The following is a 141789-nucleotide window of genomic DNA, read 5'->3' as shown; positions in this document are numbered from 1 at the left end:
TGCAGTGCTGTGTGCGACAAAGAGGCTACTGCAGGCCTTCAAAGTGTTGTACCTTATGCTGAAAACAAGAGAAAATGGCCAAAATCTAGGCCAAATCAAAAGGCTTGGCCTTACAAAGGAGCCAGTTGGGGAAAGCCTATTACCAAAGGCCTTTCGATCCAGCAAAGGCTAGGCCCCCAAAACACTTTCAAACCATCTGGGAGAGCACCTGTTAACCAATGGGTGAGTGGACAGTACGTCACTTTCAATCGAAGGATGATGGAAAATGGAAGCTCTAGCAATGTTAACGTGAACATTGTAGCTGAACCCAAGGGTTCAAAAGTGGTAGCTGGGAAGGAAACAGTGAATGCTGCCACTGAAGTCAACAAATACTCTTACAGGAATAACTATAAGGGAAAAAATCCTATGACCCGCACTCAGTGGCGAAGGTTTCAGAGGAAACAAAAGTTGACAGCAAAAGAGGCCGAGGCTGGGGGCAAGGCTGTTGCAACCCAGAAGGCTGAAAAGGTTGAAATGGCCAAAAGGCCAATAAAGGAGAGGCTCTCCATAATATTGGAAGAGCCAATAGCTGAAAATGCCCAAGGAGGGGCAGAAGATGAGGATGACATGGAGGATGATGATCTCCTGGATGAGGGGTCTGATTTTGATGTCATGGTCAATGTGGTGTCTATTCTGCCACTGGAATATGATATACCTACTGAGGTCAATGAGCTGGAAGAGGACTTCGAAGCCCTTAATTTGGCTGATCACAAGCCAATGTGTTACTATGTTATGCAAAATGGTTGTGTCGAAGAGCAAAAAGCTGTCTTCGAAAAGCCAGATCTGGGAATGCAGAACCATTTGAAGGCTTTGTTCATTAGAGCAAAAGTCAATAATGTGGGAATCAATAAAGTCTTAGTGGATGGAGGAGCTGTGGTGAATATCATGCCTCACTTCATGTTGAAGAAATTAGGTCTCTATGACACAGACCTTCATTCCCACAATGTGGTGTTGGCAAACTACGAAGGAAAAACTGGTCATTCCCTGGGGGCAGTGCAATTGGAAGTTTGTGTTGGTAGTACAGTTCGAAAGACCTTGTTTATGGTCATAGCTGCCAAACCTAATTACAATCTGTTATTAGGTAGAGAATGGATACATGGTGTTGGAGCTGTTCCCTCAACCATGCACCAAAGATTAATCATCTGGAGAGAAGATGGTTTAGTCGAGAATGTAGAAGCGGATCAAAGTGCATATGTTTCAGAGACAGGTACTGTGACTCTACAGAACTTCGACAAAAACCTGGCTTTGATTGCTCCTTGTGGTGAGCAAGATGCTGCCTTCGATCCAAATGAAGTGGTATCCAAAAATGTATACCACTCAGTTAAGTTGCATCCAACCCATGGCTTTTGTTGGGAAAGGGAAGACATAGAGAAACCCTTGTGTGAGGATGCATACCCACCAGTGTCTGGATGGGTTAACCATGATGAGTTTGATGATTGAGTCCCCAGCATGGGATCGAATTACGGCTTATGCAGCCGAGAATAGAATCAAAATGGCTCTTGAGGCCATCAATGTTCAAGAAAATATGGCTATCGAAGCCAATGATGATGTAAGGGACAAACTGGCCTTGGAGGCTAGTGAAGTAAATGATGGGAAAAAGCAAAAGTTAGATTGCATCTATGATGATGAGCCTTTGGGTTTTGAGAAAGATCCACATAGTTCGATTCAGAGAATGCAAGCTCAAGATCCTTTGCAGGAGGTTGATATTGGAGATGGCTCTGTCAAAAGGCCAACTTACATTAGTGCCAAAATAGACCCAACCCTAAGAGAAAAAATGGTCGAGTTGCTTAAGAAATACAGGGACTGCTTTGCATGGGACTATAACGAAATGCCTGGGTTAAGCAGAAATCTTGTGGAGCATAGGCTACCCCTTCGACCAGATAAGAAACCTGTAAAGCAGCTTCCAAGGAGGTTTGCACCGGAAATCATGACAAAGATCAAAGCAGAAATTGAAAGGTTGCTCAAATGCAAGTTCATTCGAACAACCAGGTATGTGGAATGGTTAGCTAACATTGTTCCTGTTATCAAGAAAAATGGATCACTTAGGGTTTGCATAGACTTTAGAGATTTGAATAATGCTACACCTAAGGATGAATATTCCATGCCTGTAGCCGAAATGCTAGTTGACTCAGCAGCAGGACATGAATATTTGAGTATGTTAGACGGCTATTCAGGCTATAATCAAATCTTTATTGATGAAGATGATGTGCCAAAAACCGCATTTCGTTGCCCTGGTGCTCTAGGCACCTATGAGTGGGTAGTGATGCCTTTTGGATTGAAAAATGCTGGAGCAACGTATCAAAGAGCCATGAACTTAATTTTTCATGATTTTATCGAAATATTTATGCAGGTTTATATTGATGATATTGTTGTGAAATCCTCCTCCCAGGATGAACATATCGAACATCTTAAAAAATCGTTCGAAAGAATGAGAAAATGTGGACTGAAAATGAATCCACTGAAATGTGCTTTTTGTGTACATGCAGGAGATTTCCTTGGCTTTGTTGTGCATAAGAAGGGCATAGAAATTAACCAAAATAAGACAAAGGCTATCATGGAGACAAAACCTCCAGGAACGAAGAAACAGCTTCAATCTTTGCTAGGAAAGGTCAATTTCTTGAGAAGGTTTATATCAAACCTAAGTGGCAAAGCTCAACCTTTTTCTCCACTGCTAAGGCTCAAGAAAGGTGATGTATTTGAATGGGGAACGGAACAACAAAAGGCATTTGATGATATCAAGGCATACTTGTCGAAGCCTCCAACTTTAATGCCTCCTATTCGAAACAAAGAAATGAAGTTGTATATCGCAGCATCAGATTCGACTATTGGAAGCATGCTCGCACAAGAGGATGAAAATGGCGTAGAAAAGGCTATTTACTATCTAAGTAGAATCTTGAATGATGCTGAGACTAGATATAGTCCAATTGAAAAGCTTTGTCTATGTTTGTATTTCTCTTGTACCAAACTTAAGCAATATATCAAACCAGTTCATGTTTATGTTTATTCTCATTTTGACATCATTAAGCATATGTTATTAAAACCAATTTTGCATAGTCGAATTGGGAAGTGGTCTTTAGCTTTAACTGAATATTCATTGACTTACCAACCCCTGAGGGCTGTAAAAGGTCAAGTAGTGGCTGACTTTCTGGTTGACCACTCGGTGGCTGAGACCCCAATAACATATGTAGAACATGAACCTTGGATGCTGTACTTTGATGGCTCGAAGCACAAACATGGTACAGGAATTGGAATCTTAATCATTTCTCCTTTAAAGATTCCAACAAAATTTAAGTATAAGATTAACGGAACATGCTCTAATAATGAAGCCGAGTACGAGGCTTTAATTGCAGGTCTAAGGATTATTTTAGACTTGGGGGCAAAACATGTTAAAATCAGAGGAGATTCTGAATTAGTAATAAAACAATTGACAAAGGAGTACAAATGCATTCAAGAACATTTGATGAAATACTTTGTCATTGCCTTCTCGTTACTAAAACGATTTGATTCGTGTGACATTCAACACGTGCCCCGGATCGAAAACCAAGAAGCAAATGACTTAGCCCAAATTGCTTCTGGTTATAAGGTAACAAGGGAAAAATTAGATGAGATAGTTGAAATCAAAGAAAAACTAATCTCATGTGAGGTAATACCCCATCAGCTGGGGGCAAGTGAACTAAACGTCGAAAGGGAGTCCGAAATGACTGATGTACACTTTGATGAAGTAATGACTGAAGTTTTTGTGATTGGCAATTTGGCTGACACGGATTGGAGACAACCCATTGTTAAATACATAGAAAATCCAACAGGTATAGCCGATAGGAAGATTAAGTATAGAGCCTTGAATTACACAATCATGGGAAATGAGCTATTTAAGAAGACTCCTGAAGGGGTTTTGTTGAAATGCCTAAATGAAAACGAAGCGTATGTAGCAGTTTCAAATGTCCATAGTGGAGCCTGTGGTGCCCATCAGGCGGGCCACAAGATGAAATGGCTTTTGTTTCGACAGGGTTTGTATTGGCCTTCCATGCTTAAGGACTGCATAGAATATGCGAAAGGCTGTCAAGAGTGTCAAAAACACGCAGGGATACGACACGTCCCTGCCAGTGAGTTGCATTCGATTATCAAACCTTGGCCTTTTAGAGGCTGGGCTTTAGATTTAATTGGTGAGATAAGGCCCGCGTCATCCAAGAACCAACGGTATATACTAGTTGGGATTGATTATTTTACCAAATGGGTAGAGGCTGTTGCCCTAACAAACGTGGATCAGGAAACAGTGATCAATTTTATCCAAGACCATATTATTTATAGGTTTGGGCTTCCTGAGACGATCACTACGGACCAAGGAACGGTGTTTGTTGGTCGAAAGATGCAAGATTTTGCTGAACAATTAGGTTTTAAGTTAATGACTTCGACGCCTTATTATGCTCAAGCAAATGGCCAAGTTGAAGCAGCCAACAAGGTTATAATTAGTTTAATTAAGAAGCACGTTGCTCAAAAGCCAAAGAATTGGCATAAGACCTTGGACCAAGTCCTATGGGCATGTAGGAATTCTCCTAAAGAGTCAACAGGTTCGACACCTTTTCGACTAACATATGGCCACGATGCTGTGTTACCGGTCGAAATAATGATGCAGTCAATTCGAGTGCAAAGGCAATGGGAACTACCTCCTAATCACTATGAAAACATAATGTTAGATGAATTAACAGATGTGGATGAGGAGAGGTTGCAAGCGTTAGATGCTTTGATCCGACAAAAGGAACGAATTGCTAGAGCATATAACAAAAGGGTTAAAACCAAACTCTTTGACGCAGGAGACTTAGTTTGGAAAGTCATCCTCCCCATGGACAAACGAGATCGAGTCTTTGGAAAGTGGTCACCTAATTGGGAAGGACCATTTAAGATTTCCCAAGTTTTGTCAAATGGAGCTTATGAGATTGAAGAGTTAACCCCTGAGAAACGTTCAGTCAACATGAATGGCAAATATTTAAAGAAATACAAGCCAATGTTGCAAGAAATCACCATAAAAAATGAATAACGCAAGAATAAAATTTGCGAAATGGTAAAAGGAAATGCCAATAATCAAGTTTTATTTCATATAAAATCAACAATACAACCAATCATTCAAGAATGTTCAAGAAAATACAAGAAATGGTTGAATGCTGAAAGATAACCATTTAAGGTTTACTCTGAAACTGAGTTCCCTCATCCTTTAAATCAGAACTGGAAAGTTCTGAGATCTGAGAGTCCTCATCCTCAGAAGAAGGAGTCGGAGTTCCTGGGTATTCTTCGTCAGGCTCTAGGGTACTGAGAAACTTGAGGTAGTCTTCATCTTCGTCATCTGAATTAGAGCTTGAGGAATCAGAAGAGAGAATAATGGTTTCTACTACCTTAGCTGATGCCGGCCGAGGGCGAAGGGTTCTAGCGCGTGGAGGTTTGGAGGCTGGAATCTTGATTCGTCCCCTTCTAAGAGGACGTAGCATGTTTGAGCTTGAGGTAGAAGAAGGAGGATTTTTCTTGTTATCCATTCTTTGTGGAGAGGTGTTGATGCGTTAGTTTGTATAAAGTGATGAACAAAAAGAATTGCAAGGCGTGAGTATTTATAGAAGAATTAAGACGCGTTAATGACCAGGCAGTTACAACTAACCACGGCCAGTTTACATAGGAAATGCCATCGCATTAATGCACAAAGCCATCTAGTTAACTGTGTTGACTACTTTGGGAACATGTTCGCTTCATTCCTTACAAAGTGCCATTAATAAGGCTTGGGAAAATGGCCCAAAAGAAGGAAAGCGAACAATAACAAAAGAATAAAATACTCAACCAATATATGAACATGCAACATTAAAAACGGGCATACATTCAAAAGCCATGTACGAGATTGTTCGACAGTTGCTAGTGTTAAAAGATTTACAATTACGACCTTCAAAGAGAATAACAAAAACTTAAGACTAAAAGGAAAAGTTATAAGGTCAAGATTGTTGCTGGGATGTCGAAGGAGGCTTTCGATTGGCCGCTTGAAATTGGTAATACTGAGTTCGAATGGATGCCAGTTTACGTTGCAGCATTTCTTTATCACTAGCAAGGTGCTCAACTCGCTTTCGGACCGCTAGACCGTTACTGTAGTGTTGGATACCTTCACGTGCTAGCTCATCAAGTTTAACCTTTTGTGCTTCGATAGCTACTGCAGCTAGCTTTTCCATCTTAGCCTCTTCCTGTCGAATTTTTTCCTTTAGCGCTTCGATTTCAGACTGCCATTGAGCAATATTGTTCTCACAAGCCACAAGTTGCGCAAGAGCTTCATCAGAGGCAGCCTTGATAGTTGTGACCTCTGCATTGCAACTATTAGCTTGCTCGAAATGTTGTTGCTGGGTGGCAAGCAGAGATGTTAAAAGGCTGCTAGTCCGGGTTAGGAGTTGAGATTGGCTAACGAATTGTTCTAGAAAGGTTTCAGCTTGAGTCACTAGAAGGAACATTGCTTCGTCAGCCCTTGGGTTCTGCAGCTTGCGGAAGAGAGCTTTGATGTTGTAATATATAGAAGAGTCACGCTCAAGCAGGCCCAACATATCCCCATTAAGAATTTCTCGCCTAAACCTGACTTCATGCTCAAACTGTTCTTGCTCAAGTACATTTTCCTCACCCCCCGCGTCTTCGACAGCGGAGCTAGATGCCCCATGACTTGATAAAAGCTTGTTGAGTGCGTCTACTGGAGTTAAATCTTTCAACTCTTTGGCGAGTTCAGCTGGCAAGATAACAGTAGGAAGTGGTTTCGACACAGAGGTTCCCTCTTCACCAAATGAATCACCAATGTAGGAGTTCCCATCATCAGAGTCGAAAGTGCCAGCACCAGGTGAACTGGACTCGTGGTTTGACCCACTTGGTTGTGGTGGATTGGTAGTGGAGTGTTCTCCATCAACCGTTGGCCTTTGTTCAGTATTAGTAATGGGGTCAGCTGGAAGGTTGGTTGGAGGATCATTATCAGCCAATACTTGGGCAGAGTTTGTTAAAGGATTCTGCTGTGGTAGGCTTTGATCGAGTTGGTTTTCTTCATGGTCAGGCTTAAGGATATCATCTTCGAAAGCGCGGTGAGACGAGCTAGGAGCTTTGGGCGGTGATGAAGTTTCAGTAGGAATGGCCGTTTCGAGAGGCTGAGGAGATGAGATTTTTTCTGCAACATCTTCAGGATGCGCATCGCTTGGTCCTTCGACCACCCCCTCAGCCACTTTGCTAAGAGCAGGCTCATCCTGAGGAATAACTTGAGCAGAATTTTGTGGCTGAAACAAACAAAACCATGAAAGAATGAGTAACACAGTCAAAGGCTGGAGAAATAACAAGAAGTAAGAATGGCTTACTTGGGTTTGAGGGGTAGCAGAAGCTTCAGGTTGTGAAGTTGTTTCTTTTGCAGTAGCAGAAGCCTCGACAACAGTAGCTGCAGCAGGAGATTTTTTCTGCTTCTTTTTCTTCTTTTTCTTCCTCTCCGATTGTTCCAAAGGAGGGTCCTCAGGTGATGCCAAAGTATCAGGTTGTGCCTCAATCTCAGAGGACTTGCGCTCAGGAGTACTTTCTTGGGTGGGTTGGTGTTCCTTCTTCTTCTTCTTCTTTTTCTTTTTCTCATCAGTAATGGGTTCAGCACTGGGAAAAAGATCTTGAGTAGTAACAACGGTAGTCTGTTCGGGGATGGTCGAGAGAACAGGAATATCCTGCAAGCCACGACTCCGTAAGTTCGCAGGTAAAAAAAAAAAAAAGAGAAAAGTCTTTTGCTAGATAAGTACCTTATCTGGAGCACTCGAACAAGTGGCTGGAACAGGCTTTTGTTTTTTCGAAACAGAAGGAGTTTCAGTTGAATGAGACCTCTTGCGTGAAGCAATCTAGAAAGGGCATATCGAAGTTAACATAGAAATCTTACAGAAGTGTGAGAAGCCACAAAAAGGTAAAAGCCTACCTGTAGTTCAACCTTAGGTGATGGAGGAAGAGGCTTGCTAGAATCGCTGGAACCTGCCTTCGACTTACTCCCTGCATCGAAGAGGTGCGCATAAGAGAAAAGCACGCAAGGTAAAAATGATGCAAGTAAAAGTAAAACTAAAAGAATACCTCTGGCGTTCAATTTCGACTTAATCTTGTTCAAAATGGATGAGTCGAACCCATTAGAGATAGCGGTGAGCAAGGCAGTCTTGTCGACCAGGCGCCCTTCATAATGTCGAGACCACCAGGTAGAAAATTCCCTAGTGCAGGCATGTGAGGGAGCGAAGTCGAATGGGGTAAGTTCATAAGAAGGCTGATTGAAGTGATTCAAGAAAGAATGGAACTGCGGTTCCGTCATGCCATGCTTGCCTAAACAAACCTCCCTCTCTTCCAAATATATGCTCTTAGGGAGTATTTGAGTTAAGCCAAATTGGCGAGACACCAGGTTTGGAAAGTAACCAACTAACCCAAAATCTCCAGAGGTCAAGCCAATTCGACAAGACAAGACTGTAGGCATCAAGTAAGCAGTCCAAATGTTGTTGGTTACCGTCTCGAATTCCGGTGGAGAAGGAAATCTGTGAGTAAACCAAGGAGGACCAAGTGGCCTATCCACAAAGGGAGCAAAGCTAGGCTTGAACTTCTTCAGGCTGAGGAAAGTATTAAAATACTGTTGGAAAGCCACATCATAACCAAGGCCTCTTTCCCTAGGCACCATCCTCGCCAACCTTGTGCCTTCGACTCGACGTGTTCTTGATTCCTCATAATATGGCTCGGGCAAGAAAAGGTCAAGCTCAGCATGAAAAGTGGCAGTTAGCCATAATTGCAGTAACCAGAAGGGACCAGCACCTAAAAAGGTGGATCCATCGCTTGTTCTTTTAAGATGCTCACAAGCATCCCTCATGGATTCATAAAGACACCCAAGAATAAGCCGAGCGAAGTTGAATTGCTGACATTCATGTAATTGAATAGCCATAGGGATGAATTTCTTGGCTACTTGGAGAGATTGAGTGCAGAAGACATACTGCGATAGCCATAAGGTTAAGAAAGCGATGTGTTCTTCATCACTTACTTCATCACTAGTCTTTCGATTCTCCACGATGTATTTAGAGTAAGACTTGTTTCGAAAGTCGAATTTGATGGTGTCGGAAGCTTTGCAAGGATCATAAGTGTCGCCAAGAGGCGATAAGCCAGTAATGGCAGCAACATCCAGCAGTGTAGGAGTCATCATGCCACATTCGAAGTGGAAAGTGTTGGTGGAAGATTCAAAGAAGTGTAAAGCAGCAATAATCATCTCTTGCTGGTATTTAAGGCCGGTCCGAGAAAGTTGAATAAGGTCATAAATGCCACAAGCTTGCCAAATGTCAGCTTTGTCACGTTGTACCCTGTCCAACCAGCCAAGGTATTGATCATTCAAAGAAGGAGCTGATCGAAACACTCTGTTAGGCGCCTTGATATAGCTAAAATTATAGGGTTCACTAATGAAAACCCTAGGAACACAAGGCTTATAAACAGGAAAAATAGACAAAACCTTGGAATTCCGACTTTTATCACTTGGTTTGGGTCCCCCAAACGCATGCACGAGGTTATCAACAGAATAAGGAAAGATTAATTGATTTTCCCAAAACTTTTGTAAGTCTAAACGCAATGATGGTTCTGGAACCACATCCGTGTCGTAAGAGGAAAGAGTGGCGGCGGTCCACTTACCGGCGTAGGGAAGGGATTTTCCGACACTTGAACCTGACGCCATTGATGAAGGTATAAAGATGGCGTAAAAGAATGGTGATTAGGGTTAAATTTGGGAATCACAGGCTGTTTGAAACAGTTGAGGAAAATCCGAGTGAAAAGAAAGTTGATGACTGGGTGATAAGCGGAAAAGTGAAAACAAGAAGACTTTTGGAAACAAGAATTCAAGAAAGAATCGCGGAAGATAAAGAAGAAGATGAACAGTTGACAGAGAAAAATTGGAGAAAACGCAATAAAGGGAGGATATGGCTATTTATAGAGGTGGAAAGAAAAGCAGGTTTGGAGCCAATCCAAAGTTTTGAATGGCAGTCTAAACGATAGGAGAGATAAATGGAAAAGAAAGATATCCATTAATACTTTCAAAAACGCCACTTCCTCTTGCGATAGACATAGTCGAAAATGGCATTTTTGGGGGGCAATTTGTTGGATATAAATTTGGTATTTATCAATTAAATATAATTGGTGGGGCCAATATTTATTTGGAAGTGATATTGTTAAAATAAAACTTTCAAAGTTGGCGTCGAAAGCCAACTGGGTCGAAGCCAAAAGGCGCTTCGAAAGATATGGACAACGCGCCCAATTTTGGTTTTGTCAGAAGGCTATCGAAAGCACGAAATCAAACTGATAGAGAGTTGGGCCAAGCCCAAAGACGAAGCAACGAGCGGCCCGAAAGGCATTGGCGCGCGCTGAAGGAATGGAAGATGAAAATGGAGAACGTGGTCGACGTGGCAAATGGAGGAGCGTCCAGATGATCGAGAAACAGTTACCACTTTGTAGTAGTATTTATAGTAGTTTTTCATTCAGAACAAGGGTCACAAAATTTTATACAAACACTCTCTCTAAAATTCTAAGTACTCAGCGATCGAACGAACGGAATTCAGAAGAGCAATGTATGTTTTGTGAACCATCTTTATTTGTAATTGTTTTTCATTCAATGCAATTTGTTTCCAGTAATCTTCTCCAAGTTTAAATTCAGATACTTGCTTGAGAAACCGCTACTTCGAGGCGATTCGAATTAGTTTCTCTTGTATGCTTTAAAACATTTTAATTCCTAAGTGTTCATTTCCTTATTAAAACGATCATTCAAACAGTTTTCTTACAACGAATAAACACAAAATTGTCCTGAGATTTACTAGTTGATCTCGCGAGTTTAAACACTTAAACTAGCGGTTGTTTACCAAATTCCAACGTAAACAGTATCCTTGCAAAATATTGTATGGCATGGTTTAATAAGTCCTACCCGTAGAGCGGGTATTATGAACATGTATTTCCTTCTTCTTTTTTTTTTTTTGTCTTAGACACCACTTTTATAAATGGCCCCTCCCTAGCAGCAAAACGGTTCTTTAAATAATTAATAGCTGCTGCATTCTCTTCCTCATTAATATACACCCTATGCTCAATGTCACTAGTCTCATTATCCTTCCATTTTTTTCAAAATATCCAAGTCATGAGCAACTTGGGGGGTTTAAAAGAGGAACAAAACAAGTGATGTTGGAGGAAGAGAATGTAGTCCAACTCAGTCAGTGTCAAGATGTGAGATCTTAAATGTAGTCCAATTTTGTCAGTGCGTCACTCCATGAACCAACAATATGCAAATTTGTGGTATGTTGGTCCACTTTTTGTTTCTTAGCGTGGTCATTAGCATGAACATCCTCAACCTGCATTGGTTGCATATGAGCTGCTCTAGTAGAGATGTGAGGAAACATCTCTTTCTCAAGGTTTATATAACATCTCCTACAAGCACATTATTTGTTACCTCTTTAACACTTGCAATATACTCAATAAGGGGATCTTCTTCTGTCACAACTTGATTACTTTCTATTGCAACTGTTACCGATACAGAAGGAATATCAAAAGGCTGCACTTTTCGCTTATGTCCTTGCAATTCTTAAGAGAATATGCCCAATAATCTGACAAGAGTTACAAAACTAAGGAAGATTCTCATCTTCAACATCAACATAAAAATCAAAGTTATTTCTTTCAACAAGGATTCTTTCACGTAAGTTTGAGTTTAGATCAACATCTATTAAAATTCTTGCAAAAAATGTACCAAAAAAAATAAAAAAAACCCTTGCAAAATGGCCAAAAGCTCATTTCTTAGTTTCCTCATCGAGAGCCAAAGGACTACCCAAATCCCCAGCAATTTCAAACAGTATTTAGGGCCGCCAATATTCACGGGCAAGTCCATGACATTTTAATACATTAAATATTAATAAACAACTTATTTATTTTTCAAAAAAAAAAAAAAAATTTATGTCCTAAACGCTGGTTGATCCCACAAGGTGATGGTCGATGAATACGTTTACCATGACATGGAGCTTGAATTTCTTCTATATTAAGGTCAACATTAATCGTTGAAAAGTTATGACATTGATGATTAATGTTTGATGGAACGACAAATAAATACAAGGTATTCATTCATATAATTAGCAGCTGACTCTGGTGTACTCATCTCCACACCAAACAAATTACTCACAAGTTCATCAACCCTTACTTGGAAGAATATAATGAAGTTTTTTTTATGCGTAAAAAAATAAGTTTTTTATTTTATAAGAAACATTTACTAATAAGTTGTTACATCTTTTCAAAAAAAAAAAAAGTTGTTACACATATTAAAAAAAGAGTCTTGTGCCAAAAAAAAAAGGTCTTTTGAAAGGGAAATCTTAAACATTCATAATTATGTTTGTTTGATTAAAAAAAATCATAAATTACTTTAAAATCTTAAAAATTGGTATTACAAATCTATCAGATTTGAAAAATCCTATCTTTTAAATTGAAAAATCCTACAAAATCTTTTAAAATCATCAAGATTTTTTTTTGTTAAACTAGTCATTTAAATCTAAATCCACTTTTAAGTTTTTATTTTTATTTTTATTTTTAAACTAGTCATTTAAACTCTAAAATCTAAATCCTTACAAAACCTCAATTTTTTTTTATATAAAATCTTTTGTTTTTGACACAATTTATATAAAATCTTTTAAAATCGTCTATATTTTACAAAAGTATTAAACCTATTATTTTTTTTAAAAAAAAGATAGTGTTATTGTTATAAATAGAGGTTTTGTGAATGACATGTAGAATAAAATAAGAGGTGAAAAGGAGGAGAAAACTTGTGAAAGGTACGCAACTATATTTTTTTATAAAATCTGTGTTACTTTGTGTTGTGTTCTTTGTCTATGCATTTGTTAGAATGTGTATCCTTTTTCTCTCTTTGTTTACCATCATATTTTATTTCTCTTCAAGTAAACATTTTCCTGGTCGCTAATACTATTGTTTTAAATTACGGTCGCGGATACGGTAGCGGTTGTGGTTGTTGCGATTGGGGTCATTATGGTTGTTATAATTGTGGCTGTTGCGACTGAAATTATTTTCAAATTTCACAAACTATATAAGATGTCCCCCATCTCTATCATCATTACCTGCTTCGAGTAGTTTTCTTCCTCATCCCCATCCCGCGGATTTCCACATATTCTGCGGTGATCCGTCAACCTTAAAAAAATATCAAATAAAAAAAATTAAAATATTATTGTGAATCTTATGACAATAAAAAACTTCATATATAAACAAATTTACACACATAACATGTAACAATATAATTGAAAATAATTTATAAAGTACTTACATTTATATTTTTTTTTTACTAAAGAAAATCATACCATTTTATTATATAATAAACTGTCAATAAAAGAGGTATTAAATAAAAAATATAGCGACTAGGTCAAGAAATAGCCGCCCTAACAAGCGTCATATTTAAAATCTCTATATCATAATTTGTATTTTCGGTGTTTATACATAGGGTCTGTTTGATAAAAATAAGTTATAAGCTAGCTTATAGCTGATAGCTGAAAAACTAGCTTATTGAAATTAAAGTGTTTGGTAAAATTAGCTTTTAAAGTGGTTATTAAATATAAAATTACATAATTGATAGTGAGTAGTTTTTTTTAAGAGTGGATAGTTATTAAATTAAAGGGTAAAAATGGAATAAAGTGTAAAAAGCTATAAGCTATAAGCTCAAACGCTACTTGAAATAGCATCTGAAAAAAAGCTATAAGCTAGTATAAAAAGCTTGTTGCCAAACACCTCAAATTTTTTGAAACAAGCTTATAAGCTCATATAATAAGCTATAAACTAGCTTATTTGTGTTACCAAACACACCCATAGTGTATCAATTAGTGGTTGTTGTTTTTGCTTTATTTCATATATATTTGATATTTGATTTGATTATAATCTTCCACTGGTTCAGCTTCTTGTTATAAAATCAAAATAAAATTTATTTATTAAAGGCGTGATTGTTTGCAACACATGATTATAACAGAGTCTCAAAGGTTGTTGTTGTTGCTTTCACATCAGAAATGGAAGAAGCGGAGGACAAATTGTCAAATCTACCAAAATTCATTCTTCATAACATACTATCAAGGCTAATATCGGAAGAAGCTGCTAGGACAAGTGTTTTGTCAAAGACTTGGTTAGATACATGGTATACTTTTCCCTGCTTATGTTTTTGCGATCTTGATTTCATAAATGAGATACAACCAACGGAAGATATACCTAGGAAGAGTAAGGACTTCATTGAATATGTAAAGAGCAGATTATTATGGTTTTGGGACCGAAGGTTGGCCATCAAAGAATTTTACTTTGCAATAAGAGATCTTCGCTGCATGCCAAATGATCTTGATCTTTGCTTGAAGTTGGTCGGTGAAAGTGTTGAAATTTTAAGAATTTGTTTGTCTAAATATGGTTCCATCAGCCAGGATGAGAATGGTCAGGGTCGGGGCGAATGTTATGTCTTACCGAAGGGTGTAATTGAAGTCAAATCACTTACCAAGTTGATGTTAGAAGGGGGTATTAGAGTCGATCAAGCATTCATGAATCATTCGATTAATAAGTTTTTGTCGTTGAGAGAATTACATTTGTTGCATGTCCTTTTGGAAGATAAACAAGCAATTGAGCGTCTCATTTCTTGTTGTCCTTTGATTGAAGTTATAATTTTGATGCTTTTAAGTGGCAGTATGAAGTGTTTGAGCATGCATGGTCTACAAAAGCTAAACACAGTTTATGTTGATGGAATAAAAGAGGTTTATATCGATGAAGCTGCTTCGAGTCTTAAGAGTTTATATTATTGCTATGATCATCGTTTGAACACACCATTTAAGATTGATTTTATTCACCTCAAATATTTAAAAGAGTTGCTCTTGTGTTTTAATGGTACTACTATTATCACAGAAAAATGGTTTCTTGAACTATTACCAAAATTTCCATTTCTTGAGACGTTGGAGATATGGCATTGTATACTGTCAGATACGATTAATATTTCAAGTGTTCAACTTAAATATTTAATGGTATCGGATTGCTCTAACTTGAAGGAGGCCAAAATTGATGCTCCAAATCTATTGTCATGTGGATTTGAGGGTTTTCATCGCTCAAAACCTATTATATCTTTTTTAAACATGTCTACTCAACTACAAGTCCGTCTTAGGATCTCGATTGATGATTTTGATGTTTTTTATGTGAGGGAAGTTCTCCAAAATATCAAACCTCAAAATGTTTTTATATCACTATCTCTCTCCATCTTTCATAATTATGGTGTGGTGAGTATGAATATGAATATTAACTACTTGTTTGGTTCATTCATTCATTCAATCTATATATTTAAATTGTGAGTATTAATTAATTTGCCCTTAATTTATATGTAGGATGGACCAAAACTAGAGTTGTTGGATATTCCATCCCCTCCACCAAGTATCAAGCATATGGACCTATACATTCTTTCAGAAGTAAATGAAACTTTTTATTCAGTTATTGTTAATTTCTTACTTTTGTGTTGTGTCCCTGAAACTATATCTTGGGTCTTGGATACTTGCATTAATCCTCAAGCATTCGTTGAGGTATGTCATTGTTTCTCATGTTCCTTTAATTTCAAGTTGCGCAAGTGTGTGTGTTACCTTCAATCTTTTATCAATGTACAAGTTATATGTAGCTTCTCATTTCTAACTCTTTTTTTCTTTTTATTAATTGTTTAAAACTACAGTTTTTTTATGAAACGCTAAGGAGAAGAAAAGATGATACTAAGTGTTGGTGGCGTGACGCTAGATCTACAACAAATTATGGGACCATGTTAGAATCGTTGCCAAATTTTCCGGCTCAAAGTAATATTACCTCTAGACTACATTACCTCGAGTAAATTATAGCCTTGAAGGGTTTCTTTATCGATTTTCATTGCAGAAGGGTTTCTTTAGTATTTTATTATTTTAGATAAATTTAATTTTATTATATTTTAGTTAGATTTGTTATTTTTATTTAGCTAGGTTTGTTATTTTCTTTTACAATCTTTTAGCTATATTTGTTCTTTTTATTTTTTCCTGCTGATTAAACTAAACTATTGCAGCCTTGAAGGCAATATTTTCATTCAATAAAATCATAGAAAATTTTCTCAAGTTTGGTGGATTCCAAATTATCTTTCCGGTGGATTCCAGAGTCCTATATGATAGGTTTATCGCTTGGGAACTTGTGTTTTTGTGATAGGATTAACGCTTGTTATTCCTTCCCGCTTCCGACTACGTCAATTCCACACGAATTTGGATGACCAATTTGCAAAAGTGTCGTCAAATAATACGCGCGAACCAATTCGTGGTTCCTTTCTTTTCTTGTAAGCATGAAACGAAAATCAACTGACCAAAATGTATCCTTCTTTCTCGTGCTAATAATTCTTCAAAAGAAATGTCACAAAGTTCATCATCTCTTATCTCTCCCATTTTACATGATTTTTGCTTCTCCATGGAAACTCCAATTTCAAGCATCTTTATGACAAAGGAACGTGTAATTGCTAATTAGTATATCAGTAGCAAAATGTTGGTTAATATACACAAAATGTACAATGAACAGAATGAAGTAGCATGCAAAAAAATTTAGTATAAGAATAAAAAACCTGTAAAAAAATTACAATTGGGTTCCATAAGGCATAAGCCACAAACAAAATGTTACATTGATGATATGCAGAGCTTGTGATGTACCTTGTTGTATGCTGGTGACAGTTTAAGCTGTTGTTGAAGCCAATTATAAACAAAAGCATCCTCTTCTAATCGATTTTGCTCTAATTCAAGCTTGTATATCTGAAATGTGGGAAAAAAACTATATATCACTCAATGTAAGGTATGACACACATATTGCTATACCAAATATTCAAAGTTCAAACCAACCTGTTGTCAGAGTCGGTCAAAAGAAGATCTGTCTGCCTTGCATAGTAAGGATCTCTGTAACTTGCATACCAAGTTAGGGTGCTGAGTGATTAAGCCAGGTGGGGGTTGCAAGTACTGATGTAAGGAATAGAGGCCTGTTTTGAGAAGCAGCTAAAGGCAAGAATACTCTCAACGAAAGGTATCCATGTAATCTATTCCTTCAGTTTGTGTGAACTACTCTGCAACTAAATGTGCCTTGTATTTCTCAACTGTACCATCAGCATGTAATTTCAATTTGAAGACCCATTTACACCCAGTAGCCTTTTTGTAACTACTTCTAACAACCTGTAACAGCTATTAACTAACACTATTTGACAGTTGGCTTGTTGCACAAGCAACTGTCTTATTCCTTCAATTCTTCACTATCAACCGTTTCCTAGATAGCATATGAAAACAGTTTATAACTAATACGAAAACAATTTAACTTTTGTTATAGAAATAGTTTATAATGGTGGTACAGTCGTTACGATTAGCATGGACGGAGCTGGCGTAGCTTTCCGTCTACTCATCTTTCTTTTATCATTTCAATTTTTTTATTAAATGAAGTAAATGCTACGTGGCTCCATCTGGTTTCTCCATTTGATCCGACGGCGAAAGTTAGCCCGCCTTTCGCGCGTTAAGTCAAGGGTGTATTTTCTTTGGCATAGTGAAATGCCAGTAGGGGATCTAGCAACTTCAAACCCAAGAAAATACTTGAGAGATCCTAAATCTTTGATGCTGAATTTCTGGTCAAGGAGAGTCTTCAAGTGAGTAATTTCTGTCATATATGTACCTCCCAACATTAAGTCATCAACATACACCAAGATGGCGGTGAAACCAGTGCATGTTTTCTTTGTGAGGAGAGAATAGTCAGCTTTGGATTGGCTATATCCTGAAGAAATTAATGTCTCAGTCAGCTTAGCATTCCATTGCCTACTTGCCTACTTGCCTACTTGCCTGTTTAAGCACATATAAGGATCTCTTTAACTTGCATACCATGTATTCTGCTATTTGTGAGCTCAATGAGTGTAACAATGGTGGAAGATGCTTCTGCGTTAGACGCGAGTAGTGCCTAACTTAGCAGAGAAGGAATGAGCGTGCGCAGAGCTTGAAGGGAAGAGAAGAAAATTTTATTAACTGACATGATTGTGAAGAAGATCAAGCAAGGGATCAGGAATGCAAAGAAAGATCAAGAAGATGCAAGAGAAAAGAGTCACGGAGAAAAAATATGACCAAAGAGTGAAGAAAAGTGCGAGAATCAAAGATGGCAGTACCTCATTAGAGGCCTGATACCATGTAAAGAGTAGTGTATTCTGCCATTTGTGAGCTCAATGAGTGTAACAATGGTGGAAGATGCTTGTGCGTTAGGCGCAAGTAGTGCCTAACTTAGCAGAGAAAGAATGAGCGCGCGCAGAGCTTGAAGGGAAGAGAAGAGAAGAAAATTTTTATTACACTAACTGAATCATTACAATAACTATGGATAATGGATCTGTTTATATACAAATATGTGAGGCCTATAACTGACTCTAAGAGGTTGTAACTACCTTTAACAACCTGTAACAGCTATTAACTAACATTATTTGACAGTTGGCTTGTTGCACAAGAAACTGTCTTATTCCTTCAATTCTTCACTATCAACAGTTTCCTAGAGAGCATATGAAAACAGTTTATAACTAATACGAAAACAGTTTAACTTTTGTTATAGAAATAGCTTATACACAAGCGCTTATAATGAAAAACACTTAAGCTATCAGCTGCAAATTAAGTCGTTTATCCAAACAGGAAGATAATGTGCTCATCATAGCAACAATTAACAAAGACTATATGAAGTTGGTGATTTTAGAACATACTTGTGTTGTAGCTCACTCCTAGCATCAACCAAACTATTTGCAAACTTAATAACCTGCATTTCATTTTTATTTTTTTTTATCATTTTGATTTAATTTATGTACAACATAAAGTTTTTTTACACCGTCAATCAATCATAACAGTCGGATCATAAAAATTGTTTGACTTTTAATCATATAAACTTCTACTAAAGCCACACATACAAATGAATGTAAATTTATTTTACACTATCATCTAATAATAATAATAATAATCATGTATTCTACCAACTACATCCCACTTCTAAAGTCACACGGTGATTTGTTAGAGTGTAAATCTTTTTACACAGACTGTGTATCAAAATTAAATGCAAGTGAATTTGATTGATAGTGTAAATTAATAAGTATTAAACGCGGTGAGGTGAAAGAGAGGAACCTGTGAAAGTGATAATTTTTTGGATTCATTGCATTTGAGGAGTTCATCATACTGCGGTTTGATCTTCTTCTGCATAGCACTACTTGAAGAAGTAAACGGGTCCAAACGAACGGATTCGGGTCGGGTATTCAAACCCGCAAACTCTTGTCATCATCAATTTCATCCTCAGAATTCGTCGTCATCGTCATCATCTTATTCTTTTTGGTTTTCCTCGTATTTTTCTTCTTCAATTCAGTCTGACCCGACTCCAATGTCGGGTTCGGGTCATCTTCATCCGGAAATTGGGGTGGCGTATCGGAAACGAGAATTGGAGTTGGATCATCTTCGCTGGGTTGATGATGATGTTGATGATGATGAAGTTGAGAATCAGACGGCGAGGGAATTGTCGGGTCGTGAGTTTCCGGGTTACGGTTGAAACCGGGTTTTGGGTTTATGGGAGAGAAAAGAATTATGAATATTATTATTAGATGATACTTCCAGTAAGGTGTTTTTTTGGAAGTATTGGATATTTACACCTTAGTGAGAAAAATAAACATCAATCAAGTAATAGAGTTCAACATTGGAAATTCTACAATTCAATTAGCTAAAAAAATCTATTAAAGTCTTAGATATTTACACCTTATTTGATAAACCCTACAAAATTATAGACTAATTCAGTGATTTAGAGAGATCCTCACCTGGTATAGAAGTTGAGAAGATAAACTAGAGTGAGGAGAGATCTTCAAACAAGAAAAATAATTAAGAATGAAAATGGAAATACAAAGGGCTTAAATTAATAGACATAGTCAAACCACATGTTTCAAAGAAAATACTTGGTTGCTTCCTTTCCCATGGCAATTGCAAAAAATTCAACTATTGTGATTGTAACATTTTGTTATCATGTACTTCGTATAATATGCCACTTTTAGCCATTGCTTTACCGGCAAGCAAAGCGACGCATGATCCTAGAGAATGACCAGCCAACCATATTTTCGAACCATTACCACCAACATAAGCCACTCTGTTTCTTACAGCTTTGATAGCTATGGTCGAGCTTGAAGTTCGATGAAGTCCATGTATGACAATTTTTAGATTCAACTTCATATCGCGAAAAAATGAGTCTCGTTTTTTTACGGTCCCTCGAAAGGCAATTACATAACGTGGAATTCTATGTAATGGGTTGTTGCCTATTGATGGTGGAGGTTTGTACTCAAAAATAGAACCAAATATGGAAGTACCATCATCATCATCAACTAGTGTATCAATCTGTTGAAAATAGAATCAACATGAAGAACAATGTGGTTTCAACAATAAAAAAAAACTTGTAAAACCCTGTAAAATTGGTTGATCCTTCTGGACCTTCTCCCACCCGCTGATATACACACAGCCAATGTTTTTTTTTTTGACAAACACAAAATTATATCCTTTCATTCATCAACATGGTAATAATAGAAGATGGGATCAAATCAAATGTGTGGTGACTAGCATAAGATCTTGACGCCCTAGCTAAAGTATGAGCGACAAAATTGGCTTGCCTCCTAATAAAACTTATCTTAAAGTTTGGATGGTTTGCTAATAACAACTTACATTCATCAATAATAACAACCTTGCAAGTTTGGATTACCCTGCCCTTTCATTGCTATTTGCTTTCTCTGTTCGGGAACGACGGCTGGAAGATTTATTTCCTAGTGGGATGCAAGTTAGTTCTGTCTAGTATAGATGGTTTGATCTAGAATACCGGGGATGCAATTTCTTATCATTGTTTTCCAATTCCAGCAACAATTGGTAAGTTATAATTAAGGCACATAAAATTAATATTACAGAAAAGTATGAATGAATCAAATTCGACAAGTCCACATTCCATTCAACACAACACAACACAACACAACACAAGAGTTCTAACCAACCAACAAAGTAAAAGGTGCTCCATAGATGGTTCGGGAAGATCGAAAAAAATCATCAGTCATACACGCCATGTTCGAAAAAATCATCATGCCCACTAGCGATTTCGTCAAATTCATCGAGTAGTTCATTGGATATGTGACAATAAGAAGCTGGGTAGGAATAGTTTGGATGACTCTGGAATTCTTCAGGGCTTAAATCAGCTAAGTAGAACAAATTAGCTAGACGACGTCGATTCAAAAGGGGGCAGTTATGCTCGTCCTCCTTATGAAGCCAATATGTCTTGAAATTTTGGAAACCCCTTTCTTTCTCCTCATCGTTACTGTATCCATCTGGTCGTCCTTCTGGTCGAATATATCGGCACCAGCGTTGGAAAGCTACTCTAGCTAAAAACAAACAAGAATTAATTAAGTATGACCCATAGTATGACACATATCGTCTATTAATAAATAAATAAAACTTTTGTACCCGCGGCATCTGGATCAGAACTGTTGCCAACTTCCAATTTGCCAACTTCCAATTCATTCTTATCGTCGTCAACTAATCATCAAAAGAAAACCATTACAAATAATTAATTAATTAAACTAAAAATGATTTAGATCGGAATCTACAACAAAACATGAAATTAATAAATAAATAAATAAATAAATAAAACTGAAAATATGATGATGTTCAACTTGGTTGTTCTTTAACTCTCGGTTTCTTTGGCGGTGGTTGAGGAGTAGCAGAATCATTCTTATTGTCGTCAACTAATCATCAAAAGAAAACCATTACAAATGAATGAATCTACAAGAAAACATAATAAAAGAAAGAAAGAATGAATGATTTAGGGTTGCTGCTGGTATGTACCAGAAACATCATCATCTTGTGAAATTGGAACGGAATCATCATGGTGGTCTCCAATTAGAGAAGCGGCGGCGGCGCGAGGCATCATCCACATCGATTGGCGGTTCAGAGAATAGAACGGATCAATGACCACTTGCACAACCCTAGCTTCTTTCTTTTATAAAATACTAGATGGCTGCCCGTGCGTTGCACGGGTTCGGCGGAACATCATGTGTATATCAATCATGGATGCAACGTGCCAATGAAATTAGTCATAATCATATGGAAATCATTTGGGGGAGCATCATTATATATACCAATCATGGATACTATGAGCAAAGGAAATTAGTCATAAACATATGGGAATTAGGTAATTTAATTGTAATATCATTACCAAACTAATCAACCTCAAAAGGATATATAAAATTGATTATTTCATAAACAACCAACATTTTAATCAAATATGAACATATGAAAATTCAATCAACTATCATCGTTTCCTTTCAATCATAGAATAATGCTACCTTGTTGTGCATTGTCTGTTATAAAAGCCAATATTGTTGGAGATGGAGACATATATGTTTTGATCTACTTTTGAACATATTCTTTTATCCCTTTTAGCTGTTATTATTGAATAAGTGGTCTATCTCCATAAGGAATCATCTAAAAATAGATTTCAACAACTACACAAATATGTTTCTGTTCTTCATTTTGAGCATGCTATGTTTTGATTTTATAGATGTCAGTGTTGCCATAGACACTATTACATCAACTCAGTTTATCAAGGACCCTGAAACTCTATGCTCCAAGAGTGGTAACTTCACTTTAGGCTTCTTTAGCCCTGAAAATTCGACCAATCGCTATGTTGGAATTTGGTGGCAGCCACAGTTCACAGTTGTATCGGTGCTTAACAGAGACCAACCTCTCAAAGATTCTTCTGGTGTTGTTAAAATATCTGATGTTGGTAATAATCTTGTGGTACTCAATGGAAAGAAAGAGGTGATTTGGACATCAGATGTGCCAAATATCGCAACCAATTCAAGTTCCATACTTTTGGATTCAGGCAACCTTGATCATGTTCCAAATAACAGAGAATTTGTCTGTAGTCTTATTCTTTACATCACTTCAAATGCAAGTACAACTTCCATTTTTACTCTTAAGTGCAAGGCTAAACAATATAACTGATTTTTTAGGTGTATAAAAAACCATTGCTACTCCATGACATAACAGTAGCACCACAGCAGAATTCAAAGGCACAAAACAAAATATATTTCATACATTATGAACCTATGAAATCTACAATGCCACTGTTGTGTTTAGCATGTATTTCGCTCAGCTGCATGCCAATGGTAGTGAGACTGGTGATTCAAAAAAACAATGCTGCAAAATTAAAAACATTGCTGCTGAATCAGTACACAGATTCACATCAAGGAGGATTCAAAGTATAAACTACTAATTTTATTCCAATAATTCAAAATAGATAAGATAAACCAACGTTGACATTAGCCTCCATATAAGGAATCAAAACAGTGGGTACATCACTTCAAACGATTGCAATTTAACTAACTTATGAAAACTAAGACACATTGAGCCAAACATAACATGGACACAACACTAAAAGCTTAAGAATCTGGTGAAATTCCACATGATATTGTAAAGCTTAAGAACCTAAGAGAGCTTGAGATATATGAGAACTATTTGAGTGGAAAAATTCCATTCGGATTTCGAAACCTTACCAATCTTCTTAAATTTGATGCTTCGGTTAATTATCTTGAAGGTGATCTTTCTGAGCTTAAGTCATTGAAAAATCTTCAATCTCTTTAGCTTTTGGAAAACAAATTCTCAGGAGAGATTCCACAAGAGTTTGGAGATTTTAAGAATCTCACAGAACTTGCTCTTTATGATAACAAACTCACTGGTTTTCTTCCTCAGAAACTTGGTTCTTGGGTTGGAATGGCATTCATAGATGTTTCAGATAATTCACTTTCTGGTCCTATACCACCTGATATGTGCAAGAACAACCGAATCGATCTTATAGCCTTGTTAAATAACAGTTTCACAGGAAATATACCAGAAAATTATGCAAATTGCACTTCTCTGGTTCGGTTTCAAGTAAGCAAGAATTCACTTTCTGGTGTTGTTCCTAAAGGTATATGGGGCCTACCAAAATTGGAAATTTTTGATGTTGCAAGGAACAAATTTGAAGGTTCTATTTCATCTAATATTGGAAAGCTAAATCTCTAGCTCAACTTTTTTTATCTGATAATCAATTCTCAGGTGAGTTACCATTTGAAATTTTAGAAGCTTCTTCTTTGGTTTCGATTCAGTTAAGTTCAAATAGTATTTCTGGTCGCATACCGGAAAATATAGGCAAATTGAAGAAACTCCTCATCAAGGGAAGGCTTTGCATTCCCACCAATCAAAGAAAATGGAGCATCAAGGTCCATACCATAAAGAGCAATCCTATTAAAACAACAATTGGAATTAAACATTAACCACCAAATCAAAAGTGCACACATTAGCAAATGCATCTACCACAATATCAAAGATAAAAAGCTTTACAAAAATCACAGCACCTCTGAAAATCTTGACTTTAGTGAATTGTATGACAACAACAGGAATGGTTTGTGAAGTGGCATCACATGTCAACTCCTAAGATGATCAAGGAAAATGTTAAAATCAACTCCTAAAACTTTACCTCAGTTTTGAAGTGATATTCGAAAAGTTCTATTTTTATACTGGATTGACCAACTTCTGCACAAACCTAGAACAAAACAGCATACACAGATTTAATTGAACAGATTGCATAAAATCCCCAAGTTAGAACCAAATCATTCTCATGGAAAAAAAAAAACACAGATAAAGAGTTAAAATTTGGGGAGGAAATATTGTAGTGAAATTGTGATTATGTTTTCATGATCGGTATTCTATTTTCATGAGCTGTATTTTCATCTCCAAAGCAATGAAGCTAAGGAGAAATTGTTTCCTTACACGGTAACTAATTGAGCTACATTAGTCTGCTGCTTTACTAATCTACAAAAAACATCTATACTCCAATTCAAGGCCGCTTCTCTTTCCTGCAACAAAAGGAGATTGAGCATTAGCAACTCCTAATCCTCTTAAACATCGCAGGACAAACATGCATTAGATCATAAAAAAAAAACCAAACAATGATAAGAACCTTCTCAGAGCTGGATGACCAAAACTCATCCCAGAATCTATTGAAATCCAATTCCAGCTCATGTCTATCCCTGATTTAAAGTAAAAGAAAATCATGATCATCATTATAAACATGTTTTAATTCTAGTCAATAAAACTAATTAGCATTATTACATGGCTCGAAAACAAAAATGGTGAAGATGACTAACACCAAAATGTACAATAAAAGGCAATGCTGACAAAAATACCAGGATCAACATCAATTTTTTCATGATCCATGCCATTAGGTACAAGAGTGTTAATGTACTTATAAGGTCCCTTCCCGTTGATAAGAACACCATCTGGAATTCCGAGAGTTTTCCAGCATTAAGTTTTGATCTTAAATCCTATATTTACCAAAGCAACATGCACAAAAGTACTAAAAAATCCTATTGAAACAAACCCTGCATGCAAAAGTTAATCTCATTCAAGTAATTTTTCATCTAGTATACATTAGTATATTGGATTCCTCCTTAACAACAATATTGATACAAAAGTAGTTTCTCATACGTCTTTCTGTGTTTAAAGATTTAGGATAAAAGCAACAGTATGTTAAACTGAACAAAAGGAAAAAGCAAAAAATGTTTTAAAGACACAGATCATGAAGTATGGATTGCATATAAACTTGTATGCTTACCTATTTTGAGTTCGTGTAACATCTCTTTCCTCTTTGGTAGTGTCCAAATCATATTTGTTTAAATGAAAGAGTAATCAGTAACCAGATAAATGTTTGTCTAATTAAATGAAAATAGAAACAAAAATTGGGGGATAAATTCAAATAACACAAAATTTAACATATGACAAAGTATTCAATACTCATCCTAATGCATAACATGATGAAAAAAAATTGAGATTCACCAAATAAACCCAACCAGACAATGAACCAAGACAAAATCACGATTGAACTGCTTAAATAACCAAACTGTAGATAATGTCAGTTCATAGAAAGATTAAGCAAGTACCTGTTGCAGCTGCAGCAGTAATTACACATATGATGAAACAAAAGCTGCAAAAAAAAATATTTTAAAAAAACTTTGAAGATTAAGCAAGTACCTGTTGCCACCACCAGATTTGGCTGGCTTGGAGGAAGGTGGAGATCTGGAGGAGCCTTATCCTTCCATGAAGCCTGCAAAAATACAACACAGAGTATCAGTTACAGAGATGAAAATTGACAAATTGAGAAAGATGAATCTGGAGATACATCACCATCCACCACCACCACACATCACCACCACCTCCAATCTTCAACCATCTTCACAGCAAAAAAAAAAAAAAAAAAGCAACGACAAAAATAATAAAATAAATATAGTATAGAAACTAAGATCAAACCAGAGGAACGAAGGAGCAAGAAGCATCGCCGTCGCCAAACACCGCCCGCGAACCGCCACCGGAACTCTCTCTATGTCGGCCGGAACTCTCTCTTCCTCACCGGAACTTCCCTCCCCGGCGAATCTTCTCTCACTCGGCCACTCTCTCACTCTGACGAGTGATTGATTTGTAGGTGGTGGTGGGGGTTGTGGTGGATGTTATGGTGAAGGATGAGAAGAGAGCAGAGAGGATGAGGTGAGAAGAGAGAGCGTACGAGAGAGAGGGAGAGAAGAGAGAGAAAAAAACACTACAAATGAAAAAAATTTGGGAAAGGAGAAATATATATCTCATTGGGCCCAATGCATGTGTTACATATAGTTAGTCATGTGGAAGTTTCTGGTTACCTCCTGCATCACAACCCACACACTTGTCATGTGAAGCTTTGCATGGATGACATATAGATGGTTTCAAAGTTTACCAAATCTTGCAGGCATGTGGAACATGATCATTGGATAGAAATTGGCAGCACATGAGTGGACAAAATTGGCAAAGGATGATTGGACAATATGCATGGTTGTTGATCACCAATTGGACAAATCAATTAGGGTTTCATTAGGGTTTTGAAAGTTGGTCCCAAACTCCACCATCTTTTAGTATAATAGGATATTAAATTTTTCCTACCCCAACAATCTTCACTATACCCCAACATTTTTTTAAAAATACCCAATATACCCTTATAAAAAGTTAATATATTTTAAAAAAATAATTTTTGTCGTATTATACTGTTCCGGTAGAATTTATATCCTCACGAAAAACTGTTCCGGTAAGCAATAATCCATACCGGTAGGTTAACTTTACCGGTACACTTTTTTAACAGTGTTCCGGTATGTTAATTTTACCGGAACACTTTTTTAACAGTGTTCCGGTATGTTAACTTTACCGGTACACTTTTTAAAAAGTGTTCCGGTACGTTAATGTTACCGGCACACTTTTTAAAAAGTGTACCGGTATGTTAATTATTTTTCGTTTATCATTATACATACCGGTACACTTTTTTAAAGTGTTCCGGTAGTCAAAGTGTTCCGGTATGTAATAAGTGTACCGGTATGTTATTCTTAATTTTTTTAATTTTAATTAATTTTTTTATTTTTAAACAGATATGGCTTATCTCGGCGATACAAGTCAAATTTTAGTAGATACTACGGATGTTTTTACAACTCATCAAAAATTTGCTACCCCAGATGATGTTGTCAAATGGGCTCGAGATGTTGGAGATGCCAATAAAGTCAGTATTATCATTACTCGGTCGGATAAAAAGAACGGAATAAGAGGAAGAAATGATAAGTTGATTTTGGGTTGTGACAAAGGTGGAAAGTATGACTCTTCAGAAAGTTCCACGATTTCTGCATCGAAAAAGTGTAACTGTCCATTTAAAATTAGAGCTGCACCTTCAACAGATGGTTCAGGATGGAAAGTTCAGGTTATTCATGGAGTTCACAACCACGGGCTACCCGACCAATATCATGGTCATCCTCGCAAGGCACGTTTAACCGCTGATGAAAACAAACGTGTTGAAGATTTGACAAAGCGTAAAGTAGCACCAAGACACATTGTTTTAGATTTGAAAGATCAAAATCCAGAGTCTGTTGTTGATGCCACACTTGTATATAGGAAAAGACACAACATGCAAATACAGGAAAGAGGCTCCAGAACAGAGCTGCAACACTTGCTGCAGTTGTTAGATGATGCAAAATATGTCAGCTGGAATAGAAGAAAAGATGATGGCTCCGATGTTTTGAGTGATATTTTTTGGGCGCATCCAGATTCAATCAAGTTGTTGAACTTGTTTCCCATTGTTTTGGTTATGGACTGCACGTACAAAACTAATAAATATAGACAGCCACTGCTTGAAATTGCTGGCATAACGTCAACTAACATGACATTTGCTGTTGGATTTGCTTACATGGAATCTGAGAAGACAGACAATTATCATTGGGCGTTAGGTAAGCTGAAGCAATTGATTACCAAGCAAGATATATTTCCTAGAGTAATTTTGACTGATAGGGAGTTTGCTTTGATGAATGCAATTAAAGATATATTTCCACATACTACTAATATGCTTTGTACGTGGCATATAATCAAAAATGTGAATGCGAGATGCACCGTGCAAATACTTAAGGATATGAAACAGAAGGTGAAAAATTTGTGGAGAGATGTTGTTGAAAGTCCGGATGAGGTGGAGTATCAGCAACGGTTGAATGCGTTTCAGCAAGCATGTGTTAATTCAAGCAATTTTGTCGAATATGTCAATAACACCTGGTTGACCCCTCACAAAGAACAATTTGTTGAAGCATGGACCAATCGAGTGATGCATTTAGGAAACACAACGACTAATAGGTATAATTTTTTTATTTTAAAATATGAAATTATATTTTTCTTTTTTTGGCATTTAATTGACTATTGTTTGCAATTTGATATTTAGAATTGAGTCTGCACATTGGAGACTGAAGAAAATGTTGGAACACAGCAAAGGAGACTTATGCAAGTGTTTGGAAGGCATGAATGACAACATAAGACTAGAAGTTGACAACATAAAGAAGTCTTTTCAAAAAAGTTTTTACTACACAGAAAAGACACATAGTAGTCCATTTTTTCAATATTTGAGAAACTTTGTCTCCAGGGCCGCTATGACACTAATTTCTGATGAGATGGAGAGAATTGACATTGTTGGAACAAATAAAAACTTGTGTGGTTGCAAACTTAGGTCAACATGTGAGTTGCCGTGTGCTTGTGAATTGAGTGGATATACAACCAGCGGTGTACCGATACCGTTAGATTCAGTTCACGGTCACTGGAAGAAATTAACTATGGAAGAACCATTGGAGGATGACACAGAGGATGGATATGAGTTGGACATGAGTAATGCAATGGAGGCCATATGGACTCGATTTCGGTCACTTGATATTGTGGGTAAAAGAGCGTTGAAGAGTAAAGTGTTTGAACTTGCTTATCCAGCCTCAAGTTCATTGTGTCCACCACCTGAAAAAATAAAAACCAGAGGAGGAGTGAAGAAGAAATATAAAGGCAAAGCACCAAAAGGTTATGATGTGTATCGTGATCCATCATACTTTGAACACGTTGAAACAGAATATGGAGATTCACAAGGTGACTAATTTATTTTTTTGATAATATAGTTATTGCTTATATTTTTATGTCTATATTCTATTATTTATTATATATTCAACTTTTTTTATTTTTACATTAATCTAGGTACATCGAAGAGGTTGTGTACACAACAATCACAGTCATCTCAGAAGGAACTATCTCAACCCTCTCAGAAGCAACAATCTCAACCATCTCAGAAACAACTATCTCAGATGTCTAAACAACTGACATCTCAGAAATATTTGGGGCAATTTCCTGATCATATGCATCCACATATTGTTGACATTGCTGATGTGCTTGAAGATGGAAATTGTGGTTTTAGAGCTGTTGCATCTTTACTTGGTTACACAGAGGAAGGTTGGTCCATCGTCCGCCGGGAGTTAGATGAAGAACTTAGAAATAATAACAATTTGTATGAGAAATTATTCAGACAATATTTGCAGGTTGTGAGAGATTCGTTGGTAGCAACTAGATGGTTCACCATACCTGCTATGGGTTACTTGGTAGCAAATAGGTATAATGTCGTTCTCGTCACGTTGGGTAAACCTAGTAAGACTTTCTTTCCTATGATGACTTCATATTCCTCTTCAGCAAGGTTTTTGTGTATTGGTTTTGTCAATGGAAATCATTGGGTTCCGGTAAACATGTCAAAGGGGTTTCCGTTGCCCGAAGTTACAGCTGATTGGAAGAAATTTTGTTCACATGAAGCAAGGTCTTGGATGTCAAACTTAAACGGACGCCTACAATATTGGAACCTTTTAAATCCTCCGGTGAAACCTCTTAGTGGTGTTATGTCTGTTGAATAATTTTTAATTGTTTATTTTATGTCGAATATTTATTTTACTTATGTTTTATCAAATATCTAAATTCGTTCGTAACGTTTATTGTGTTAAAAAATATTTTATGACAATAAAATGCAATGCCTACTTTAGCAACGTTATTTGTGTCAAAAAATAATGTATCGAAGTAAAAAAAACATTTGATCGATAAAGTTCATAATTTAAATAAGCTGCGACGATATAGTAAAAATAGTTCAACAAAATACACAATCCATAAATAAAAGTACATAAACCAGTGTTCAAAAAAACATAACAATAAAAAACTAGTCATGGGTATGCACCACGACATACATCTAGTGCAAAAAAAAGCTCCTCAAAATCTCCATCATCCCTATTAGCGTCTATCCTCGTAACAAATGTCTCAAGCGCGCCTCGAGCCATCTCTCTCCATCTTCGCTCACGCTGTAGTGCAGATTCTTGTGGTGCATTATCTGCTGGTGCATCGTCTACTGGGGCATCTGGTGCAGGTGCATGTGCAGGTGCATAGTGTGGAACTGGTGGTGCTCCATGTGGTCCATCAACAGGGCGACACAGTCTAGGATGTGATACCCTATAGTACCAGGAGATGTAATCAGATACAGTCTCACTAGCATATGCCACTGGACGTGTCGGCTGAAGGACCCGATCAACGGACGCGTGATAACCAATCCAGTCGCTATCAATATCAGAGTAGGCAGGAGCTAGAGGTGGTGGTGGTGGTATATACTGTACATACCCAAATTGCCTAATACACCTCTCGGGCAAGTACGGAACTACCGTGGATCCACGCAGATGACCACTATACAGAGTAATCAGATCAAAAGGGATGCTACCTCTGTGAGTCTCAAACGGACGCCATATCACGTCATCAGGGGTCAGTGCATCCAATATAGGCCGATACTCGCGGAGCTTGGTCTTCCCTTGCTTATACATCCACCGCATAGCTCGAGGAAATCCAGGGTTATCACAATTAAGACCCGACTGAGCCCGCCTACCAAGGGTAGGAAAATACTCGTGGATCCAACACTGTTACAAAAAACAAAAAAAAACATAACTTGTTAACAACGCAAGAGAAAAGAAAATTAAATTACGCAACAAAGATAAAAACAAAATTTAATTACGCAATATTTAAATTATGTCATTGTAGTGAGTGTCGCATACCTGAAGAAGTGTCGGATACCCTGCAAGGGCCCTCGTAGTAAACATGGATGCATCGTTCAAGTTATCGTATAAACAAACTAATGCAATACTGGCCCACGAATATGTGTGGACTGCAGACAAATCACTAAACAGAAGTAGCCATTTGGCATCCACACGTGTATAACTCTTATCGGCCAGTATGGTATGTCCCACCAACATCAACATCCATGCCCTAGCTGCGCAGTCATATTTCCCGTAGAGATTGACATTCCTATTATAACTCTCATATAGCCACTGCTGTGAAAAATAACCACCCCTCTGCTCTACGGTCTCTTGCAATGCAAAATCATACTCCTCTCCTAACAACTCAACTGCAAGTTGCGCAGCTTGTTCTTGAGAAACTGATACAGGAGTATAAAACTGACCCCTAACAGGTAGATGCAGAAGACATGCCACATCGTCCAAAGTAATAGTCATCTCGCCGAACGGCATGTGAAATGACGATGTCTCAGGATGCCACCTCTCAACAAATGCGGATATAAGCTGCGGATCGGTTTGTTTCAAGCTAGTCCGCTCAAGCCAGCACAACCCCGAAATATCCAACCACCCTTGAATAACTTGAGGATGATGATCAGGAATCTTTTCAGCTAACTTTCTTCCTAACGATACTATTCGTAGCTCAGGTTTGTCACCTTCGAAACGTTCCTACATATATTTAATAAAAAAACATTGTGAATAATAAATTAAAAAAAGCGATACAAATTAAAAAAAATGATCAATATAACTTAACAAATAATAACAAAAAAAACAAAGTAGTACCTGACCGAACCATATATGACGAGCAACATGATGCTCGTATCGAGTCAAAAGACTCCTATCGATCGGCCCTCCAGGCCAAGCCTGCTGCACAGCCTGCTGCTCAGCCTGCTCCTGATGCACTGGCGGCATCTCATCGTGTTCCGGCTCCTGATGTGACCGAGACTCTCCACGTCCTCTAGGACGTCGAATTCTACCGTCTGCTCCTCTTGTACGCACCACTAAAAACAAAAACAAAAATTAGAAAAAAAAAACACTGTGTACCGGTACACTTTTAAAAAAGTGTACCGGTATGTAACATGAAATTTAGACGTCGAATACATACCGGTACACTTTTTTTTCAAGTGTACCGGTATGAATATTCATACCGGTATGAATATTCATACCGGTACACTTGAAAAAAAGTGTACCGGTATGAATATTCATACCGGTACACTTGAAAAAAAGTGTACCGGTATGAATATACCGGTACACTTGAAAAAAAGTGTACCGGTATGAATATTCATACCGGTACACTTTTTTTCAAGTATACCGGTATGAATATTCATACCGGTACACTTTTTTTCAAGTGTACCGGTAAAGAAATCAAACCGGAACACTTCGAAAAAGTGTACCGGTATGTAAAAGTTTACTTACTCTCTCAAATTTGCCAAACTCACACCGGAACACTTTTTTTGATTAGGGTAAATAATGATTTTTTTTTTTCCGTTTTACATTATATATGAGGGTATATTTGTCATTTCAAATGGGATTGTTGGGGTAAAGTGAAGATTGTTGGGGTAGGAAAAAAAAATTTCTCGCTGGGTTGATGATGATGTTGATGATGATGAAGTTGAGAATCAGACGGCGAGGGAATTGTCGGGTCGTGAGTTTCCGGGTTACGGTTGAAACCGGGTTTTGGGTTTATGGGAGAGAAAAGAATTATGAATATGAATATGATAATGATGAATGGATGATAATGAGAAAATTGTTGGATCAAGCCTCATTTGTGTAATTTTGTATTCAGTGAAATGAAAATCAGAATAAAAATGGAATACTATAAAGTGAGTGAATAAAGTGCCGTGTTGATTTTCCACTTTCATATATCTAGTTAGATTAGATAGATTCATACGTAGCTAGATTTTTTTGTACAAATATTTTTTTTGTCAAATAGTCTCGTGTTTTAAAATAGATAAGTGGCCTTCCTAATTATAGTTGTGGGGTTCGAATAGTGGTCATCTCTATCAAGTGTAACGTTAATCACCAATTAACCAATAATTGTTAATGTTAATTTACAACTTAAACGAAAATACATATAATGCATTATGCCCTCTCTATATATATATATGTGAAACAAAAAAGTTCATGTTGGAGATCCTAGCTAAACAGTTATCCCATCTATTTCTTAAGGTCCAAGGTACTACCTTTGAAGAGGAGAAGGCCATCACCACAAGCATGGAATCAGATTCTAACCAAAAGATGTGACCAACCTTTGTTGACTGCAGTTTCAATGGCTATCATAGCACCAACAAGTTCAGCATTTAAAGAGGAGCTTATACCAAGGTTGAAAGAGAAAGCACCTAAAAAAAAATACATATAATGCATTGTTGGGGGTAAAGCACAATATGAACCCTCACAGGATTGGTCCCGTTGGTTATTAATTAATTTTAGGCTTAAATATCACATTCTTTTATGTATGTAGGCGCTTTCTTGGTTTTAGTTCCTGTATCATATTCTTTTTGGTTTTAGTCCTGTATATGTAAATCTTGTAGATTTTTGTCCCTCCCGTTTGCATTTGTAGCTAAAAAATTTCCCTTGTGCATTTTGGTGGTTGTGTCAGTTTTGAGGCTTGGTAAAATTTGCAGGTTTGACCTCTCACAGGTGATCTTTGCATAAAGGCCTGGGAGTTTAGCCTTATATTTGTTGTCATGTTTTTTGCTGCCTTATATTTGTTGGTTAGCCTTGAAATTTTGTAGTTGGAGCCTAACTTGTTGCCCCGTATATTGTTCATAAGGAACAAGGCCTATATGATGACTTAGGAGAAGAATCCAATGTAAGATTATAGAACTAATAGTGATATATAAATGGTACAACTGCCTCAATCTAGAATCCACCCTTGTAATTTCATTTCTCTGATTTTCTGATCCTTCACATTTACATTGGATTCATTAATGCTTCAATTGTTTGAAATTTGAATCTCTAAATGTTGCATTGCATACTTGCGCTTTATAAGATGACTTGGGAGTTGCTACTTTGACTTTCATTTTGGATTATAGATTGATAATAATCAATTATCAGATATTATTATTAATATAAATTAGGTAGTTATCCCAACCTAATGAGTGTCTGTGTATATAATCATAAAAGGTACGCTATTCATGATTCAATCCCATACATAATATGCTATAATTTGTGTCTAATGGATCCAGACACTCCATTCCAGTATAGCATAGGGCAAAGTTATTTAGGTGCAAAGTTTATGCGACAGGCAAGTTTTTCTTGAAGGCTCAACAAAGTTTATGCGACATTTAAAAATGCTTTTGGTACAAGTTTCACAAATTTAGTTAGTTTCTATGTGCATGCATATTTTAATTCTTTAGTATCAATCAATGTCTCTTAACCTGCAGAAAGCCGTCATCGCAGCCTAAAGAAGACCTCAAGTTTTTGGCTGAATTTAGGTCTCGATTTCCATTTCCAGCAAATATCTCTGATAAAGACGTAGAAGAATTTGTGGCTGAATGGGAGTCTCGACATCAAACAAATATAGGAGATGATTATCAAAAAAACAAATATAGGAGATGTTGAAAGTGGCAAGAAGAAGGGAAAAAAGAAGGGCAGTTCTTGAAGTACTTGTTCTAATTATAGGTTGGAATCATGTGAGTTATTAGTGAGTTATATGCTATGCTTATCTTATGTTGTTTGTTGGCCACATAATTTTATGGCTCTATGGTGTAGAAAGACTATGTTGTGTAACAGAAAAGACTATGTTTTGCTAATATTTGTGTGCTTCGAGATTAGTTATTATGTTCTGATTTCTTATTCTACATCATGTTTTAAAGATGAGTATTGCTATGTGTCGCCAGAGATTAACCTTGCGAACTCACCAATGTTTAAATAACTCCCAACCTCACTGGTGTTTCTTTTGTTTGAAATTCTATTGAGGTGGTAGACTTAGTAATGGAACTTGTTAGAGTCTTTGACTTAAACCTCAATGAAAAACATCTCACCAATTTAGAAATCTTCTGTTTCATCTCTGCAATTTTAACTCTAATAACTGCAATTTTAACTATTACATGTATGTTCAATATTGTGTTCGCGTCTTGAAGCAAAATCAATATTTTTAATGAAACTATATTTAACTCAAAGCTTGTTGAAGACATTCTAATCGGAAAAAACAAGAATAATCAAGGAGTTAAAAGGATAATAACATAACATTTATTACAATGGAATGTTTCTTATAAGGAGAAAAAAGAAACTAAATAGCTCTCTCCCCATGAATCTACGAGGGAAAACAATTACAACAATAATAATTTTACAGGAAGCAAGAGACTTCCACACAATCAAAAACCAATTTGCAGCACATGGACTCAATTGGCATCGTCTCAATGTGCATCATCAACCAACTTCACCTTCCTTCGCCTTTGTATAACAAGTCGAAACACCAATATATATACACACACATAATAACCACAATCATCACAGTAATTTACTATAGGCTTTTTTAACCAGATGGTGTGTTGTGTTTATCTGCAACTTCACCTTGGTAATGCCAAATTCAATGCTGGTGGTGATCTTAGAAGTATAGGCTTTAATAGAACCAAAAAACATGTATCGGATTACCAAACGAAGAAAAATATATTATGTGATCTTTGTTCCGTTTATTTTCTAAGGTTGAAAATGATCAGGTGCAAATGGCTTCTACTGCGAGTTTCTTCATGACATTTGGACATGGATCACCTCCGAAAATTTCAGGTGAAACTGTCACGGTGCATGTACTTTGACCAACACAATTCTGCAACAATAAAGAATGTGTTAGAACTTAGAATAGCAACTCCGTTTTTCATGAGTCAAATCTGTGTTTGGTTATAGAATCCTACTCTCTATAAAAAAGAAACCATCCTAGAAAATATCGAACAAAAAGTAACAATACCTTTTGAAAGGCATCATATGACTTGTGAGCATGACAACTTCCTTCGTGGTAGTTTCCACATGATCCTACTGGTGTACCAAAGCTAGCAAATTTGATCGATGATATTTTCTGTCCAGGACCACATGACAAATGTGCTTTCGGACTCACTGGTACCTTAACTTTACCAGAAGCTTGCATTTGATAGCTAACAAGATTTGGTTGCCACTCATAAATATCAGCACACACGCTATTGATATCCCTTCTAACTAAAACTACGCCATTTGGATCCCCACCCAATTCCTCAAACATAACCAACAAATTCCCTGTTGGTTTCAGCCAGGAATGAGGAACATGATACCTGAAATTATTAGCCAGCGATTAGTTCGTCTGGTTTTCTCATTGGTATTGAACAAAACTATTAGACAAGCTACATAAAATATATCTCATACCATCGTTGAGAAGCCTCGCCGCAGTTAGTTCCACATTTTTTCTCATTATAAATTCCTGCATAATTGCAATAATCACAAGAACCAGATGCTTTATAAGCAGGCCAGTATCGTCCAAGATGCTGTCCGTTTAACCAAACTTGACCTTTTCCCATGCTGTTCATGTCTAAAGCCAACGGTGCAACTCCAGCAGGTGCGTCAAAAGTAGTCTGTAATAGCATATAATGTAGTAACATTTATCAGACTAATAATTAACCTCTTAGCTTTTGTTATCATGTAACTACCTTTAACAACCTGTAACAGCTATTAACTAACACTATTTGACAGTTGGCTTGTTGCACAAGTAACTGTCTTATTCCTTCAATTCTTCACTATCAACAGTTTCCTAGATAGCATATGAAAACAATTTATAACTAATACGAAAACACTTTAACTTTTGTTATAGAAATAGCTTATACACAAAAAATTTAGGACTCAAATCTGACTTGAAGGACATTTCACTTAATTTCAAAATCTTCCAATTAAAACATTTAGCAAATGGATCCAGACACTCCATTCCAGTATAACATAGGGCGAAGTTATTTAGATGCAAAGCTTTCAATGTTGTAAAACCAAAAAGTTCGGACAAACTTGCAAAGGGATTTGAAGAGTCGGCTGCAGTAGGAAACATTGAAAAATGTTCCAGGTGCAACGTGTCCAATGATTTGCAACCAAAAGGAGATGAGATATTTGTTGGATGGCAAAATCTTTTAACTCGAGCCATTTCAACGATTGGCGAGTGAAAAGAGGCAAAGGAATTTCAATTTGTGGACAGCCAGAGGTTTTTGCCTGAAGATTATTAATTCTGATTTCTTCGACACCATGTAATGCTGCATGTTCAATAACCTTATTGAAAAGATACTGATCTGTCACGTAATCTACCCCAAAGCGATAGTAAATGAGAACTTACATGAGAATTATCGCGATGTGATAGAACCCACAACACAAATTTCTTGAAATCAACCAACCGTGTGAATGATTTACTGTTGAAGTACGAGCAGGGAATTGAAGTCCAAATATACCTCCACCTTTTCGATAAAACACAAGTTCGAATTGCATCTCTTGTCTCCATAAATGACAAAATATGATGAAGAATGCAATCTGGCATTTCCCCAAGTCTGTCCTTGAGTCCTGTCGCAACACAACCATACACATTCTGAGAAGCCAAAGTTGTCTTTTTTACTTTTAGACCTCTTCATGATAGAACCGGATTCCAGAAGATTAGTTTTCTGCATTCCAGCTGCTTCACAACACTCACAGAATCAGTCGAGTTAAACCTCTCAATCACATTCCCATCAAACCATTACTCACCAAACTAGAAACTATCCATTGATTAGTTGATCAGCTAAACATCAGTACTCCTCCGTGATCAATCTGACAATATTAAAATCACTACCTCTAGTCCTATTTATAAGAAACAAATGGCTTATTCGCTAACACAAATAAAAAGCATTTGAATCACTAAGATCAATGGCGGTTTTAACTTATCCCAGAAACACCTATGGTACAATATTAAAATTCATTCAAGACTAATATATTCACTTGCATTAGAAATGACAATAGAATAGGGGATTGCTTCAATAAACAACTTATAGGATATGGTGCGCAGCAAAGCATTAAAACATGGTGAAATTGCAATCATCACCAATCATAAGTTCTACAAGTCGAATCATCATCATCGACATATTTTGACCTCAACACCCAGTTCAGATGTTGGTTTTGTCCTTAAGCAAATCCAAACAATATTTTCTTTGTGAAATGGTGATTCCCTCCTTTTGAGTGTGCAACTGCAACCTCAAGACCAACAAAATAACATGAGAACCGCGAATTGGTTTGTACGTACAGCATGATTCGCGGTATTTTGGAATTGGTTCACTCAAATTCGTGTGGAATTTACATAAAACAATATACTCCCTCCGACATCCCAAATCATTGGTCCTTTTAGAATTTTGCAGATATATTAAGAAATACTAGTAAATAATGATAAGTTCAGTAAGTTTTATCACTACTTTTTCACTTTTTCAAATTTGAATTATCATTTTAGCAGTTTAGCATTATGTGCAACTGGTCCATGGAAGCATCAGCCCTTTATGATTTGACCGTTACCAAACATGACTTTTTTTTTTTATCATACGAGCTTATAAGCTATAATATGTGTTAGCATTTTTAGTGTGTGTGTTGCTTTGTTTGTATAGCACGCGCCGTGTGCTGTCGAGCCTAGCGAAGCCAGGGAGGCCTTGGAGGCCTATACAAGGCATTGTTGTTGTGGAATAAAATTGAGGATTACACTTTGAAAACTAACATAATGCATATCCTTTTCGATTTTCGGTGTTGATTTGTTGGACAAGATGAATGAAATTCCTAAGTTAGAATTTTCGCACAACATGATGAGAAATTTATAACAAAGTAAGCTCCTAGGAAGGAGCAGCCACCTACTCTGATAATTTACATTGCAAGATTTAAGAAACATGAGGAAAGCTAAGTCCATTCAAGTATGACCCCTTCTTCTAAATATTAATTCACAGAGAACTCTGTCAAGACTCAAATAATCAAACTATACCACGATCCACAGAGAACTCTCTCAAATATGAAATTTTTTTAATTTTTAGTTCGGATTATATATAAAGAGCTGCAATTAGTTTTGATCCTCTTTTCTAAGTTAAGGTTGATTTATAGTTACTTTGACATATCTGTTCTTAAGGAATGCAAACACAATATCACCAAGTTAGGAAGAAACACTTCATGACTGACTGTGACCTTGCTATAGCAGTAATCATAACAAGTGAAATACAAAACTGATAATCTAACTAATCTTTTAGCTTTGTGTGAAAATACATTAAACTAAACAGATCATCCAAACAGAGAAAATCAACTTAGATCATAGAAACATAAAGCAAATTTACACATAAAAAAAACAAAAAAAAATTCATTGATTAAATAATAATTTTTACATATCTCTGCCTCATTAAAAACCTACTTTTTTTTTTTCTATTTATTTTTCAAAGATAAACATACTACTTAACTAATTATATTCTTTCATATCCTTACATGGTGATCAACCACCGCCAAGCTCCATCAATTTCTTCTTTTGTTCAGCTAGTCTACGTTCAATGGCATCCTTTATCTCAATGGCTTCCTTTACTTGCTCCCTTTTCACGCACTTCTTATCTTCCAATTTACGAATCTTAGCTATTTGAGTATTTAGTTCATTGATAATTTTATTAATGGATATTTTGGTTTCAGCAATAAGTTGGGCTCTGGAAGGAGGCATGGCTCAAAATGTGATAATATGTTCACACACAATTTACATCTTCCTTTTATAATACTTCTTCACACAACTTGGCACACAAGGAGGTAATTTTTACATTTTTTTCATTTCTTTTCTTTATTTCATGCAAAATAAGAGTTTGTTTTGTATGATAATTACTATTGAACATACTATTACCATGACTATTGAGGGAATTGTTTCTTCATACATAATTGCAATTGTTTTAATAATTTTTAATGTCTTGGCGTAACGGTGTTTCATCACATAACGGTGTTTCATCACAGTCATTTTCTATAGTGTAATGTTTTTTCTCACGTGCATTCAATCAATTCACGTGATGTAGTTTAAAATATATGCACCGTAAATTAATTTTACACTGACATTCAATAAAAATAATTTAAACTTTTACATCATATCGGGAAATTCGAGTGAAGTGGAGTAATGTGGCGGAATACATGATTGTTGTTGGTTAATAGTGTAAAATTATTTAACAATGTCGGCGCATATTCATTTTTCTCATAATAATAAAAAAAAATCTATGAGTCAAAATTTATAGAGAAAGACGATTATGAGAAGTAACTAACATTAACAGGTGATGGCAAAAATTGACCAGGTTAATCGACAAAGGTCTATGACATACTCACGGGCTTCATGATTTTATAGAAGACTATTTGGCTCGCAAGTGATCACAATTTAAACTATAAAAAAAATATTTTATGAAAGATGATTGTATGGGTTAAAGTTCGAACCAGATTTTTCATTTCCCCACTCTTAAAATTTCTGAGTCAAGTCATTATAAACTACTTCACCAAAAAAAATATAATTAATTTTTTTGTTGTTGCGATTGTTGTTATTATTATCGCACTAAACTTTATATTTTTTGTTAAAACGATCTCCTTAATTAAAGTATATTTGTCTACATTAAATTTTGTGAATTATTTTTCTTTCTTGATCAAATCTTTTACCATATTATTTCATAATCGCCCTATAATATTTCCTAACCCAATATTCTTATGTAATTCATAATTCTTCATCAATCAATTAATACTACATGCAAGACCTGCGTTACTCCTCCAACACACATGTAAATTTTATGATATTTCTAATTTGCCAAAACTGATATGATTACTCCCTCCGTCCCAAAATAAATGACCTAATTTTAACTTAGTATACTATTCACATTATCTATTTTAACCATATTTTTCTACTAATATATAAAACAAATATTAGCATATGAGATGTTGTTTGATTTGTCACGATCAGAGTTTTCAAAATATGCAATTTTTATAATTTTTCATAATAAATAACTAAAGATATTACTGATTAAAGTTGTATATCGACAAATGTAAAGGTGACTCATTTATTTCGGGACAGAGGGAGTAGTTAGGAAGAATCTCTACACACATAAGAGGTTGGGTTGAATAGTCATTGTGCTTCACTTCATATAATTCCCATGATCTTAGTGAGCAGATAGAAACTTAATTGTGAAGGAATTCTCTTGATTTGTCACGAGAGAATAGAGTGAAGGGTTTTATTTTATTTTTTAAAAATAAAAGAAGGGTGTACAACTTTGATAAAAAATGTGTCAAAAAATTTAAATTGAAAATAATAATTTGTATATTAATTTTAAATATAGTGACTACACTATTTTTAAGATGACTATACTATTTTAATTGTTTTAACTTTTTTTTTGACGAATTTTAATTGTTTTAACTAGTATTCCAAAAAAAATAATTAGCATTTTCTTAAAAACAAAACCCTAAGAATGCATTTAAGGTAATATTTAATTAATAACATTAAATGTTACACTTAAAAAAAACTTCAACATTGTGACAATGTGGACTACTCTTAACAAACATTTTCGTGTTATATTAAGAAATTGGAGGTGCTTGAACAAAAAAAAATAAAGAAAAAAAAAATGGAGGTGAAGTATAAGGTTACGTGGCGAAATATATGATTTTATTGATTGATAGTGTAAAATTATTATATATTGTAAATGTATTTTTTTTTTCATAATAATAAAAACTTATTAGGTAAAATTTATAGAAAAATACGACAATGAGAATGAAGACACTAGCTAACCACAAAAAACGAGAGTTAAAATAGGTCAGACTAATTGACAGGGTCTATAACCAACCCATAGGGAAAATCATTTTATAGAAGACTAGTTAGAAATATAGGTTACACTTCAAACTATAGAAAAACATTTTATAAAATATTATTGCAGAGGTTGAAGTTCGAACCCGAAATTTTCACTTAACCTTTTGTTTTAACAGGCAAAAATTTCCCACTTTACTTTTAAAGCTTGTGAGTATAGTCAAAATATGCAATTTTCATATAACTACCATGATTTTAGTGAACAAATAGAAACTTACTTGTGAAGAAATTCACTTGGTTTGTCACGAGAGAATAGAGTGAAGGGTTTTATTTTCTTTTTTTAAAATAAAAGAAGGGTGTACGACTTTAAATTGACAATAATAATTTGTATATTAATTTTAAATTAATATATAAAACAAAAAGCCCTGTACAATTTGATAAAGAGGGTGTACAATTTTAAGATGACTATACTATTTTAATTGTTTTAACTAGTATTCCAAAAACAATAATCAGCATTTTCTTAAAACAAAAGGCCCTAAGAATGCATTTAAGGAAATATTTAATGCATTAATAACATTATAATGTTATGCTTAGAAAAAAAACTTCAACATTGGTGTAATATATGGAATACTCTTAACAAACATTTTCGTGTTACATTAAGAAATTGGAGGTGAAGTATATGGTTATGTGACGAAATATATGGTTGCTATTGATCGATAGTGTAAATAAAATGCATTTAATAGTTAATAAAATGTATTAATTTTGTTTAATTAAAAAATATTAATAATTGTCTCTAAGGATTTGAAAATATTTTGAAGTTTATATTTGAGTCTTTCAAAATCTTAAACATTCATATATTATTATTTATTTTTTTGTCGAAAATATTAATAAATGTCTCTAAGAATTTGAAAATGAGCTATATTTATGGATAAACTTTATCTATGAAAGGAGACTTTGAACTTATAATTAGAGACGAATGGAGTAATAATGAATTCCATTCCACTTCTGGCGGTGCTTGCAATATAAGATGGGATAATTTTATTTTTTTAAGGAATAAAATGCTTATAATTAGAGACGAAGAGAGTAATAAGGAATTTCACTCCACTTTCATCTGGGTGTTGTTATGGTGCATAAGTTCAAACTTATGAACCATGCATAAACTTGCTTCCTACACCCAGCATATTTACTTCCTACACCAAAAATCAGCCCAAGCCCAAAATTAGGCAATCCATTACTTGCACGCCCCCCTTTTGCTTAGAGCACCCCCCAGTTTGTTTTCCTTTTTCTCCTAAATTTCTTGTGGTGAGCTCCCCAAATTTTTTTTCCTCCCCTATATTTCTAGCGCGCCCCCAATTTTTTTCCCTCCTCTAAACTTCTAGCGCACCCCCCTCCAAATTTCTAGCGCGCCCCCGTTTCCAATTAAATAATAATTTTTGTTCCTTTGAAGTATATATTATAAAAATTCATTTTTAATTAATTTTCGTCATACACCCCCTCGAAGCCCAACATAATAACGAATGGTTCATGTATATATAAAGCATATTTGTCAAACATACAATTGAATTTTAAGTTTTATCAATCATAATCACAATATAAATAAAATCTCATACATTAATTATATATATATATATATATATATATATATATATATGTCGATTTTTCTTTACAATAAAAAAATGATCGAATCCAATATCTCATGCATACTATCCAAATTTTTTTCAACTAAACTAACCCTAATTGCTTTATATAATATTTTGCTTTATGTAGCATGGTTTTGTAAAATGGTTATGTGATGTTTTACTTAATAACAATGGTTTCAGTGTATAACATCTTGGCACTAATGCTCATATGAAACTATTTAATTAAAATAATGGTTATAGTGTATAACGCTATGAAACCATTTAACTAGACTAATGATTTCAGTGTATAACATCTTGAAACAAAATAACAAAACTAATGGTTTCAGTGTATAACGCTATGAAACCATTTAACTAGAATAATGGTTTCAGTGTATAACAGTATGAAACCATTTAACTAGACAAATGATTTCAGTGTATAACATCTTGAAACCAATTAAAAGGACTAATGGTTCAGTGTATAACATATTGACACTAATGCTCATATAAAACCATTTAACTATAATAATGGTTTCAGTGTATAACAGTATCAAACCATTTAACTAGACAAATGGTTTCAGTGTATAACATCTTGAAACCAATTAACAAGGCTAATGGTTTCATGGTATAACATCTTGACACTAATGCTCATATAAAACCATTTAACTATAATAATGGTTTCGGTGTATAACGTCATGAAACCATTTAGCTAGACTAATGGTTTCAGTGTATAACGGTATGAAACCATTTTTGTTGTGGAATGGTTTCAAAGAGTTGTTCTCCAAAAACATATTTAACCCTTAATAAAAATTGTGAAATAAATTTTAAATTTTAAGACGATATAAAAACGGAGAGAGTGAGGTATCCCCAACCGTTCCAAATAATTCAAAATACCCTAAATAAAATTTTGGGAAAATTTTATTAATATCTGATATTTATAAAAGCATATTTACCTCATTTAATTAACTAAAAATAGTTTCAGGTCTCAGAAAAATATCTAACTGGTCCCAAAATTCCCAGAAAATTATTTACTATTTTTCTGTAAAAACAATAAAAAAAATTGGAGTCTCCTTGGCACCGCACGCGCCTCTACGCGCCGCCAGTGAGAGTGTGTGTGGAGACGCGTCACTATTCATCATTTTCCTCATCCATTTTCTGCAGAAACGGGTCGCGACGATCCGGTTTGTCGACCCGGTTCGTTCTCCCTCAATAATTAACGAAACTCGACGTTCTTTATACCGTTTTGATCGTCGTTTGATTTTATGAATGTTTTCGGTATTAGTTTTGGAAATCGGTGATCGAATCGCATATAAAATGTGGCCGAAATTGATCAAGCAAAAATAAAAGTTCTTCAGTTATGATTATTACACATGTAAAATCATCTGATGACTGTGAATAACTTATGCACCATACATAAGAAAAGGCTTATGCATATTAACTATTGCCCTTCCAGTAGTTGTGTTTGCAATATAAGATGGGACAGTTGTTTATTTATTTATTTATTTATTTAAGGAATAAGATGGGACAACCACCATGCATAATACAAAATATTTCCTTTATTCAAATAAGTATTTACCCGTCACTTTATTCATATTGTGCAACATTTCCTATGCAACTTCTATTTTTTTTTTCCGATCAAATCTTTTAAAATCGTCTGTATTTTACAAAAGTATTTTACAATATTATAACTGAATCAGTTTTCTTAAGATTTTTTTTTTAAAATAAGTTTTTTTTATAAGCGACAGTTACTAATAAGTTGTTACATCTTTAAAAAAAATAATAATAATTTGTTACACATATTAAAAAAAAGAGTCTTGTGTCAAAAAAAAAATAGTCTTTTGAAATCTTAAACATTCATAGTTATGTTTGTTTGATTCAAAAAAAAATTCATAAATTACTTTAAAATCCTAAAAATTTGTATTACAAATCTATCTGAATTGAAAAATCCTATCTTTTAAATTAATTGGATAAAGTCTTAAAAGTAATAATCCTACAAAATCTTTTAAAAAGATTTTTTTTTTTTTTGTGGTTAAACTAGTCATTTAAAATCTAAATCCACTTTTAAGTTATTTTTTGTTAAACTAGTCATTTAAAATCTAAAATCTAAATCCTACAAAACCTCTATTTATTTTTTTTGATCAAATCTTTTAAAATCTTCTGTATTTTACAAAAGTATTTTACAATATTATAACTGAATCAGTTTTCTTAAGATTTTTTTTCTCTAACGTTTTCTTTAGATATTAAACCTAATTTTTTTTTTTAAAAAAAAAAGATAAACTGTTATTGTTTTTTTTTTATTAAATAAATTGTTATTGTTATAAATAGAGGTTTTGTGAATGACATGTAGAATAAAATAAGAGGTGAAAAGGAGGAGAAAATTTGTGAAAGGTACGCAACTCTATTTCTTTTATAAAATTTGTGTTATTTGTGATGTGTTCTTTGTCTATATGCATTTGTTAGAATGCGTATCCTTTTTTTCTCTTTGTTTATCATCATATTTTATTTCTCTTTAAGTATACATTTTCCTGGTCGCTAATACTATGGTTTTAAATTACGATCGCGGATACGGTAACAATTGTGGTTGTTGCGATTGAAGTCATTATGGTTGTTATAACTGTGGCTTGCGACTGAAGTTGTTTTCAAGTTTCACAAATTATATAAGATGTCCCCCATCTCCGTCATCATTCCCTGTTTCGAGTAGTATTCTTCTTTCATCTCCATCCCCGCGGATTTCCACTGATTTCGTGGTGATCCTCCAACCTTAAAAAAATATTTCGTGGTGATCCTTTCAACCGTGCATTTTAAGAGCATTCAAATTAGTGTTTGTGGAATAAACTAAGACTATACAACAGTAGATAAATAGTGTAGTTACATAGTAGTTTCATATTATATATAGCTTGTGAAATTTCAAAATGATTTCACACCGCAACAGCCGCATTGTCATTGTAGCAACTGCAATGACCGCATTCACAACAACCGCAACTGTTACCGCATCGGCGACCGCAACTACAATTTAAAACCTTGGTTAGTTAATAGCATAAAAATTTATTTTATTAAAGGCGTGATTGTTTGCAACGTACATGATTAATGAATAATTTAACAGAGTCTCAAAGGTTGCTTTCACATAAAAAATGGAACAAGCAGAGGACAAATTGTCAATTCTACCAAAATTCATTCTTCATAACATACTATCAAGGCTACCAGAAGAAGATGCCTATAGGACAAGTGTTTTATCAAAGGCTTGGTTAGAGACATGGTATACTTTTCCCATCTTATGTTTCTACAATATTGAATTGATAACAGAGTCGAAGAGTAAGGACTTGATTGAATATGTAAAGAGCAGATTATTAAGGTTTTGGGAGCAAAGGTTGGCCATCAAAGAATTTAACTTTTCTATAATAGATATTCTTGGATGCATGTCAAATGATTTTGATCTTTGCTTGAAGTTGGTGAGTGAAAGTGGTGTTGAAGTTTTAGATGTTTGTTTTCCTAAATATAGTTCTATGATCAGCCAAGATGAGAAAGGTCGTCGGGGAGAATGTTATTATGTCTTACCGAAGGGTGTAATTGAAATAAAATCACTTACCAAGTTGGTGTTAGAAGGGGGTATTAGAGTCGACGAAGCATTGAGGAATCATTCAATTAAATTTTTTTCGTTGAGAGAATTACATTTGTTGGAAGTCGTTTTGAAAGATGGACAAGCAATCGAGTGCCTCATTTCTTGTTGTCCTTTGATTGAAGTTATAACTTTGATGCTTTTAAGTGGCAGTATGAAGTCTTTGAGCATGCGTGGTCTAAAAAAGCTCAAGACAGTTTATGTTGATGGAATAAAAGAGGTTTATATCGATGAAGCTAATTCGAGTCTTAAGAGTTTATATTATTGCCATGATTATATGAGCATTCCAATATTTAAGATTGAGTTTATTCAGTGCTGCAAATTTTTGAAAGAGTTACTCTTGTCTTTGTATGATACTACTATCATCACAGAAAAATGGTTTCTTGAAATATTACCAAAATTTCCATTTCTTGAGACGTTGGAGATATGGAATTGCATACTGTCTGAGACGATTAATATTTCAAGTGTTCAACTTAAATATTTACGAGTATCAGATTGCTCTAATTTGAAGGTGGCCAACATTGATGCTCCAAATCTATTGACATGTAACTTTAAAGGTTTTAATGGCTCAAAACCTATTATATCTTTTTTAAACAATATTTCTACTCAACTACAACTCTGTCTTAGTATCTCGATTTATGATTTTGATATTTTTTACGTGAGGGAACTTCTCCAAAATATCAAACCCCAAAATGTTTTTATATCACTATTTCTATCCATCTCTTGTTCTGAGGTGAGTATTAATTAACTACTTTGTTTAGTTCATTCATTCAATTTCTATCACTATATAGATATATATATTTACTTAATTTGTGTGTATTTGCTTGCCCTGTAGGGTGCACCAAGACCGGTGTTCTTGGATATTCCATCCCCTCCACCAAGTATCAAGCATTTGGACTTAGACATTGAGATTCATTCAGAAATAAATGAAACTTTGTATTCAGATATTGCAGATTTTTTACTTTTGTGTTTCGTACCTGAATATATATCTTGGAATAACTTGGAAACCAAACAATTCGTTGAGGTATGTATGTCATCTTTTCTCACATCCCTTTAATATGAATTGTAAGAGACTAAGTCTCATTTCTAACTTTTTTTTTAATTGTCTAAAACTACAGTTTTTTTTTTGAAACGCTAAGGAGAAAAAAAGATGTTACTAAATGTTGCTGGCGTGACTTGAAAGAAGCCAAAGTTCAAGTCACTAGATTTATAATAAATGATGGGACCATGTTAAAATCGTTGCCAAATTATTCAACTCGAGGAAATATTATCTTTATGAAAGATATGTAATGATGTTGTGATCTAGGGTCTTTTAGAATATCATATATCACATTCAATTTTGTTATATTAATGTATAAAAAAAATGAATATCATATTTATTCTTCAGTTTGGTCAGGTACGTACCAAGAATCATATATCTCATATTATTGACAAATACTTGATGGCACCTTGGTAAGGGTGGCCAGATTAATTTATGGGCAGATTCTTGATTAGGTAACCCTTTGGTGGACCTTTTGAATATTTTCGGTCCTTCTCATTCTTTTTTAATAGGCTAAGACCGCTCATTTTGTTTCTAATAATCATTAGCTTATTCCTCACTTTATTTTTACGGTCTATCCTAATATGATGTCATTATTAAATAATGTCACCATTCCCATTTACAAAACTAAGGATGAGTTAAAATGGATTCACTCTAATAGTCGGGTCCTTTCTCTTAAAGATGCATACTAGTTTCATAGGTCTTTAGGGTATAATTGTTGTTGCTACATTTGAAGCGAAATGAAAGAATTGGCAATGTGATGTTTCGTGAGAATATTGCTATGAATGTGAAGTTTTGGAAGGAAGTGAAGTCTTTGAAGGTTTTGTCCTCCAAGTCGAGAGTTAGGACTGAGAGCCATATTGACTTCCACCTAGGTGAGAGGAGGCTAGTGGCGACCACTTGTTTGGTTGGAATAAAAGAAAGAATGTGACAGAATTGAATCCGGCAAGTCGCTAATTCTGTCCACCGTTGGAGTTGAAATCGTAGGCTTCCAACGAGAGCTATTGCGGTGACGGCATGGTTTTTTCACTTTTTGGCTTTTCATTTTTGTATAAGGTTCAGTGAGAATAGGGTTTCTAACCGAGTATATATATGATATATTATTTTAATTTATTTACACATCAGTAATACCTTGCAAAAGTTGCAGAAGATCTTTTATAATAAAAAATAGCAAAAGATAAGATCTGGCTAAACAAAAACTTCGCAGAAGATTACCTCAAAAAAAAATCGCAGAAGATACGGAAATAATAGTGTACAAAGACCTTATTATCATTATTTTATTTATTATAAAGACCATATTATCAGAGAAAAAAATATAATTGAAGTGCATATACTAAAAAAATATAAAGACCTCTGCTCAATTGCAATAAAAAAAATATAATTGGAGTGAACCAATGGGATGATTTGGCGGAATGCACGATTGATATTGAATGATAGTGTAAAAGTAGTTTACACGCATATACTATTTTCTATATATATATTTTGTTGTATTGGATGTAAATGTTATTTTGCATATACGACAATCAAATGATTTAGGAAAATAAGATCAAACTAAACTTCATTTTCATTTTCAATATCAGATTTTTTTTAAAAAGAAATTCTAGTGACTAAAAATTTTATCTTAAAGGTGAATGAGTGAAATATTCAGAGTTCGAACATCACTTCCCGCATATATAATGCAATAGTGGCTAGATATTGTTTTTATTGTGCGATTGTTCCTTTCTACAATAAGATTTAACTAATTTGTTTTCCCAATTTAGGATTTATGTATTATATAATTATGATAAAAGTGTAAATACAATAGTTTAAAAGAAGAGTATAATTTTATTCCCCGCAACCGCAGGAAGGAACCCACTTGGGGTTGGTCGAGTGGTGTTGGTTTGGGCCCTTGGAGTATGCTCCTCTCAAGGTCTCAGGTTCGATTCTCACTGGTGCCAATTTCGGTGGGCTAAGTTCATACAGAGCAAAAAAAAACTCTGGCTTTAAATGGGACCCCCGCAAGTGGACGGTGGGATTGGTCCCCTTGAATTAGTCAGTCCTAAGACCAGATACCAAGTTTTCAAAAAAAAAAACTGTGATCGGGAGGGGCTGGAACCACTTGATGTCAGAATTGACCCCCGAACCAGATTCAACCGGTGGTAAAATAAAAGTATAATTTTTGTCAAAAAAAAAAGAGTATAATTGGGAGGAAGAAAAAACTTTTACAGCAAAATTAATACAACTGTATTTACTCAACAAAAAAAAGGACCATGTAATTTTATTGGATGAGTTTTTTTTTTATGAGGAATTTATTGGATAAGTTTATCACATAGTTTTTATTGTCTTTGAGAATATATTAATGTTATAATTTATTTTTATTTTTATTTTTCTTACAATGGAATTGAGGATTGAATCAAAGTCCTCTAGCACACTACCCAAGCCCCCTAAACACAATGATAGATACCACAAGAAATTCATATACACAAATAGTAGATTTCGAATTCGAACCAGGAACACCATGAATTTTGACATTTGTCACTTGAGCTAAGGGTTACGAACAGAACAGAAATTGATAAAATCCAGTAGGTTAGAAGATACTCTATATGCATGCCACCCCGATCTGATGATGAGAGTGAGCTTCCCTGAAGCTCCTCCATGACCTTAACAGCTTGATCAATTTCCTGTCAAAAGAAAAAAGGTTGATAAGAACATCAATAAATGAGCAAAAACTCAGGGGAAAGGGTTATTTGATCAGTTTGGTACGCAGTAAAGAGAGAAGGTCGAACAAGATCTTGTTTCTATTAAATAAATAAATGCTGAATGGACATGAAAAAAAAAAAAAAGATATTATTCAACATCCATGTTCAATTCAACGGAGGTATGCATATGCCATGTTCTGATAAGTTTAAGTGACAGTCAATTGTCTAGGAATCATGAGATACTAGCAGCATACTACAAGGTTGCCCAACTGATATTTTTTTGCACCTAGTGATGTTCACTTTGATTAGATTTTGTTCCACTATACAGTTATGGTCAGCTGAAGTTGTACAACTATGGTTTCCAGATGAATTTCAAACCTCAAACTGATGCATGCCAATATGAAAATCAAAATTGCAAAAACAAGTTTTAAACTCATGACACGACCCAAAGAACATGATCAATTATCATGTATTATGTTATACTTTTTTTTTTTATAATATATATTACGTTATACTTAAAAGTAGAGTTTCTTTAAAAAGAGCACTTCACAGCACATCACTCCAGAGAAAAGAGTATCTGAAAATTTACTGTTGTAACTCTCAAATTGCTAAAGGTTAACTATAAAATTTCCTCTCCCCGCGCGCCCTTTCCTCTCTGACAGCCACACACAATGTATGAATACAACATATGCCTACTATTCTACCAATAAAGCCAACAGTCAATAGGATATGTCATGATTAACATCGTTTAACAAAGTTTCAAGTGATGCCTACTATTCTACCCATGATGCCTATTATATCAACATGAAAAAGCAAATGATATGAACTATGTGATAACAACTTTCAAGTTTCAATGCAACAATGAATTTTGTAATACAGGTCTCAGATGAAAAGTTGTCGAAAAGTGCAGCGGTGCCTATATATTACATCGACGTAATATGATTCCTACTATATACTGTATATATTTTTATTTTTTTTACCCCAATTCACACTCCTTCTATGTAAGATCTGTGCCTATGCATAAGCCTGTGGAAAAACAAGGGCCAATGCCAGAATTTCAGATCCAAATTATTGTTGGCAACGTTCATAACTGAAGCACCATGGAATAGGTGAAACAGAAATTGTTGCCTTATATACTGTATATATAGACATGACAGCAAGTGTCATACTTTAACACTTACACCAATTAATAATGTTATGTAGGATGCAAAATTGACTACTCTGACCGTTGAATTCAAAGTTAAGCTTAAAAGAATTCATGCAAAAAAAATCCATACATCATAATATTGTTTCAACTTAAAAGATAATATATAAAAAATGGTCAGTTGCCTAATAATGCCAAACTCGTTATTTGGGGAGTGTTGTATGGCTATCAAGACATGTATGGCTGTCATAATTTTTGTGAAACCATAGCATTGGCTCGTTAAGCCGACCCTCCAAAAATATTTTTAAAAAAAAATACATGAAAATATTCCTTGTTAGATAACAAACCAATGAGTGTCCAAATTATTTAAAATTTATAGATCTGATGATACAGATAATATCTAATGATTCAACGGCCAGGTTGGTTAATTTTGTATCCTACAAAGTATATTAGTTAATGTAAGTCTTAAAGTTTGACACCTAGTGTCTTTTGTGCGTGTGCTTTATAATCAGCAAGAACAGCTGACTTACCTCAAAATCAGCAAATGCTACAGGCATTCCTCCTCTAGAACGCATCTTGACCATGTTGAATCCAGCATACCTGGAATAATGGATTGAAGACATTAAGTCCTATAGTCAAAAGCAAGTAGATGATTTTTTATTTTTTTATGATGAACAATGTCGGATCTAGATTTAACAAGAAGCAGCGGGTTCGCTTTTCCAATTTTATTAACAATACTAGACGTCCTTGGCAAATCCATGAATAAGAAATAGAAGCAGCAACTCACCCAGAAAAAGCTTGCTTTAATTCATCCTCAGTGCAATTGGGCCCAAGATTTGCAATAAAAAGAGTGGAACATGGTCCTCCATCACCACCACCTTTTCCATGTTTCTCCTGCAACCAATTTGAAAACATCATGATACATAAGTGCTTAATGGGAAAATGAAAGAAAAAAAATTACAAACTAAACAATATTTTTTTAAAATTAACAAACTACACAATTTTGCATGTTTCATAATGGTTTGGCTGAAACACAGAAAGGGACAAAATCTGTGTGCAGTATTTGATGAGAGAATATTGGATGTTTTATGATTTCTACAAATGCATTGAGATAAAGAGTTCCAATTTCCAACATATTGCTAATGCCAGGCTTTCCTTACCCTTGCCACAGGTACACGATTGTCAGAACCAACAACAGCATCACCACTGCATAGGCAGAAGATATAATATTCTTAGTGAACGCTGTTCAAAAAAAAATATTCTTAGTGAACCAATTGAAATTTTAAAATACTTGTGTAATTTTATTATTCATGTTTCGTTTGTGTTAACAATTTGCAGAACTTTGAACTTGAGGTATGGAAAAGGTATGAATATCAATTGTATTATAAACCTTTGTGTGGTTGCTATATCGCCATGGTCGCTGCCATTTTCTGATAGTTCATCAGGCTCACTTTCACCTAAATGCAAAAACATTGCAGGTGAGCAACACAAAATAAGAGGGGCAATAATATGAAACCTAGCCACATTTTCCTACTCTCTAACTCATTAAATTCTAATATCACCCACCTAATTTAAGTTGAATGTTACAAATAGCTATGTATGTATTGTAGTAAAAAATAAAATAGTAGCACACCATATCATCAGTCCTTTCAAAATAAAAAATGTCTATGTGCCTTGAATTTATAATCAAAGAAATGTTACCATCATCACTTGACGATCCCTGAACATTGGCTTCCCCCTTTGACCTTTTATCTATAACCACGTAGGCTCCACCACCTGTGCGTTTAAAATAAAACCACTAATCATCCTGGAAAAGCAGTAAAATTATAAAAGTATGAGTTTGGAAAAGTTTATTTACACTTTACAACTATTATAAGCTTATCTTATGTCATAAGCATTTGTGCAAATGTTTGGATTAAACTTATAAAAATAGTTTATCGCAGGTCTATAAGTTATTTTCAGCTTATTTCAATAAGATGCCCCAGATTTCTTATGAAAACAACTTACAGTTTATATGAATAGATTAACTTTATTTTATCTTTTAACGATATGTGTTTATTCAATGTATGCTCAATTAAGTTGTTTACCCGAACACTCTATAAAACACATTGACTGTGTCCATAATTCATCAAAATAAATTGGGGGAGAATGGAAGAAAAATGGTTTCAAGGATAAAAAGAATGGAATAAAAGTGAAAACAAGAAGATATCTAAATTCTATATATGCATTATAGCTTGAAAGTTGATGTTTCCATGTTTTCCATTCCTCGTATTTTTGTTCATATTCATCCATACCAGTCCTGCATAATATATATACCTGGTTTTCGCTTCCTCCTAGAGTTTGACCTGGCAAGTTCAATATGTAAAACAGACCCAGATTGAGGATCAAATTTCACGCCCTGACGATCATTAGGAAAAAATTATATTAGATCGAAGGCCAACTTCTATAAATTGAAAACATTTTATTTGTAAATATGTCCCCTTTCTATCACAAACCACTACATTTGAATAACAAATTTGAAACATCATATATAATCCACTAAAACTCCTAGGGCTTCCTTCAGAGTATATGTCAAGAGAAGTCATTGAAATTAACAAATTCTGATGAGGTGCACTTCATAGCTTCTAGAATATCACTACAGGAAGCATTTGGTTAACAGGTTTAATTAAATGTTAATTCAATAAGCAATTTCAGAGAGATTAATTAAAAGTGCTTATTCCTATGTTGTCTTCAAGAGCTTATTGAAAATAACATGAAAACACAATAAACATGGCATAAACTATATTTTTCAATCCATCTATAAGTGAGTAAATACCCAATTTGATCTCTGAAATTGTAGGACCATATCAACTCCTCCCTCCACATTATCAATATTTCAAAATGATCCTTAGAATCGTAAAATGTTATCAGGTTCGTCTCTCGGTCTGGATCAGTTATCAAATGCATTCCTAATATTATTCACTTGATCTCAAATGTATCCCGGACATTATAATCCCACCAAATACCAACAAAGGGACGAATCGAATTAAATATTTACAATTTCAGAGTCACATGTTTGATATAGTCCTACAATTTTCAGAACCAAATTATATATTTACTCTATACCTAAGCACTAAAAAAGTCGCCACCACTCTTTCAATGACCCCCTTAGTCCAAAAAGGGAGAAAAATGGCACCAAAAAGTTCATTCACTCCAAGGAACAACAATCAAAACAGATAATTGCAATAATTTCATAAAATTAAGCTATTTAATCTCACTATTCATCATGGATTACGCAATATTTGAAACTAGGCACTCACATTTAGGGCGTGCAACGCTGCCATTGCTGCCTGATGATTGAAAAACGTAGCAAATGCAACAACCTGAAAAAGAAAATCGAAATTTTCATCAATCATATACAAAATTCTCAAATTTCAATCTCAAAATTGAAACTAAAACACTCGATAGAATCGAGAATTGAACTGAAATTGAGTACCTGATTGGCGCGGCCGGTATACTTGAGTTGGCAAGAATCGAAACCAGGACGACGGCGGAAGAGGTTGTGAATCTCACGCGCTTTCACGTCGTCTGGTAAACCGGAAACGAAGAGCGTGTTTATGTTGCTTCGTTCATCTGGCTGGTAAAGGTAATAAGGATCGAATGGTTGCATAGCCATTCGGAAGGTTGCGCCGGTGAAAATGAATTGGTGAGGTCCGTCGTTTGTGGCGGTGATGACGGAGGTTGAGAGTGAGTGACTCCGGTATGTGCTTTGCTTTTGTCCTAATTAACTACGTAACCAATTTCTTAACTAGCACTTCATATGCTACACATCTTCACTAGCACTTCACATTTATTCATTTAGGCCTAAGTTGTAGCTGGACTCAAAGACTTAGGTGCAATAAAAAAAGTGGAAGATAAGTAATTCCAATCTATGTAGTTAATCTCGGATAGCGGTGCGTAGCGCCGACCCTAAAAAATGCTATAGCGGAATATAGCGGAAAATGCTATAGCGGAAAATTAAAAAGCATGTATAAATTAAACATAAACTTCAACAACATACAAAAATACTAAAAAATAGAAAAATATCCAAAATCAAAGGGACATTCATACTTAATATTCATAATAAAACTCTGTCATCTACCTCAAAATAAGGTTCTTAATAAAGACTAAATAACATTTCATGATTTCTATCAAGTTCTAGAATTACTCAAAATACACCCCATCAAAATAAGACAAAAGCAATTAAACAAAAATGACAAGCTATTCATTTAAAAGCATGCATTCACATTTGCATCTGCCTCAATAGCGCGTTGCGCCTCCAATATCGTAGCGGGGGGTCGAAAACGCTACGTAGCGCCGTTGTAGCACCGCTAAAGCGCGCTATTGACTACATAGATTCCAATAATGTATATAGGATATAGTTACCCTTTAAACTCAAATCCATTAATCAAACCCTAAAAGTTTTTCTATTATTTATATTAACTACATAGCAAACTTCAAAACAACAATTTCATACAAAAATACTTACGGTTTATAAAGTTTACCATACATGTTGTCGATCAAGTCATCAAGATCAGGTCTGATTCTACGAGTTGTGACCTCACTATTTCGAATTTGGACATTCTCTCCAAAAGTAGCACAATAATAAATAATACCAGCGATCGATAATATATCTCTATCAATGAAATCAAGAGTTTGCCTCTCATGTTGACTCATAACAAGTTTGGCTTTATAGTCCTCAAATATCAAAACATTGTCGGCAGTCAAATGGTCATGTTTGATCTTTTTATCTTTTTAGCTCTTTCAACCCAGATAAAATATCTCTCAATAAGCTAAGTAACCAAGGAGTTGGGCTCTGATCTTTCTCGCCTAGAATTCTTTTATTACGCACGTTCGTCAAAAGACAGAATATTTTTTTGACGAACGTGCGTAATAAAAGAATTCTAGGCGAGAAAGATCAGAGCCCAACTCCTTGGTTACTTAGCTTATTGAGAGATATTTTATCTGGGTTGAAAGAGCTAAAAAGATAAAAAGATCAAACATGACCATTTGACTGCCGACAATGTTTTGATATTTGAGGACTATAAAGCCAAACTTGTTATGAGTCAACATGAGAGGCAAACTCTTGATTTCATTGATAGAGATATATTATCGATCGCTGGTATTATTTATTATTGTGCTACTTTTGGAGAGAATGTCCAAATTCGAAATAGTGAGGTCACAACTCGTAGAATCAGACCTGATCTTGATGACTTGATCGACAACATGTATGGTAAACTTTATAAACCGTAAGTATTTTTGTATGAAATTGCTGTTTTGAAGTTTGCTATGTAGTTAATATAAATAATAGAAAAACTTTTAGGGTTTGATTAATGGATTTGAGTTTAAAGGGTAACTATATCCTATATACATTATTGGAATCTATGTAGTCAATAGCGCGCTTTAGCGGTGCTACAGCGGCGCTACGTAGCGTTTTCGACCCCCCGCTACGATATTGGAGGCGCAACGCGCTATTGAGGCAGATGCAAATGTGAATGCATGCTTTTAAATGAATAGCTTGTCATTTTTGTTTAATTTTGAACTTGCTTTTGTCTTATTTTGATGGGGTGTATTTTGAGTAATTCTAGAACTTGATAGAAATCATGAAATGTTATTTAGTCTTTATTAAGAACCTTATTTTGAGGTAGATGACAGAGTTTTATTATGAATATTAAGTATGAATGTCCCTTTGATTTTGGATATTTTTCTATTTTTTAGTATTTTTGTATGTTGTTGAAGTTTATGTTTAATTTATACATGCTTTTTAATTTTCCGCTATAGCATTTTCCGCTATATTCCGCTATAGCATTTTTTAGGGTCGGCGCTACGCACCGCTATCCGAGATTAACTACATAGATTGGAATTACTTATCTTCCACTTTTTTTATTGCACCTAAGTCTTTGAGTTGAGTCCAGCTACAACTTAGGCCTAAATGAATAAATGTGAAGTGCTAGTGAAGATGTGTAGCATATGAAGTGCTAGTTAAGAAATTGGTTACGTAGTTAATTAGGACAAAAGCAAAGCACATACCGGAGTCACTCACTCTCAACCCCCACCACACCATATATGAGAGGGTAAATCATGAGTTTTTGTAGAACTTTTAATTGGAACAAATATACAATTGAAGAGCAATGATGCTTACGGTACGTGGCTCTGGTGCCTGCAAAGCTGATGATAGGAATTCTCCAATGCTCTCAACCTGCAAACTTTTTATTTGCAAGCAAAGAGAGTTCAAGGGTGTTCTCAAAAGTTCCGGAAGTTGATATTCAGAAAAGGCTTCATAAACACATTTAGGGTAAAGGTGGTAGCATTCTCCTGGCTGCACACGACCAGCTCTGCCTCTTCTCTGCAAACAAAGAAGCCAACATGAGAAAAGACAGTTACTTGCATGTTTAAATTTAAATAAAAATAAGAATGGTGTATCATGTATGAACATGCAGCATAAAATAGAAACAAAGGCAATTGAAGGCAACCTAAAATTTTCAAATTAAACAATTTCAGCATCCAACAATTCTAGAATACAAAAAAAAAAAAAAAAAAAAGACAAAGAAAAGAAGGAATACGGATGGAGAAAATCTTAGCTTTAAGTAAAAGCTTAAAAATCTAAAGACCACTTAAGAAAGAGGTATTAATTAAATGTTGTTTCCACTTAAAGCTTCAAGCCAATCTAAAGATGTCGCAAAAATAAATAACTTTCAGCTCAAGAACTTCAAAATCTGCTCTCAAACAATCAACTTTAAACAAGGTTAGCAACGATATTACCCCTGAAGACTCTTATTGTAAAGGTTCCTGCAAAAATTGGGGGAATCCAAATTTACAGGAAGCCTGCTGATGAAAAGGGAAGAAGTGGGTTGACCTCATATCACTAGAGGAGATAGACTGTAGTGCATCCAACTAACGGATTCATTTCAAACCAAAAATGAAAGAGAATACTGAAAAACACTAGATATCAAATACTCTAGGCCATTATATAACGTGAAAATGGATCAGAACAAGCATATGAACTTCTAGGACTCGTGAAACAAATGTCAGAAAAGAGTTGAGCATTTTTTATTCTTTTAGAGTTGAACAGAAAAAGAACTATACTTACAGTGCAAGAAATAGAAGAGGATAAGAAATTGTCCAAAAGAGACAAAACAGGAAACATTTTCTCAGAAACCAAAAGACAACTGAAAAAGAAATTGTCACAAATAAGATAGGAAAGAGCTGAGCATATTGTATTCTTTTGGACAGAAAGAGAAATATAACAACATAGGAAGACAGAAGAAGAGAGAATAGGAAATCCCCTAAAAGAAACCACGAGACCAAAAGGGAATCATGTGCACAAGAATCTAAAAGACAACTGAAAAGAAAGTTGTCGCATATAACCTATTCCATTGATATATTTTAAACTTGATCAAAAAGGTGTCACCTTTTCCGGAATCTTAGCAGTCTAAGCCAAAGTTTCATTACCCTCAACTCTTTGTTAGGAATTTGACCAGCCAAATGTTGGAACTAACTACGTCAATCATTTTGCTACATACTGATGGAACGCCTCCATCTCAAATGTACACTGACCTATGAAGCACGGATTCCGACACGGACACGCGACACGACACGGACACGGACACCACGACACCGCTAATGTAAAAAATATAGGACACCGACACCGCTACATATTTATAAAACATATAAATTGAGAATCAAAATATATACATGTAAATCTAATTTGAGCAAGTTATTTTTTTAAAAAAGTTTTAAAACAAGATATGATAGTATTTTACCTTTATTTATCCATCTACGATCGAAAAAACTAAAAATATCGTAATCAAAATGTAATGTCTTCAATCCCTAATTGATCAATATTGTTGTTTCTACACATCTTTAACTCTTGTAGATATGTCTAATATGTGCCTAAGGAGAGTATATAAGCAAAGAAAAATATTTTTTTGGGGACACTTGTCCGACACGTGTCATACGAGTGTCTTACAAGTGTCGGATACCGATCAAAGGAGTGTCAAACTAAAGAAAAAATTGAATTTTTTCCGACACTAATATGAGCTATCCGACACGTGTCGGACGAGTGTCATAAGAGTGTCGGACACCGACACGTGTCGGACACCGCGACACACCTAATCATAGAGGTGTCGGTGCTTCCTAGACACTGACTTATTTTCCTAGTATTGGTTGGCTTTTACAGTTGAATAGCTTTGCCTATTTTATGATGGAAGAAAATTTCACTAGGATAAAGAAAAGACGATTATAAAGAAAAGAAAAAAAGAATCAATTAAATAAAGGTTGTCAATTCCTCGAGATACTATAAAAGATAACCCCCCGCCCAACAATATTAGTACAGGAAGATTAGGATATGCATACTTGCCTGCCGTGCAGATGCTTGTGATATCCAAGAAGGTAGTAGACATGGTGTGTTATTCAAAGCATCATAAGTAGTCTCTTTTGCCTTTCCACAGTCTATGACAAAAACTATGTCATTGATCGTAATACTTGCCTCTGCCATATTTGTAGCAATTACTATTTTCCTTACATTTGGAGGTGGTTTATCAAAGATGAGTTTCTACAAAAAAAATATAAAAGAAAAATAGTAAATGAGATTTATCTAAATACAGTAAGATAAATTCAAATTAAGTAACATAAGAAAAGATGTAATCATCAGTGCTCTAAGAAATTGAACATGAAAATAAGGTTCTACCGTCATTATAAAACCCAAGTCTTAGTAAGAGTAAAAATTTAACCATGGTAATGTCTAAGTAAGAGTAAAAATTTAACCATGGTATTATCTACCATCATTAACAACTTTTAGACAATGAAAATAAGCTTATTGAGAGAGATTTTTGTTTCTTATGTCAAAAAAAGAAAGAAAAAAGAGATGTGTTTTAATTCAGAGCAAAAGAATGATCAGAAGTAGAAGCAAAGAGCCATGATATATAGCAAGATTAGCTTTTGAACCCATGATATATGATAATGAGATACATACTCATTTATATTTTCTGTTTTATCCCTACTTCACCCTGCCTGCAATGGTGCCATCGATTTTCTTTCTAATAAAATCTTTATCTACCCAAAAAATGAGATGTGACAAAGGTCCTGTTTGTTTTAGCTTTTTTAAAAAAATTATTTTAGTGTATCAATTTTTTTAACAGAATTGTTTAAAAAAGCTTCAAATGAGAAATTGGTTTAAATAGCTTCTCATAAAAAGTCACTTTAAGTATTTCATCATTTTGTTGCAAATTTTAGATAATAAAAATTCAAATTTCAAAAAATCTCTACCTTAAGGATAGCTTCTGATAAAAATCCTTTTTTGAGAGATATCTTTTTAAGAAAAACGTGCTTTTTATTAATTTAAAAACTCTAACATGAATATCTAAGTTACTGAATGTCAAAATTACTCTTTTAATTTATGACAAAACTCTTTTTATTTATAACAAATGAGTTTGAAATGACTTCTACTATTTCTGAGTAAGGTCTCATAAAATAAGTTTTAAAAATATAAAGCAAAAATCACTTTTTTAAAGTTAAAACAAACGGGCCCAATGGGACACCAACAAAGTTTAGTTGCATCACATATCTGTCAAACTATGACACATTAAAAATAGTATTTCATAAACATATACATATATATATATATATATATATATATATATATATATATATATATATATATATATATATATATATATATATATATATATATACACACACACACACACATAAATTAACTGAATAGTAAACAATTTTTTTAAAAATAAAAAAATAAGCAAATCATATTCTTTAGTATTTACTTATATTATTCCTATCAAAATTTCAACTTCTTTTTTTTTATATGATTCATCCACTATGTCAATTTTAGAATTCTGAAATGAATGAAACCCTGGATTCTCTATGGAGAACACCAAGCAAAGGAGGAGGAAGTAGCAGTGAGATTTTTTGTGTCACGGAATAAGAAAATCCTATTAATAAGTGTCTTAAACTTTACCAACCAACAGATTATTTATTATTACATATACCAAAAGCATGCTAAATAAAAAATCATAAGTATTTTATATAATTCAGTAAAAATATAAATAAATAAACATAAATTGATCTAATTACATGACTTGTTTCAATTTGTTGCTGGCAAAAAGATGCAACAGGTTTATCGGAAAAACATATTACATGACGGATAAACAACAAAGGTTTTCAAGAAAATGACCAACCTGTTCAGAAGTTACCATTGAACCATGGCATGTTTGAAGCAGAACCCTGTTCGGATCTCCTAAAAGAGGGTGTGCTTTAAGTTGATCTCTTAAACAACTTATATCCTCCCACCCAGTCATAAATACTAAGACGGCACCTGGTCGTTCCTTCCGACATATATGGCAGAGAACAGCCTCAATGAGATTAAATCCTATGCAGTCAGGAGCCCATGAAGATAAGGAATCGCGTGTCTTGGGACTGTAGTTCTCAAAACTTGATTTAGAAAGAGCATCCTATTCAAAAGTAAGAAAGAAAAAAAAATTCTGTCAACATATATTGTACTTAAAATATTCCAATTTCAGTTTATAAGCGAAAATGTCTTTAAATATCATGTGAACTTTTAAGTAAATATTAAGACCAGACTTTTAATGCAGCTACATACGTCAACAAGAGCAGTGATCTGGTTTTTCCTCTTCCGTGGTGCAAGCTGCTTTTGTGTTTTCCACAATTTATCTTGACCATAATCATCAACTTGGTTGAAAGATGTCAACTTATATCCAGTAAATTCCAAAACATCTTCTAAAAAGTGAGCTCTTACAGGATAGGTGAAACCCTGGACAACAAATAAATGTATTTTGATGAGTTAGAATTAGAAGTGTGTGCCAAATCTCCTAAATTTTAGAATGGACAGATATTAAATTAAAATGGCACGTACTGAACAATTCGATAAAATTTGGGAAGTCAGTATTAAATATTTTACGATGAATTACAAATGACTTTGAATTGTGTACATACATCAACCAATGCACAAGGCATCAGTATCGCTGATACAAATCCCAAGTTTTAATTTATTCTCATTATTTTACTTTTCTTTCACCAATTACATCAGAGAAACTGAAATGTCAAAAAAGCTTAAATTGTTAAGTGAAAAGTATAAAATGCATCCTATTTCATGATTCTAATTTGTTGTTTTTCTGAAGTGTGTTACTGATTTGGATGTCCTATCTATCATTCTGTTTTCATTCTTTGTAACAGAGGCTTCACGAATTGTTGTTAAACTCACGAACCAACTCTTAAGAGTTAAGACTGTATGGTTCTACAAATTTACCCTTGTTTTCTTGTCACATTCCTACCAGAGAATTCATAACGGACAGCTCATGTAGAATCACTCTGCCAACTTGTGAAAAACAAAAGAATCAAGTGCATCTAAAATAGTTTGCAAACTGTAAAAAAAACTGGCTGGGTTGCGGTACCTGATTGAGGAAATAAACTTATTTCCTGCAGTTCACTTTGTTCAATACTTAAATGCCCTACATCACTGCTGTGAAACCCTTGATCCTCCTTCGTCAGCATTCTTAATGTATAGGTGTTGAAGCATGTATATCTTATACGCATTTTATTAATGTGTTTCTGAATCATATGATGTATTCGTGAATCACATTTCAAAAATTGAACAAGTGCTTCCTAATATGAACCACAATTTGACAATTATGTTGCTAGCTGTTTGGGGTTGGGGCCTTGGAAAGCTAAGCCAAAAGACACTAATCTCTACATTAAGAATGGAATATTGAAAATAACTATATGGCAGCACACATCCAATCACTGCCCTACCTTTCCACCACAAACTGATACACATACAATAGTTTAAGTTTGGACCCCAAAACAATTTCAATTTCAATATGAATGAATGAACATAGAATTGCTTTTAACAACTAACAGTTAGAATAATTGAAGTTCAGTTATCAACACAAATAAATGCTCAACTAAAACTAGAGGGCCAACTTACCGGGATATGAAATGTCGGTGCACCTCCAAAATAATTTGAAAAAAGCTCAGCATTCAAAGTGGCACTCATCAATACCAATCTTAAATCACGACGACGTGGAAGAAGATCCTTCAACACAATCAGTAAGAAGTCTAAGAAGAACAAAAACCAATTATGTAAAGAATAAGTCTACTTTAGGATTACACAATGAACAAACTGGTGTTAGTAGAGAATATATACCTTCATTCATGCCTCGCTCGTGAATTTCATCCACAAACACATGGGTTATACCACTCAGGTTTCGATCACTCAGCAACCTTCGGAGTAATATACCACTAGTACAAAATAGCAGATGGGTATTTTTCCCTCTCATTCCTTCTAACCGAACTTTGAAACCAACCTATCAAAAAACCTCTGTTGTGGTATATAGCAGGAAGAACAAAGATATTCCCAATTTTAAAATCTCATTGAAAAGCAAAAAAATACAACTTATGAGTATTTTATTTTCTTGTTGAATAATAATACGTGTATTCATGTTTTCTGCACAACTACATTTGTTTGTGTTTTGGTCCATTTCAAGAAAATACGGACTTACTGTTTCACCCAGAGACTCTCCTCTCTCTGCTGACACTCTCTCAGACACTGCCATAGCAGATATCCTTCGAGGCTGTGTGCAAATAATACTGCAAAATGCCCCGCGGCCGGACTCTATCTCTGACTCTAATATATACTGAGGAAGTTGAGTAGTTTTACCACATCCAGTCTCTCCGGATATAACTATAACCTAGATAATTATTCAAAGAGATACGGTATCAATTATGAAAGCATAACCCAAACTATGTTCATGACATTCAATTAAGTCATAATGCAAATCCACAAACACAGATAACATGTCAGATCCAGATATCACAATAAAAATAAACTAGGCACTTTGGAAGTAATTAAATGACAGTAAGATTCAATGAAAGGAAATATCATACTTATAGAAGAATGTGAAACTGTTAACTTGCTGCTCGTCACAAGGCTTCTTATCATGGGGAAATATTATATTGAGTAAGTGCATCCATGAATATTAAGTCAAATGAAAATACCAACTAAAGAATGAGTAAAGAAAAAAGAATTTGAAATCAAATTGTTTTTTCATATGTGCAACATGAGAAGATAATAATACATGCTCAAATAGAAAACAGAAATTGAAAACATGGTCTAATTTTGGCATGGAATGTCATTGCAATTTCTCCACAGGGTGTAGTATTTTAAGTGTTAGTCCAGCAAGTTCATCTGAATTTTTCCTTCTTCTTGGGTGCAGGTGTTCCTTTCTATTTGGAAGTAAAAAAACACTAGCAATCATACCTGATTACGTGCTATAGCTTGAAGTAAACCTTCCTTCTCCCTAAATGCTGGTAGAGACTTCCGGAATTCCAGCATCTTCTTGCCTTCAGGTGATTCCAATGTATAAAAGTAAAATATATAAAGAAGCCAGAAAATGTGAATATTATTTTAATAAGTTTCTACCTTTTAAAATAGAAATTTTTTTTTTTTGACAGAAATATCATTTTGCATTAGATAAAACAAATGAAGTACAAACATAGAGAGAAACAATGTGTTAGGACAATCCTCAACCACATTCTAAAAACTACACAAACAATTAAGCCAACAAAGATTTGAGTATCAATAAACTTTGAGAAAATAGAAACCAATAGAGCATTACCAAGCCAATAACTTACTCCAAGCACCCAAACAAATTTCTTCAACAAGTGATAAGTGGGTTGAAGAACCACAGTCTTTAAATCTATCCAATTACGGATCATTTCTTTGACTTGTGGACGTGCAGATCGACTATACGGGTTCTCAAAATTGGTTAAACTCACCACATGTGAAGGATTCATTTGTTGAGTGGAGAAGAAAAGAGACTGGTTTGTTGCAGCCACTATTAGATCCTTGCTCAAAATATTTTCCATTACATTCATTCTTCTTTGGGGCTTTACATCAAACACCATGAGAGCAATCTTAAAATTGACTTTACTTAAACACACAATACAGAATACATAAAAACAATACACCACAATGAAAACAACAGATCCACAAACACAAACTCTCACAACTTTCATTTCTTCTGATGGCGGTGGCTCCGGTGGTGGCCTTCTCCCATATCCACAGAGCTCCGAATGATTGGCTAGTGAGGCTGGGTTTCGATTTGAAAGCACAACACAGTGATTGATTCGTGCAAGGATAGAGTGATGGTTGTTGGTGGAGGGAGGCTTGAACCTTATGGATGTTGGTGGTGAAACAAGGAATGGAGACAATAGAGATGAAGAAGTAACAAGAGCAAGAGAGGAAGAAGAAAAAAAACCCACATACATGGGAGAGGAACCTCCACGGGAGAGGGGGCAAACTCCATTCCGGAGAGGATCAACTCCGATGGCGGAGGAGAGATCCCTACTAGAGGGGATGCGGCGCTCAAACATTGTGTAACCAAATACCCTAATTTCTAGAGAGAAGGGAGAGCATCTCTCTCTAGAAACTTTTCTAGAGAACAGAAAGATTCACCTTTTAAAATAGAATTACAATGGCAGTTCCTCTTGTAAAATAATTAGTCGGTATTGTTTTAAATATCATCCATGAATATCAGTTCAGATAGAGACCCAAATTCAAAAGAAATAGAAAATGTATTATTGATGATTGAAATAAAAAAAAACAATTACATAGAATCTTTTACTAGTAAAAGGAAGGTTGAATTGCTCATAGGCCTTCATTGTGATGATGTGGCACCTCTAAAAAAACTCCATATTTTTATTGAAAATTTACCAACTTCTCTTAATTATTAAAAATATCTAAAATAAAATTTATCCTCCACAAATTAAATTTCATGTCTAATGATTAATACATGAATAGAAAAAGAAACCCCCATAATTCCAAAAGACTATATTTTGGCATATATAAAATGATAAATATGGATTAATAGAAAACGTAAATGACTAAATAATTAAGAGTAACCTAAATATCCATATACTTGCCCAAATAAAAAACTTAATTCGTATATATGGATCAATGAAACATTCATACGTAAAAACCAAAAAAATATATCCATATGTCACTAAAATATGTACATATAAATTATATGTATATATAATTTTTAGTATTGTTATTAAATATATATAATCTAATTTTCTAAAAAAACCAAGATAAATCATATTAATATATTATTACACATTGCAAGAGGTTAAATCAACAATCAAACGATTAGCTTATCAAAAAAAAAACAATCAATCGATTAATTACAAGGAATAAAAATCAATCGATTAATTATTCATATGATGCAACTATAACTGCAAAATTATTATTATTATATTATACAATTAACCCTCATGATTGTTGGAGTTCCTTTCAATAATTATATATATAAAAAAAACTGTATGTTTTACCACAATGGTCTTTATAAATATTGATACTCACACATCACTATTTGCCCATGGTCTCATATTTTGTAATCTTATTTTTTTCTTTTTTGTGTTTTCTAACCTTCTTTGTAGTAATTTCATCAAGTCATGTCTACTATTGAGTAAATCAACTACACTATCTTATTGTTTCAAGGAAAAATGTAATTCTATTTTCAAATGTATTTTCCTCATTGTTTTTGGGATAGGTTCTTTTTTTTTTCTTTCAAATATAGCAATGAAATGTATATTCAAGAATAACATTGCGACAATGAAAAATATATATAACTGCAATTTCTTAACTTTTTTTTAGTGGTACTTGGTTTTAATAGAGAATATTTGGAAATGTAATACAAGTTGGTCGTATGAAGCAAATTTGGAAGAATTTAATCTCTACTTGGTTAGAGGTGTTTTCATATGCTTAATCATCTTGGTTAGGATTCAAATTAGTGGATTGGGCTGGTACGAAGGTTTTCAAGTTTGCAATTGAGCTAAGTTGTATTTTAATTTCTTTATTACTTTTAGAATAAACTCATTTAAGTCACTAAGAAAAATCGTAAGATTCCATTTAGTTTCTAAGACAAATATTAAAAGTATCTCACTATCTATACCTTAAATTTTGTTTGATTGATGAAGGAAAAGTGGCGTAGCAATTTAGTCACTACTTTACAATTTATACTTTTTTATTACACCAACATTTTAACTACTAATTTTGATATTCCATTGCTTAAAAAGACACATAAAATTAAAGATGCAAACAAATTAAAGAGAGGATAGTGGCATAAACCTCACTAAGAAAAATAAAATTAAACCAAAATAGAAAAGAAAAAGAATTAAGCATATGGTGAAAATGATAAACGAAACCACTAGCTAAATAATTCTGACAAATAAAAGGCAAAGAAATCTTAATAAGTAATATAAAATGTTATATTATATTTATCTATTTTATTATTTAAATTACTCTCTAAGCATAATAGTATTTAGGAGATAAGATAATATAGTTATGAGTGAGTACATAGTGAGATAGTCTTAAGAATAAGATGACATGTTGAATGTTAAATTCTTATAATATCATGCAAACTAAAAAAAGAAGAATAGTATTTCTTAATCTTTGTACTATCGAACAGGTGCAGGGTGTTGAAAAAACTGTTATACTAAAAAAATGACCAACCAAAAAAAATGTAAAAAAACAATAGACTTAAAAAATTTGGAATAGTAAAGTCTGGATAAAATTCCACCAAGTCAATATGTGAGAAGAAACTTCAAAAGAACGAGAGGAAAGTTTGTAGAAAAGCTACTTGATACCTTGAATTGCATAGAAGGAAATAAGCAGTTACGCTATTCGATATGTAATTTTCAAAAAACGAGATCACGCGGTAAATAAAAGTATTTATATATGCATGCCTCCAACTCTATTGAAATAAATAAGGGTTACATCAAAAATAAAAAGCAAGGCCACATTTTACTATACAATTGCAACTCATATAATGAAAGCTACGATTACACTATTAAAATAAAATATAATGCATCTTTTCAAACTTATAAAATATTATAAGAGATCTATTACATTAAAATATAAAAAAAACTACGATATAAATCAATGAAAAATATCATTTCTAAACAACTTTTTTATTTATTTGTAGACACGGGCCGGCCCAAGGGTAAAGCGGCCCAAGCCCTAGATTTAGACCCCAAAAATAAATTTTTTGGTAAAGGATTTAGGCCCCAAATTTTTTTTATCACCTTTATACTATAAGAAAAGTTTACAATCTCTATTAAAAAAACATTTTCATCATCTCCTTTAATTAAATTAAATCATTTTAATTTTAATTATCAATATATCAAATTATCACTATATAACTTCTTGCACAAGGGACCAACTAACTAAAATGAAAAATTAAATTAAAAGGGACCAACTAATATATAAGATTTATATAACCACAAAATATTCATGACTATTGAAATTCTTTCAATACTAATAAAAAAAAACGTGTGTCTCTCTTCATTGCATAGTTAATTGGTTCCTAAATGAAAAATTTAATTAAAAGGACCAATATAACCACAAAATATATTCTTTCAATACTAAGAAAGAAAAAAAAAAAGTGTCTAAGACTATTGGAATTCTCTTCATTTCATAGTTAATTGGTCCCTAAATGACAAATGAAAAATTTAATTAAAAGGGACCAACTATCTATATCGATTTATACATATCCATTAGAATTATAAAAAATTGGATGGATTTTCAAAAGAAATTGGATGTGACACTCTATAAAAAAAGTTTACAATCTCTATTAAAACCTTTTCATATTTCATATAATAGAGTTACTCTAATAATAAATAATAAACAATAATAATATATTAAAAAAAAAACTAACACAATTTATTGTTGTTTAATTGAGACAAAAATGAATTGCAAGCAATGAAAGGTGGAACGATGCATCATGTTATTGTTTTATTAATTGCATTGCAATATATTATTAAAATATATATTGTATGTTACAATTCCCTATTAATGCAATTGAAAACAAAGAATTCTTGGAGACACTAATATTGAATATGTAAATTTAGCTAATTATCAAACACAAGCTCTATATAAAGTTAATCCAAAAGCTAATTATCACCACCATATTGAATATGTAAATTTACATTGAAGTCTAGCTTCTATGTTTTAACAAAATTTTAATTTATCTATCTCATGGCAAAAACTCTATGGTTTCTTTGTCTAACATCTCCATGAGAAAAAAGTTATGCATCTTCACCTTCCATATGTTAAAGTTACACATTATAGTGTCTTGAATTGATTTAAAAGCTATCGTGTGCATATATATAGTTACATCATAAGTATATTGGTTTTTGTCCTTGGTAGGTGATGGTGTCTAACCTCTTAGAATATCAGGTATGTCTACATGTGATTGATTAAGAAATTGATATACATATATGTGATAGTTGCCTATTAATATGTTTGTAAATTGGAATTTTTCTACTACTCTGAGTTTAGAACATCTCTAATCATTTTTTATATTTCTTTTTTAGGTTGGATATTTTTTTAAATATCAACCGGTGTTTTGTTCGATGATTAATTAAACTTTGAGTTAAATCGATTAATATGAATATGACTATTTTTTCATGTGAAGGAGGAGAACAAGATAAAATATACTTCTATTTTTGCTTATGTTGCATCCTTGCTCCTTATAAAGCCTATGAAATGACACATCATGTAAGGATGTGTATTTAACTCTAATGGGAGTTTGTAAACCATCATTTTTTTTAATTGATATAATGTTTGTAATTAGACAACTTTTCTTTTTCATTTATTATTTTATTAGTCTAATGTTTTAGCTTATTTGTTTCTTATTTTCTTTTTCATTTATTATTTTATATAAGGTAGAAGATTTGTATAAAAAATTGTTGATTAATAGGAATATAATTAATTTTTTTCATGTGAATAAGTTGAAGAGGATAAAAGAGACTTCTATTTATTGATTTTGAAGTGCCTTAAAATTTATATAGATCGAGGGTATATTGATGTTGGAGGCATTCAATTAAAAGAGGACAATCCAAATAATTTAGAAATATAAATATGTGTCTCATTTTTAAATATTATAATGTCTACAATGTGTAGGTGATCTACTTGATCTCGATCAAGAGAAATATAGAAACAAAAACAAAGTAGAAATTAAAATAAGTTTTTTTTTTATAGTTGACACTCAAGTCATGCGGTTCTTATAATTGTAATACATGCAAGAAGTATATTGATTCAACTTGACTTAGAGGTTGTCCAAATATATAATCTTCATGCATTTATCGTATAACATTTGCCTAATTCTGGATGGTTCAATATGAATATATATGAATTTTAATAGACGCTCCTATTTTAATCTACGCATGTCATCTTATTCTTCCAACCATAAAATGAATCGATGAAAAGAATTGTGCTAAATACTTTTTCCTCCCACTTAGAATTGTACTAAAAACTTTCTAAATTAAATTAAAAAAAAGACAAAAATTATTAAATAAAAATTGTTGATGCTCATTTGTCAAAATAAATTTTAGAAATTATTAAAACCGTAGATGTTAAAATATATTTACATATATTTAGAAAATATAATCACACATATATTTAAACATATTTACACACAACTAAAATTCATCAATAATTCAAAAATTATTAATTTAATTTACATAATAATATAATTTTTTGGATAAATTAAGAACATATTCTAAAATATTATTTACGTTACGGCTGAAAATAAAATAGTGGAATATTTATAAGAATAAGATGACATTTCTTTAAGCAAATAAGAAGATGACACATGTTAAATCTTAAATTCATCTATAAGACTTTCTTTACCTTAACCAAATAACTAAACCTAAATTCAAATATATAAAATCTTCGTCCAAACTTATATATTAATAACAACAAATATTCGAGTTTATATAATATAATAAGAAAAAATAAAATAAATGTTAAAGAAAATATTAAATAAGAGGGACAAAAACTAACAATAATTTTGAAGAGACACAAACCTCGGCAAGAAAAAGAAAAACAAACCAAAAACAAAAGGACCAAGCAAAAATAAATGTGAACCAAACAATAGACTAAAAAATTGGGACTAATAAAGTTGGAATAAAATTTCACCAAGTGAATAAGTGAGAATAAACTCCAAGAGAACGAGAGATGAGTAAGTAGATAAGCTATTTGGAACCTTAAATTGCATAGAACGTAGTAAGCAAATACACTATTTGATACATAATTTTCAAAAAATGAGATCATGTGGAACAAATAGGCAAAGCCACCATATATGAATCATATTCTATAATCAAAACTTATTTTAACATTTCTCATGAGCAATATTGTCTACAAGTATAATTAGGTATGCCTCCAACTCTTATTGAAAATAATAATATAAGGAATACATCAAAAATAAAAAACAAAGTGACATTTGACTATAAAATTGCAACTCATATAAAGAAAACTAAAATCTTATATGATTACACTAATAAAATAAAAAATTATACATCCTTTCAAACTTATGAAATATTATAAGAGATCTATTACATTAAAATATAAACAAACTACGATATAAATTAATAAAAAATCTAATATTTCTAAACAACTTTTTTTTTACTCATATACTAATATTAAACATAATCATATTTTAAAATAATATATATTATTTAACTATATGTAATTATAGTTATCACAATCATTATTTTTTTATTTATAAATATATTTTAATCGAACCCGTGCAACGCACGGGTTTATTCCTAGTGATCCCTATAATCCCAGAGCAAAAGATCCGAAGAGAACAGATATTTCTCTCTCTGCCTAAATTCTAAGATCTGTAACTGAATAATTCTGAAAGATCTACAACAGCCAGCAGTTTCCCTTTTATTCGCACACAATACATAACTAACTTAATAACTACTTATTAAATATTAATTTACACAATAACTGCCATAACTGCTATTATAAAATATAATATTTATTTAATAATAATAATAGTCTAACGCTGGATTCTAAGGTGAGGGAGCAACTAAGGCTCTGTTTGGTAACACAAATAAGCTAGCTTATAGCTTATTATATGAGCTTATAAGCTTGTTTCAAAAAATTAGAGGTGTTTGGTAACAAGCTTTTTGTACTAGCTTATAGCTTTTTTTTCAGATGTTATTTCAAGTAGCATTTGAGCTTATAGCTTATAGCTTTTTACACTTTATTCCATTTTTACCCTTTAATTTAATAACTACCCACTCTAAAAAATAAACTACCCACTATCAATTATGTAATTTTATATTTAATAACCACTTTTAAAGCTAATTTTACCAAACACTTTAATTTCAATAAGCTAGCTTTTCAGCTATCAGCTATAAGCTAGCTTTTCAGCTATCGGCTAGCTTATCAGCTATCAGCTAGCTTATAGCTTATTTTTACCAAACAGACCCTAAGTCTCACCGGTGTACCCCACCATTTTACCATTGGATTAAATGGTCCATTCTTTCATTGCCACACCAGATTTATAGCCTTCTTTTATAGTAAAAATAAATAAATAATTAAATCAATAAAATCTTATATCTCCTTCAGGTAAGACTACAAATTCTTTTTCGCCACCCAGATCTCTCTCTCTCTGTCGCTGCACCAGAATCTTATTACCCATCAAATTGCACATTAATTTGATAGTCAAATAGCCACCAACGAGACTTCATGGTGAAAGATAAGAATTTGGGTACATCTTCCACATGAAAAGCCATTAACAACACTCTGACTTCAATTCTTTATATCGGACCATGTCTTTAATTATAATTAGGGTTCTTTTATCTATATAGAATTGTATTCCTTGCTTTATTAACATAATTTGTTTGAAAAAAAAAATGGAAGACCAAAATTCTCCCTAAAGTAATGCTTTCCATGGATTTGGATTGGAAATAGAAAAAACAATGAACACAACTGAGGAAAAGATTTGGTATTGATTTTTTTATTATTTTTTTTATAAGCAAAGATTTGGTATTGATGGTTGTATGTTGAAAAGGGTGAGAGAAGGTTCAACATTCTTTCTATTTCGTAAATTTGTTTTTCCTTGTTTTAATTATTCTCCGGTTAGAGTCGCATCGCTGGTAGATGTTTTAGAGGGTGGGAGATGGTGGTTGAGAACCATCATGTGGGTTTAGTGTTCGGGGAGAAGCCGACGAACAAGGAGATTGGAGTTAGAATGATTAATAATCATGCGTGACAATAGAATGATTAATAATCATGCGTGACAATGAAAAGTGTTATCATATAACCTAATTTAATCTAACGATAAATTTTCATGGTACACCAGTGAGGGACTTAGTTTCTCCCTCACCTTAGAATCCACCTAGTCTAACAAGTTCACCTCAAAATATTAGTGGGTAAGAAACAGACACAGAATAAGAGGTACATAAAGGCTACACATTGGAACATATAGAAACCAAGTCAAATGTACTCATATACGTAATATCAGAGTTGCTACTTGCCAGGCATACAAACTTTTTCCCCGACAATAATACAAGCCTCTGTGTGCTTCCGTACACCACCCTTTATGCACTATTGCCTTTAGGATGTTTGATGACTTGAATAAATTTTATATTCTTATCAAAAACAAATTTATCAGTGTTTAGTGCAAATTTGCAGACAAATCGTGCATATACAATGAGGTTTTAAAATCGTATTAGCGATCTAAATTATTCTTTGCCTTCACACAACCTTGCAATAGGTGCTCTCAACGAGGAATGATAGTAGTATAAGTAACCAATTTTATTGTGTCAAAAGAAAAGGAATATTGTTATTGTCCATACACGACAAAAATAAGACTAAAAATTACATGCAATAAAAGGGACTCAACAACGAAAAACATAACTGTGTTTTGCAATTAGTTAACCCAAAAAAATTGGAACTAGCTGAGAGAAGGAATCTATAACAATGAGATAAATTATATTCTGGTTTTAACATACAACTCGGATATGAAATTGCAAAAGAAATGTTTACAGCAATAAATGCAACCATCATAGTCTTTTTTTTGAACAACAACCATCATAGTGTTCTTATCGTGACTTGCTAATTCCAGAATTTAATACAAAATGAGATATTCAACAACAAAAATCAAGAAATCAAACAAGAAAAACAAACCTGCCAAGATCTTTGCATATTACGCATCCTCAAACTCCTCTTCTGGAGCACCTTTTCCATAACAGATTCATCCACAAAAGAATTGGCATTTTCATCCATGTCTATATCTTTAACCTGATTTTTGGAATTCACATTATCCAGAGAGTCAATTGTCTTTTCGGAATTTAGTTGTAGTCTATCAAGATACTCCTGCACCAAACCTTCCACCCTCCGTTGCAAACTAAGTGGAATCACCACCTGCGATAATAGAATAGACAAGCATTATTTGTCTAGGATGACAACAATCTCAGTATTAGATTATCAGTTGAAATGTTGAACCCCACGAGTGCAACCCAAGCTCTTACCTCTCTTTGTGGACGTTTGTCATCCAAATCTGGTCGGTAGTTAGGAAGAGGCACCTTGCTTGCAACAACTACTTTTCCAAACACCTCACTGTGCATTAAGATAGATGACAAATACCAAGCGATAATTGATGAGAACGAACAAGGATTCATTTAAAAGGTTGAAGTAATCATTAAAGACGATCAAAATTGAGATTAGACATTGCTTTCTTATTCCATTATATGGCATACAAAAATAAGTAGTATCTTTTATTTACCTGTAAAGTCCCATTCTTTTGGCAAGGTTAGCGATTTGTTCATAGTCTCTCCTATCTCTTTTGTCTCTTGATACAATCTCTTGATCCTTTTCGTTCCGTAACAACATACTGAGTTTCCATTTCCACTCATCCACATTGGCGACCGTAGAAGATGCCTACAATAACCATTACATTTACTTAAAACTAACTGAAATCACAAACAAATAATAATAGCCTTTATGACAAAACTGATAACAAATTTTAGAAGCTAATTACCAATATTGAACTTAACTCAATAAATAAAACATATACATTTCTAGCAAAACCTAATATCAAAAAATATATTAAAAATTGAATTACGAAAGGGGAAAAACCTGGTGATTCTCAAAATCACAATCATATTCATCATCCGAGAACTGTTCGATATTGTAATATCCAGAAAAGAAGCGAGGCGAGGAGAATAAGAGTGAGCGTGAAGTTGAAGTGAGAAAGCGATAGTTATGGTGGCGAAGTTGAAGAGACTTGGCACGTGCTATGAGGAAATACGCTGCAGATTTAGGATTATGCATTGTTGTGAAGTGTGAGGTTCAGGCATCGCGGTGGTGATGATGCTTTGTTTTCGTCAATGGAAGAATGCAAAGATTTGTTGTTTTGCTTTCGTCAATGGAAAAATGGGAATGAACATACTGCAATTAGGGTTGAAGTGAAAAACAGCTGGCCAGAGATAGAGTGTGAGGAGGAGGGGGGGAGAAAGCTTACCGGTCGCCAGCACGTTTCAGAGAGGGAGAAAGCTTCGTGCGGTTGGTTAGGGTATGAATGAGGATCGGTGTTTCCGCGATAAGAGACGGTGGCGAATAGGGCAGAGAGAAAGAAACGTTTTTGTGACTTTTCTTTGAGAGCAGCTTTGCTCCATTTCCCTTAGCTCCTTTTATTTCTGTTGATTGCACATTTGAGTGACATATAGAAAAATGTCTTATGTCATGGTCAATTTTTTAATAAAAGATGTTTGCTGCTAAAACAAATGTCAAAAAAAAGAATTTGTTAATAAAATTTTTATTGGAACAAATATACAATTGAAGTATTATTATAAGATTTAACTATAATAATGGTTTCGGTGTATAACGCCATGAAACCATTTAGCTAGACTAATGGTTTCAGTGTATAACGGTATGAAACCATTTTTGTTGTGGAATGGTTTCAAAGAGTTGTTCTCCAAAAACATATTTAACCCTTAATAAAAATTGTGAAATAAATTTTAAATTTTAAGACGATATAAAAACGGAGAGAGTGAGGTATCCCCAACCGTTCCAAATAATTCAAAATACCCTAAATAAAATTTTGGGAAAATTTTATTAATATCTGATATTTATAAAAGCATATTTACCTCATTTAATTAACTAAAAATAGTTTCAGGTCTCAGAAAAATACCTAACTGGTCCCAAAATTCCCAGAAAATTATTTACTATTTTTCTGTAAAAACAATAAAAAAAATTGGAGTCTCCTTGGCACCGCACGCGCCTCTACGCCCCGCCAGTGAGAGTGTGTGTGGAGACGCGTCACTATTCATCATTTTCCTCATCCATTTTCTGCAGGAACGGGTCGCGACGATCCGGTTTGTCGACCCGGTTCGTTCTCCCTCAATAATTAACGAAACTCGACGTTCTTTATACCGTTTTGATCGTCGTTCGATTTTATGAATGTTTTCGGTATTAGTTTTCGAAATCGGTGATCGAATCGCATATAAAATGTGGCCGAAATTGATCAAGCAAAAATAAAAGTTCTTCAGTTATGATTATTACACATGTAAAATCATCTGATGACTGTGAATAACTTATGCACCATACATAAGAAAAGGCTTATGCATATTAACTATTGCCCTTCCAGTTGTGTTTGCAATATAAGATGGGACAGTTGTTTATTTATTTATTTATTTATTTAAGGAATAAGATGGGACAACCACCATGCATAATACAAAATATTTCCTTTATTCAAATAAGTATTTACCAGTCACTTTATTCATATTGTGCAACATTTCCTATGCAACTTCTATTTTTTTTTTCCGATCAAATCTTTTAAAATCGTCTGTATTTTACAAAAGTATTTTACAATATTATAACTGAATCAGTTTTCTTAAGATTTTTTTTTTAAAATAAGTTTTTTTTATAAGCGACAGTTACTAATAAGTTGTTACATCTTTAAAAAAAAAAAAAATAATTTGTTACACATATTAAAAAAAAGAGTCTTGTGTCAAAAAAAAATAAAATAGTCTTTTGAAATCTTAAACATTCATAGTTATGTTTGTTTGATTCAAAAAAAAAATTCATAAATTACTTTAAAATCCTAAAAATTTGTATTACAAATCTATCTGAATTGAAAAATCCTATCTTTTAAATTAATTGGATAAAGTCTTAAAAGTAATAATCCTACAAAATCTTTTAAAAAGATTTTTTTTTTTTTGTGGTTAAACTAGTCATTTAAAATCTAAATCCACTTTTAAGTTATTTTTTGTTAAACTAGTCATTTAAAATCTAAAATCTAAATCCTACAAAACCTCTATTTATTTTTTTTGATCAAATCTTTTAAAATCTTCTGTATTTTACAAAAGTATTTTACAATATTATAACTGAATCAGTTTTCTTAAGATTTTTTTTTCTCTAACGTTTTCTTTAGATATTAAACCTAATTTTTTTTTTTTTAAAAAAAAAGATAAACTGTTATTGTTTTTTTTTTATTAAATAAATTGTTATTGTTATAAATAGAGGTTTTGTGAATGACATGTAGAATAAAATAAGAGGTGAAAAGGAGGAGAAAATTTGTGAAAGGTACGCAACTCTATTTCTTTTATAAAATTTGTGTTATTTGTGATGTGTTCTTTGTCTATATGCATTTGTTAGAATGCGTATCCTTTTTTTCTCTTTGTTTATCATCATATTTTATTTCTCTTTAAGTATACATTTTCCTGGTCGCTAATACTATGGTTTTAAATTACGATCGCGGATACGGTAACGATTGTGGTTGTTGCGATTGAAGTCATTATGGTTGTTATAACTGTGGCTTGCGACTGAAGTTGTTTTCAAGTTTCACAAATTATATAAGATGTCCCCCATCTCCGTCATCATTCCCTGTTTCGAGTAGTATTCTTCTTTCATCTCCATCCCCGCGGATTTCCACTGATTTCGTGGTGATCCTCCAACCTTAAAAAAATATTATTGTGAATATTATAACAGTAATAAACGTCATATATAAACAAATGTATACAGATAGCATGTAACAATATAATTAAAAATCTTAAATTTATATTAATACATGCTATTTTAATAAAATTTTCGGAGACGGAGTCCGCCAGCCGGGAGATAAAATATCGTCCCCAATCTCAAATCTCTTTTAGGAGAACTTTCTCCTTCCATTCCGCATCAAAAGCCGCATCAGATGTTTTTGGCGAATGTTTGTTCAAATTTTCTCACAAAAAAATAAAATTTATGAACTTCAAATCCTAATTTGTGTCAAATCTAATGAAAAATCTTACTTTTAACAATCTTTCAACCGTGCATTTTAAGAGCATTCAAATTAGTGTTTGTGGAATAAACTAAGACTATACAACAGTAGATAAATAGTGTAGTTACATAGTAGTTTCATATTATATATAGCTTGTGAAATTTCAAAATGATTTCACACCGCAACAGCCGCATTGTCATTGTAGCAACTGCAATGACCGCATTCACAACAACCGCAACTGTTACCGCATCGGCGACCGCAACTACAATTTAAAACCTTGGTTAGTTAATAGCATAAAAATTTATTTTATTAAAGGCGTGATTGTTTGCAACGTACATGATTAATGAATAATTTAACAGAGTCTCAAAGGTTGCTTTCACATAAAAAATGGAACAAGCAGAGGACAAATTGTCAATTCTACCAAAATTCATTCTTCATAACATACTATCAAGGCTACCAGAAGAAGATGCCTATAGGACAAGTGTTTTATCAAAGGCTTGGTTAGAGACATGGTATACTTTTCCCATCTTATGTTTCTACAATATTGAATTGATAACAGAGTCGAAGAGTAAGGACTTGATTGAATATGTAAAGAGCAGATTATTAAGGTTTTGGGAGCAAAGGTTGGCCATCAAAGAATTTAACTTTTCTATAATAGATATTCTTGGATGCATGTCAAATGATTTTGATCTTTGCTTGAAGTTGGTGAGTGAAAGTGGTGTTGAAGTTTTAGATGTTTGTTTTCCTAAATATAGTTCTATGATCAGCCAAGATGAGAAAGGTCGTCGGGGAGAATGTTATTATGTCTTACCGAAGGGTGTAATTGAAATAAAATCACTTACCAAGTTGGTGTTAGAAGGGGGTATTAGAGTCGACGAAGCATTGAGGAATCATTCAATTAAATTTTTTTCGTTGAGAGAATTACATTTGTTGGAAGTCGTTTTGAAAGATGGACAAGCAATCGAGTGCCTCATTTCTTGTTGTCCTTTGATTGAAGTTATAACTTTGATGCTTTTAAGTGGCAGTATGAAGTCTTTGAGCATGCGTGGTCTAAAAAAGCTCAAGACAGTTTATGTTGATGGAATAAAAGAGGTTTATATCGATGAAGCTAATTCGAGTCTTAAGAGTTTATATTATTGCCATGATTATATGAGCATTCCAATATTTAAGATTGAGTTTATTCAGTGCTGCAAATTTTTGAAAGAGTTACTCTTGTCTTTGTATGATACTACTATCATCACAGAAAAATGGTTTCTTGAAATATTACCAAAATTTCCATTTCTTGAGACGTTGGAGATATGGAATTGCATACTGTCTGAGACGATTAATATTTCAAGTGTTCAACTTAAATATTTACGAGTATCAGATTGCTCTAATTTGAAGGTGGCCAACATTGATGCTCCAAATCTATTGACATGTAACTTTAAAGGTTTTAATGGCTCAAAACCTATTATATCTTTTTTAAACAATATTTCTACTCAACTACAACTCTGTCTTAGTATCTCGATTTATGATTTTGATATTTTTTACGTGAGGGAACTTCTCCAAAATATCAAACCCCAAAATGTTTTTATATCACTATTTCTATCCATCTCTTGTTCTGAGGTGAGTATTAATTAACTACTTTGTTTAGTTCATTCATTCAATTTCTATCACTATATAGATATATATATTTACTTAATTTGTGTGTATTTGCTTGCCCTGTAGGGTGCACCAAGACCGGTGTTCTTGGATATTCCATCCCCTCCACCAAGTATCAAGCATTTGGACTTAGACATTGAGATTCATTCAGAAATAAATGAAACTTTGTATTCAGATATTGCAGATTTTTTACTTTTGTGTTTCGTACCTGAATATATATCTTGGAATAACTTGGAAACCAAACAATTCGTTGAGGTATGTATGTCATCTTTTCTCACATCCCTTTAATATGAATTGTAAGAGACTAAGTCTCATTTCTAACTTTTTTTTTAATTGTCTAAAACTACAGTTTTTTTTTTGAAACGCTAAGGAGAAAAAAAGATGTTACTAAATGTTGCTGGCGTGACTTGAAAGAAGCCAAAGTTCAAGTCACTAGATTTATAATAAATGATGGGACCATGTTAAAATCGTTGCCAAATTATTCAACTCGAGGAAATATTATCTTTATGAAAGATATGTAATGATGTTGTGATCTAGGGTCTTTTAGAATATCATATATCACATTCAATTTTGTTATATTAATGTATAAAAAAAAATGAATATCATATTTATTCTTCAGTTTGGTCAGGTACGTACCAAGAATCATATATCTCATATTATTGACAAATACTTGATGGCACCTTGGTAAGGGTGGCCAGATTAATTTATGGGCAGATTCTTGATTAGGTAACCCTTTGGTGGACCTTTTGAATATTTTCGGTCCTTCTCATTCTTTTTTTATAGGCTAAGACCGCTCATTTTGTTTCTAATAATCATTAGCTCATTCCTCACTTTATTTTTACGGTCTATCCTAATATGATGTCATTATTAAATAATGTCACCATTCCCATTTACAAAACTAAGGATGAGTTAAAATGGATTCACTCTAATAGTGGGGTCCTTTCTCTTAAAGATGCATACTAGTTTCATAGGTCTTTAGGGTATAATTGTTGTTGCTACATTTGAAGCGAAATGAAAGAATTGGAAATGTGATGTTTCGTGAGAATATTGCTATGAATGTGAAGTTTTGGAAGGAAGTGAAGTCTTTGAAGGTTTTGTCCTCCAAGTCGAGAGTTAGGACTGAGAGCCATATTGACTTCCACCTAGGTGAGAGGAGGCTAGTGGCGACCACTTGTTTGGTTGGAATAAAAGAAAGAATGTGACATAGAATTGAATCCGGCAAGTCGCTAATTCTATCCACCGTTGGAGTTGAAATCGTAGTCTCATATTATTTTTTTTTCACTTTTTGGCTTTTCATTTTTGTATAAGGTTCAGTGAGAATAGGGTTTCTAACCGAGTATATATATGATATATTATTTTAATTTATTTACACATCAGTAATACTTTGCAAAAGTTGCAGAAGATCTCTTATAATAAAAAATAGCAAAAGATAAGATCTGGCTAAACAAAAACTTCGCAGAAGATTACCTCAAAAAAAAAATTCGCAGAAGATACGGAAATAATAGTGTACAAAGACCTTATTATCATTATTTTATTTATTATAAAGACCTTATTATCAGAGCAAAAAATATAATTGAAGTGCATATACTAAAAAAATATAAAGACCTCTGCTCAATTGCAATAAAAAAAATATAACTGGAGTGAACCAATGGGATGATTTGGCGGAATGCACGATTGATATTGAATGATAGTGTAAAAGTAGTTTACACGCATATACTATTTTCTATATATATATTTTGTTGTATTGGATGTAAATGTTATTTTGCATATACGACAATCAAATGATTTAGGAAAATAAGATCAAACTAAACTTCATTTTCATTTTCAATATCAGATTTTTTTAAAAAAGAAATTCTAGTGGCTAAAATTTTTATCTTAAAGGTGAATGAGTTCGAACATCACCTCCCGCATATATAATGCAATGTCCCTATCCCTAGTGGCTAGATATTGTTTTTATTGTGCGATTGTTCCTTTCTACAATAAGATTTAACTAATTTTTTTTCCCAATTTAGGATTTATGTATTATATAATTATGATAAAAGTGTAAATACAATAGTTTAAAAGAAGAGTATAATTTTATTCCCCGCAACTGCGGGAAGGAAGCCACTTGGGGTTGGTCGAGTGGTGTTGGCTTGGGCCCTTGGAGTATGCTCCTCTCAAGGTCTCAAGTTCGATTCCCACTGATGCCAATTTCGGTGGGCTAAGTCCATACAGAGCAAAAAAAACTCTGGCTTTAAATGGGTCCCGCAAGTGGACGGTGGGATTGGTCCCCTTGAATTAGTCGGTCATAAGACCAGATACCAAGTTTTCAAAAAAAAAAAACTGCGATCGGGAGGGGCCCCGAACCAGATTCAACCGGTGGTAAAAAAAAAGTATAATTTTTGTCAAAAAAAAGAGTATAATTGGGAGGAAGAAAAAACTTTTACAACAAAATTAATACAACTGTATTTACTCAACAACAAAAAAAAAGGACCATGTAATTTTATTGGATGAGTTTTTTTTTTATGAGGAATTTATTGGATAAGTTTATCACATAGTTTTTATTGTCTTTGAGAATATATTAATGTTATAATTTATTTTTATTTTTCTTACAATGGAATTGAGGATTGAATCAAAGTCTCTAGCACACTACCCAAGCCCCCTAAACAAAATGATAGATACCACAAGAAATTCATATACACAAATAGTAGATTTCGAATTCGAACCCGGAACACCATGAATTTTGACATTTGTCACTTGAGCTAAGGGTTACGAATATTTTTTACATGTATTTATTATTTATAAATCCTAATTATATAAATTTAATTTATATGCATTAATAATGTAAAATGGTTTTTTGCATACATCAAATCACATTTTATTATTTAGATATATTAATATGTATTTTAGAAAAAAAAATATTATGACATATCTAAACAATAAAATCTCATTGTTCTTAATATGATGAAAACTTTGTTTTTCATTTAGTTAGCATCTGCAATAAAATATTAAAAGTAGTTTTGCAACTGTATATAGGGGTCAAGTTTTGCAACCTTTCCTCTCAAATGGTAAGAAAAACTCAACTCAATTAATTCCAAGTTCAGACGTAACGGTGCTCATTTTGTAAATTGCTAATGGGACATCTTACCAACTTTTCTCTATATTGCAACTATTCCAGAAGGAACACAAAGTTTCCTGTTATATTGAACCTGAATATCCAGAAATGGTCTAGCGCAAATTTCTTCTACCGCTTCTTCCTCATTCTAGACCTTGCATATCTAGAGAGCATAACCAAGGAGAGAAAAAAATAAGTTAGAAACAAGAAGTACCCAGCATAGCAGAACAGAAATTGATAAAATCCAGTAGGTTAGAAGATACTCTATATGCATGCCACCCCGATCTGATGATGAGAGTGAGCTTCCCTGAAGCTCCTCCATGACCTTAACAGCTTGATCAATTTCCTGTCAAAAGAAAAAAGGTTGATAAGAACATCAATAAATGAGCAAAAACTCAGGGGAAAGGGTTATTTGATCAGTTTGGTACGCAGTAAAGAGAGAAGGTCGAACAAGATCTTGTTTCTACTAAATAAATAAATGCTGAATGGACATGAAAAAAAAAAAAAAGATATTATTCAACATCCATGTTCAATTCAACGGAGGTATGCATATGCCATGTTCTGATAAGTTTAAGTGACAGTCAATTGTCTAGGAATCATGAGATACTAGCAGCATACTACAAGGTTGCCCAACTGATATTTTTTTGCACCTAGTGATGTTCACTTTGATTAGATTTTGTTCCACTATACAGTTATGGTCATCTGAAGTTGTACAACTATGGTTTCCAGATGAATTTCAAACCTCAAACTGATGCATGCCAATATGAAAATCAAAATTGCAAAAACAAGTTTTAAACTCATGACACGACCCAAAGAACATGATCAATTATCATGTATTATGTTATACTTTTTTTTTTTATAATATATATTACGTTATACTTAAAAGTAGAGTTTCTTTAAAAAGAGCACTTCACAGCACATCACTCCAGAGAAAAGAGTATCTGAAAATTTACTGTTGTAACTCTCAAATTGCTAAAGGTTAACTATAAAATTTCCTCTCCCCGCGCGCCCTTTCCTCTCTGACAGCCACACACAATGTATGAATACAACATATGCCTACTATTCTACCAATAAAGCCAACAGTCAATAGGATATGTCATGATTAACATCGTTTAACAAAGTTTCAAGTGATGCCTACTATTCTACCCATGATGCCTATTATATCAACATGAAAAAGCAAATGATATGAACTATGTGATAACAACTTTCAAGTTTCAATGCAACAATGAATTTTGTAATACAGGTCTCAGATGAAAAGTTGTCGAAAAGTGCAGCGGTGCCTATATATTACATCGACGTAATATGATTCCTACTATATACTGTATATATTTTTATTTTTTTTACCCCAATTCACACTCCTTCTATGTAAGATCTGTGCCTATGCATAAGCCTGTGGAAAAACAAGGGCCAATGCCAGAATTTCAGATCCAAATTATTGTTGGCAACGTTCATAACTGAAGCACCATGGAATAGGTGAAACAGAAATTGTTGCCTTATATACTGTATATATAGACATGACAGCAAGTGTCATACTTTAACACTTACACCAATTAATAATGTTATGTAGGATGCAAAATTGACTACTCTGACCGTTGAATTCAAAGTTAAGCTTAAAAGAATTCATGCAAAAAAAATCCATACATCATAATATTGTTTCAACTTAAAAGATAATATATAAAAAATGGTCAGTTGCCTAATAATGCCAAACTCGTTATTTGGGGAGTGTTGTATGGCTATCAAGACATGTATGGCTGTCATAATTTTTGTGAAACCATAGCATTGGCTCGTTAAGCCGACCCTCCAAAAATATTTTTTAAAAAAAATACATGAAAATATTCCTTGTTAGATAACAAACCAATGAGTGTCCAAATTATTTAAAATTTATAGATCTGATGATACAGATAATATCTAATGATTCAACGGCCAGGTTGGTTAATTTTGTATCCTACAAAGTATATTAGTTAATGTAAGTCTTAAAGTTTGACACCTAGTGTCTTTTGTGCGTGTGCTTTATAATCAGCAAGAACAGCTGACTTACCTCAAAATCAGCAAATGCTACAGGCATTCCTCCTCTAGAACGCATCTTGACCATGTTGAATCCAGCATACCTGGAATAATGGATTGAAGACATTAAGTCCTATAGTCAAAAGCAAGTAGATGATTTTTTATTTTTTTATGATGAACAATGTCGGATCTAGATTTAACAAGAAGCAGCGGGTTCGCTTTTCCAATTTTATTAACAATACTAGACGTCCTTGGCAAATCCATGAATAAGAAATAGAAGCAGCAACTCACCCAGAAAAAGCTTGCTTTAATTCATCCTCAGTGCAATTGGGCCCAAGATTTGCAATAAAAAGAGTGGAACATGGTCCTCCATCACCACCACCTTTTCCATGTTTCTCCTGCAACCAATTTGAAAACATCATGATACATAAGTGCTTAATGGGAAAATGAAAGAAAAAAAATTACAAACTAAACAATATTTTTTTAAAATTAACAAACTACACAATTTTGCATGTTTCATAATGGTTTGGCTGAAACACAGAAAGGGACAAAATCTGTGTGCAGTATTTGATGAGAGAATATTGGATGTTTTATGATTTCTACAAATGCATTGAGATAAAGAGTTCCAATTTCCAACATATTGCTAATGCCAGGCTTTCCTTACCCTTGCCACAGGTACACGATTGTCAGAACCAACAACAGCATCACCACTGCATAGGCAGAAGATATAATATTCTTAGTGAACGCTGTTCAAAAAAAAATATTCTTAGTGAACCAATTGAAATTTTAAAATACTTGTGTAATTTTATTATTCATGTTTCGTTTGTGTTAACAATTTGCAGAACTTTGAACTTGAGGTATGGAAAAGGTATGAATATCAATTGTATTATAAACCTTTGTGTGGTTGCTATATCGCCATGGTCGCTGCCATTTTCTGATAGTTCATCAGGCTCACTTTCACCTAAATGCAAAAACATTGCAGGTGAGCAACACAAAATAAGAGGGGCAATAATATGAAACCTAGCCACATTTTCCTACTCTCTAACTCATTAAATTCTAATATCACCCACCTAATTTAAGTTGAATGTTACAAATAGCTATGTATGTATTGTAGTAAAAAATAAAATAGTAGCACACCATATCATCAGTCCTTTCAAAATAAAAAATGTCTATGTGCCTTGAATTTATAATCAAAGAAATGTTACCATCATCACTTGACGATCCCTGAACATTGGCTTCCCCCTTTGACCTTTTATCTATAACCACGTAGGCTCCACCACCTGTGCGTTTAAAATAAAACCACTAATCATCCTGGAAAAGCAGTAAAATTATAAAAGTATGAGTTTGGAAAAGTTTATTTACACTTTACAACTATTATAAGCTTATCTTATGTCATAAGCATTTGTGCAAATGTTTGGATTAAACTTATAAAAATAGTTTATCGCAGGTCTATAAGTTATTTTCAGCTTATTTCAATAAGATGCCCCAGATTTCTTATGAAAACAACTTACAGTTTATATGAATAGATTAACTTTATTTTATCTTTTAACGATATGTGTTTATTCAATGTATGCTCAATTAAGTTGTTTACCCGAACACTCTATAAAACACATTGACTGTGTCCATAATTCATCAAAATAAATTGGGGGAGAATGGAAGAAAAATGGTTTCAAGGATAAAAAGAATGGAATAAAAGTGAAAACAAGAAGATATCTAAATTCTATATATGCATTATAGCTTGAAAGTTGATGTTTCCATGTTTTCCATTCCTCGTATTTTTGTTCATATTCATCCATACCAGTCCTGCATAATATATTTACCTGGTTTTCGCTTCCTCCTAGAGTTTGACCTGGCAAGTTCAATATGTAAAACAGACCCAGATTGAGGATCAAATTTCACGCCCTGACGATCATTAGGAAAAAATTATATTAGATCGAAGGCCAACTTCTATAAATTGAAAACATTTTATTTGTAAATATGTCCCCTTTCTATCACAAACCACTACATTTGAATAACAAATTTGAAACATCATATATAATCCACTAAAACTCCTAGGGCTTCCTTCAGAGTATATGTCAAGAGAAGTCATTGAAATTAACAAATTCTGATGAGGTGCACTTCATAGCTTCTAGAATATCACTACAGGAAGCATTTGGTTAACAGGTTTAATTAAATGTTAATTCAATAAGCAATTTCAGAGAGATTAATTAAAAGTGCTTATTCCTATGTTGTCTTCAAGAGCTTATTGAAAATAACATGAAAACACAATAAACATGGCATAAACTATATTTTTCAATCCATCTATAAGTGAGTAAATACCCAATTTGATCTCTGAAATTGTAGGACCATATCAACTCCTCCCTCCACATTATCAATATTTCAAAATGATCCTTAGAATCGTAAAATGTTATCAGGTTCGTCTCTCGGTCTGGATCAGTTATCAAATGCATTCCTAATATTATTCACTTGATCTCAAATGTATCCCGGACATTATAATCCCACCAAATACCAACAAAGGGACGAATCGAATTAAATATTTACAATTTCAGAGTCACATGTTTGATATAGTCCTACAATTTTCAGAACCAAATTATATATTTACTCTATACCTAAGCACTAAAAAAGTCGCCACCACTCTTTCAATGACCCCCTTAGTCCAAAAAGGGAGAAAAATGGCACCAAAAAGTTCATTCACTCCAAGGAACAACAATCAAAACAGATAATTGCAATAATTTCATAAAATTAAGCTATTTAATCTCACTATTCATCATGGATTACGCAATATTCGAAACTAGGCACTCACATTTAGGGCGTGCAACGCTGCCATTGCTGCCTGATGATTGAAAAACGTAGCAAATGCAACAACCTGAAAAAGAAAATCGAAATTTTCATCAATCATATACAAAATTCTCAAATTTCAATCTCAAAATTGAAACTAAAACACTCGATAGAATCGAGAATTGAACTGAAATTGAGTACCTGATTGGCGCGGCCGGTATACTTGAGTTGGCAAGAATCGAAACCAGGACGACGGCGGAAGAGGTTGTGAATCTCACGCGCTTTCACGTCGTCTGGTAAACCGGAAACGAAGAGCGTGTTTATGTTGCTTCGTTCATCTGGCTGGTAAAGGTAATAAGGATCGAATGGTTGCATAGCCATTCGGAAGGTTGCGCCGGTGAAAATGAATTGGTGAGGTCCGTCGTTTGTGGCGGTGATGACGGAGGTTGAGAGTGAGCGACTCCGGTATGTGCTTTGCTTTTGTAACTACGTAACCAAGTTCTTAAGGGTATGTTTGGTTCGGGGTTTTTGGAGGGGAGGGGAGGGGAGGTGAGAGAATATTTTAAATGTTTTGTGTTTGGTTCAAATTTTATGAGGGGAGAGGAGGGGAGGGGAGGTGAGCAAAATCCCTCCAATGACCAATTTTTGCTTCCCCCCAAATTGGGGGGATTTGGAGGGGAGGGGAGGTGAGGAGAGATGAATTATTATAATTTTAATTACATTGACATAATTATCCTCATATTTATTTGAAAATACCAAAACTTTCCTTTTAAAATTTATATTAAATCATACTAAGTTATTTGCTTGTTGCCATTTTTTTTACGTTGCCTACATCCTGTGTTTATTTTTTTCCTGTACTATTTTTATTTTTTTGTTTTTATGTACTTTTTTTTACAAGATACTTGTTTTTATTTTTTACTATCCTACAACATTTTTGGATGAATATTTTTTTTATATATAATAAAATGAACACTTTTAAATTCGTTGCACTATATATATATATATATATATATATATATATATATATATAAACTATCAACAAGTTTTTTTAGGAGAATTAACTATCAATAAATTGTTTTATACATATTTTCATATTCTACACATTATATATTTTAGAAGTGCTCTAATATTTTTGAACATAAAAAATTTTGTTAGAATTTTGCATTTGATTATTTCTGGAGTTTTCGGTTATTGAGTTTTCATATTTAATTGTTTATGTAGTGAATACTGAATAATTTTAAAATGTTGAGATTTTGTAAAGATGACAAGGATAAAAAAGTAAATTAATTTTAGAATCCCTCCCCTCCCCTTGTGAACCAAACACATATTTAGTAAAAATCTCTCACCTCCCCTCCCCTCCCCCTCTTTTGAACCAAACATAAATATTATCCTCCCCTCCCCTCACTTCCCCTCCCCTCCATTAAAATTCCTCCCCTTCCCTCCCCTCCCCTCCTTCTATTTCGAACCAAACAGACCCTAAAAGAGTGTGTATTTATTTATTTGCAAATGTGTGTGTTTGGAAAAGTTTTCACTGCCATTGGCGATTAATAATTTTTATCAAAATACTAGCAAGACATTTCAGGTGAATTCTTCATTTTCAGTTGAATTTTTTCATATAGAGAGTCAGAAATCAAACTCTTAACTTTCTCCAAGACCTTTATCATTTGGATCGATTTATTTTTGGTAGAGAATTTAGAATGAAATGCTAAGTAAACTGAATTATTTTTAAAATGTGTTTGTTTGAATAGAGGAATAAAAAAACTCATGTAAATATTTTTGGTCTATTTTTATAAATTATAAAAAAAATTGTAGAAAATTTAAAGACTGATTTAGGAACAATTTGCAATTTTTTAATATTTAAAGGACCAATTTGAAAACAATTAAGGGCTAATTTGTAGATCAAATAAAAATAAATAATACTTACGACAATGAATTTTAATAATTGTTCGAATATTTTAGAGTTTGTGTCGCCATAATTGACCCATATCCTAAAAAAAATTGAAAAACTATTTTAGTTTGTTTTATACTTAAATTCTTAATTATTCTTCTTCATAATTTTTTTTTTATTTACGATGATGATAATGAGGATCGAACCTACGACTCGTGTATACTACCTAAATCCATCAAACCTAGTGACTTTCTTGATCAATATTCACATTGTTTATTGAGCTATATGCCTTACATACACATAATCTCTTATTTATTCTCTTCATAATCTTAAACATGCAGAACCATTTATTTTATCAATAACTATTAATCCACACACAAAAAAAAAAAAAAATCAAGAAGATTAACAAATGAAAAAGACTAATTAATTAACAGAACATAACATATTCAAGAAGCAACTGAAACAATGACTTCTTCTTCTTCCTCAAAGAACAAATCCCCTGTCTTCCTAAACGCAGCATGCGCCACCACAACCACAATCGCGACACTAACCGCAACAACAATATTAACCGTAGCTTGCGTAAGAAGCAACAGTCCAACCGTAACAAACGCCATGAAAACAACCACAAGCCGATCATCAACAAGTCGACCCCATAGAATTACCGGCTGATCACGTAGGAAGTAGAAAAACAACCATGCCGCCATGAGAAGAACGAAAACAATAAGCGATATCGGGTGCCATAAAAGGCTTAGAAACAAGATCAGAAGCATCACCATAGTGTAGTTCATACGGAAGTATGATATATTGACACGAATCCGTGAAATTGCTTCCGGTAGTCCATTCGTGGGGATACCAAGTGACCAGAGATCGAACATGGTTTTCCATGGTCGACGAGTTCCTAAGCCGGCTTTGATTCTCTGTTTGCCACGTGTTATGTATTCGAGTTTTGGCGGTGTTGGCAGTGTTGGTGATGTTGGGATTGTGCCGTAGGTTGTTGTCATGGTGGTGGAATAAACCATTCAACCAATGCTAAAAATGTAATGTAAATGAAATTTGGAATGAACAATGAAATGGTTACTACTACTTACTAGAGTTTAATAATTATAGGAGCAATTGGGTCCTACGATTTTGTGAGTTGGTTTATGTTTTTTATTTTTATTTTTATGATGATGAGTGTATTATTATGGATTATGGATTTTGGAGGATGGGATGTGGTAATAATTTGAGTTTTTGATTTGGTTTTTGCTATTGGAATTGCATTTCTTTTTGTGAGTTAGATCATGTTTGTTTCCAAACGAGTGAAGACATTCATAGTATAAGTTTTGTTGTCAAATTTGGAATGTGGTTAATGTTGCTTTCTTTCTTGGTTGTAATGTTGAAACTATTTCATGAGGGGAAAAATCTAGGACTTCAATAGTTAGTTACTTTAGTTAATTAGGAATTTTTGTGTTTTTGTGTAATAATACTAAGTGTTTATAAACAAAATTTAATTGGTTTTAATTCCTAAATAATATGAATTTTTGTATGTACTATAAGATCAGTTTCTCCATCAAGGTTAAGCGAGTCCTCATGTGTGATCGAGGCACTCCTAGCTCTACTTTTTTGACACCGGCTATACTATACTTGTTTTTTTCGAGATTTATGTACTTGGATCATTCAAAATTATGAGACTTCACAATTTTATTCTTGAAAGATGTATCGATGAATTAGAATCGCGTGCTTGTGAACCGACTTTATCCTCGATTCTCAAATAGTTTTTGGTATACCAACAAAATTACTATAATTAACCTAAAAATTACATCTCGTTGATGGTTCTAACTAAAGGTGAAAAACAATATCATGTATTATTGGGTGTCAATAGTTGCAATCCATGTTTCATGTCAAACCATGTTGACATGCATGTTGTGGTTTTTAGTATTTGTTGCTTTGTAAACGACATAGACTAGAAGTAGTTAGGTGATTAGATATATATTGGGATACAAATACTCATCTTTGCTTTTATTAATTTCATCTTTTGAAGATCCAAACACTTCCAACTAACCACACTACACATTGTAGTGACAGCATATCATGTCTCTAGAGTCGAGGATCCCTAGAATCATTACATGAATTTTTTGGGTCAAGCTAACATGCATGTGTCTTTAGGATACATGTTAAGGAGCTTAAAATGGAAATTTTGTATTGGGAAAATCAAGATTTTGACTTTATAAAAGTTGAATGCACAACTTTTGAGACTAATTTTCTACATTAAGTTAACTTAAAGCTAAAGTTGAAAATATTGACTTAAAAAATAAAGTTAAAGTTGTTTGGTAGTAAATAAATAGTTAGTAAACACCTTTAAATATTATTAAATGCAACAATCTTTTAATTTTTTAAAAGGCCATAATAATCAAGTATTAATACACTTATAAGTAAAATATTATTTAAATACTATCATTTCATTTTATTTATTGTCAATTTTATACTGTTATTTAAATATTAACATTTCATTTGTTAATAAAAATATAATGTAACATGTAGGGATGCTCAAATCCAAACCAATCTAAAATAAAAATCGTAAACCGATCAAAAAAACCGAAAACCGCAAAAAATCGAATATTTTTGGATGTGTTTGGATTTTCTTTTGTGAAAATCGCTGGATCGAATTTCGGATTGATTTTTCAAAACCGAACTAAATCGCACATATATTTTAATCCTTATTTATCTTTTTATCATTATGAATATATATTGCATTTCCCTATTTTTTGTTTATTTTAAATTTTGTTAATATCCTATTTTTTGTTTATTTTAAATTTTGTTAATATTGTTTGTTAGTTTAATTTATTTTATTTTTTACCTTTCGATATGTTTCTAATATAATTGACAATTGTCATTCCAAAATATTATTTTTTAATATATTATATGTTATATCTTAATATTTATTTCGTCAAAAAAAATTACAATTTATAATTTGGATATTCAAAAACCGATCCAAATTAAACTGCATAAAATTGGATTAGATCGGATTGAATTTTTTTTATTTGTCATCCAAAACCGGACCGAGTCGCAAATAAATTTATTTTTGGATCAGATGAGTTTTTACCTCAAAACCGATCCAAACCGAACCATAAGCACCCCTAGTAACATGTAACAAAAAAATAAATATATAACGTAACTGAATAGTCCAATTAATACGTTTCATTAAAAAAACACAAAGGTAGCACCTTTAGAAAAGAAATGGTAGCAATTAGCTAAAAAGTAATGTACTGCAAGCACATGCTAGGATAAAGAAACAATTCAATGATAGTGGTACAGCGTAAATGGCAAGAAACAAAGTCAGAAAAAATTAAAATAAAAGAAAATACATACAGGTGGTGGGAATCGAAGAGGGGATAAGGAAAATAAGCTAGGCGTGTTTGAAATTAAGTTGGTATTTTTAACTTTTTAAATATCTATTTTTTATTCAATTTTCAACTGTAAAAATAAGTTGCTTATTAATTATAGTACTTATTTGAAATAGTGTTTGGCCCTACTTCTTCTTTTAAGTGATTTTAAGTTGGAAAAAAGTCAGGCCAAACACTACCTAAGTATCTTAAAATGTGTCCTTAGGGCACATGTTAACTTTTTCCATTTTTTTTACTTATATTCAACTCTCATTTTTTTATCGATTGAGACTCTAATTCACACTTCACACACAATAATCTTCTCTCAATTGTTGCACTCAAAGAAACACGCCGTTTGCCTATCATTGTTAAAAAAAACTTTTGACACAGATTAAAGCTTGTCCATTTAGTAATGATTAGCTCAGATACCACTATTAGGTTATGAGAGAGAAGTTCATAGAATCATCACATTAAATTAAGAACAACATACAAGAAAAATTTAACACCAAATTTTTATCCAAAACTTTAAGTAATTAGGTCTATAGATCCTCTCACCTGTGTATATTATTCAAACACTCATTTCTTTCATCTAATGTAGGAGTTCTAATTCCCACTTGAGAGACAACATGGGCATGATTGTGAGAAGTTCAAGGTAAGTGAGGGCACATGCCTTAAGTCCCCACCCTTCATTAGCAACTGCTACAATACATTGCCAATGTCATTTGCCATTGTGTAAATGTTTTTATCCAATCAATTTGGCCTAATTATAAAATATATATTTTTTGTCCTAAGAAATCAGCAATTGGTTAATTATTAACAAGGATGTGATGTAATAATGTACCAAGAATTGTTGTCCAATGTATTTTGACTTGTATTTGGGTTTAAGAAACTTAGCTTCAAGCAAAAAAATTGTGATGGCAAATACTTCAATTGCATTCCAAGGTTCCATTTAATTTTTCTTCTACAACTAGTAAACTTAACTGCCCTATATACATGTAGTGCAACAATTGATAATGGCAAATTGACACCAAATTCTTAATATGCCAAAACAAATTCAGTAGTTCTCTATATCTTGACCCTATTTTGTTGTATATATATAGTTTAAGTTTAAGAGTTAAGGAAATGGAGGAAACGCCTACAATCCTCCATGGAACCATTGAAGCTACCATCTTCAATACCTCACCTTACACACCCTTTTTTCCCTTCAATGTGAGTATGATTTTTTTTTTTGGTACAATGTGAGTATGATTTAATTGCACTTTTTTTAGAATGATTTAGAAATAAAAGTCATTTAATCACACTTTTCTTTAAAAAAAAAATAATAAAATTAAACTAATTATAGCTTATGACCTCAACTCAACCAGCTCTCATGACCACATTAATTTGTTGAGAATTATTTTGACTCCCGCTGTTTTCTTAAAAACCACACTCCTCCGAATTCATCAATCCAGATGGAAAAAACACTATTTTTTCTCGAGTCCAAATGGATAAATTTAGAAGGAAAAAAAGTGGTGTTTTTCCGCTTGAATTGGTGAATTGAGACGAAAGTGGTTTTTATGAATCACGAGCTGGGAAAAGAAGCTCTCTAATTTGGTTTATACATTGAAAGTTTGATCGGCCGGGTAAAGGGTCGGGTAAGGGTTTTGTGAAATCAGAACCTTATACATTGAAAGTTTTCTAGCTTAAGCATATAACCTCCTAACATTGCATGAATTTTACTTCTTTTTTTCAGTGCATATGTACAAAGGGAAAGCCAGCTTATGTAACCATAAAGATAGACAACAAAAAGGTTGCAAAAACAAGCAAAGAAAGAAACCGTATTTGGAACCAAACCTTTCATATTCAATGTGCTCATCCAACTAATTCAATTATCACAATTACATTAAAATCATCAAATTCCATATTAGGAAAATATCATATCAAGGCCCAACAACTTTTAAATGAAGAAAGTTTTTTAATCAATGGATTATTCCCTCTTCTCATGGAAAATGAAATACCAAACCCAAAACTTAAATTGAAATTTATATTATGGTTTAAGCCTGCAAAATTGGAACAAAGTTTATCAAAGGTACTAAGCAATAGGGAATTTCAAGGACCAAAGGATGCAAAATTTCCACTAAGGTCTAATTGTCAAGTCAAACTTTATCATGATGCTCATCATTGTTCTACATTTCAACCTCCCTTTGATCCATGTGGTACTCCAAAAAATCTATGGGAGGATGTGTATAAAGCCATTGAGAATGCAAAGTATATAGTTTACATTGCAGCTTGGTCCCTCAATCCCATGATGGTTTTGGTAAGTGAATGTTTGAATTCACCTTTAGAAATCAAAAGGATACAATAGACTTTAAATTGATTTTAGTATCTTTGGAGGTTCGCGATTAGAATTGATTTTATTTCTTGAATAGATTCTAATGTTAAGCTAGGATATGCAGTTTTTGTCTCCGAATGTGATGTTTACACTTAAATGTATAGGTTTATTTTGGTTAAATCTATTTTTAGACGTCTGATCTTAATCGGACGACTAAAAACTCTATGACTGTGTGACTATACCGAATTTTCAACTGCATGTAATCCATTTCCCAACCTCTACTCAATAACATCCAAACATGTCAAAATCAATATTATTCGTCTGAATTGATTTTGTCTTCTTCAAAAGTGGAATCAAACACTAAGCAATATAATTTCATATATCTTGATTTCACAATGATCATAAATTTTCTGAAGTCTATACTTATTGTACAGATAAGAGATCCTCATACAGAAATGCAACATGCAAGAGGAATGAGTTTAGGTGAGCTATTGAAAAAGAAAGCAGATGAAGGAGTGGCTGTGAGAGTTATGCTTTGGGATGATGAAACATCATTGCCCTTAATTAAGAACAAAAGTCTAATGAACACACATGATGAGGATGCTGTGACATATTTCAACCATACAAAAGTAATATGCAAAAAATGTACTAGATTACACCACAAGTTTCCATCACTATTTTCTCACCATCAAAAAACTATAACAGTTGACACCAAAGTGCTTAAATCTGATAATGATAGACAAATTATGAGTTTTGTTGGTGGATTAGATTTATGTGATGGTAGATATGATACAGAACAACATTCATTGTTTCAAACACTCATTAAGGAATCACATTGTTATGATTTTTATCAACCAAACATTATAGGAGCTAACCTTAACAAAGGAGGACCAAGAATTCCTTGGCATGATTCTCATGCTTGTGTTATTGGCGAAGCGGCTTGTGATGTGTTAACAAATTTTGAGCAAAGATGGACAAAACAATGTGATCCTTCTCTTTTAGTCCCTTCTAGCACTTTGGTGAATCTTGTTCCTCAAGTAAACTCAAACACTTCAATAGAAAATAATAATTGGAAAGTTCAAGTTTATAGATCAATTGATCATGCTTCTGTTGATGATTTGTGTGGAAATTTCAATGCCGAGAGAAGCATCCATGAAGCTTATGTTGATGCAATTAGACATGCTGAGAAGTTTATATACATTGAAAACCAATACTTTATTGGAGGATGTCAATGGTGGGAAAAAGATAAGAATGTTGGTTGCACAAATTTGATTCCTATTGAAATTGCATTAAAAGTGGTTAGTAAGATCAAAGCAAAAGAGAGATTTGCAGTGTATATAGTTATACCAATGTGGCCAGAAGGAGTGGCTGAAAGTGAATCTGTTCAAGATATATTGTATTGGACAAGAGAAACTGTGGCAATGATGTATAGGTTGATTGGGGAAGCAATAAAAGAAAGTGGTGAAATTGGACATCCAAGAGATTACTTGAATTTCTTCTGTCTTGCAAATAGAGAGCATAAGGGAAAAGGAGAGTATCTTCCTTTAGATTCTCCTCATCCTGAAACAGATTATTGGAATGCACAGAAAAATAGAAGATTCATGGTTTATGTTCATTCCAAGCTCATGATAGGTACTAGTACTATTTTATCAGAAATTTTCAATTATTATTTTCTCTTTCCATTTTTTGGTTGTACATGTACCTTAGTCGAATGAAATTTAGATACATGGCCCTAAAGTTTGTGGCGCTGCTTTTTTGAAGTATTGTCCGCTTTAGATTTTTTATGTGAACTCTCGTAGTTCTATCCTTAATCAAAAGGTGCAATGTGCATCAATATTATTTTTAACCTCGGTTCCTAAGCATTGTGAGATTAAAAGGTCTATCGGCCCTCATGTGTGGTTTAGGCTCTCATTTTAGTGCCAATGTTCCGACTTCAAGTTCACTGCACCGTTTTTTTGTTCTTAGTTGAAAGACATCTTGGTGGATTGACGAAAGTAGGTGTTTATATACTATCCTTAGCCTTGATTTTAAAAACAATATGAGACCCCTTTTGTTTACCAAAACATATGGTGATATGATTAGGTGCCTTTAACTTCTTGAAGGCAGGTACCTCTTCTTCACCATATTCAAATATTTTCTTAAGTTAAGTGATAGAATATTCAACTATTTAAAATTTACAGAATGTTTATTGAATGTGTTTATATTCCAACTTCGAGGTGAAATTTGTTAAGCGTCAAGCAAACATGGTTGCTTATACATTAGCTAAAGCAGCCATATGTCTGGGGAGCTGGGGCTAGTCCCTGTTTATTTGAGTTGAGTCCTCTTTTATTGAGAACTATTTGATTAATGAAATGAGTTAAATTTGTTATTGAACGAGTAATTTGAAGAGTGTCCAAATATTGAATTATAATATAAAGTTTATGGATGTTTTTGTTTGACAAGTATTGTTTTGTTGCATGTATGTATATGTATACATGTCACCAGTGGATGACATGTACATATTAATAGGTTCAGCTAACATTAACCAAAGATCAATGGATGGGAAAAGGGACACTGAAATTGCAATAGGATGCTTCCAAATTCAAGATGAAGTTGAGAAACAAATGAACCTTAGTGATGTTCATGCATATAGAATGTCACTATGGTATGAACACACAAATAGTTTCAATGAATTGTTCTTAGAGCCACAAAGTTTGGAATGTGTGAAAATGATGTGTTCAATTGGTGATCAAATGTGGGAAATTTATAGCAATGAAGAAATTGTTGACATGGAAGGTGTGCACCTTGTTAGTTACCCTATGAGAATAACACAAGAAGGGTATGTGAAAGATTTGAGTAATGGAGTTTATTTTCCTGATACAAATTGTCTAGTGAAGGGGAAGAGATCTACATTGTTGCCCCCTAACTTGACTACTTAGGATTAAATTTAACATATCTAGATGTTCTAATATAATACAAGAGTATATACCAATGTATCCTAAAAATCAAAATTATCATGTATATACCAATGTATCCTTAATATCAAAATATGATAATAGTCCATGAAACTATAGTGATGTTTGTTCTTAGTACATGTAATATTTTTGGTTTTAGTCCTTAAAAATTTTAAAATTATTATTTTTAGTTCCAGAAGTCAAGAGAAGTCAATTTGTTGGGCCACGTGACAGCATGTGGCATAATTATATTAAGTCACATATGACCATAGTGACAAAGGGTTCGTTCGGCCCAACTTTTTTTAGAGCTTATGCAATATAAATTAGGTTTTATGTTATTTTATAAGTTCACACTAGTGAAAATTGTAATTTTATAAACTATTTTATCATAAACCACCTTGACAAACTTCTAATAATATATAAAAATTACATAAGTTGTTTGCATAAACTCTAAAAAAAATTGGGTCAAACGATCACTAGATACAACAAGTTTTGAATGTGAATGGATGAATTCAAACAAAAAAATCTTATCTTATAAGAACTAAAACTAAAAAGCACTATATTTGTGGAGAGTAAAATCTTATTTAAACCAAAATATAAATATGCATCTTTCTGTAAAAAAACAAGAAAGTAAACCTCGATGACAAGTGTTTGTACTACAAATATAAACATTAGAAGATATGTTGCTACGATAATAATTTGAGAAAATATCATAATTGAATGTAATCGAACGAGTTAGTGTTGTGTTGTGTCAGAAACTGACACCTGACAATCACTCATTGAACACATATTTCCTCTGGACACAAATATAAGCAAAAAAAAATAAAAAAATTGTTTACGCGGTGTTTAAAAAATTTAGTTAAGTGTAATTAATTTTCATGATTTAGTGCAAAACATGAGTTAAATTTACTATATTACCAATTTTGAAAAGTGTAAAAGTGTAAAAGTGAAATAGATGCCTAAAATAAAATAGAATTAAAGAAGGGTATATTAAGAATGATAGTATTAATTAGTTTAAAAGTAGTTAACTTTTGCTTATAATAGTGACCAAAATTTAAAATTTTTTTTTTTTTTGTTATATTTGTGACTAGAGGGGGTATTTGATTAGAAGTGTCGGTGCTACAAATACTCCTTCCGACCTCACATATAAGCAAAAGTTATAAAAATCAACTATATTCAATGTTATTCTTCTAAAAATACTCCTAATTAATTGTTTTACTTTTAATATGATTGTATAATTTAAATGCAAATTTAATGTATTATAAGAAGTAGTTTAGTAAAAATAACAACTTTCTTAATACGAATCAAACTAGAGAAATTTAGGAAATTTAGGAAACCAACTTACAAGTACCCTTCTAGAAAGTTTTAGGAGTGGATAAAAACACATTGGAATGACTAGTGTTATCCGTGAGATAGATCTAGTTCAACTTGCAATATTGCTATGTTAAACTTTCACCCAAGTTTGAACTTGGGACCTCACTGTGTCATGTGAGTTTATGCATCGTGATCTCGTTTCAGAAGTTTTGAATGTAGCCAATGATGATGAGATAATATGGAAAATTCTCTGTCTGTGGTAATCCAATTTCTCTACAACCTTTCAATTTCTGTTTCTCTACCAAATCAAATCAATTTTCTTAATTCATTCTTCATGTAATTCTCAGAGTTCGAGTTTAACGATCGGAGAAACACTGTGTGCGGTGTTCTTTCCACTAATCGGAATAGCTGAAGCTTTGATTTATACCTTAACCAGTTGCTTCGATTGCCGTAATCAAGATCAGAAAAAGAATAAGAACAAGTTTTCTACCTTTGAAGATATTCTCGCACTCGCTAACGATTCTCCGTGTTCGTTTCTTAATTCATTCATCGTTGTTAAGTAAATGATAATTAATTTGTTTTAATTTTTGTAGTTGTGATTTGTTGCAGTTAATGTGAATGAAATAGAGGCATTGCATGAACTGTACAAGAAGTTGAGTTGTTCGATCATTGACGATGGTCTCATCCATAAAGTAACTAACTATACACTCAATTCTGTCATTTTATTCTATGGTCAAATTAGGCACAGTTTAATTTGCGGCTTATAGCATAAGCACTTATGTATAAGCTTCAACCTATTTGGTTGGATTGGCTTATTTGAGCTTATCTAATGGTATAAGTTTTTGTGACACTGTTTGGGAGAACTTATGAAAACATCTTATGACAATTCCAATATAGCTTACGAAAATAGCTAGTAGTTGTAGCATATATAAAAATAATTTATCTTTATTGTATCTTTTGCATTAAAAATAGCTTATGCAAGCTTATACCCAAAGCTGCAAAATAAGCTGTTTATCTAAACAGGCCCTAAATAAAGTTAAATTGTTATGGTATCAGCTATAAACTGTTTTCATAAGCTATCTTAGAGAGCTTATGAAAATAAGCTGAAAATAGGTCATGGAACATGTCATAAGTTGTTCTCATAAGTGCTTATGTCAGTAGATAAATTCAAATAAGTCAATCCAAACAAGCTCTTTGTCTTCTAAAAAAAACTTTCCCACCGAATTAGTCCCTAAAAAAATGAAGTGTCAGCATATATTTTTTTCAAAATAGTTTCATCAAATTTCAATTATCGTTAAAGATGGTTGCTGACTATATAAATTGTCCAAAGGAAGATCTCTGAGAATTCGGTGATTTGCTTGGCGTGTGTAGAACTTCATTTGTCTCTTAATATAAATACTCTCATATATTGAGTTTCTTATGAAGGAAGCAAATGTGGTTGCTCACACCTTAGAGCAAGGGTGGCTACATCGTGAGCTATTCCTCAGTTTTTCTAGCATATGCCAACATGTAGTGAACCTTTCATTATTAATCAAATGAAGTAATTTGGTTTCTGTCAAAAATAAATTATTTGGTGAAAAATGAATCTGATGGGTTCTGAGTGATTTTTATGAATAAAACAGTAATTTGATGGATGAATTATAAGGTAAAATGGAAGAAATTGTATTAATGAAAGATCCAAATACTATGAGTAAAAGCAGGAAATGAGGAAGTAACAAACTAGTAGAGAGAGTCTACTAGCCCCAAAGCACTAAGTGCCCCAAATCACTGTAAGTGATCCCACTAATTCTAACTGAAATTCTAGCTAAGTTATTCCTTCTCTTCACTACTCTTTATATAGTAGAATAAGTCCTCATGCATTTCATGCTCTCATGCCACCTCATCATTCCTTTCTCTCTTCCTTTCTACACCTTAGTCTTGGGCCAAAGTCAAGGCCCACTTTCACATTCAAGTCTCTATCAGAATCCAGATCCTTTGCAACTTTGGAATCAAAATGTTCTGAAGCTCTCTCCATCTCCAATGTCAGTCATTGGAGGTTGAGAGACTATGTCAGCTGTTAAATTAATCGAACGGTTGGCATTTACATTTTGGCTTTAGATGTCTGCAGAAACATGGTGATCACTGAGGATCCATGTTGTTAAAAAATCCTTTGGAGGACTACTATGTTGATGCTTTAAACTATGAGGGGAAAAATTGTTGACAATAATCTTTAGAAGACTAATGTGGTCACACTCCAATATTTAATTGACTGAGTTGTTAGTTTACTCATTTTATTATCAGAACAATGTTTATTCTCATATGCAATGTGGCTAACTTCAATGAAATGTTGTGAAAATAACAACTTAGATTGTGACTGACTTTTTCTATCATAATTTTGTGCTTTTTTTAAAGATAAAAATCTGTTTTTTGTGCTGACTCTGTTGTTTTGTGGTCTGATCGCACCCTTTAACTCTTTTTCCTTCTCTCTTTGAAGGAAGAGCTTACATTGGCACTATTGAAGACCACAGTTGGCAAGAATCTTTTCCTTGATAGGGTATAATCATTTTCAATACTGTTATTAGCTTATTGATTCTATTTTTGTTTTTTCTTTTCTTCATTTCATTCATGAGGCCTTATTGTATTAAGGAAGTCAATTTTTGACTTGCAAGGTTTACCTTTCAAGGAGGACCAAAATATTCACATCCCTGCATTTGGGTAAGTTGGGGTTAATCTGCGGAATTATATTCCTACCTGATACTTTCTTTTTGTTCACACAGCTCATTTTCCTACCAGAACTTTTCATCCCTTAGAATCTGTAAACTAAAATCTCAAAGCATATTCAATCTTCCCCTTTAAGATTTTTGATCAAGTTCCATTATTCCAGCCTTATTATCTCCAATATCATCTTGAGTTTTATCAAGTTATTATCTCCAAAATCTCAAAGCATATTCAAGCTGAATTTGTTTCAACAATATGATTAACTTATGCGTGATGCTTTATGCCATTCATCTTTTGTTTCTATGTTAACATATTTCTGCTCCCAGAAGATAAATCTCTGCTCATGAATTAAATGAGAATACTGAGGGCTCCAATTATTCATCTTTCCACTCTGCATTTTCCTTTTATAGAAATATAGACTATTAGTTAATTTAGCCAGTCTGATATGTTATGTAAACATCAAACTCAAGTGTTTACCATATCATTCCATTCGAAGTTGTTTATTAGTAAGCCCCTTTCTCCTTTTATAAAGAGTTGTTGCCTTGCCTCACAAACTTAAGTTTTAACTTGTTGTGATGGATTGGTATAACATCCTAGCTGCTTTGAATAAAACTATGTAAAAGCTCAAATATGTATCCTTACTTTTGGCAGAGATATTGTAAGACATGTTTCTGATGTTTCAACTTCTAGTTTTGCATTGTTGACCTTATATGAAATGGCCGGCGGTATCAGGATATGATGTTCTATGTGTATTATTCCCATTTTCTTGCTTTTTATGCTTGGATGGAGGGTTTTAGAGGAAAATTGAAGGGAGGGGGAAATTTTCATTTTTGAATTCAGAGGATATAACATTAATAGAAGTATACAAGGGATTGGGACATTAAGATTGTGATAATCTATCATTTTAGACAGATATGTATATACTTGATTTGCGGAAAGATATGCTGTTTATGGGTATTTCCTCTAGTGGCTGTATAATTTACTCCTTTTTGTTGTCTGTAAAATTTCATAGGTCTTTGATCTCTTTGATGAAAAAAAGAATGGTGTTATAGAATTCGAGGAGTTTGTGCATGCTCTCAGTGTCTTTCATCCTGATACTCCTTTGGAAAAGAAAATTGATTGTAAGACTTCAATAAGCATTTTGCAGCTGTACTTTTATATTATCTTATCTGTTTTAATACCATTAGTATTGATAAAATATCAAATATATTTTCTTTGTTTGCTTTCAGTTGCTTTTAGATTGTATGACTTGAGGCAGACTGGATACATTGAACGAGAAGAAGTGAGTATCCTGGCATGTCCAGGTCACAAAGGTGTTATTGGCTCCAATGTATTTTTGTTTGCCCATATACTTTTATGTTTACCGATGTTTGAAACTATTTTGTTATCCGACAACTTTTTTCAGGTTCGACAAATGGTGGTCGCCATTTTGTCAGAATGTGGCCTGAACTTGGGAAATGAAATCCTTGAAACCATTATTGATAAGGTAATTGTTTGCTGGAAATCTATTTCTCTCTTGTGTTGTTTAAGTCTAATCTTTTATTCCTTTAAGTAACATTTAAAAAAAATCAGACATTTCAAGATGTTGATGCTGACAAGGATGGTAAGATCAGTAAAGAAGAGTGGAGAGAATTTGTCGTTCGGAACCCTTCAATCTTGAACCACCTGACTCTTCCTAATCTGAAGTAAGATACTCCCATGCCTTACCGCTTAATATTTTATCTATTTCTACTTTGGACTTTTAATGATTTGGATTGATTTCAAGCTTTAATTTTTGTTCGGTTACTGGCCAGGGACGTAACCACAGTATTTACCAGTTTCATATTCAACACCGGAGTTGAAGATTCCCACTGGTAACTCAAGGGCTAGGCAAAAATCTGACAACAACATGTTATATTTTGATGCATCTGTTGTTGCTGTCCCGAGACTTAGATTATGGTGATTCCACTCTCTCATAGTTTCAAGTTCAACCGGTGAATTTTTTTGAAAGTGTACAAATCCACTCACCCTTGATTGAGTAGTGGGGCATTCTAAAATCTGATCTAAACAGAGTGATCCGTTTAAATCGGATCAAATTGTGGTTCGTTGTATTCCTTAGTTTGGCGTGGTGTACAGCATTTGATGTACAGTTTAGAAAACAATTTGAATGATTGAAATGTGATTTATTTAGTATTGAAACAAAATTTTGTATTGTACTGTGTTTAACTGAATTATAGAGACTCCAGGTAGATACATTGGCAGAGGAGAATGGAATTTATAACAAAGACCAAGGAATCATCCTCCTGGCTCGTATCATCATCAGAAAACATATGATCACAGGCTTTTTGGAAAAGCTTTTGATAATAAGATGAAAACTACTTATAGACATATGATAAGCTATTTCAAACACTTGACTAATGCTTATGTCAAATAAGTTCTTCTAAACTCCTCAGCAATCAAACTTCATTGTGCTAGCGGAATTATAATTCCAATCCAAATCTTGATGCTTTAAATTACTAAGTAAATTTTATGATCAAACATCTTAACTTGTCATGTGATTATTAATCTAAAATGTAACTTAAATCTGACTTTATTCATAAAACAACTACTGAAAATGCACATGACATCTATAACATAACACAGATAATATGCACAAGTGCCGTCGATCAAATACCCTCCTAAAATTTGATAGATGTCTTACAAATTCAAGAGTGTATTTGATAATTTTCAAATTTTAGGGGGTATTTGACGAATCTTGCAATTTCAGAGGTACTTGGCATTTTACTCTAATTAGAATAGTAGAAAATAGAACATTGAAACAGTCTATACATAGGTATAATATTAAACAATAAATTCAACCTTAGATTGCTTCATGCACATTATCGTCATTGTTAACTTCACCATTGGTGAGATGGATTCCAACAATTTCTAAAAATGTAAACATACACGTAAACTACACAATATTTGTTAATGTCATCATGTTGGTCCATTTTTTTTTACTATAAGTTTGACCAATTGTATATATGGGTTGTTGTGTGTTATTGGACTGAACTGGTTAATAATACAATTATTGGTTCAATTCATCGATTATTCAATTCTTAAAAACTAAAATTAAGAACCGAACCAAACCACTTCGGCTTGTTTTTTACTATGCTTGTTTTTTTACTTCCTATTTTGTCTTTCCACCTTCTTAGTTTTGTCACAAACAAAATGGTGAAGAGAAAAGCTTTGACCAATAAACTGACCAATAAACCATTTTTCCCCTTAATAAATTAAGTATTTAGTAATGAACAATGAATTGTCCAATTGGTAAGGGTCGTAGTCCTCTTAAGCATGTGATCAGAGGTTCGATTTCTGGCTTATGGTATGGAGAAAATTCGGTTGGGAGGGAAGAATCCACCTTATGTACCCTACAAATTCCCTGACAGAGATTAGTCGTCGCTAACAATAGTAAAAACTTCATACTAATATTTTTTTTTTACGGATTCGTACTACTAATATCATGCTAACCAATTTTTTTTTTAAGTATTTGGTAAAAATAAAGGGCTACATAGTACAATTTTATTAATAAAAATTTATAAATTAAAAATTTAGTTGAGACCACCAAGGCTGAAAATGCAGAGAGCACAAAGGCTGAAAAAGAAGTTGCTGAGATGCACGAAGTAGACAGCGCAGATGATGATGCATATGAGGAAATGTTATTGGTTTCAATACAAATGTTTGGAAATTCATTAGGCTTCATTTTTATGTTGATACCTTGGTAAAAATAATGGATAGTCTCTCCTACTTATATAAACTTGATCTCAAAATATTATTGCCATGAAAATTTAAGGCCATGGCTATGAAATTCCATGTCAGTTAACAACTACTGATTAAATGAACTGAAAAATTCATAATTTATAAGTAGTGTAGTTTTCTATTTGACCAATAAACCTTTTTTCCCCCTTAATAAAGTAAGTATTTAGAAAAAACAAAGGGCTACATTCAAAGTACAACTTTGTAGAAGAAAGAATTGGAGTTAATGGAGGATCAAGAATCTGATAGATACAGTTAGATTCATGATGAAAGGAAGAGTTTCCTATTTCAATCATCCATATCTAAAGTATGAATAAATGTATATTTAAAATGGACCTTCAGCAACTTGTCCCAAGAATATCATTGATTTATGGGACCCTTGAACTCAAAATACTATTTTTCCAAGTTCACTTAGTCATCTTATTAAATCCTTACCACCCAAAGAAAGTAAAAGACAAAAAGGAAAATTAAAGAACAAACAAGGTAACTCACTTGGGTTGGTCTAGTGGTGTTGGCTTAGGACATTGGAGTTTGCTCCTCTTTAGGTCTCAGGTTCGATTCTCTATTATGCCAATTTCGATGGGCTAGTCCATACAAAGTAAAAAACTCTAGCTTTAAATGGAGCCCCCGCAAGTAGACGGTGAGATTGGTCCCCTCGAATTAATCGGTCTTTAGCCTCAAGAACAATTATAAAATGACTATTTGTGTCACACTAATGATAATACAAAGTGTTGTCTCTTACAATCTACTTTTACTTTCCTTGCATACTAGAGAAAAGAAAAATAGGTGAAAAAAAGTAAATACCTAATTCATGGGGTCCCTCAAATCAAAAGACAAAACTTTATATTGTCTTTATGTGCAAAGACAAAACAATGAACAAAAAAAGCTAATGAAGCTCCTCACACGTGTGTCTACATTAGCCAAATTTTCTTGGCCCCCCATTTATCCTCTTTTATTTTGCCTTGTGTATTTTTCATATACTTTGTGCACTGTATCAGTATGTAGAATTGGCTTCATACTTTCTGGCTAAAACAGCTTAAGTTTACACCCTCTTTAGTAAGATAGGCATCCTTCTTTTCATTCTTACTGTAGGGAAGTTCACTATTGTATCTTCTTTTGCATACCATCTGCATGTGTGAAACATTAAGCTTAACATGTCTAACATTTAATAATGACTATAAACATGTTCACTGCGGAGCCAGAAGATTTATAAAGTCTGCAGTTTTAAACAAAAATCTCAGTTTTGCACTGAAAAATCTTACTTTTGAACAAAAAAATCTTAGTTATGCCCTAAACTAAGTGTCTGGGCTGGCCGGGTGGTGGATCCGCTACTTTCACTCGCTCATTAGAACTAAGTATATAATGATTGTTACCTGAACTGAGTAACAAGGTGGTGTAGAAAGATAGAAGCTTCCAACCTGGCCAAGTCAAGGCCAGGACATAGCCTTTGCCCCCCTCCAAAAGGAGTGAAATTGTTACAGTTCATGTCCTTATCCTGAAATCATCCAATACATCACTTAAGGTAAACATATAACATCCAAATGAACCATAAAAGAAACTGGATTTGGATTGTAGAAGTGCAGCCTCATATGAACCGTCTGATCAAGATAAAACAGTCTAAATTTCAATTCCTGTTTTGAATTTTTTATTAAATATATAATACCGAGCTTGAAATTTGAGATCGAAATTGGACGGTCCAAATGTGGCTGACTGCGTGCAGTCACGAGGTTGTGACGGCACACAACCTAGATCAATAGAAACTATAGCAAGATATAAAGAGTAGAGGATTTATCGCTTACTTGCCACCTCCATGGATTGAATTGATAAGGGCACTCATAGTTTTTCTCATCTAGATGAACTGATCTAAAATTTGCAAACACACACCATCCTTGTGGTATCAAGTACCCTTTTATTTCAACATCTTTTAAGGCCTTTCTCATAACACCATTTATGATATTTCCCATTCTCAAAGTTTCTGTTATAACCTGTTTAAGTAGAACATATAATAAGTCAGATTAAAATTATGGATCATACTTTTTGTTTGTGTTTAATAATGATCCATGTTTGGCTTACTTTTTGAGTAAATGGCAATGATAAGTAATCACTCCAACACATAGGCTCCCCAATCTCATCTTTGAGTTTCTTGATCTTTATATTTTCCTCCTGTGAATCATCAAAGTTCAGTTACCAAAAGCTAATTAAGAAATCAGTTCAAAGATTTTTAAGGCCATGTATTAAGAGTCTCACATCGGTTCGGTTGCGAGATAGTCTGAATATATGTTTATAAGTGAAGACAATCCTCGCCTTACAATTCGATTTTGTAGGGTTGAGTTAGGCTCAAACCCTCAATTTAAAGAATACATACGTACATGCATAACGTACCGTCAATTGTTGCAAAGCAGCAGGGCATTCTGATAAGTACTTTGTAGCTAGAGTCATAAGAACTGGAACTGAATCCTCTCCAGGAATCATCATATCAATAATATTATCTGCTATTAAATCATCTGTTAATTTCTCACTTGTATCATTAAGAAGCACATCCACTACATCTTTTGGAACTTCAAAGATGTCTTTATTTCTTCTAGCTTGGATATTTTTTCTCACTAATTTCACCATTTTCTTTTTTGCCTGAAACCAACTGTGAATGTCATTATTTCTGCCAAGCCAAACATACTATATATGGTAAAAAATGCAATCTCATAAGTTTACTTGCCTGTAAAGATTGATAAAGTTTTGTTCCTGGTAGGTTAATTGGCAAAGACATTAGGCCAGATATAAATTCTTGAAAATGTTTTTTTAGAAGTTCCATTTCTTCACCTGGTTCCAAACTAATCAATGCCTTCACTAGTACATGAAATGCAATCTAGGGACAAAAAAAAAGTGATTAATTGTTGATGTTATTAGTATCTTGGAAAAATAGTAAATTATAATTGTGAATCTCATAATTATCATATCATATGAACCAAAACACAGACTTTGTATGTGATATTTACAACGTTTATATCTATTTCAAAAATAGACACAAAAATCAAAAGACACCATATTTGACATCAAAACTTCAATGTTAAAAAGACATTTGTCACATGATTTTGTACCGGTTGCTTTCATATGAACATAGGACAAGATGCTGCCAAATTAGGCATGCAATATAATCTGTACTCGCAGGTACTTGCTCGAACTCACCCAGACTTTGACGTAGAAAATCCAAATTGACTGAATTTGTGATTAGATTTTCCCTGATTTCAAAAGACGGGCTTGGAACAGTAATGGCAATATATTTAAGAGAAGGAGCATGCATCTTTTGTTTTATTTGTTGAATGGAACTCTTTTCAAGAAGTAACCATGAGATTAGAGGTAAAAGATAAGAGTTCAAACTTTGAAGATTGACTCTGACACCAACACACGTGTGAGAGAGATGCAAACAAAGACAGACACAAACTCACACACACACACTCACAAACTCCTATAGAGACAGAAAGGGGAAGGAAATAGAGGTAACCTTTTTTGTTTCATCTTGTATGTATATAGGTTGATCCTCTTTCCAATTTTCCATTGATTCTTGAACATACTTCTGCATATCTTTGGTAATCTGAACCTTTAACTGTTGAGACTTGAAAAAAGCTCCAATAAGTCCATGTATTCTCCTTTGTAAGGTTCCATTGATGAGCAAAATAGAAGACTCTCCCATTAACTCCATCAAGGACTTAGGATATGAAGGAACAAAAACTTTTGCATCACTTTGTAGTATAAATTTGTTCACATCTGCATCTGTTGAAACAATAGTAGCACTTCCAAATATGTGTGACTTGAACACCTTACCATACCTACAATAAGTTACAACAAAACACAATAAGTCTTTGTCAAAAACAAACAACCTCGTACTGATGAAACTAATGATCATTTTACAACTGTCTCTGAGATTGAGGTTATAAAGTCAAACTCTTACGACTGAGTTGACACCTCATGAACAAACACACTTTGAAATCTAACTTACATATGTTTTTTTTTTTGTGTCAAAATGGATTCTTACAAAGTTAGCTATGAATGAAACTGAATTAAACTGAAGTGATGTATGATGATGAACTTACATGGCGCGTCGCTTGTTCATGAAGCTCTCAGGACGATCGGTGTAAGCACAAGAAATAAAATCTATGGTTTCACCAATAAAAGGCCATCCAAGAGTGCCTTGTGGAAGCTGATTTCTGTGTTTTGATTTGAGCTTATGACTAAGTTTGTTTATGCAAAGAATCAAACTGCACAAGAAAATTGGTGTCATTAACAGAATCCAAATAGTATCCATTGTTTTTCTCACTATGATACTACTTGCTAACTTTGGCTTAAATATGCATAATCAATCATTTATATATGGTGGACACAGCCATAACCTAGTTTTGCTTTTATGCTATATAGATATAGATAGATTTCAATGTGCATGTGTGTGTACGCGTGCAAGATGGAAAATATATTTAGTTTTATACAAATACGAGGTTTTTGCTTTTAGTCCCGGCAAAAAAAAAAAACCTTTATTTATTAGGAGTTTCAATCAAACTCTAAAATCATTTATATCATTTATTTCGTTCACTCATCGATCTCTCTCAACCTTAACTCTTCCTATTACCAACCTCTTATGGTATTGATGAAGGTGAATTGGAGTCCACGTCACAATATTAATCATACATGTGGCGATAGTGACACGTATTTTGCCAGCTACATCAATGCCAAATAAATGAAGATAAAATGTGAAGATTAAAAAAAGTCACTCTAGATGTGCAAAAGATCAATATAGGAAAACAAATTTTTAGGACAAAAACATTTCCTATATATTCTTTTTTCACAATAAGCATTTCTTTTCTTATATTTGTATTGACAAAATGTTTTTATTGAATTATAATATTCATTTCAACTATTTTACTTTGTAGACATGAAGAATTTTATTGTTACCTTTGTACTTAACTGAGTCAGCAATTTTGTTTTGGGTAGGGATGGCAGAAAAACCCAAACCCGTGAGACCCACCCGAACCCAAACCCAAGTTAACGGGCGAAACCCGAATTGACTGGGTTTGGGTTTGGGTTTGGGTGACACCCGAAAATATGGGTGTGGGTTTGGTATCACTCAAACCCACACCCGAAACTCATACACCCACCCGAAACATGTTAAAATTATCTAAATACCCCCACATATATATAAGTGTAAAAGTAAAATTAGGTTTTTCACAAACCACAAACCAAAATTGTGTTTGAATTTTGCTTGAAAGTTGGAAGAACTTAATTTTGGTTTAGTTGTAATTTAATTTCTTGAAAGACTATTTTGTAATTTTAAATTCCCTTGTAATTTTAAACCTATGTTTTTGCTAAGTGATTGACAATATGTTTAAATTCCAATGTTTTTGCTTAAATTTACCTTGTTTTGCTTAAATTTGCAAAGTAGTACAAAATGTGTTGTGGGTTTGGGTTTGGGTGTAAAAAACCCGAACCCAATGGGTGTGGGCGTGGGTGTGGTTTTGCCACCCGAACAGATTTGGGTTTGGGTTTGGGTTTGGGTGTTGATTTCGGGTGTGGGTTTGGTATCACTCAAACCCGCACCCGTGGGCGCCCATTGCCATCCCTAGTTTTGGGGCCAAATTCCAAGAAAATATACACTATTACTATAATTAACCTATTATATTAATCTTGTACAAAATAGTTTTAATTGTAAGTAAAGTAAGAGAATAAGATCTTTCATATCTTTGAGATTTTGGAATATATTTATTTATATTAACTATTAATGCACGGTTGGTTTCTACTTAGTTTATGATTTTGTTTTCATGCTATAAAAAGAATATAAGGGAAGTCCCTACAAAAGAGTATGATTGTTATTGTAATGACATTGATTATTGTTGTAACACTAACACATTGGATTTTTGGCCCCCCCTCACTCATTTTCCTTTAATTCTTTTGCAATAGCATTTGGGTGAGATCGTGCATTCATGTGAAACTCAATAAGTCCAACCATGTTCTCAAGTTATCATCATTTTCCTTTACCTTTCTTTCTCACTATAATATAATTTTGCTTATCTTTTCTCATCATTTGAATTCTTAAAATGAATTCACTTTAATTTTCGTTTAAGAGTTTAAAGATTGTACTCTAGTATGTATATTTAAATATGCATTTAAGCTTTTTTCCTTTAATTAGAACAATGATTGTTGGGGAGATTAATAGAGCACAGAGAGCAAGATCGAGCCAATGAGTCACACGTCAGATATTCATACCGGTACACTTGCACCATCGTTAACAACCAACAAAACACGCTTCTTGACTCTAGGAAAACTTGTGATACAAGGAAGCATTCTATGTTATTCACTCCCATTATGCCATTAAGTCAAACCAGACACTTAAATTCCAACAATATTTCCCTAAAGTGTGAGGTTCAGATGCCTCCATACAATAATTCATTATATTCCGATTGAATCATGACCCATCAAGTTGAACTCATTTGCAACATCTCTCTTATTCTTGGATCTACTGTCACTCCTCCATTAAGTCGAATCAGTGAATTAGTGCTCAAATATCACTTAAAGTATAAACAACAAGCGGAAATACCAAGAGACTATGACACTATATCTCCACTCAACTCCTTATTTTTTTAATTAAGAGAATAAGTATAAAATTGAGATAAAAAGATAAATTATAAGCTATTTGACATAGCTTAGAAAAAATACTACAAACTAAAAAATGGTATAAACTAGTAAAAAAACAGTTATAAAGTAGTGAAAACATTTTTTTTTTACCAAATAGGTCGATATTTTGATCATTTGAACTTATAAATATAAGTAGTTCAAAAGTTAGTCTTGCCAAACACAACTCAAATGAATAATGGAATTGTGTTACATTTCATTCTATCTTATTTATTTGATTCATAAATGAATCATCATATCTATTGCTTCATTTCAAATTGCAAGCAAGTATCCAACTTTTAGTAGCATTATAACATCATTGAACTTTCTGCATATATAGTAAAATGATGAATATAGGGACCAACATGATCAATAGTGATGTAGTAATGGGTCCTCCCCCATCATAGTTTTGGGACATCTCCACAAATACTTTTTTTTTTTTAAATTTACTACATTTGTAATCCAATAATATATATATATATATATATATATATATATATATAAACTAATGGTGCATGGTGCCCCCTTATTTATATAATTAAAATCTACAATTGATTTTTTTTTTACTGGGCCTACAATGATTTTATTTTATCCTCCATTTTATCTAATATTATGGGAAAGTTGCTTGCTATTAAAGATAAGTTACTTTTTCTTTGAGATATAATTCATTTTAATACACATTTAACTTTTTATTAAACTTGTATAAGCTCTTTTTGACTGTAGTCAACAATGGCCACTTTCAATCAAGATTATTTGTTTTTGGCTTAAATACAGTTTTGGTCCCCCAAGTTTCCTAATTGCTCTATTTTGGTCCCCCTAGTTTCAATTGCTTGATTTTAGTCCTTCACTTTTACCCCATTTTGCAATTTGTGGCCCCTCTTAACTATTTTGACCAAAATTATGCTGACATGGATATTATATACACGTGTCTTAATTTAATTTGTTAAAACAAATGTGTATTATTTATTTTAAAAATGAAAAATAAATTGGAAGCCGAATAAGCAAGGTCACGTGAGGGTTTTTTGCTGAAATAAAAAAACCAGGATACATAGGTTATCCTTTACAGCACACAAAAAGGCTCCTAACACAACAATAACGAGCCAGAAACAATCCAACAAAACAGGGAAAAACACATAAGCTTCTAGCAGCAGCAAAACAGAACAAAAGGGGTGGATAGACGAAGCAACAACAACCAGCCAACAACAGCAGAACAAGTAATTGATAAACAGAACTTGATCTCTTCATTGATAAAAATTGAACATTACATAGACCCACTTTTACTTAACCATCCACTACAATTTCTTCACTAATTTCTTCACTACAATAAGAAACCATAAAATCAGTGCAACAATAGTTAGAACCACAATGACTTGAACCAATTTTTTTTTACTTGAACCAACGATAAAATCAGTACATTAATGGGTTCTCTATTGTCCAGACAATACACAGAGGTGAAAGAACACTACAATTTTCATGTCACACGAGCTATTAAAAACGCGAGACGAATTGACACAACTCTTCGACATTCTGCTACACGACCTTCAAACAATACACACGAAGAAAAATTAAATTTAGGGTTCGAACTATACCCACGAAATTGAAGGCAACGAGTTAAACATGGAAGAAGACAATTAAAATTGATCGATTTGAGAGGGGAAGAAGAAAAATATGATAATCTGAGATGGGATGAGAAGAAGAAGAAAGTTGAATCTCTAAGATTTGATATGTTGAAGTAATTGGGAGAGAAATTGTAGTGGATGTTGAATCTGCAAAATAAAAATAATACTCACGTGACCTTGGCTTCCAATTTATTTTTTTATTTTTAAATAAATAATACACATTTGTTTTGACCAATTAAATTAAGACACGTGTATATAATATCCATGTCAGCATAATTTTGGTCAAAATAGTCAAGAGGGGCCACAAATTGCAAAAGGGGGTAAAAGTGGGGGACTAAAATCAAGCAATTGAAACTAGGAGGACCAAAATTGAGCAATTAGGAAACTTGGGGGACCAAAACTGCATTTAAGCCTTTGTTTTTTATGCTAAACTCAAAGCATCATCTTAGCTTTTACAGTTAAACACACTCACATAAAATTAGGCAATCAACTCAACGTGCACACATACTTTAATATCATTATTATAGAATCTTATACAAAAAATGATTATTATAGCAAAAGAGATTTGTTCGGCGTTGTATTTCATTTATTTTATTTTATTTTATTTGGTACAAATACAATGAATTTCATTTATTTATTTAATGACTCAAATATTTCTTTTGTCCAGCTTACCAAAAATAAACTGCCCTTATAATAAATTTTCACTTAATCTTATAAAAAAATTGTTTCATTTTGATCTTTGTTGTTAATTAATTAGTTTTTTATTTCAATCAATGTTTGTTAGTTTGTGTTTGCATCAAATTATTTTTGTAGATTCTTGAAAATAAAAAATAGAAAATATGTATTCTCATATTTGTTACAAATTTATTAAATTTTATTCTTAGGTATAAAAGATTTTTCCAAAGAAAAAATTGGAAACAAAGTTCTCACGATCATGAACGTAAGAATAAATTCATGTATAACTACACATTTACCTCTATATTATAAAGATTCTCGAAAATATTTAAATATTAACCAAACTTGAGTAAAACTCTCATCATTATATTCATACTAATAAATCTAGTAAACGTGTGTTCCCGTGAGCATAGTTCAGTTGCTATGGACATTACATAGGTTTGAACTATGATATTTTCATTTATTCATCTTAAAAATTTTAGCCACTAAACTATTTAACCAAATAAAAATAGAAAACTAGGAAACGTCGTCAAACAAAAACAAATCCCAACTGTTGAGAATAAATTGAAAACCAAATTACACGAACTATAAACCGATAAAATAGTCATCCAATCTAGTAAAATGTGTATTCTCATATATTTAGACATTCTCGTGGAGTTTGAGGAATTTGGACCATCCAACAATACGTGTATCGGAAAGTATCGGACGAGTATCGGTATCGAGTACGTATCAAATACGATACTTCGCCATTTTGGAGTATCGGGGCTTCGGAGACAACAACAATTGTAATTCTTTTCTAAAATAACATTAATAAAATAGAACATGACATTTATACTATAGTAGTATATTTTAGTGGTTGGATAGAGGATTGCAATTTGCATGCATGTTTGTGTGGGAATGTGGAAGCATGTGACTCTCTCCCTCAAGACTCAACATGTTGAATATGCTATTTAGTACACCATGGAGAACATGTTTGGTTTTGGAAAAACAAAAGAATATTTAAGAGAGACAAGTTGATAATGAGGGAGGTCCAATGTATTGACCAAGAGCTGATACAAGACGAGCCAAGACAAAAACTGATTCTCCTTTTAACCTTTTTTACGTAAACCATTTCTACGATCGAATAGAAATGCTTATGATAACGAGCGAGCATTGTAAAAACGTAAAATCTACGTCTTTTCGCGATAATATGATCACAAGCTATTTGGAAAAGCTTTTGATAATAAGCTGAAAAGGACCCGGATTTGCTACGGTCCAAAAAGCACGCAGTTTAACGCAGTTTTAAGCTCGTCCATTAAATTCAGATCGGACGGCTTAGATTAAAAACTAGGTTTTTCTAATCAAATCGATCTCAGTCATTAAAATTAAATCGGACGGTTTAAAATGAAAACAGCGTGTTACTGTGTGCTAATTTGACAGCACCAAATCTGAATTCCAAGAAAACTACTTATAGACATACGATAAGCTATTTTCATAACTCATTTCAAACACTCAGCTAATGCTTATGCCAAGATAATTTCAGATAAGTTCTTCGAAACTCGTCATCAATCAAAGTTCATTGTGCTTGCGGAATCTTAATTCCAATCCAAATCTTGATGCTTTAAATTACTTTTAAGTAAATTTTAACACCAACCCCTTAACTTGTCATGTGCTTATTACTCTAAAATGTAACTTAAATCTAACTTTATTCATAAAATAACTACTGAAAATGCACATGACATCTATAACATAAACACAGATAATATACATCAAGTGACATCAATTTCTTGTATAACTGTCTAGTAAGAAAGAACCAATTAGCCAAACCCAATTTTTTCAAATGATAAATTATGACAATCTAAACAAATGTACAATCTAAATTCATCAACCAACCAATAAATTCATCAACCAACCAAACAACCAGAAAAGAGAACCACTGAAGAAATCAACTAAAGTATATTATAATTAAAAAGAAAAAAAACTTTGGACAAAGATAAGAGAAACGTCGTCATTAGATACTTGGGATAGATTTTGACTGAAGAAGGTTTTTGAGTAGAGCTTTCTCTTCGTCAATTTTCCGTTTCTCCTCTGCATTTTTTGGTTTGATCTTCCTCTTCTCTTCCAATATCCACTTGAAGAGTTCACGTTGTTGGTTTTCTGGAATTGGTTCTCTTTTGATCACAGGGTTTGCAGTTGGTGGTAGGGATACAGATGTCTCGGCAACAGGAGCTTTAGTAGTATCTTTAACTGAAATGGGAGTTGCCTCTTTTTCCTCCTCCTCGGTATCTGTCTTCTTTGTGTTTGTTCTTGTAAACAAATATACTACAAAGTTCAGACATTGATCAGTCACATTATCTAGCAACAAGTTCAGGATAGGTTTTGACAATAGAAACTCACTCAAATGTTATAACGCAATGACACAAACAGTCAAACACCGGACACGACACTAACAATGGTAATAATTTGAGAAAATGAATTAATTGAATGTAATCACATGTGTCGGTGCTACAGAGAAAGTAGTTCATTCAAAATATATTTATTAATCTCTCACGTTATATGTACTGAATTTTTCAGTAATATACATTTCTGTCAAGACTTAATCAAGAAGTCCTTAGAGAATAAACTAGTAACATGATCCACCAACATCATTTGCGATTTAAGTTGAGGATAACACAATCAAAATATAGTGTAAAAGAATAATGAAAAAAGTTATTACTAAAGTTATAAAACTTACTTCAAATATTTTTAGTACAACTGTAAAATAATAACAAAATGTGTATTTTGTTGTATGCCTTTGATTCGATCATCAGGCGTTAACTTCTCAATACTATTTACTGAATCATGTAAGAGAGAAAATACTTGCACGTATGGTTTCTAACTGAGCTTAAATTAGAAACGGACATTTTCTCATGCAAGCAGCAAGCCATTCAATCATCTTCCATAAGATCTGTGAACCTTCCATTAAATAAAATGCAACACTATTTACTTTTTCATATATTACTTAGGAAAGTTTTAACAAGTATACAGCTATAGATGTTTGGAAAATCTGTATATAGGATGATGATAAATTATGAAATTGTAAGCAATACGGCAAGTAGTAATCCAATATATTGTTCCAAACATTAGTTAGGCATCATGAGCGAGTATAACCTTGTTTCGATAAATCAATATAAAGAAAACTATACATTAAAACAGTGATCGTAAAAACCATAGAACCTTCAAAGTTGCAATGGGGGGAAACTAGCAAACAGATCTTAGAAAGATGCTAACAACCTCAACTATCATATATTAAGAAAATACAGTAATAATTATTAATCAAACAAGTATGCAACAGTAAAGACATAAGGTAGCTTCTCGTATAGACCAGAAAAAGACTTAACACCACATAAGACAAAAGGATAATATATTGAACTGAAACTACAGAAACATGACTATATGGTAGAAGATGAAAACTAAACAGAATAACAAAGAAGGAAATAAAAGAAAGAACACAAGAAGTAGTTGACGAATACTGACTTCCTCCCCAAGCTCAAGGCCGGTTCAGTTAAGCCCATATTTCCAGATATTGCACAGTCGCACCCCTTCCTATTCTTAACAACCTCCCTTCCCATTTTTCTTGGGTCTCGCTCAATTTCAACTTATAGCATAACCATCTCTCCCCCCAAGTCTCCTCGGATTTGGATTCACTATAGTCTGGAAATCCAAAGTCAAGCAATCTAAACTATCTGATGCACACATTCCAACTATGTAAGATTGCAAATTGATTTCAATTACCAAATCGGAACATGAATCGTCTAGTCTTGATCTAATGGGTTCAACTGTGTGATTGCGGAAAATGTTTGATCCCCTTACTACAGGGGATCCAATTCCAAGTCTCCTCCACTCCACATATACCTTTTTACACTTTTCTGGAACATACCTTATATCCTCGGGACATGGCTTAACTGTTGCACAATTGTGCAGTTAACAGCAATCACTATATTTGGGCTCAAAGTCTCACCAGTCACCGTCTTGGCTGCTACTATTTCAGCCTTCCATTAATCATCTCTCCCCCTAAGTCTCCTTGGATTTTGATTCCCTATAGTCTGGAAATCCAAAGTCAAGCAATCTAAAACCATCTGATGCGCACATTCCAACTATGTAAAATTGTAAATTGATTTCAATTACTAAATCGGAACATGAACTGTCTAGTCTTGATCTAATGGGTTTGATTGTGTGATTGCGGAAAATGTTTGATCCCCTGACTGCAGGGGATCCAATTCCAAGTCTCCTCCACTCCATATATACCTTTTTACACTTTTCTGGAACATACCTTCTATATCCTGGGGACGTGGTTTAACTATTGCACAATTGTGCAGTCAACAGCAGTCACTATATTGGGCTCAAGTGTCTTACCAGTCTCTGTCTTGGCTGCTACTATTTCAGCCATACATTAAAGATCGATACTTTGATATAAAGTAAAAGATTTACATTATAGTCTATGTCATTAGATTTTGTTCCATTTGTCGCAAATACTTGCAATGTTTTCAAAAATGTGATCTCACTCCTCACCTCGTCTTCATAAGTGGGTTTTTTGCAGCACACATCACCCTCAGGAATCAACTTTTCTAAGTCAGATGCAGCTCAATGGAGCATCATATCAACTTGCCTACCTCGACCAATATCAGCACATCAATTTTAGTGAATATTTTACATACAAGAGAATCAAAACAAACGCGGGCAAACCAAACCAAATAATACCCAATTTGTAGTTTCAATTTAGCCTCCCCCATTTCACAACAACATTATAAAACCTGTTTTGGTTTGATAAAGTGTTCTATTTTCATTTCAGATTTTACTTTCAACTACAAAAACATCACCTTATTTACTATGTTTACTATCCAACAACATCAAAAACCTAGCACATCAACAAACACTAATCCAAAAAACAAAACTAAGCAACAGAAAATAAAAATCAAACCCAATTTCATAAATCCAACAATCACAAAAAGGGCACAAAAAAAATCAAATTTTTATCTTTCAGGGTTATAGAAAAACTACCTCCAAGACCAAGATTGACAGCTAATAGCATAGGCCAAAGAAACTTGTAGCGGCGAATAAAGGGTTCCTTAGGTTGCGGCGGCGGTGGTGGAGGAGGAGGAGGAGGAGCAGTTTGAGTCCCCATGAGCGGTGGTTGGCCTCTAAATTGCTTCAATTGCGCTTTTTTGGGTTTGTGAGAATAGAGCTTTGGAGGATCAGAATCACTCATTCTTTACTTCAGACCATATCACACTCTGCTTCCCATGCAAGACAAGACAACCCTGTATTTTACAAAGACTCTGTTTTTTATTACTATGTTTTTTCTTTTCTTTCTAAAATCTTGCAAAAACTTTTATTTTATTAAATTTTTTTTTTTGGTAACATGGTAGTAATTTTTAGTAGGAGTATTTATAAATATTTCTTATTTTTTATTTAGGGTTAAGCATCGGTTTGAATTGATTTATTTTTGAGCTTATATGAAATAACTTATGTAAATAAATAGTTGGCTTAATTAGTAAAATGGTCCCTTAAAGATATTTTTTGTTTCAGATTGGTCCCTTAAAGAAAAAAAAATCTGAATAGGTCCTTTAAAGACATCTCCGTTAATCAGTTTGGTCCCTAAAAAAATGTCCGAATAGGACCAAACTGATTAACGTAGATGTCTTTAAGGGACCTATTTAGACCTTTTTTTCTTTAAGGGACCTATTCAGACCTTTTTTCTTTAATGGACCAATGTGAAACCAAAAATGTCTTTAAGGGACCATTTTACTAATTAAGCCTAAATAGTTTTTTGTATTATTATAAGTTTTCAAGATAGTTGTTTATAAGAAAAAAATTATAAAGATACGATTTTTTTTAGTGAAAATTCGTGAATTAATATAAAAGTTTATTTATTTATATAAATTATTTTTATAAACTAAAAAATAAGTCAAATCCAAACAAATCATAAATAATTTTTAGTACTTATAAATATTTCAAAATTTTTATAAAAAATTTCAACAAATTTATATTTTTTTTATTACAATCACAATTTTAAGTCTACCTAGGTGCTATATGTCATTAGAGACAATGTGGCGTAACTAAAATTGACCTCAAAATGGAATAGAGATAGATAACTGCAAGAAAGTTTAGCTCAAATCATAGCTACCAGAAATATTATTAGAGTGGCTGAGGTTCGAACTCCGGATTTCATATTTTTCCACATTTAAATGTGTGAGAGTCTACTCGTGCCCATTAAAAGACTTAAGAATACATTTTGCCATAATTTTACAAGCGGTGATTATTCCATGTGATCATATAGTATGACACGTCATTCAAAATATGTTAATGACATTTTTTGGAACGTAGAATCCGAAACTCAAAAAAATTGAATTCGGAATCTATTTTCAGAGCTATTTAATTATGTGATTTAGATTCTAGATTTCGAAACTCTGAAACTAGAAAACAGAAACGTTTATTTGTGTTCTAACATGTTTTTTTCAAAAATCTACACATTTTTCCAATGTTTTAATACCAATCATTAAACCATCAAAATAATACCCGAACACTTTTTTTTTTATCAGTATACCCAAACACTTTTTTATTTTGGTTTTCACCCTCTGGTTCTTAGGGGAAGGGGTCCTAGTAGTCCAAAGTTCGGAGCGAATTCTGGAATCAAGTGGTTCTAATCCCCACCCAAATGCAGTTGTGGGGATCGAACTGTGGTCTCAACTAACATTTCTTAGTATACCCAAACACTTTAACCAAACATGGATGAACATAAAACCATAATTGTCAAATACATCAAAACCGTGAAATACTTGTGGGTCAAAATTTAAGCGCTTTTAATGTCGATTTCGAAAATCGATTTCTGAAAATCGATTTTTTTCAGAAATAAGCTTAGGGGAAAATAGGTTTGTCTTTTAATTTTTTTTCTGGGGGGGGGGGTGTGCTGGAAAATCCTTGAGAAGTGGATTGGGCCAAAATATTATTTATTGGGCCACTATTTTCTTCGGTAAACTAAGTATGTCTTTTGTAGAAAAATTTTGTTTCTATACTTATTAATTTTTAAGGCTTAATTAGTAAAATGATCTCTTAAAGATATTTTTTTATTTTAGATTGGTTCCTTAAAGAAAAAAAGGTCTGAATAGATCCCTTAAAAAAAAAAATGTCCAAATAGGTCCCTTAAAGACATCTTCGTTAATCAGTTTGGTCCCTAAAAAAATGTCTGAATAGGACCAAACTGATTAACAGATGTCTTTAAGGGGCCTATTCGGACCTTTTTTACTTTAAGGGACCTATTCAGACATTTTTTTCTTTAAGGGACCAATGTGAAACGAAAAATGTCTTTAAGGGACCATTTTACTAATTAAACCTATTTTTAAAGTTCAATATAATATTTATTATTGTTTTGTTGCCTTTTATGTGTAAAAAAAAGTAAAAAAAAAAACATGTGTAAAGCAATGGAGGGAATAACAACCAGAATAATTTATTTATTTTTATACAATTGGGGGATAAACTAGACAAAAAATATTTTGACTCAAACAAACCATGTTTCAAAGCCACTAGATTTAATTTAGTGATAAATTTGTGTAGTATCCATGAGATCATACACTCGATTGTTATTGACTCCATTGTAAATTAAAAAGTATTTTTTTAAAAAAAAATCATTTTTCATGCTAAAAATAATCACTGAAATACGAATTACTTTTAACCATATTTAGACAGACAGGAAGAACAATTTATAAACATTGTTGAAAATCTTCCACTGTCCCAGAAAAATATATTAGATATTTTTTTGATACATTTTATTTGCAAAAAAATATCCTAGGACATGATTGAATTCCCCTTTTGATTTGTGATGGGGAGATGTTGTGGCACATTCCAATTTCCAACCACATTCTATGCCATGCTAGAAATCTTAAAGCCTTTCATGTCCTTTACTAATGAAAATATGTTCCTGGTCCCATAACAAATCTTGTTCTAAGAGGAACAAAATAAAAATATTATAATGCAACAATATCCTTTGGTTTTTTGTAATAATTATAGATATGTATTTTTAAAATAAAAAGTGTACCTTGTCACTTGAAGTGACAACAATTAATTAATAATAATAATAATAATAAATTGTGACATGCTATTGCATAATTTGCATTTGATTTATTGAATTTTATTTATCCAGCAATTGAAGTTATTTGAAGAGAATGTGTGATGATAGAGTTTGATTGTAACATCACATTCATGGATAAGGCAGAGGCAACTGGATAATATATATGACTCACAAAAGATTAGGCCTTAAATTGAATGCTCTTCATTTGGATTAGGTATGGGAGGATACCCATTCTAACAGCTTTATTGTATAAGGTGTTACTCTTGCTGAATATGTGACATTCACATTTCTTTCAGCCATCAAAAACAATTTAAAGATATAAAAAAAAAAAAAAAAAAAGAGTGGTATTCCATTTGCCTTGGCAGATAATTCTTTTTTTTTTCTTTAAAAAAAACATATTGGTAGATATTATATTATGTCTTTTCTTTTATTGTGAGAATTTTGGAATAACCCTTACGTATTTCCGTTAAAAAAAAATCCTTACTTATTACATTGAGCGTGTTTGTAAGATTTTATGCAACTAACAATGTCGATATCGTTAAATTGAACATCTTTATTCGTATTTAAATCCAATATTTTACAATTGTATGTATGAAACTCAAGTGGCTATCACAACTTCAACAATTTAGGCTGTTTGGTAAAAAATAGTTGATGGCTAATAAAATACTTATAGTGGGTGAACTTATAGCGAATAAACTAGTTGGTTTAATTTGGCTTTGTTTGATAAAAAATAGCGGATAGCTGATAAGCTAGCTTATAACGGATGAGCTTATAGCGAATATGATAGCTGATTGAATTTATAGTGTTTGGTAAGATTAGCAGTTCAACTAACTAATAAGTATGAAATGACATAAAAAAGATATGTTTAATTAATATTTAATTTTTTCAAGTAAGATGATAGGGGTAAAATTGGAAGAAAATATGATAAGCTATAAGCTCGTAAGCTACTTGAAATAGCGTTTGAAAAATAAGCTATAAGCTCTTTTTTAAAAACGGTTACCAAACAGAGCTTATAAGCTATAAGCTCAATATTTGGCCTTACCAAATAGAGTCTTTGTAGTGTTTGATAAAATTAGCAGTTGAACTAGATTATAATTATGAAATGACATAAAAAATATATGATTAATTAATATTTAATTTTCTTCAAGTAAGATAACATGAATTAAATTAAAAGAAAACATGATAAGCTATAAATAATTAATCTATAAACTATTTGAAATAACGTTCGATTAATAAGCTGTAAACTCTTTTTAAAAAAAATAACCTTAAAAACATATTACATATTGAGTGTATTATTAGGTTAGGTAGGTGAGTCACTCTCCAATTATTTATATCAAGAAGAAAATGAAAGAAGAAATTTTATATCAAAAACAAAAAGAAAGAAGAAATAATGGGCCGAAGCCCATAATTGTTTACAACATTAGTTAAAGAGAAAATCTTTGATCAAATTAACTCAAATTATCTTTTATGTCCGGTTAGTTTGGTTAATTAGACACATGGTCCTTGTTGGCATTGTCTATAGTATTAATGAATCAATGAGAATAGACACTCAAACAAAAAAATTGCACAAAATGTTTAGACTTTAGAACATGGGGTTGGTCCCATTACAATGTCCATAATAACAAAGCAAAACAAATATCATATGAAATAAAACAACTTAACTTGAGTTATTTGTAAGCAATTAGTTTGGTCTATATGATTATTAAGTGCTTCAAAATTTGGAGGAAAAACCTATTTGAAGGAACTATGGTAGTTGAACCAAAAGTGTAGGAGTATATGCACTATGCCAACTAAGTCTAACCACCTTATGATTTTAATTTTTGGGTCTTAATCAAGCTTAACTAAAAGAGGGCCTGCAGATTCTAGACAAGTATAATTACGTTTGTTTACTAACTAACTACCGAATAAAGAGGTATGCTCCTATTATGAATAGAAAATTCTAATGATGTAAAAGAGTTAAGAACTTAGGAAACTATCATTATTATTAAGTATAGTGCATTTTCCCTTAATTTCACAAATGATGACAACGATTAGGTATAGTTCAATTCATTAATGACCTCAGATCTCAGATTACTACAATGATTAAAAAATTAAAAAGGATAAACCGGTTAAAGGTCACATATATTAAGTATATAGTGATGAAAGCTGAATCTCGAAAGCCACTAGGTTTAATCTAGTGACGAGGGGATTGGGTAGTAGTATGCTATAGATCATGAGTTCGATTTTTAGGTCATTGTAAATCAAAGAAAGCTGAACCTCGAAAATGAGATTAATTTTTACGTATTAACGGTGTAGTTTCTTTTATACATATATCTAATCAAATAAGTATTTGTAGAAATATTTTAGAAACTATAATTTAAAAAGTTATAATGTAATTGGATATGCATATGTAAAAATATTTTCAAGATAAATATGTGTTTGTGTGAATCTATATATATTAATATTAAATCTTTAATTCTTATAATGATTTCGTAAAAAAAAAAAATTAAATCTTTAATTCTTATAAAAAAAAATCTTTAATAAATTAGTGGTATAATAAATAAACACATATGATCACAAGAATATGGACAAAAATTGATTTATTTCTTGATGAAATGAAGGGCTGCTTATTTATTTCATATATTTTGAGAGTGATGCTTTAAAGAAAGGGATTGAGATGAGAGTGAAACAACTGGGTGACTGGTTATAGACATCACATTAGGAGATAAGGGGGCCCTTGGTGCTCATTATAACCCAACCAAAAATGAAGATTATATCATAAGTTTATGGATTTTTTTTTTTTACAACGGAGCTAAAGATCGAACCCAAGATTTCATATATACTGTTAAAATTGTTCGCCATTAGATTAAATTCGGTGGCTTATAAATTTATGGCTGTTGTAAAAAAATCAATAAATCAATTATATGACTAATTAGTAATTATCATAGTTTTTCATTTATTTTGTTTGACATTTTTTTCATTTTTATATCCATCAACCGGTCTTATATGATCTTTTTAAGATTTTACACGTCCGCTCTTGTTCATAGATTGAAACCAGATCTTATAAAAATGAGAAATTTGAAAAAGAAAAACATCCCTAATATGGAATTTTTAAGATTTTACATGTGTTCTACTTAAAGTAGCAAATATAAGTATTTTGGTAAATTTGTAGGACACGTGAGAAAATTGGCAGAGTGGCAAAAGAAATTCTCGAATTTTTGAGTTTTTTCTTTTCTTTTTCACAATATCAAATTGTCTTAATTTAAAGGAACTAAAAAATTGTATTGGAGAATTTTTTTGGAGTTTTATTTTTATTTTTTTATGAATTATATGAATCTTTTAAATTCAATTTATATTATAATAATAAGTATTCATAAAAAAAAATTTATAATAATAAAAATAATAAGTATTTTAATAAGTATTTTTATAATAATATGTACCAAAAAAAAAAAATAAGTATTCATTTTACTATTACTTGTCTCCCTCTAAAACTTTCACCTCTCATCCTTTTCAAACTCACAAATAAAGCATAACATGTTGCTCTATGACCTCTTCAATAAAAATCAACTAAAGTTATATCACATTCTTAGGAGTAAAAGAAAATGATAATAAAATAATATTTGGAGTTGTTGTGTCGTTGTCTTCTTTGAATGTGTATGATGACAATTAATTCAAAGCTCCCACCATATCTTACAATATTAAAAAAAAAAAAAAAGTGCATGCATGCACTATATATTAATTTTAAAGAAATCTTAGGGAAGAAGTAAAAATAAACAAGATGAGCATTTTAACAAAGGAAATCCCTGTTGACCTTTCTTTAAACAATTGTATTTTAACATAAAATAATTAAATGTGTCATGAATTTAATATTTATAAAATAAAAAGTACTATTAGGATGTACGATACATATGATGCTTCTATATATGATAAGATGACAAATTAAACACAATCATGTTTACTGATTTATTGACTAAATTTGATTGCCGTGTAGAATTAGATCTCCATTGTATTAATTAGAATACTAATCCTCAATTTATAAATAACTTAACACCAGTATTTGATAATATAAGCCTCAATGATTAACATGCTTGCATCATTTGAGATTTTGAAAGTCCTTGCAAGTTGCATATATAATTTGATTTAAAAGAACCCCACCCTACAAGTTGAGGTATCAAATGTAACTTCAATCCAATCCAAACTCTCCCACCTAATCTGAATTTGAATGTAGATTGTTTTTCATAACCATGCTATAGTTGCGAGTTATTCACCATCGTTTTGTTGGATTACTGGAGAACTCTGATTGATCGCATTTCATTGATATTTGAATAACCATATATACGTGAATTATATACTTTATATAAGATATCTTAATTGCCCAAAAGTTTAAGATATCGAGTTTTTTTTAGTTATATATGCTTATATATATGCTGATCAATGATCATATTTCGTTGAATGTGAAACATTAATTACGTCACACTTGAATTGACACTCCAACACATTTAGCTGCGATAAATCTCTGCTGAAGAATTTGTTGGACAAACAAGATGAATAATCTCCTTCCAAAATTTCAATCAAATTTTCTTCATAAACAAGAAACAAATATCGAACTCTTAATTACTTACTTAGTGTCGAGTCTTCTAACACTCGATCGAACAAACCATGTATTGATGTCTATTGGTTTAAACTACAGATAATTGATGATGGATAAGAGTTGCAATTGGTCCCTCTTCATCTGTCCCATACATGAACTTTATTTAGGCCCTCACATTTTAGTGACCACTGTTTTGTTGGATAAATATTGCCCTACCAAATCCGATGAGAGAAGAGAAGTGATGGTGACTTGAGAAGATGCAAATGCTTATAAGCTATAATATCACAATGTGTATATGTGGCAAACTCATCCTTTTACAAGATAATTTTCATTTTCATAGATATGTTTGAATTTGACAAAACACTATGTTTTTCCATATTATGTTTTTATTTTAATTATTATAATATTTTCAATATTTTTATTTTATTTTTATGTACAATTAATGACATTGGATCTCAGATTAGTACAGCAATTAAAATAAATAAAAAAATATGTACCAAAAAATAAAAATCTAAGCTAAACTGCTAAAGGTCATATATAATTAGTCTAGAGTACTGACTTGCCAAATTAAATTATGTGATTAAGATCAAATTATTTTAGGATTGAAAAAACATTAAAATACTTTTAAATTCTACCATACACACTATCTCTCTTAGAATTGAGTGTTTGACCTAATTCAACCTTACAAAACTATGACTTGTAAGGTGAAGATTGTCTCTAGTTTATAAACACATAGTCAGACCATCTCGCTACTTTATAAACACTTATTCAGGTCATCTCGCAACCGATGTGAGACTTCTTAACACACCTCTTCACACCCAGCACTATTGGGCTTGGTGCGTTGATATAAATGGTGGGTGGGCCAACGGATTGTGGAGAGGCTCTGATACCATATATTATAATTGGGTGTTGGACCTAACTCAACCTTACAAAAACCGGCTTGTAAGGTGAAGATTGTCTCTAGTTTATAATGACATAGTTAGGTCATCTCACTACTTTATAAACACTTATTCAAATCATCTCGTAACCGATGTGAGACTGAAATCGCTTTTGAAGTTTCTGAAAACAATTGTGACTTGCAAGCTCAGGTGTGTATAACATGTCCTCAAAAATAGTTATAAAGGTAAACTTTTATCATTTTAGTAAAAATTGGATTTTATATAAAAAAAAAAGTAAAATATTTTATTAAAATTTATTTTAAAAAAATATTACGATCCGTCGTTGTTTTGAACCGGATTCACATTAAACCGTCCTTGTAAGCTCAGCTTTTTTTCAAACAATTATCACAATTGGACTAACTAATATTATATCTTTCATCATTGTCAAAATTCAACAACATGGGAAAGTATAAGTTAATTAAACCCACAAATCACATACTATTTCCTTACCAAAATGTCTAGATTTCAAAAAGCCAATGTACAAAATTCTTGTTTTAAAGACATTTTTGCCAACAAAATTGAATTGTCACCAATTAATGTACAACATGACTAGCATGTGATAATTTCAAATAATTAGGTTACCGGCAATGAACATGCTGCAGGTATATGTTAATTTAATTGATTGATTAATTAAGCTCACAATTGAGTTTTTGTGATGAACTATTTACCATGAGCTGGATTTGTATTATGGTCATAAAATATGGGAGCAATTAATAGGGCTAAGTCCACTATTGTTTAGAAGCTATGGCTGATGAAATGAATCACAGCTAATAAACAACTACTAGATGGTGATTGATCAGTAGGGTAACTTATAGTACTCTTTTGTGTTTTGGCAATAATGAACTTCTCAACAAAAAAAGAAAAATTAGTCAAAAAAAAAAAAAAAAAAAAGAAAAACTTGGGTAAAAATAAAAGAACATGTTTGGTCACAAAATTTGACATCAACATTGTATTTATATTCTGTTTTTTTCTTCTATTTTTATACTTTTATTTGTCTTCTTAGTTCTGACACCACAAACATTTGAATTGTATTTTATACGAATGTTGGATACTATATCCGACTTTTGTGTGTCTAAATAACAAAACTCAAGTACAAAAAAAGAAAAATAAAAACTAGAGACGTATTTTCCTTTAAGTCGAGGGTCATGATTCCCTGTTGTCAAGTTTTAACGTTAATGGTTAAATCAAGTTCAAATAGTATAAATTATAAGTTATATATTCCCCCCGTATCTTTTCATAAGAGCTACTTTTATTAAAATGTATTATTCATTTATCTTGGGTTGACCTTATTCTTTTAATAATATATAGAGGTAAATATTAGCATATAAGATATTATTTAATTTGTTTTGATGAATATTTTTAAAATATTAAGTTTTTATAATTTTTACTAATAGACAATTAAAGATATTAGTGATCAAAATTGTGTATTAGTATACGTACCGTGGTCAAACTAAGTCTTATATTTAAGTTAGGATGAGATAAAAGTTAAAATGTTGAGAAAGTACTTAAAAGTTATTAGAATGATCAAAATTTTGAAGTGAAAATCTTATAACAGTTCTATATAGGTCCACCATGAAAGGATGCCCCAACAAAAGAATAAAGATTAATTAGTGGAAGACAGAGCATCTCATGAAATACCTTCTTTTGTCAAGTTGCTTTGACTTTTGATCCATACCATATGCATGGTTCCATGTGAAATTTGATGGATATTAATTAAATGTTTGTGATTTATAGGAATTTTCAGATGTATGATAAGTGATACGTAACCCAGAGGAGGCTAAAATCGTCCCACAATTTAAAAAATACAAAACTTTTTTTTTGTTTTGGTTACAAAACTTATTTTATCAAATCTAAAAAAATAAAATAAGATAAAATAGTGTACATGTACTATTAAAATAAGCTTGATCTTAGCCTCGAATGTGCCACTTAAAAATCAATAGTTTGAAACTCTAGATTCTATTTATACCGTGATTTAATCTCAATAAAAATAAAGTTAAAATTACAAAGAAAAACTTTTCTGAAAGACATTTGTTAGCACTTTAAAGAAAACTTTGAAAAAGTATGTGTACAAATTTCAAAATCAGTCTTAGCATAGACATGCTTCAACGAAAGCTATGGTAATGTCAAATTGTCAATAAGCATGTTTAAAATTTATTGGATTAATCTATAACCTTGTTTTAAAAAATAAGATGTATTTGGCAATATTTTTTTTTTGTGTGGTAATTTAGTGGTTATATTCTTACACAATAAATATAAAGTGGAGAATCTTAAGTTCAATTTTCTCCCTTCCTATAATATCTCTAATATTATCCCTGTAAGCTTAGCTCGGTTGATAGGAACATCGCATTACATGTGCAGGAGTCGGGGTTCGAACCCCGAACACTCCACTTATTTACCTTTAAGATAAAAATTTTAACCACTAAACTATTTGACAAAAAAAAAACCACACTCTGTACACAAAAAGAATGAATAGAGGAGTTTGAGACTCAGAAGAGAGTTTGGAGGATTCATTTATCTTCCTAACACGTGCACAAAAACATCATAATTTGATGAAACTAAAAAATTGTTTTGAATGGAGATTTTGCAGTGTTTATACGAAATCTTCAAATTTAATTTATATTTTATAATATTTTCAAAATTAAAAAAATTATCAATCATAAACATTTATTTATCATTTTATATAAAAGTACTCTCTCAAAAAATATGAAAAAATTCTTTATTGTTCCCTCTACATTCTTCCCTCCAAATCTCTCTCATCTTACAAACAACTCAAACAATCGAGAAACGGTCACAAGATTTAATCACTTCAAAATTGAAAAAGAAAAAAAAGAAAATAATTAAATAATATACTTTCTTTGGACACAATTATAAGTAAAAAACCACTTTTTAGATTCATTGAAAAAGTAATGTATCTAGTCAATAATATATATTGGATACATTATTTTTTCAATGAATCTAAGGTATCGTTTGGCCTGACTTTTTCCCCCTCTTATTTAGAGCTTATGCAACCAGCTTATGCAATTTTTATATATTATTATTGTTAAGAAAGTGGTTAATTCATCTTGAAAATTAGTTTGTTTAGATGTTGTTAGAGTTAGTTACAACCAACTTGTTAGTTAAAAGTTTGTTAGTAACTAACTAGGTAGTTAGGGAATTTGTTTAGGCCTAAGGGATGAGCTTGCTTGTTACACAAGCTACCCTATATAAAGTGCAACTAGTGCATTATATTGTAATCAATTTTTTGTGGCCCATTAAGGAAGAATAAAATTCTCTATTTCCCTAAGTTTTCAAGTTTAGTTGTTAATCAATTTCATCAAGAAACTTGTTCATCTTGTATATTGCAGTTTTTGCAAAACTGCTAGTTTGCCCAAGGTCAAGCCTGCGTGCCTGCTGAGCTTGCCTGCAAACCTGCGCGCCTGTGCCTGCAATTCATCCTCTGAAGCACTTCAGAGTCAGAGGCAACACAACCTCTGAACTTTGCATCCTCTGAACCAAGCAAATCCTTGCTTCTGCTGCGCCAACAATTGACATCAAGAGCCTGGTTCAATCACAGGACAAGAGTGCTTATCAAAAAAAAAAATCACAGGACAAGAGTGAATTGTGAAGGAATCAAGTGGAGAAACACAAAGTGAAGCTGTGTAGATTGATTTCTTGAAAATTCAAGATGAACACCCAAGGTTTTGGCACAAACATTCTGATTCTTGATGGAAAGAATTGGGATAGATGGAGTGCAGTGATGAAGTCCTTATTTGGAGCACAAGAGTGTCTTGAGGTAGTGGTGAATGGATACGATGAGTTGGGAGCAAATCCAACTAATGATCAGAGAAACACATACAAAGAAAACAAGAAAAAAGACTGCAAGGCTTTGTTCTATATCCAGCAGAATTGTGATGCACAACATTTTGAAAAGATTTCAAAATCAACTAAGTCCAAAGAAGCTTGGGATATACTCGAGGGTTACCATGATGGTGGAACCAAGGTCAAGAAGGTGAAATTGCAGGCCTTTAGGAGGCAATATGAGTTTATGGTGATGGAAGAGGATCAAAAAGTAAGTGATTTCTTCTCAAAACTGCTTGCACTTGTTCATCAAATGCAAAACTATGGAGAGACTGTCACTGATGAAATGGTAGGGTTTAAAAAGTGTGCTGCTGAGTTTGGTGTATATGTACATTGCCCTAAAGATGAAGATATTGTCATAATCTGCTTGTATGTTGATGATTTGCTCATAACTGGAAGTAGAATTGCAGAAATTGCAAAAGTGAAAGATAAGCTCAAAAGTGAGTTTGAAATGTCTGATCTTGGTGAACTTTCATTCTTTCTAGGAATGGAATTTATGAGAAGAGAAGATGGTATAGTAATGCACCAGCAGAAGTATATTGGTGAATTACTTGAAAAATTTGAAATGGAAAGCTGCAATCCATTGTCAAATCCATCAGAGACAAACACAAAAATTGATGAGTGCTCAAATGAAGAAAAGGTTGATCCAACTGTGTTCAAACAAATAGTTAGCTCATTGAGGTATGTGTGCAACAGTAGGCCTGATATATGCTATGTTGTGAGTGTTATCAGCAGGTTTATGCATGATCCAAGGAAGTCACACATGATAGCTGCTAAGAGAATCCTCAGATATCTTAAAGGTACTTTGGAAGTTGGCTTGCTATTCCCTACTAGTACAAATAGTGCAGGAAGTACTTTGATAGAGTATTCTGATAGTGATTGGTGTGGAGACATAACTGATAGGAGGAGTACATCAGGTTATGTTTTCAAATTCAACAATGCTGCAATATCTTGGTGTACAAAGAAACAAGTTGTGACTGCCCTCTCATCTTGTGAAGCTGAGTATATAGCAGACACATTTGCAGCATGTCAAGCAATTTGGTTGAATTCAGTGATGATAGAAATCAAGTGTGAACCAGTGAAGCCTCTAATCCTAAGGATTGATAACAAGTCTGCTATAAGTCTTGCTAAAAATCCAATCTCTCATGGCAGGAGCAAGCACATTGCTACCAGATTTCATTTCATTAGAGAACAAGTGACTAATGGTATGATTGAAGTGCAATATTGTCCAACTGAGGTACAGCTTGCAGATGGTTTTACAAAGGCTGTGAAACTTGACAGGTTTGAATTTTTGAGGAGGAGCTTAGGACTGGTTGTTTGCAATTCAAGCATGAATTAAGGAGGAGTGTTAAGAAAGTGGTTAATTCATCTTGAAAATTAGTTTGTTTAGATGTTGTTAGAATTAGTTACAACCAACTTGTTAGTTAAAAGTTTGTTAGTAACTAACTAGGTAGTTAGGGAATTTGTTTAGGCCTAAGGGATGAGCTTGCTTGTTACACAAGCTACCCTATATAAAGTGCAACTAGTGCATTATATTGTAATCAATTTTTTGTGGCCCATTAAGGAAGAATAAAATTCTCTATTTCCCTAAGTTTTCAAGTTTAGTTGTTAATCAATTTCATCAAGAAACTTGTTCATCTTGTATATTGCAGTTTTTGCAAAACTGCTAGTTTGCCCAAGGTCAAGCCTGCGTGCCTGCTGAGCTTGCCTGCAAACCTGCGTGCATGTGCCTGCAATTCACCCTCTGAAGCACTTCAGAGTCAGAGGCAACACAACCTCTGAACTTTGCATCCTCTAAACCAAGCAAATCCTTGCTTCTGTTGCGCCAACAATTATAAGTTTGTCAAGGTAATTTATGATAAAATAGCTTATAAAATCACAATTTTCTCTAGTGAAAACTTATAAAATAACATAAAACCTAATTTATATTGCATAAGCTATTTGCATAAGCTATAAAAAAACTGGGCCAAACGGACCTTAAAAACTATTTATTGCTTATAATTGTGTATATTTTTATATGAATGTAAGTTGCAGTGATGGTGGGACGGAGCACATATTAGTGATAGTTTAGTTAGGTAGTTTTAAAAGCCAATGATAGTTATTGGAGCACTACACGAAGCAATTCCTTGCAAGATATGTATCCTTAGATCCCATCACTTTAATTTGTTTATACATATATGCTTTACTTCCTTTTGTATTGTATTTGTAGGTACTACACCATACATGCATACAGCTCAATTATATTCCTATAATCCTATATTTTTCCTTTATAAACAATTTTTTTTTCCCAATAATCTTCAACAACAATCTAAATTAATCAGTTTCTCCCATGCCTAGGAAGTTTCCCACAAAATTTATAAATAATTCTATAATTGCCAAAGAATCAATGTTTTCACATATTAATAGTGCGTATATAAATTTTTTGTATGAACGATGACCTGTCACTTTTTTTTATTTTATTTTATTTTATTTTTTTTTTACTTTTTTGGTAAATCAAATGTATTTTTCGCGCGCAATTGTAAAGACTAACTCTCTTGAGGTAATTGAGATCTATTTAAGGGGTTGATCGCTCTTCCAACAAATATTTTTTTCATAATATGCATCAGCCGGAGATCGAACACATGACCAAATAGTTAAGGACTATGACACTATATTGGTAAAATATGTATTTAACTTTATATAGTAGTAATAATTAAGTGTTATATGTGCATGCTAACAACTTTGTTTAAGAGAGATGAGAAGTCAAACACACTAAATCTAAATCTGAACATAATCAAATAGGTGATTTTAAATATTAGAAATTAGGATATTATTGTTTGATACTTGTAAGTTTGTTGACAATTAATGATTAATGATATGAAAATGAAGGGAGGTGAGGTTGGCACTTGCTAGGTTGGTGTTGGTAATCATATATGCATGGAGATGGAGAGTGGTGAGTGAGTGGAAGAGAAGTAGTGCATGCAAAATCTTAATTGTTTTTCTTTGCTTTGTATGTGGATTTGGATGGTGTAACGGAAATCCAACATACCCTATGAGATAATGCTTATATAATTCATAAGGCTAGCTTATGTAAAAGCTACTAGCACCTAAAAGCTACTAGCACCTAAGTTTGTTGTTTCTTTTCTCTCTTTCCCTTTCTCCTTCCGCCAAGTAAACTCTTTTCTTTGTGAAAGAGAAAGGTTGCTTCTTAGTATTAGAAAATAATGATCACTATAATCACGAATCAAAATATTTTTGTCATGGAATTATTTAATTTCAGCAAGATTTAAGAATTGATTTCATATAGATTTCAAAGAAAGTAATAAAAATATATCAACTATTTTTTTTGATAAGCAAATAATATCAACTATTAATTATTCGTCAAAAAGTACCTTAAGTTTAGTTCAGTTCGTAGGGACATTGCATTATATAAGTACGTAAGGGACCGAGGTTCAAATATGGATCATTTTTCTTGAAGGTGAAATTTCTAGTCATTATACTCCTTGACAAAAAAAAAAACAAATATCCGTCAAAAAAATTAGCTATTAATTAAAAATCAAAATATATAGATATCGTACGTGTATTGTAACAATCATAAGTTTGTTAAAATAATTATTCTTAAAATAATTATAAGTGAAGTGTTTAGGTTCAAATTTCATTCTTTACGTATATAATTTGATGTTTATATAATTGAGTTAAATTCAAATGGAGTACCAAACCTATTGAAAAAGGATTTGTATTTTCCTTAAGTAATTACAAATGATTTACATCGAAACATATATAGTGCCTGAGAACTATATAAAAGAAGAAGATGCAAACAAATTAAGCCTAAATATTAGCCTAAGCATAACTATTGACAGCTGGTGCGTTAATAAAGGAAATAATACAACTAATAGGAAATATCTAGAATGATATCAGAATATCAGTTTTGATAGCATATCCGTTTCCTTGATTTATGCAGACATGATAATGCTATGTTGTTGTTTATTCTCCAATACTCCCCCTCAAGTTGGAGTGTGAGGATTATGAGCACCCAACTTGAATGTTAATTCTTGGAATTGTTTTGCACTTAGAGCCTTGGTAAAAATATCTGCTTGTTGTTTCTTGGTGGGAACATAACTGGTAGAAATTGTACCTTCCTGCAAATGTGTGCGAATAAAATGACAATCCACTTCTATGTGTTTTGTGCGCTCATGGTATACGGGGTTGGCTGCAAGGTGTATGGCAGCATGATTATCGCAAAACAACGTAGTTGGTGAATCATAGTGAACTTGTAAACTAGATAATAAGCTTCGCAACCAAATGACTTCACTTACGGCATGACCCATGGCTCTATACTCTGCCTCACTAGATGACTTTGACACAGTGGACTGTTTTTTAGTTTTCCACGATATAGGGGCTGATCCTAACTTCATTAGATATCCAGAAGTTGATCTTCTAGTCAGTGGACATGATGCCCAATCTGAATCACAATAGGCCATCAGTCGAAGATCGTTTTCCTTAGGCAATAAGATACCTTGTCCCGGTGTAGATTTAAGATACCGTAGCAGTCGCATGGCTGCGTCCCAATGAGCTTGTTGAGGAGATTGCATGAATTGGCTCAGTATATGAACCGAATAAGTAATCTCTGGACGTGTGATAGTTAAGTAAATCAAACGACCAATAAGTCTTCGGTAACGAGGAGGATCCGAATAAGTTGGTCCCTTGTCCAAAGCTAACCTTTGATTCTGCTCCATTGGAAAAGTTGAAGGTTTGCAATCAAGCATCTTACATTCACCCAAAATGTCTAGAGTGTATTTATGCTGACATATAAACAATCCCGCTGATCCTCGTGCGAGCTCTAGACCCAAAAAATATTTAAGAGGTCCAAGGTCTTTCATGTGAAAACACCTTCTCAAATATTGTTTAAAGTTGATACATGTGTTAGAGCAATTACCTGCTATCACAAGGTCATCAACATAGATCAAAATTGCCATGAAGTTTCCTTCTTTTGAATAAGTAAAGAGACTATGGTCCGCATGTGATTCTTGAAAACCATATTCTATGAGTGCTCGGGAGAGCTTTGAGTACCAATTTCGTGAGGCCTGCTTTAATCCATATAGAGATTTTCTCAACCGGCAAACCATCCCTGCTTTAGGGGTATCATAACCATTTGGAACTTGCATATAAACTTCTTCCTCTAGATCTCCATGTAGAAAAGCATTGCTTACATCCATTTGGTGTAATTCCCATCCTTTCGCCACCGCAACAGTAAGAAGGCAACGAACAGTAGTCATTTTGGCTACAGGTGCAAATGTTTCATTGAAGTCTTCTCCTTCTACCTGTGTGTATCCCTTGGCTACAAGACGTGCCTTATATTTTTCAATTTCTCCTGAGGCTTTGTACTTCACTTTGTAGACCCACCTACAACCCACTATTTTCTTTCCCGGTGGTGGCAATGTCAGATCCCAAGTACCATTCTCCTCAAGAGCTTTGAGTTCTATTGCCATGGCTTCTTGCCATTCGGGTTTCTTCACAGCTTCTTGATAGCTTTGCGGCTCTTCTGTGCTATGAACTGCTGCTAGGTAGGCCTGATGGCTGCGAGAATAACAATTATTATTGATAAAATTGGTGATAGGATAGATTTTACCTGAGGAGTGTGACTGAGTCGCGGGCATGCTTATGGGGTTCTTGTGTGTTGCATAACAATAATAATCTTGGAGGTGACTTGGTGGCTGTCTTGTGCGTGGTGGAAGTTCTGTCACTCTTTCATTGTGATGTTCTATCTCTATTGCATTTGTTACCTCCTCATTATGAGCATCCATCTGATCTGTACCCATGTCTCCTCCGTCTCCTTGATCCTCTTGGCTTTCATAGTTCACCACTTCATCATGATTATTCTCTTGTTGTCCATAAATGTCATGAAAAACAGTACTTGGAGACTTCGTTTGCGGCTTTTTTTTTCATGCACAACATATGGCAGAATGTGTTCATAAAACACTACATCTCGTGAAATAAAGATCTCCCGTGTCTTAAGATTGTAGACTTTCCAACCCTTTTGTCCTTGTGGATAGCCTACAAATATACATCTTTCTGCTCTTGGATCGAATTTGTCCCTAAGTTTTGTACTCGTGCTGACATAACACAAGCAACCGAATATCTTCAAATGACCATAAGTTGGTGATTTTCCAAAAAGAACCTCATATGGTGTGCTGCCTTGGTTTGCTACAGTAGGTGTTCTGTTTATAATGTGAGTTGCAGCCAATATGCATTCTCCCCAAAAATGAATGGGAAGGTTTGCTTGAAACCTTAAGGCTCTCGCAATATTCAAAATATGTCTGTGTTTTCGTTCAACACGCGCATTTTGTTGAGGTGTGGCTACACATGATGTTTCATGAATTATTCCCTTTCGTTTGAAGAATGTTTGAATGTTCATATTGGTGAATTCTGTCCCGTTATCACTACGAATTCTTTTAATTTTCACACCAAATTGTGTCTCTATCATGTTGTAGAAATTAATCAATATGTCGGTTGTTTGAGTTTTATTTTTCATCAAATAAACCCAAGTCCCACGACTACGATCATCTACTAAAGTGAGAAAGTAATGAGACCCATTATGTGAAGGTGTATTATATCTCCCCCATAGATCACAATGAACTAAATCAAAAAGTCTCTCAGCTTTATTAATACTATGAGGAAAAGAAAGTCTATGTTGCTTTGACTTGTGACATATGTCACAGCAATCTATTTCACTAAAATTAAAATTACAATTGATCAAACTTGAAAGGCGCTGAAGAGACTGTGTTGATGGGTGCCCCATTCTACAATGCCAAAGGGTGGTATCATCTTTCTGGCTTGTTGTAAAAGCAGATCCTTGCATCATCCCCTTGTACACATAAACCCCATTATGCATGCTACCCGATCCAATCATCCTCCTCGTGGCTAGGTCCTGTATCACACAAGAATTAGACTGATAAGTTACCATGCAATTTAAATCATGTGTCAACTTATGTATAGAAATTAGGTTGCAATTAAAATCAGGCACAATCAACACATTAGACAATTTGATATTTCTATCAAGTCTGAGATCTCCAACTCTTTCTACCAACACAGTATTTCCAGTAGGGACTGTGATATAGAAAGGTTTATCAAGTGATTGTATTCCTTCTAATATTGAGCAAAAATGAGTCATATGATGGGATGCGCCACTATCCAAGATCCATTGGATCTCTCCATTACCAGCCATGTCAGCAAATGATGATGATCCTACATTCTTCATCCGCATTCCATGCAGGGCGTGGCCTTTATTCGCCGCATTTACATCATCTTTGTCAACATGAGTTGTATGTGCAGCCATATTTCCTCTTGACTTGTTGTTCCATCGTTGTGTTCTGCGAGTGTCCCAGTTTGAAGGGTACCCGATTATCTCAAAACATTTGGCCTTTACATGTCCGTCCTTTCCACAGTGATCGCACTTATCTCCAAATCCATTCCTTTTCTGCTTGCTTCTTGAATACGAGTGGAAAGCTGTTCCTTGATCTGTCATGTTATTCCCTTTCTCCTTCTCAACATTGATGCGTGCTTCTTCCCTCAAGACATGATTGAATGCGCGCCGGAGTGATGGCAACGGTTCCACGTTCAGAATGGAAGTTTTGACGTGTCCATATTGCTCATTATCCAAACCTCCAAGGAATAGATGCAGACGTTGTCCTTCTTCCCTTTGCATCAACTCTTTTGATGCTCCACAAGTACATTCAGGCAGAGGTTGAAGTTCACTCAACTCATCGAGAATATCTTTGAACTGAGTGTAAAATTCTGTTACACTCAATTCATCGTCCTTCTGCATAAGACAAAGGTTTCGCCATAATTGATGGATCCTTGGTGCGTTGGTTTGAGCAAAGCGTTCTTCAAGATCAAGCCATAGATCTCTAGCCGTTGTTGCGTGTGATATGCTGCCATGTAATTTCGGATCAGTAGCATTTATGATCCAAGCCATCACCATTGAATCTGCCTTCTCCCAATTGAGGTAGTCCGCTGTTTTCTTTCCTGGTTTTGTGATTGTTCCATCAATGAATCCTAACTTCACTTTTGCACGAAGCGCCGTCTTCATCGAACGTGCCCATGTTC

General features: G+C 33.1%; 15 protein-coding genes and 2 pseudogenes across 21 annotated transcripts; 7 read left to right on the top strand and 10 right to left on the bottom strand.

Moving 5' to 3' along the window:
- Window positions 1-12841: 12841 nt before the first annotated feature.
- Window positions 12842-15922, top strand: LOC123886783 (F-box/FBD/LRR-repeat protein At1g13570-like). The gene is made up of 4 exons (XM_045936069.1): window positions 12842-12860; window positions 14092-15329; window positions 15435-15515; window positions 15770-15922. The coding sequence occupies exons 2-4, from the start codon at window positions 14094-14096 to the stop codon at window positions 15920-15922; spliced, it is 1470 nt and encodes a 489-aa protein (XP_045792025.1). The 5' UTR covers window positions 12842-12860; window positions 14092-14093.
- Window positions 15923-16343: 421 nt separating this feature from the next.
- LOC123886782 lies at window positions 16344-20300 on the bottom strand (annotated as a pseudogene).
- Window positions 20301-20966: 666 nt separating this feature from the next.
- LOC123887439 lies at window positions 20967-22593 on the bottom strand. Its single transcript, XM_045936755.1, has 4 exons — window positions 21948-22593; window positions 21776-21847; window positions 21567-21638; window positions 20967-21484 (listed from the first exon to the last, which is right to left on the bottom strand). The coding sequence occupies exons 1-4, from the start codon at window positions 22036-22038 to the stop codon at window positions 21156-21158; spliced, it is 564 nt and encodes a 187-aa protein (XP_045792711.1). The 5' UTR covers window positions 22039-22593; the 3' UTR covers window positions 20967-21155.
- Window positions 22116-24167, top strand: LOC123886781 (receptor-like protein kinase 7). The gene is made up of 3 exons (XM_045936067.1): window positions 22116-22293; window positions 22663-23058; window positions 23770-24167. Exons 1-3 carry the CDS (start codon window positions 22116-22118, stop codon window positions 24165-24167), a joined length of 972 nt encoding a protein of 323 aa, XP_045792023.1.
- Window positions 24168-27588: 3421 nt separating this feature from the next.
- On the top strand, window positions 27589-28507 carry LOC123886780 (protein FAR1-RELATED SEQUENCE 5-like). Its single transcript, XM_045936066.1, has 2 exons — window positions 27589-28432; window positions 28494-28507. The coding sequence occupies exons 1-2, from the start codon at window positions 27589-27591 to the stop codon at window positions 28505-28507; spliced, it is 858 nt and encodes a 285-aa protein (XP_045792022.1).
- A 7252-nt stretch (window positions 28508-35759) lies between these two features.
- LOC123887438 (beta-galactosidase 1-like) lies at window positions 35760-37171 on the bottom strand. The gene is made up of 3 exons (XM_045936754.1): window positions 36926-37171; window positions 36498-36834; window positions 35760-36359 (listed from the first exon to the last, which is right to left on the bottom strand). The coding sequence occupies exons 1-3, from the start codon at window positions 37156-37158 to the stop codon at window positions 36249-36251; spliced, it is 681 nt and encodes a 226-aa protein (XP_045792710.1). The 5' UTR covers window positions 37159-37171; the 3' UTR covers window positions 35760-36248.
- Window positions 37172-37361: 190 nt separating this feature from the next.
- LOC123886778 lies at window positions 37362-38196 on the bottom strand (annotated as a pseudogene).
- An 8546-nt stretch (window positions 38197-46742) lies between these two features.
- Window positions 46743-49528, top strand: LOC123886777 (FBD-associated F-box protein At5g18780-like). Its single transcript, XM_045936065.1, has 3 exons — window positions 46743-48291; window positions 48394-48582; window positions 49334-49528. The coding sequence occupies exons 1-3, from the start codon at window positions 47074-47076 to the stop codon at window positions 49526-49528; spliced, it is 1602 nt and encodes a 533-aa protein (XP_045792021.1). The 5' UTR covers window positions 46743-47073.
- Window positions 49529-50857: 1329 nt separating this feature from the next.
- On the bottom strand, window positions 50858-56634 carry LOC123883882. The gene is made up of 9 exons (XM_045932829.1): window positions 55895-56634; window positions 55719-55781; window positions 54736-54817; window positions 54121-54195; window positions 53810-53876; window positions 53580-53625; window positions 53207-53313; window positions 52950-53019; window positions 50858-51257 (listed from the first exon to the last, which is right to left on the bottom strand). Exons 1-9 carry the CDS (start codon window positions 56072-56074, stop codon window positions 51051-51053), a joined length of 897 nt encoding a protein of 298 aa, XP_045788785.1. The 5' UTR covers window positions 56075-56634; the 3' UTR covers window positions 50858-51050.
- Window positions 56635-58219: 1585 nt separating this feature from the next.
- On the bottom strand, window positions 58220-76965 carry LOC123883881 (DExH-box ATP-dependent RNA helicase DExH3-like). Of its 3 annotated transcripts, none has more exons than XM_045932826.1 (13): window positions 76794-76963; window positions 76409-76720; window positions 76056-76210; window positions 75802-75889; window positions 75458-75694; window positions 65729-65824; window positions 64971-65159; window positions 64616-64775; window positions 64397-64527; window positions 63053-63223; window positions 62631-62903; window positions 60797-60991; window positions 58220-58783 (listed from the first exon to the last, which is right to left on the bottom strand). In XM_045932826.1, the coding sequence occupies exons 2-13, from the start codon at window positions 76601-76603 to the stop codon at window positions 58538-58540; spliced, it is 2136 nt and encodes a 711-aa protein (XP_045788782.1). In that variant the 5' UTR covers window positions 76604-76720; window positions 76794-76963; the 3' UTR covers window positions 58220-58537. The 3 variants fall into 3 exon arrangements, with proteins under 3 accessions (XP_045788782.1, XP_045788783.1, XP_045788784.1); XM_045932827.1 differs by having other exon boundaries at window positions 76409-76688; XM_045932828.1 differs by having other exon boundaries at window positions 58583-58783; window positions 60793-60991; window positions 76409-76965.
- Window positions 76966-79386: 2421 nt separating this feature from the next.
- On the top strand, window positions 79387-82372 carry LOC123886776 (FBD-associated F-box protein At5g18780-like). Its single transcript, XM_045936064.1, has 3 exons — window positions 79387-81134; window positions 81237-81425; window positions 82178-82372. Exons 1-3 carry the CDS (start codon window positions 79917-79919, stop codon window positions 82370-82372), a joined length of 1602 nt encoding a protein of 533 aa, XP_045792020.1. The 5' UTR covers window positions 79387-79916.
- A 1739-nt stretch (window positions 82373-84111) lies between these two features.
- LOC123883170 lies at window positions 84112-89545 on the bottom strand. 2 transcript variants are annotated; one of them, XM_045931904.1, is made up of 10 exons: window positions 89248-89545; window positions 89072-89134; window positions 88089-88170; window positions 87474-87548; window positions 87163-87229; window positions 86933-86978; window positions 86560-86666; window positions 86303-86372; window positions 84528-84610; window positions 84112-84427 (listed from the first exon to the last, which is right to left on the bottom strand). In XM_045931904.1, exons 1-10 carry the CDS (start codon window positions 89425-89427, stop codon window positions 84394-84396), a joined length of 807 nt encoding a protein of 268 aa, XP_045787860.1. In that variant the 5' UTR covers window positions 89428-89545; the 3' UTR covers window positions 84112-84393. The 2 variants fall into 2 exon arrangements, with proteins under 2 accessions (XP_045787860.1, XP_045787861.1); XM_045931905.1 differs by lacking the exons at window positions 84112-84427; window positions 84528-84610 and adding an exon at window positions 85537-85654 and having other exon boundaries at window positions 89248-89541.
- A 1684-nt stretch (window positions 89546-91229) lies between these two features.
- On the bottom strand, window positions 91230-92035 carry LOC123883169 (PRA1 family protein F3-like). The gene has a single exon (XM_045931902.1). It carries the CDS (start codon window positions 91951-91953, stop codon window positions 91381-91383), a length of 573 nt encoding a protein of 190 aa, XP_045787858.1. The 5' UTR covers window positions 91954-92035; the 3' UTR covers window positions 91230-91380.
- Window positions 92036-95283: 3248 nt separating this feature from the next.
- On the top strand, window positions 95284-99796 carry LOC123883167 (phospholipase D alpha 4-like). Its single transcript, XM_045931897.1, has 4 exons — window positions 95284-95505; window positions 96029-96592; window positions 97042-98239; window positions 99092-99796. Exons 1-4 carry the CDS (start codon window positions 95419-95421, stop codon window positions 99523-99525), a joined length of 2283 nt encoding a protein of 760 aa, XP_045787853.1. The 5' UTR covers window positions 95284-95418; the 3' UTR covers window positions 99526-99796.
- A 1132-nt stretch (window positions 99797-100928) lies between these two features.
- On the top strand, window positions 100929-105821 carry LOC123883168 (calcineurin B-like protein 10). Of its 4 annotated transcripts, XM_045931900.1 has the most exons (9): window positions 100932-101113; window positions 101202-101382; window positions 101464-101546; window positions 103328-103387; window positions 104564-104672; window positions 104781-104833; window positions 104957-105037; window positions 105124-105236; window positions 105345-105821. In XM_045931900.1, exons 1-9 carry the CDS (start codon window positions 101093-101095, stop codon window positions 105406-105408), a joined length of 765 nt encoding a protein of 254 aa, XP_045787856.1. In that variant the 5' UTR covers window positions 100932-101092; the 3' UTR covers window positions 105409-105821. The 4 variants fall into 4 exon arrangements, with proteins under 4 accessions (XP_045787857.1, XP_045787854.1, XP_045787855.1 ...); XM_045931901.1 differs by lacking the exon at window positions 105345-105821 and having other exon boundaries at window positions 100929-101113; window positions 104781-104864; XM_045931898.1 differs by having other exon boundaries at window positions 100930-101113; window positions 104781-105037.
- Window positions 105822-108041: 2220 nt separating this feature from the next.
- LOC123883166 (3-epi-6-deoxocathasterone 23-monooxygenase CYP90D1) lies at window positions 108042-111922 on the bottom strand. Its single transcript, XM_045931896.1, has 8 exons — window positions 111414-111922; window positions 110825-111149; window positions 110039-110188; window positions 109708-109953; window positions 109399-109488; window positions 109125-109310; window positions 108699-108820; window positions 108042-108452 (listed from the first exon to the last, which is right to left on the bottom strand). The coding sequence occupies exons 1-8, from the start codon at window positions 111623-111625 to the stop codon at window positions 108368-108370; spliced, it is 1416 nt and encodes a 471-aa protein (XP_045787852.1). The 5' UTR covers window positions 111626-111922; the 3' UTR covers window positions 108042-108367.
- A 6147-nt stretch (window positions 111923-118069) lies between these two features.
- LOC123883165 lies at window positions 118070-121575 on the bottom strand. The gene is made up of 2 exons (XM_045931895.1): window positions 121293-121575; window positions 118070-118574 (listed from the first exon to the last, which is right to left on the bottom strand). The coding sequence occupies exons 1-2, from the start codon at window positions 121498-121500 to the stop codon at window positions 118264-118266; spliced, it is 519 nt and encodes a 172-aa protein (XP_045787851.1). The 5' UTR covers window positions 121501-121575; the 3' UTR covers window positions 118070-118263.
- Window positions 121576-141789: the final 20214 nt, after the last annotated feature.

The sequence above is a fragment of the Trifolium pratense genome, linkage group LG5 (genome assembly GCF_020283565.1).
Source record: "Trifolium pratense cultivar HEN17-A07 linkage group LG5, ARS_RC_1.1, whole genome shotgun sequence".
NCBI classification, from domain to species: domain Eukaryota; kingdom Viridiplantae; phylum Streptophyta; class Magnoliopsida; order Fabales; family Fabaceae; genus Trifolium; species Trifolium pratense.
Note: the sequence above shows the minus strand (reverse complement) of the source record. Positions and strands in the feature narration are given on the sequence as shown.

Bases quoted from the DNA above. Each gene is read 5' to 3' on its own strand.
- LOC123886783 (XM_045936069.1), top strand. From the start codon at position 14,094: ATGGAAGAAGCGGAGGACAAATTGTCAAATCTACCAAAATTCATTCTT. The intron at 15,330-15,434 runs GTGAGTATGAAT...ATTTATATGTAG, and splicing joins TCTTTCATAATTATGGTGTG to GATGGACCAAAACTAGAGTT. The intron at 15,516-15,769 runs GTAAATGAAACT...TTAAAACTACAG, and splicing joins ACCTATACATTCTTTCAGAA to TTTTTTTATGAAACGCTAAG.
- LOC123887439 (XM_045936755.1), bottom strand. From the start codon at position 22,038: ATGTGGATGATGCCTCGCGCCGCCGCCGCTTCTCTAATTGGAGACCAC. The intron at 21,848-21,947 runs GTACATACCAGC...TTTGATGATTAG, and splicing joins ACAAGATGATGATGTTTCTG to TTGACGACAATAAGAATGAT. The intron at 21,485-21,566 runs GTACAAAAGTTT...GTTTGTTTTTAG, and splicing joins TTCTGATCCAGATGCCGCGG to CTAGAGTAGCTTTCCAACGC.
- LOC123886781 (XM_045936067.1), top strand. From the start codon at position 22,116: ATGGCTGCCCGTGCGTTGCACGGGTTCGGCGGAACATCATGTGTATAT. The intron at 22,294-22,662 runs GTAATTTAATTG...TTGATTTTATAG, and splicing joins CATAAACATATGGGAATTAG to ATGTCAGTGTTGCCATAGAC. The intron at 23,059-23,769 runs GTACAACTTCCA...ACAAATTCTCAG, and splicing joins TTACATCACTTCAAATGCAA to GAGAGATTCCACAAGAGTTT.
- LOC123886780 (XM_045936066.1), top strand. From the start codon at position 27,589: ATGGCTTATCTCGGCGATACAAGTCAAATTTTAGTAGATACTACGGAT.
- LOC123887438 (XM_045936754.1), bottom strand. From the start codon at position 37,158: ATGTTACTACATTATATGCTATTACAGACTACTTTTGACGCACCTGCT. The intron at 36,835-36,925 runs GTATGAGATATA...TAATAATTTCAG, and splicing joins GGCGAGGCTTCTCAACGATG to GTATCATGTTCCTCATTCCT. The intron at 36,360-36,497 runs GTATTGTTACTT...TTATTGTTGCAG, and splicing joins CATATGATGCCTTTCAAAAG to AATTGTGTTGGTCAAAGTAC.
- LOC123886777 (XM_045936065.1), top strand. From the start codon at position 47,074: ATGGAACAAGCAGAGGACAAATTGTCAATTCTACCAAAATTCATTCTT. The intron at 48,292-48,393 runs GTGAGTATTAAT...CTTGCCCTGTAG, and splicing joins TATCCATCTCTTGTTCTGAG to GGTGCACCAAGACCGGTGTT. The intron at 48,583-49,333 runs GTATGTATGTCA...CTACATTTGAAG, and splicing joins AAACCAAACAATTCGTTGAG to CGAAATGAAAGAATTGGCAA.
- LOC123883882 (XM_045932829.1), bottom strand. From the start codon at position 56,074: ATGGCTATGCAACCATTCGATCCTTATTACCTTTACCAGCCAGATGAA. The intron at 54,818-55,718 runs GTGAGTGCCTAG...AATGATCGTCAG, and splicing joins CAGCGTTGCACGCCCTAAAT to GGCGTGAAATTTGATCCTCA. The intron at 53,314-53,579 runs GTAAGGAAAGCC...AATTGGTTGCAG, and splicing joins ATCGTGTACCTGTGGCAAGG to GAGAAACATGGAAAAGGTGG.
- LOC123883881 (XM_045932826.1), bottom strand. From the start codon at position 76,603: ATGCATAATCCTAAATCTGCAGCGTATTTCCTCATAGCACGTGCCAAG. The intron at 65,160-65,728 runs GTATGATTGCTA...ATAATTATCTAG, and splicing joins AAGCTATAGCACGTAATCAG to GTTATAGTTATATCCGGAGA. The intron at 58,784-60,796 runs GCAAGTATGCAT...CTTTGTTTGCAG, and splicing joins CACAAGCATCTGCACGGCAG to AGAAGAGGCAGAGCTGGTCG.
- LOC123886776 (XM_045936064.1), top strand. From the start codon at position 79,917: ATGGAACAAGCAGAGGACAAATTGTCAATTCTACCAAAATTCATTCTT. The intron at 81,135-81,236 runs GTGAGTATTAAT...CTTGCCCTGTAG, and splicing joins TATCCATCTCTTGTTCTGAG to GGTGCACCAAGACCGGTGTT. The intron at 81,426-82,177 runs GTATGTATGTCA...CTACATTTGAAG, and splicing joins AAACCAAACAATTCGTTGAG to CGAAATGAAAGAATTGGAAA.
- LOC123883170 (XM_045931904.1), bottom strand. From the start codon at position 89,427: ATGGCTATGCAACCATTCGATCCTTATTACCTTTACCAGCCAGATGAA. The intron at 86,979-87,162 runs GTTTATAATACA...CTGCCTATGCAG, and splicing joins GATATAGCAACCACACAAAG to TGGTGATGCTGTTGTTGGTT. The intron at 84,611-86,302 runs GTAAGTCAGCTG...TTCTTTTGACAG, and splicing joins TAGCATTTGCTGATTTTGAG to GAAATTGATCAAGCTGTTAA.
- LOC123883169 (XM_045931902.1), bottom strand. From the start codon at position 91,953: ATGGTTTATTCCACCACCATGACAACAACCTACGGCACAATCCCAACA.
- LOC123883167 (XM_045931897.1), top strand. From the start codon at position 95,419: ATGGAGGAAACGCCTACAATCCTCCATGGAACCATTGAAGCTACCATC. The intron at 96,593-97,041 runs GTAAGTGAATGT...CTTATTGTACAG, and splicing joins TCAATCCCATGATGGTTTTG to ATAAGAGATCCTCATACAGA. The intron at 98,240-99,091 runs GTACTAGTACTA...ACATGTCACCAG, and splicing joins TCATTCCAAGCTCATGATAG to TGGATGACATGTACATATTA.
- LOC123883168 (XM_045931898.1), top strand. From the start codon at position 101,093: ATGGAAAATTCTCTGTCTGTG. The intron at 103,388-104,563 runs GTATAATCATTT...AAAATTTCATAG, and splicing joins AGAATCTTTTCCTTGATAGG to GTCTTTGATCTCTTTGATGA. The intron at 105,038-105,123 runs GTAATTGTTTGC...AAAAAAAATCAG, and splicing joins TTGAAACCATTATTGATAAG to ACATTTCAAGATGTTGATGC.
- LOC123883166 (XM_045931896.1), bottom strand. From the start codon at position 111,625: ATGGATACTATTTGGATTCTGTTAATGACACCAATTTTCTTGTGCAGT. The intron at 111,150-111,413 runs GTAAGTTCATCA...AACTTATTGTAG, and splicing joins ATGAACAAGCGACGCGCCAT to GTATGGTAAGGTGTTCAAGT. The intron at 108,453-108,698 runs GTAACAATCATT...TCACACATGCAG, and splicing joins CACCTTGTTACTCAGTTCAG to ATGGTATGCAAAAGAAGATA.
- LOC123883165 (XM_045931895.1), bottom strand. From the start codon at position 121,500: ATGAGTGATTCTGATCCTCCAAAGCTCTATTCTCACAAACCCAAAAAA. The intron at 118,575-121,292 runs GTAGTTTTTCTA...TGAACTTTGTAG, and splicing joins TGTCAATCTTGGTCTTGGAG to TATATTTGTTTACAAGAACA.